Here is a 144,179-nt window from a genome sequence, read left to right on the forward strand (position 1 = left end):
TTGTAGCTGTAGTGTCATCTTTCCTATGCTTACATTCAGGGGTGGAAAGAGGCAGACATGTTATTGGTGGAATTGTGCAGCTGCACATTGGCCAAGAAGTAAAGGGACCCATTTCCACCTTCAAAGCATATGAAATTGTGCATTATGTTGAGTTATTGGTCTGATCATTAGCATAAAGACAGAATATAACATTTCTCCACAACAAAACCATTAATATGAGGCATACAAGTAGGACAAGCTTAACATTTCTATTACCTGTATGCCTATATTAATAGGTTATATATGTCTCGAGGGGTGACAGATTCCCAATGAGGCATAAACACACATATATTAATTCTTATCTATCTAATAGGATGACGACAGCTGTCCAGACCTGCATCCTACCACAAGAAACACTCCGGAGTAATCACGGGAGAATGCTAAAATCCTCAGTGACGTAGTGAGGGGTTGCGCACACTCTTCTTCTCTGAGGCTATTTACTCATCTAAGAGTGCTACTCAAACTGATGGGGTGCAGCTGTGGGACCCTATTTTCAGAGATGATGTCCTCCACCCAAGTCTCAAAAAGCTGGAAGGGTCTTCAGGAGAGGTGGGTAGTCGAGCTAGGCTATCAGACGGTCACCTTTGTAGCTGTAGTGTCATCTTTCTTATGGTTACATTCAGGGGTGGACAGAGGCAGACATGTTATTGGTGGAATTGTGCAACTGCACATTGGCCAAGAAGTAAGGGGACCCATTTCCACCTTCAAAGCATATGAAATTGTGCTTTTTGATGAGTTATTGGTCTGATCATTAGCATAAAGACAGAATATAACATTTCTGCTCAACAAAACCATTAATATGAGGCATTCAGGTACGACAAGCTTAACATTTCTATTACCTGTATGCCCATATTAATAGGTTATATATGTCTAGAGGGGTGACAGATTCCCAATGGGGCATAAACACACATATATTAATTCTTATCTATCTAATAGGATGACGACAGCTGTCCAGACCTGCATCCCACCACAAGAAACACTCCGGAGTAATCACGGGAGAATGCTAAAATCCTCAGTGACATAGTGAGGGGTTGCGCACCCTCTTCTTCTCTGAGGCTATTTACTCATCTAAGAGTGCTACTCAAACTGATGGGGTGCAGCTGTGGGACCCTATTTTCAGAGATGATGTCCTCCACCCAAGTCTCAAAAAGCTGGAAGGGTCTTCAGGAGAGGTGGGTAGTCGAGTTAGGCTATCAGACTTTCACCTTTGTAGATGTAGTGTCATCTTTCCTATGGTTACATTCAGGGGTGGACAGAGGCAGACATGTTATTGGTGGAATTGTGCAACTGCACATTGGCCAAAAAGTAAGGGGACCCATTTCCACCTTCAAAGCATATGAAATTGTGCTTTTTGATGAGTTATTGGTCTGATCATTAGCATAAAGACAGAATATAACATTTCTGCCCAACAAAACCATTAATATGAGGCATTCAGGTACGACAAGCTTAACATTTCTATTACCTGTATGCCCATATTAATAGGTTATATATGTCTCGAGGGGTGACAGATTCCCAATGGGGCATAAACACACATATATTAATTCTTATCTATCTAATAGGATGACGACAGCTGTCCAGACCTGCATCCCACCACAAGAAACACTCCGGAGAAATCACGGGAGAATGCTAAAATCCTCAGTGACATAGTGAGGGGTTGCGCACCCTCTTCTTCTCTGAGGCTATTTACTCATCTAAGAGTGCTACTCAAGCTGATGGGGTGCAGCCGTGGGACCCTATTTTCAGAGATGATGTCCTCCACCCAAGTCTCAAAAAGCTGGAAGGGTCTTCAGGAGAGGTGGGTAGTCGAGCTAGGCTATCAGACGGTCACCTTTGTAGCTGTAGTGTCATCTTTCCTATGGTTACATTCAGGGGTGGACAGAGGCAGACATGTTATTGGTGGAATTGTGCAACTGCACATTGGCCAAGAAGTAAGGGGACCCATTTCCACCTTCAAAGCATATGAAATTGTGCTTTTTGATGAGTTATTGGTCTGATCACTAGCATAAAGACAGAATATAACATTTCTGCCCAACAAAACCATTAATATGAGGCATTCAGGTAGGACAAGCTTAACATTTCTATTACCTGTATGCCCATATTAATAGGTTATATATGTCTCGAGGGGTGACAGATTCCCAATGGGGCATAAACACACATATATTAATTCTTATCTATCTAATAGGATGACGACAGCTGTCCAGACCTGCATCCCACCACAAGAAACACTCCGGAGTAATCACGGGAGAATGCTAAAATCCTCAGTGACATAGTGAGGGGTTGCGCACCCTCTTCTTTTCTGAGGCTATTTACTCATCTAAGAGTGCTACTCAAACTGATAGGGTGCAGCTGTGGGACCCTATTTTCAGAGATGATGTCCTCTACCCAAGTCTCAAAAAGCTGGAAGGGTCTTCAGGAGAGGTGGGTAGTTGAGCTAGGCTATCAGACGGTCACCTTTGTAGCTGTAGTGTCATCTTTCCTATGGTTACATTCAGGGGTGGACAGAGGCAGACATGTTATTGGTGGAATTGTGCAACTGCACAATGGCCAAGAAGTAAGGGGACCCATTTCCACCTTCAAAGCATATGAAATTGTGCTTTTTGATGAGTTATTGGTCTGATCATTAGCATAAAGACAGAATATAACATTTCTGCCCAACAAAACCATTAATATGAGGCATTCAGGTAGGACAAGCTTAACATTTCTATTACCTGTATGCCCATAATAATAGATTATATATGTCTCGAGGGGTGACAGATTCCCAATGGGGCATAAACACACATATATTAATTCTTATCTATCTAATAGGATGACGACAGCTGTCCAGAACTGCATCCCACCACAAGAAACACTCCGGAGTAATTACGGGAGAATGCTAAAATCCTCAGTGACATAGTGAGGGGTTGCGCTCCCTCTTCTTCTCTGAGGCTATTTACTCATCTAAGAGTGCTACTCAAACTGATGGGGTGCAGCTGTGGGACCCTATTTTCAGAGATGATGTCCTCCACCCAAGTCTCAAAAAGCTGGAAGGGTCTTCAGGAGAGGTGGGTAGTCGAGCTAGGCTATCAGACGGTCACCTTTGTAGCTGTAGTGTCATCTTTCCTATGGTTACATTCAGGGGTGGACAGAGGCAGACATGTTATTGGTGGAATTGTGCAACTGCACATTGGCCAAGAAGTAAGGGGACCCATTTCCACCTTCAAAGCATATGAAATTGTGCTTTTTGATGAGTTATTGGTCTGATCACTAGCATAAAGACAGAATATAACATTTCTGCCCAACAAAACCATTAATATGAGGCATTCAGGTAGGACAAGCTTAACATTTCTATTACCTGTATGCCCATATTAATAGGTTATATATGTCTCGAGGGGTGACAGATTCCCAATGGGGCATAAACACACATATATTAATTCTTATCTATCTAATAGGATGACGACAGCTGTCCAGACCTGCATCCCACCACAAGAAACACTCCGGAGTAATCACGGGAGAATGCTAAAATCCTCAGTGACATAGTGAGGGGTTGCGCACCCTCTTCTTCTCTGAGGCTATTTACTCATCTAAGAGTGCTACTCAAACTGATGGGGTGCAGCTGTGGGACCCTATTTTCAGAGATGATGTCCTCCACCCAAGTCTCAAAAAGCTGGAAGGGTTTTCAGGAGAGGTGGGTAGTCGAGCTAGGCTATCAGACGGTCACCTTTGTAGCTGTAGTGTCATCTTTCCTATGCTTACATTCAGGGGTGGATAGAGGCAGACATGTTATTGGTGGAATTGTGCAGCTGCACATTGGCCAAGAAGTAAAGGGACCCATTTCCACCTTCAAAGCATATGAAATTGTGCATTATGTTGAGTTATTGGTCTGATCATTAGCATAAAGACAGAATATAACATTTCTCCACAACAAAACCATTAATATGAGGCATACAAGTAGGACAAGCTTAACATTTCTATTACCTGTATGCCTATATTAATAGGTTATATATGTCTCGAGGGGTGACAGATTCCCAATGAGGCATAAACACACATATATTAATTCTTATCTATCTAATAGGATGACGACAGCTGTCCAGACCTGCATCCCACCACAAGAAACACTCCGGAGTAATCACGGGAGAATGCTAAAATCCTCAGTGACGTAGTGAGGGGTTGCGCACACTCTTCTTCTCTGAGGCTATTTACTCATCTAAGAGTGCTACTCAAACTGATGGGGTGCAGCTGTGGGACCCTATTTTCAGAGATGATGTCCTCCACCCAAGTCTCAAAAAGCTGGAAGGGTCTTCAGGAGAGGTGGGTAGTCGAGCTAGGCTATCAGACGGTCACCTTTGTAGCTGTAGTGTCATCTTTCTTATGGTTACATTCAGGGGTGGACAGAGGCAGACATGTTATTGGTGGAATTGTGCAACTGCACATTGGCCAAGAAGTAAGGGGACCCATTTCCACCTTCAAAGCATATGAAATTGTGCTTTTTGATGAGTTATTGGTCTGATCATTAGCATAAAGACAGAATATAACATTTCTGCTCAACAAAACCATTAATATGAGGCATTCAGGTACGACAAGCTTAACATTTCTATTACCTGTATGCCCATATTAATAGGTTATATATGTCTAGAGGGGTGACAGATTCCCAATGGGGCATAAACACACATATATTAATTCTTATCTATCTAATAGGATGACGACAGCTGTCCAGACCTGCATCCCACCACAAGAAACACTCCGGAGTAATCACGGGAGAATGCTAAAATCCTCAGTGACATAGTGAGGGGTTGCGCACCCTCTTCTTCTCTGAGGCTATTTACTCATCTAAGAGTGCTACTCAAACTGATGGGGTGCAGCTGTGGGACCCTATTTTCAGAGATGATGTCCTCCACCCAAGTCTCAAAAAGCTGGAAGGGTCTTCAGGAGAGGTGGGTAGTCGAGTTAGGCTATCAGACTTTCACCTTTGTAGATGTAGTGTCATCTTTCCTATGGTTACATTCAGGGGTGGACAGAGGCAGACATGTTATTGGTGGAATTGTGCAACTGCACATTGGCCAAAAAGTAAGGGGACCCATTTCCACCTTCAAAGCATATGAAATTGTGCTTTTTGATGAGTTATTGGTCTGATCATTAGCATAAAGACAGAATATAACATTTCTGCCCAACAAAACCATTAATATGAGGCATTCAGGTACGACAAGCTTAACATTTCTATTACCTGTATGCCCATATTAATAGGTTATATATGTCTCGAGGGGTGACAGATTCCCAATGGGGCATAAACACACATATATTAATTCTTATCTATCTAATAGGATGACGACAGCTGTCCAGACCTGCATCCCACCACAAGAAACACTCCGGAGTAATCACGGGAGAATGCTAAAATCCTCAGTGACATAGTGAGGGGTTGCGCACCCTCTTCTTCTCTGAGGCTATTTACTCATCTAAGAGTGCTACTCAAACTGATGGGGTGCAGCTGTGGGACCCTATTTTCAGAGATGATGTCCTCCACCCAAGTCTCAAAAAGCTGGAAGGGTCTTCAGGAGAGGTGGGTAGTCGAGCTAGGCTATCTGACGGTCACCTTTGTAGCTGTAGTGTCATCTTTCCTATGGTTACATTCAGGGGTGGACAGAGGCAGACATGTTATTGGTGGAATTGTGCAGCTGCACATTGGCCAAGAAGTAAAGGGACCCATTTCCACCTTCAAAGCATATGAAATTGTGCTTTATGTTGAGTTATTGGTCTGATCATTAGCATAAAGACAGAATATAACATTTCTCCACAACAAAACCATTAATATGAGGCATACAAGTAGGACAAGCTTAACATTTCTATTACCTGAATGCCTATATTAATAGGTTATATATGACTCGAGGGGTGACAGATTCCCAATGAGGCATAAACACACATATATTAATTCTTATCTATCTAATAGGATGACGACAGCTGTCCAGACCTGCATCCCACCACAAGAAACACTCCGGAGAAATCACGGGAGAATGCTAAAATCCTCAGTGACATAGTGAGGGGTTGCGCACCCTCTTCTTCTCTGAGGCTATTTACTCATCTAAGAGTGCTACTCAAGCTGATGGGGTGCAGCCGTGGGACCCTATTTTCAGAGATGATGTCCTCCACCCAAGTCTCAAAAAGCTGGAAGGGTCTTCAGGAGAGGTGGGTAGTCGAGCTAGGCTATCAGACGGTCACCTTTGTAGCTGTAGTGTCATCTTTCCTATGGTTACATTCAGGGGTGGACAGAGGCAGACATGTTATTGGTGGAATTGTGCAACTGCACATTGGCCAAGAAGTAAGGGGACCCATTTCCACCTTCAAAGCATATGAAATTGTGCTTTTTGATGAGTTATTGGTCTGATCACTAGCATAAAGACAGAATATAACATTTCTGCCCAACAAAACCATTAATATGAGGCATTCAGGTAGGACAAGCTTAACATTTCTATTACCTGTATGCCCATATTAATAGGTTATATATGTCTCGAGGGGTGACAGATTCCCAATGGGGCATAAACACACATATATTAATTCTTATCTATCTAATAGGATGACGACAGCTGTCCAGACCTGCATCCCACCACAAGAAACACTCCGGAGTAATCACGGGAGAATGCTAAAATCCTCAGTGACATAGTGAGGGGTTGCGCACCCTCTTCTTTTCTGAGGCTATTTACTCATCTAAGAGTGCTACTCAAACTGATAGGGTGCAGCTGTGGGACCCTATTTTCAGAGATGATGTCCTCTACCCAAGTCTCAAAAAGCTGGAAGGGTCTTCAGGAGAGGTGGGTAGTTGAGCTAGGCTATCAGACGGTCACCTTTGTAGCTGTAGTGTCATCTTTCCTATGGTTACATTCAGGGGTGGACAGAGGCAGACATGTTATTGGTGGAATTGTGCAACTGCACAATGGCCAAGAAGTAAGGGGACCCATTTCCACCTTCAAAGCATATGAAATTGTGCTTTTTGATGAGTTATTGGTCTGATCATTAGCATAAAGACAGAATATAACATTTCTGCCCAACAAAACCATTAATATGAGGCATTCAGGTAGGACAAGCTTAACATTTCTATTACCTGTATGCCCATAATAATAGATTATATATGTCTCGAGGGGTGACAGATTCCCAATGGGGCATAAACACACATATATTAATTCTTATCTATCTAATAGGATGACGACAGCTGTCCAGAACTGCATCCCACCACAAGAAACACTCCGGAGTAATTACGGGAGAATGCTAAAATCCTCAGTGACATAGTGAGGGGTTGCGCTCCCTCTTCTTCTCTGAGGCTATTTACTCATCTAAGAGTGCTACTCAAACTGATGGGGTGCAGCTGTGGGACCCTATTTTCAGAGATGATGTCCTCCACCCAAGTCTCAAAAAGCTGGAAGGGTCTTCAGGAGAGGTGGGTAGTCGAGCTAGGCTATCAGACGGTCACCTTTGTAGCTGTAGTGTCATCTTTCCTATGGTTACATTCAGGGGTGGACAGAGGCAGACATGTTATTGGTGGAATTGTGCAACTGCACATTGGCCAAGAAGTAAGGGGACCCATTTCCACCTTCAAAGCATATGAAATTGTGCTTTTTGATGAGTTATTGGTCTGATCACTAGCATAAAGACAGAATATAACATTTCTGCCCAACAAAACCATTAATATGAGGCATTCAGGTAGGACAAGCTTAACATTTCTATTACCTGTATGCCCATATTAATAGGTTATATATGTCTCGAGGGGTGACAGATTCCCAATGGGGCATAAACACACATATATTAATTCTTATCTATCTAATAGGATGACGACAGCTGTCCAGACCTGCATCCCACCACAAGAAACACTCCGGAGTAATCACGGGAGAATGCTAAAATCCTCAGTGACATAGTGAGGGGTTGCGCACCCTCTTCTTCTCTGAGGCTATTTACTCATCTAAGAGTGCTACTCAAACTGATGGGGTGCAGCTGTGGGACCCTATTTTCAGAGATGATGTCCTCCACCCAAGTCTCAAAAAGCTGGAAGGGTTTTCAGGAGAGGTGGGTAGTCGAGCTAGGCTATCAGACGGTCACCTTTGTAGCTGTAGTGTCATCTTTCCTATGGTTACATTCAGGGGTGGACAGAGGCAGACATGTTATTGGTGGAATTGTGCAACTGCACATTGGCCAAGAAGTAAGGGGACCCATTTCCACCTTCAAAGCATATGAAATTGTGCTTTTTGATGAGTTATTGGTCAGATCACTAGCATAAAGACAGAATATAACATTTCTGCCCAACAAAACCATTAATATGAGGCATTCAGGTAGGACAAGCTTAACATTTCTATTACCTGTATGCCCATATTAATAGGTTATATATGTCTCGAGGGGTGACAGATTCCCAATGGGGCATAAACACACATATATTAATTCTTATCTATCTAATAGGATGATGACAGCTGTCCAGACCTGCATCCCACCACAAGAAACACTCCGGAGTAATCACGGGAGAATGCTAAAATCCTCAGTGACATAGTGAGGGGTTGCACACCCTCTTCTTCTCTGAGGCTATTTACTCATCTAAGAGTGCTACTCAAACTGATGGGGTGCAGCTGTGGGACCCTATTTTCAGAGATGATGTCCTCTACCCAAGTCTCAAAAAGCTGGAAGGGTCTTCAGGAGAGGTGGGTAGTCGAGCTCGGCTATCAGACGGTCACCTTTGTAGCTGTAGTGTCATCTTTCCTATGCTTACATTCAGGGGTGGATAGAGGCAGACATGTTATTGGTGGAATTGTGCAGCTGCACATTGGCCAAGAAGTAAAGGGACCCATTTCCACCTTCAAAGCATATGAAATTGTGCATTATGTTGAGTTATTGGTCTGATCATTAGCATAAAGACAGAATATAACATTTCTCCACAACAAAACCATTAATATGAGGCATACAAGTAGGACAAGCTTAACATTTCTATTACCTGTATGCCTATATTAATAGGTTATATATGTCTCGAGGGGTGACAGATTCCCAATGAGGCATAAACACACATATATTAATTCTTATCTATCTAATAGGATGACGACAGCTGTCCAGACCTGCATCCCACCACAAGAAACACTCCGGAGTAATCACGGGAGAATGCTAAAATCCTCAGTGACGTAGTGAGGGGTTGCGCACACTCTTCTTCTCTGAGGCTATTTACTCATCTAAGAGTGCTACTCAAACTGATGGGGTGCAGCTGTGGGACCCTATTTTCAGAGATGATGTCCTCCACCCAAGTCTCAAAAAGCTGGACGGGTCTTCAGGAGAGGTGGGTAGTCGAGCTAGGCTATCAGACGGTCACCTTTGTAGCTGTAGTGTCATCTTTCTTATGGTTACATTCAGGGGTGGACAGAGGCAGACATGTTATTGGTGGAATTGTGCAACTGCACATTGGCCAAGAAGTAAGGGGACCCATTTCCACCTTCAAAGCATATGAAATTGTGCTTTTTGATGAGTTATTGGTCTGATCATTAGCATAAAGACAGAATATAACATTTCTGCTCAACAAAACCATTAATATGAGGCATTCAGGTACGACAAGCTTAACATTTCTATTACCTGTATGCCCATATTAATAGGTTATATATGTCTAGAGGGGTGACAGATTCCCAATGGGGCATAAACACACATATATTAATTCTTATCTATCTAATAGGATGACGACAGCTGTCCAGACCTGCATCCCACCACAAGAAACACTCCGGAGTAATCACGGGAGAATGCTAAAATCCTCAGTGACATAGTGAGGGGTTGCGCACCCTCTTCTTCTCTGAGGCTATTTACTCATCTAAGAGTGCTACTCAAACTGATGGGGTGCAGCTGTGGGACCCTATTTTCAGAGATGATGTCCTCCACCCAAGTCTCAAAAAGCTGGAAGGGTCTTCAGGAGAGGTGGGTAGTCGAGTTAGGCTATCAGACTTTCACCTTTGTAGATGTAGTGTCATCTTTCCTATGGTTACATTCAGGGGTGGACAGAGGCAGACATATTATTGGTGGAATTGTGCAACTGCACATTGGCCAAGAAGTAAGGGGACCCATTTCCACCTTCAAAGCATATGAAATTGTGCTTTTTGATGAGTTATTGGTCTGATCATTAGCATAAAGACAGAATATAACATTTCTCCACAACAAAACCATTAATATGAGGCATACAAGTAGGACAAGCTTAACATTTCTATTACCTGTATGCCTATATTAATAGGTTATATATGTCTCGAGGGGTGACAGATTCCCAATGAGGCATAAACACACATATATTAATTCTTATCTATCTAATAGGATGACGACAGCTGTCCAGACCTGCATCCCACCACAAGAAACACTCCGGAGAAATCACGGGAGAATGCTAAAATCCTCAGTGACGTAGTGAGGGGTTGCGCACACTCTTCTTCTCTGAGACTATTTACTCATCTAATAGTGCTACTCAAACTGATGGGGTGCAGCTGTGGGACCCTATTTTCAGAGATGATGTCCTCCACCCAAGTCTCAAAAAGCTGGAAGGGTCTTCAGGAGAGGTGGGTAGTCGAGCTAGGCTATCAGACGGTCACCTTTGTAGCTGTAGTGTCATCTTTCTTATGGTTACATTCAGGGGTGGACAGAGGCAGACATGTTATTGGTGGAATTGTGCAACTGCACATTGGCCAAGAAGTAAGGGGACCCATTTCCACCTTCAAAGCATATGAAATTGTGCTTTTTGATGAGTTATTGGTCTGATCATTAGCATAAAGACAGAATATAACATTTCTGCCCAACAAAACCATTAATATGAGGCATTCAGGTAGGACAAGCTTAACATTTCTATTACCTGTATGCCCATATCAATAGGTTAAATATGTCTCGAGGGGTGACAGATTCCTAATGAGGCATAAACACACATATATTAATTCTTATCTATCTAATAGGATGACGACAGCTGTCCAGACCTGCATCCCACCACAAGAAACACTCCGGAGTAATCACGGGAGAATGCTAAAATCCTCAGTGACATAGTGAGGGGTTGCGCACCCTCTTCTTCTCTGAGGCTATTTACTCATCTAAGAGTGCTACTCAAACTGATAGGATGCAGCTGTGGGACCCTATTTTCAGAGATGATGTCCTCCACCCAAGTCTCAAAAAGCTGGAAGGGTCTTCAGGAGAGATGGGTAGTCGAGCTAGGCTATCAGACGGTCACCTTTGTAGCTGTAGTGTCATCTTTCCTATGGTTACATTCAGGGGTGGACAGAGGCAGACATGTTATTGGTGGAATTGTGCAGCTGCACATTGGCCAAGAAGTAAAGGGACCCATTTCCACCTTCAAAGCATATGAAATTGTGCTTTATGTTGAGTTATTGGTCTGATCATTAGCATAAAGACAGAATATAACATTTCTCCACAACAAAACCATTAATATGAGGCATACAAGTAGGATAAGCTTAACATTTCTATTACCTTTATGCCTATATTAGTAGGTTATATATGTCTCGAGGGGTGACAGATTCCCAATGAGGCATAAACACACATATATTAATTCTTATCTATCTAATAGGATGACGACAGCTGTCCAGTCCTGCATCCCAACACAAGAAACACTCCGGAGTAATCACGGGAGAATGCTAAAATCCTCAGTGACATAGTGAGGGGTTGCGCACCCTCTTCTTCTCTGAGGCTATTTACTCATCTAAGAGTGCTACTCAAACTGATGGGGTGCAGCTGTGGGACCCTATTTTCAGAGATGATGTCCTCCACCCAAGTCTCAAAAAGCTGGAAGGGTCTTCAGGAGAGGTGGGTAGTCGAGCTAGGCTATCAGACGGTCACCTTTGTAGCTGTAGTGTCATCTTTCCTATGGTTACATTCAGGGGTGGACAGAGGCAGACATGTTATTGGTGGAATTGTGCAACTGCACATTGGCCAAAAAGTAAGGGGACCCATTTCCACCTTCAAAGCATATGAAATTGTGCTTTTTGATGAGTTATTGGTCTGATCATTAGCATAAAGACAGAATATAACATTTCTGCCCAACAAAACCATTAATATGAGGCATTCAGGTAGGACAAGCTTAACATTTCTATTACCTGTATGCCCATATTAATAGGTTATATATGTCTCGAGGGGTGACAGATTCCCAATGGGGCATAAACACACATATATTAATTCTTATCTATCTAATAGGATGACGACAGCTGTCCAGACCTGCATCCCACCACAAGAAACACTCCGGAGTAATCACGGGAGAATGCTAAAATCCTCAGTGACATAGTGAGGGGTTGCGCACCCTCTTCTTCTCTGAGGCTATTTACTCATCTAAGAGTGCTACTCAAACTGATGGGGTGCAGCTGTGGGACCCTATTTTCAGAGATGATGTCCTCCACCCAAGTCTCAAAAAGCTGGAAGGGTCTTCAGGAGAGGTGGGTAGTCGAGCTAGGCTATCAGATGGTCACCTTTGTAGCTGTAGTGTCATCTTTCCTATGGTTACATTCAGGGGTGGACAGAGGCAGACATGTTATTGGTGGAATTGTGCAGCTGCACATTGGCCAAGAAGTAAAGGGACCCATTTCCACCTTCAAAGCATATGAAATTGTGCTTTATGTTGAGTTATTGGTCTGATCATTAGCATAAAGACAGAATATAACATTTCTCCACAACAAAACCATTAATATGAGGCATACAAGTGGGACAAGCTTAACATTTCTATTACCTGAATGCCTATATTAATAGGTTATATATGTCTCGAGGGGTGACAGATTCCCAATGAGGCATAAACACACATATATTAATTCTTATCTATCTAATAGGATGACGACAGCTGTCCAGACCTGCATCCCACCACAAGAAACACTCCGGAGTAATCACGGGAGAATGCTAAAATCCTCAGTGACATAGTGAGGGGTTGCGCACCCTCTTCTTCTCTGAGGCTATTTACTCATCTAAGAGTGCTACTCAAGCTGATGGGGTGCAGCCGTGGGACCCTATTTTCAGAGATGATGTCCTCCACCCAAGTCTCAAAAAGCTGGAAGGGTCTTCAGGAGAGGTGGGTAGTCGAGCTAGGCTATCAGACGGTCACCTTTGTAGCTGTAGTGTCATCTTTCCTATGGTTACATTGAGGGGTGGACAGAGGCAGACATGTTATTGGTGGAATTGTGCAGCTGCACATTGGCCAAGAAGTAAAAGGACCCATTTCCACCTTCAAAGCATATGAAATTGTGCTTTATGTTGAGTTATTGGTCTGATCATTAGCATAAAGACAGAATATAACATTTCTCCACACAAAACCATTAATATGAGGCATACAAGTAGGACAAGCTTAACATTTCTATTACCTTTATGCCTATATTAGTAGGTTATATATGTCTCGAGGGGTGACAGATTCCCAATGAGGCATAAACACACATATATTAATTCTTATCTATCTAATAGGATGACGACAGGTGTCCAGACCTGCATCCCAACACAAGAAACACTCCGGAGTAATCACGGGAGAATGCTAAAATCCTCAGTGACATAGTGAGGGGTTGCGCACCCTCTTCTTCTCTGAGGCTATTTACTCATCTAAGAGTGCTACTCAAACTGATGGGGTGCAGCTGTGGGACCCTATTTTCAGAGATGATGTCCTCCACCCAAGTCTCAAGAAGCTGGAAGGGTCTTCAGGAGAGGTGGGTAGTCGAGCTAGGCTATCAGACGGTCACCTTTGTAGCTGTAGTGTCATCTTTCCTATGGTTACATTCAGGGGTGGACAGAGGCAGACATGTTATTGGTGGAATTGTGCAACTGCACATTGGCCAAGAAGTAAGGGGACCCATTTCCACCTTCAAAGCACATGAAATTGTGCTTTTTGATGAGTTATTGGTCTGATCATTAGCATAAAGACAGAATATAACATTTCTGCCCAACAAAACCATTAATATGAGGCATTCAGGTAGGACAAGCTTAACATTTCTATTACCTGTATGCCCATATTAATAGGCTATATATGTCTCGAGGGGTGACAGATTCCCAAAGGGGCATAAACACACATATATTAATTCTTATCTATCTAATAGGATGACGACAGCTGTCCAGACCTGCATCCCACCACAAGAAACACTCCGGAGTAATCACGGGAGAATGCTAAAATCCTCAGTGACATAGTGAGGGGTTGCGCACCCTCATCTTCTCTGAGGCTATTTACTCAACTAAGAGTGCTACTCAAACTGATAGGGTGCAGCTGTGGGACCCTATTTTCAGAGATGATGTCCTCCACCCAAGTCTCAAAAAGCTGGAAGGGTCTTCAGGAGAGGTAGGTAGTCGAGCTAGGCTATCAGACGGTCACCTTTGTAGTTGTAGTGTCATCTTTCCTATGGTTACATTCAGGGGTGGACAGAGGCAGACATGTTATTGGTGGAATTGTGCAGCTGCACATTGGCCATGAAGTAAAGGGACCCATTTCCACCTTCAAAGCATATGAAATTGTGCTTTATGTTGAGTTATTGGTCTGATCATTAGCATAAAGACAGAATATAACATTTCTCCACAACAAAACCATTAATATGAGGCATACAAGTAGGACAAGCTTAACATTTCTATTACCTGTATGCCTATATTAATAGGTTATATATGTCTCGAGGGGTGACAGATTCCCAATGAGGCATAAACACACATATATTAATTCTTATCTATCTAATAGGATGACGACAGCTGTCCAGACCTGCATCCCACCACAAGAAACACTCCGGAGTAATCACGGGAGAATGCTAAAATCCTCAGTGACATAGTGAGGGGTTGCGCACCCTCTTCTTCTCTGAGGCTATTTACTCATCTAAGAGTGCTACTCAAACTGATGGGGTGCAGCTGTGGGACCCTATTTTCAGAGATGATGTCCTCCACCCAAGTCTCAAAAAGCTGGAAGGGTCTTCAGGAGAGGTGGGTAGTCGAGCTAGGCTATCAGACGGTCACCTTTGTAGCTGCAGTGTCATCTTTCCTATGGTTACATTCAGGGGTGGACAGAGGCAGACATGTTATTGGTGGAATTGTGCAACTGCACATTGGCCAAGAAGTAAGGGGACCCATTTCCACCTTCAAAGCATATGAAATTGTGCTTTTTGATGAGTTATTGGTCTGATCACTAGCATAAAGACAGAATATAACATTTCTGCCCAACAAAACCATTAATATGAGGCATTCAGGTAGGACAAGCTTAACATTTCTATTACCTGTATGCCCATATTAATAGGTTATATATGTCTCGAGGGGTGACAGATTCCCAATGGGGCATAAAAACACATATATTAATTCTTATCTATCTAATAGGATGACGACAGCTGTCCAGACCTGCATCCCACCACAAGAAACACTCCGGAGTAATCACGGGAGAATGCTAAAATCCTCAGTGACATAGTGAGGGGTTGCGCACCCTCTTCTTCTCTGAGGCTATTTACTCATCTAAGAGTGCTACTCAAACTGATAGCGTGCAGCTGTGGGGCCCTATTTTCAGAGATGATGTCCTCCACCCAAGTCTCAAAAAGCTGGAAGGGTCTTCAGCAGAGGTGGGTAGTCGAGCTAGGCTATCAGACAGTCTCCTTTGTAGCTGTAGTGTCATCTTTCCTATGGTTACATTCAGGGGTGGACAGAGGCAGACATGTTATTGGTGGAATTGTGCAGCTGCACATTGGCCAAGAAGTAAAGGGACCCATTTCCACCTTCAAAGCATATGAAATTGTGCTTTATGTTGAGTTATTGGTCTGATCATTAGCATAAAGACAGAATATAACATTTCTCCACAACAAAACCATTAATATGAGGCATACAAGTAGGACAAGCTTAACATTTCTATTACCTGTATGCCTATATTAATAGGTTATATATGTCTCGAGGGGTGACAGATTCCCAATGAGGCATAAACACACATATATTAATTCTTATCTATCTAATAGGATGACGACAGCTGTCCAGACCTGCATCCCACCACAAGAAACACTCCGGAGTAATCACGGGAGAATGCTAAAATCCTCAGTGACATAGTGAGGGGTTGCGCACCCTCTTCTTCTCTGAGGCTATTTACTCATCTAAGAGTGCTACTCAAACTGATAGGGTGCAGCTGTGGGACCCTATTTTCAGAGATGATGTCCTCCACCCAAGTCTCAAAAAGCTGGAAGGGTCTTCAGGAGAGGTGGGTAGTCGAGCTAGGCTATCAGACGGTCACCTTTGTAGCTGTAGTGTCATCTTTCCTATGGTTACATTCAGGGGTGGACAGAGGCAGACATGTTATTGGTGGAATTGTGCAGCTGCACATTGGCCAAGAAGTAAAGGGACCAATTTCCACCTTCAAAGCATATGAAATTGTGCTTTATGTTGAGTTATTGGTCTGATCATTAGCATAAAGACAGAATATAACATTTCTCCACAACAAAACCATTAATATGAGGCATACAAGTAGGACAAGCTTAACATTTCTTTTACCTGAATGCCTATATTAATAGGTTATATATGTCTCGAGGGGTGACAGATTCCCAATGAGGCATAAACACACATATATTAATTCTTATCTATCTAATAGGATGACGACAGCTGTCCAGACCTGCATCCCACCACAAGAAACACTCCGGAGTAATCACGGGAGAATGATAAAATCCTCAGTGACATAGTGAAGGGTTGCGCACCCTCTTCTTCTCTGAGGCTATTTACTCATCTAAGAGTGCTACTCAAACTGATGGGGTGCAGTTGTGGGACCCTATTTTCAGAAATGATGTCCTCCACCCAAGTCTCAAAAAGCTGGAAGGGTCTTCAGGAGAGGTGGGTAGTCGAGCTAGGCTATCAGACGGTCACCTTTGTAGCTGTAGTGTCATCTTTCCTATGGTTACATTGAGGGGTGGACAGAGGCAGACATGTTATTGGTGGAATTGTGCAGCTGCACATTGGCCAAGAAGTAAAAGGACCCATTTCCACCTTCAAAGCATATGAAATTGTGCTTTATGTTGAGTTATTGGTCTGATCATTAGCATAAAGACAGAATATAACATTTCTCCACACAAAACCATTAATATGAGGCATACAAGTAGGACAAGCTTAACATTTCTATTACCTTTATGCCTATATTAGTAGGTTATATATGTCTCGAGGGGTGACAGATTCCCAATGAGGCATAAACACACATATATTAATTCTTATCTATCTAATAGGATGACGACAGGTGTCCAGACCTGCATCCCAACACAAGAAACACTCCGGAGTAATCACGGGAGAATGCTAAAATCCTCAGTGACATAGTGAGGGGTTGCGCACCCTCTTCTTCTCTGAGGCTATTTACTCATCTAAGAGTGCTACTCAAACTGATGGGGTGCAGCTGTGGGACCCTATTTTCAGAGATGATGTCCTCCACCCAAGTCTCAAGAAGCTGGAAGGGTCTTCAGGAGAGGTGGGTAGTCGAGCTAGGCTATCAGACGGTCACCTTTGTAGCTGTAGTGTCATCTTTCCTATGGTTACATTCAGGGGTGGACAGAGGCAGACATGTTATTGGTGGAATTGTGCAACTGCACATTGGCCAAGAAGTAAGGGGACCCATTTCCACCTTCAAAGCACATGAAATTGTGCTTTTTGATGAGTTATTGGTCTGATCATTAGCATAAAGACAGAATATAACATTTCTGCCCAACAAAACCATTAATATGAGGCATTCAGGTAGGACAAGCTTAACATTTCTATTACCTGTATGCCCATATTAATAGGCTATATATGTCTCGAGGGGTGACAGATTCCCAAAGGGGCATAAACACACATATATTAATTCTTATCTATCTAATAGGATGACGACAGCTGTCCAGACCTGCATCCCACCACAAGAAACACTCCGGAGTAATCACGGGAGAATGCTAAAATCCTCAGTGACATAGTGAGGGGTTGCGCACCCTCATCTTCTCTGAGGCTATTTACTCAACTAAGAGTGCTACTCAAACTGATAGGGTGCAGCTGTGGGACCCTATTTTCAGAGATGATGTCCTCCACCCAAGTCTCAAAAAGCTGGAAGGGTCTTCAGGAGAGGTAGGTAGTCGAGCTAGGCTATCAGACGGTCACCTTTGTAGTTGTAGTGTCATCTTTCCTATGGTTACATTCAGGGGTGGACAGAGGCAGACATGTTATTGGTGGAATTGTGCAGCTGCACATTGGCCATGAAGTAAAGGGACCCATTTCCACCTTCAAAGCATATGAAATTGTGCTTTATGTTGAGTTATTGGTCTGATCATTAGCATAAAGACAGAATATAACATTTATCCACAACAAAACCATTAATATGAGGCATACAAGTAGGACAAGCTTAACATTTCTATTACCTGTATGCCTATATTAATAGGTTATATATGTCTCGAGGGGTGACAGATTCCCAATGAGGCATAAACACACATATATTAATTCTTATCTATCTAATAGGATGACGACAGCTGTCCAGACCTGCATCCCACCACAAGAAACACTCCGGAGTAATCACGGGAGAATGCTAAAATCCTCAGTGACATAGTGAGGGGTTGCGCACCCTCTTCTTCTCTGAGGCTATTTACTCATCTAAGAGTGCTACTCAAACTGATGGGGTGCAGCTGTGGGACCCTATTTTCAGAGATGATGTCCTCCACCCAAGTCTCAAAAAGCTGGAAGGGTCTTCAGGAGAGGTGGGTAGTCGAGCTAGGCTATCAGACGGTCACCTTTGTAGCTGCAGTGTCATCTTTCCTATGGTTACATTCAGGGGTGGACAGAGGCAGACATGTTATTGGTGGAATTGTGCAACTGCACATTGGCCAAGAAGTAAGGGGACCCATTTCCACCTTCAAAGCATATGAAATTGTGCTTTTTGATGAGTTATTGGTCTGATCACTAGCATAAAGACAGAATATAACATTTCTGCCCAACAAAACCATTAATATGAGGCATTCAGGTAGGACAAGCTTAACATTTCTATTACCTGTATGCCCATATTAATAGGTTATATATGTCTCGAGGGGTGACAGATTCCCAATGGGGCATAAACACACATATATTAATTCTTATCTATCTAATAGGATGACGACAGCTGTCCAGACCTGCATCCCACCACAAGAAACACTCCGGAGTAATCACGGGAGAATGCTAAAATCCTCAGTGACATAGTGAGGGGTTGCGCACCCTCTTCTTCTCTGAGGCTATTTACTCATCTAAGAGTGCTACTCAAACTGATAGCGTGCAGCTGTGGGGCCCTATTTTCAGAGATGATGTCCTCCACCCAAGTCTCAAAAAGCTGGAAGGGTCTTCAGCAGAGGTGGGTAGTCGAGCTAGGCTATCAGACAGTCTCCTTTGTAGCTGTAGTGTCATCTTTCCTATGGTTACATTCAGGGGTGGACAGAGGCAGACATGTTATTGGTGGAATTGTGCAGCTGCACATTGGCCAAGAAGTAAAGGGACCCATTTCCACCTTCAAAGCATATGAAATTGTGCTTTATGTTGAGTTATTGGTCTGATCATTAGCATAAAGACAGAATATAACATTTCTCCACAACAAAACCATTAATATGAGGCATACAAGTAGGACAAGCTTAACATTTCTATTACCTGTATGCCTATATTAATAGGTTATATATGTCTCGAGGGGTGACAGATTCCCAATGAGGCATAAACACACATATATTAATTCTTATCTATCTAATAGGATGACGACAGCTGTCCAGACCTGCATCCCACCACAAGAAACACTCCGGAGTAATCACGGGAGAATGCTAAAATCCTCAGTGACATAGTGAGGGGTTGCGCACCCTCTTCTTCTCTGAGGCTATTTACTCATCTAAGAGTGCTACTCAAACTGATGGGGTGCAGCTGTGGGACCCTATTTTCAGAGATGATGTCCTCCACCCAAGTCTCAAAAAGCTGGAAGGGTCTTCAGGAGAGGTGGGTAGTCGAGCTAGGCTATCAGACGGTCACCTTTGTAGCTGTAGTGTCATCTTTCCTATGGTTACATTCAGGGGTGGACAGAGGCAGACATGTTATTGGTGGAATTGTGCAACTGCACATTGGCCAAGAAGTAAGGGGACCCATTTCCACCTTCAAAGCATATGAAATTGTGCTTTTTGATGAGTTATTGGTCTGATCACTAGCATAAAGACAGAATATAACATTTCTGCCCAACAAAACCATTAATATGAGGCATTCAGGTAGGACAAGCTTAACATTTCTATTACCTGTATGCCCATATTAATAGGTTATATATGTCTCGAGGGGTGACAGATTCCCAATGGGGCATAAACACACATATATTAATTCTTATCTATCTAATAGGATGACGACAGCTGTCCAGACCTTCATCCCACCACAAGAAACACTCCGGAGTAATCACGGGAGAATGCTAAAATCCTCAGTGACGTAGTGAGGGGTTGCGCACACTCTTCTTCTCTGAGGCTATTTACTCATCTAATAGTGCTACTCAAACTGATGGGGTGCAGCTGTGAGACCCTATTTTCAGAGATGATGTCCTCCACCCAAGTCTCAAAAAGCTGGAAGGGTCTTCAGGAGCGGTGGGTAGTCGAGCTAGGCTATCAGACGGTCACCATTGTAGCTGTAGTGTCATCTTTCTTATGGTTACATTCAGGGGTGGACAGAGGCAGACATGTTATTGGTGGAATTGTGCAACTGCACATTGGCCAAGAAGTAAGGGGACCCATTTCCACCTTCAAAGCATATGAAATTGTGCTTTTTGATGAGTTATTGATCTGATCATTAGCATAAAGACAGAATATAACATTTTTGCCCAACAAAACCATTAATATGAGGCATTCAGGTAGGACAAGCTTAACATTTCTATTAACCGTATGCCCATATTATTAGGTTATATATGTCTCGAGGGGTGACAGATTCCCAATGGGGCATAAACACACATATATTAATTCTTATCTATCTAATAGGATGACGACAGCTGTCCAGACCTGCATCCCACCACAAGAAACACTCCGGAGTAATCACGGGAGAATGCTAAAATCCTCAGTGACATAGTGAGGGGTTGCGCACCCTCTTCTTCTCTGAGGCTATTTACTCATCTAAGAGTGCTACTCAAACTGATAGGGTGCAGCTGTGGGACCCTATTTTCAGAGATGATGTCCTCCACCCAAGTCTCAAAAAGCTGGAAGGATCTTCAGGAGAGGTGGGTAGTCGAGGTAGGCTATCAGACGGTCACCTTTGTAGCTGTAGTGTCATCTTTCCTATGGTTACATTCAGGGGTGGACAGAGGCAGACATGTTATTGGTGGAATTGTGCAACTGCACATTGGCCAAGAAGTAAGGGGACCCATTTCCACCTTCAAAGCATATGAAATTGTGCTTTTTGATGAGTTATTGGTCTGATCATTAGCATAAAGACAGAATATAACATTTCTGCCCAACAAAACCATTAATATGAGGCATTCAGGTAGGACAAGCTTAACATTTCTATTACCTGTATGCCCATATTAATAGGTTATATATGTCTCGAGGGGTGACAGATTCCCAATGAGGCATAAACACACATATATTAATTCTTATCTATCTAATAGGATGACGACAGCTGTCCAGACCTGCATCCCACCACAAGAAACACTCCGGAGTAATCACGGGAGAATGCTAAAATCCTCAGTGACATAGTGAGGGGTTGCGCACCCTCTTCTTCTCTGAGGCTATTTACTCATCTAAGAGTGCTACTCAAACTGATAGGGTGCAGCTGTGGGACCCTATTTTCAGAGATGATGTCCTCCACCCAAGTCTCAAAAAGCTGGAAGGGTCTTCAGGAGAGGTGGGTAGTCGAGCTAGGCTATCAGACGGTCACCTTTGTAGCTGTAGTGTCATCTTTCCTATGGTTACATTGAGGGGTGGACAGAGGCAGACATGTTATTGGTGGAATTGTGCAGCTGCACATTGGCCAAGAAGTAAAAGGACCCATTTCCACCTTCAAAGCATATGAAATTGTGCTTTATGTTGAGTTATTGGTCTGATCATTAGCATAAAGACAGAATATAACATTTCTCCACACAAAACCATTAATATGAGGCATACAAGTAGGACAAGCTTAACATTTCTATTACCTTTATGCCTATATTAGTAGGTTATATATGTCTCGAGGGGTGACAGATTCCCAATGAGGCATAAACACACATATATTAATTCTTATCTATCTAATAGGATGACGACAGGTGTCCAGACCTGCATCCCAACACAAGAAACACTCCGGAGTAATCACGGGAGAATGCTAAAATCCTCAGTGACATAGTGAGGGGTTGCGCACCCTCTTCTTCTCTGAGGCTATTTACTCATCTAAGAGTGCTACTCAAACTGATGGGGTGCAGCTGTGGGACCCTATTTTCAGAGATGATGTCCTCCACCCAAGTCTCAAGAAGCTGGAAGGGTCTTCAGGAGAGGTGGGTAGTCGAGCTAGGCTATCAGACGGTCACCTTTGTAGCTGTAGTGTCATCTTTCCTATGGTTACATTCAGGGGTGGACAGAGGCAGACATGTTATTGGTGGAATTGTGCAACTGCACATTGGCCAAGAAGTAAGGGGACCCATTTCCACCTTCAAAGCACATGAAATTGTGCTTTTTGATGAGTTATTGGTCTGATCATTAGCATAAAGACAGAATATAACATTTCTGCCCAACAAAACCATTAATATGAGGCATTCAGGTAGGACAAGCTTAACATTTCTATTACCTGTATGCCCATATTAATAGGCTATATATGTCTCGAGGGGTGACAGATTCCCAAAGGGGCATAAACACACATATATTAATTCTTATCTATCTAATAGGATGACGACAGCTGTCCAGACCTGCATCCCACCACAAGAAACACTCCGGAGTAATCACGGGAGAATGCTAAAATCCTCAGTGACATAGTGAGGGGTTGCGCACCCTCATCTTCTCTGAGGCTATTTACTCAACTAAGAGTGCTACTCAAACTGATAGGGTGCAGCTGTGGGACCCTATTTTCAGAGATGATGTCCTCCACCCAAGTCTCAAAAAGCTGGAAGGGTCTTCAGGAGAGGTAGGTAGTCGAGCTAGGCTATCAGACGGTCACCTTTGTAGTTGTAGTGTCATCTTTCCTATGGTTACATTCAGGGGTGGACAGAGGCAGACATGTTATTGGTGGAATTGTGCAGCTGCACATTGGCCATGAAGTAAAGGGACCCATTTCCACCTTCAAAGCATATTAAATTGTGCTTTATGTTGAGTTATTGGTCTGATCATTAGCATAAAGACAGAATATAACATTTATCCACAACAAAACCATTAATATGAGGCATACAAGTAGGACAAGCTTAACATTTCTATTACCTGTATGCCTATATTAATAGGTTATATATGTCTCGAGGGGTGACAGATTCCCAATGAGGCATAAACACACATATATTAATTCTTATCTATCTAATAGGATGACGACAGCTGTCCAGACCTGCATCCCACCACAAGAAACACTCCGGAGTAATCACGGGAGAATGCTAAAATCCTCAGTGACATAGTGAGGGGTTGCGCACCCTCTTCTTCTCTGAGGCTATTTACTCATCTAAGAGTGCTACTCAAACTGATGGGGTGCAGCTGTGGGACCCTATTTTCAGAGATGATGTCCTCCACCCAAGTCTCAAAAAGCTGGAAGGGTCTTCAGGAGAGGTGGGTAGTCGAGCTAGGCTATCAGACGGTCACCTTTGTAGCTGCAGTGTCATCTTTCCTATGGTTACATTCAGGGGTGGACAGAGGCAGACATGTTATTGGTGGAATTGTGCAACTGCACATTGGCCAAGAAGTAAGGGGACCCATTTCCACCTTCAAAGCATATGAAATTGTGCTTTTTGATGAGTTATTGGTCTGATCACTAGCATAAAGACAGAATATAACATTTCTGCCCAACAAAACCATTAATATGAGGCATTCAGGTAGGACAAGCTTAACATTTCTATTACCTGTATGCCCATATTAATAGGTTATATATGTCTCGAGGGGTGACAGATTCCCAATGGGGCATAAACACACATATATTAATTCTTATCTATCTAATAGGATGACGACAGCTGTCCAGACCTGCATCCCACCACAAGAAACACTCCGGAGTAATCACGGGAGAATGCTAAAATCCTCAGTGACATAGTGAGGGGTTGCGCACCCTCTTCTTCTCTGAGGCTATTTACTCATCTAAGAGTGCTACTCAAACTGATAGCGTGCAGCTGTGGGGCCCTATTTTCAGAGATGATGTCCTCCACCCAAGTCTCAAAAAGCTGGAAGGGTCTTCAGCAGAGGTGGGTAGTCGAGCTAGGCTATCAGACAGTCTCCTTTGTAGCTGTAGTGTCATCTTTCCTATGGTTACATTCAGGGGTGGACAGAGGCAGACATGTTATTGGTGGAATTGTGCAGCTGCACATTGGCCAAGAAGTAAAGGGACCCATTTCCACCTTCAAAGCATATGAAATTGTGCTTTATGTTGAGTTATTGGTCTGATCATTAGCATAAAGACAGAATATAACATTTCTCCACAACAAAACCATTAATATGAGGCATACAAGTAGGACAAGCTTAACATTTCTATTACCTGTATGCCTATAATAATAGGTTATATATGTCTCGAGGGGTGACAGATTCCCAATGAGGCATAAACACACATATATTAATTCTTATCTATCTAATAGGATGACGACAGCTGTCCAGACCTGCATCCCACCACAAGAAACACTCCGGAGTAATCACGGGAGAATGCTAAAATCCTCAGTGACATAGTGAGGGGTTGCGCACCCTCTTCTTCTCTGAGGCTATTTACTCATCTAAGAGTGCTACTCAAACTGATGGGGTGCAGCTGTGGGACCCTATTTTCAGAGATGATGTCCTCCACCCAAGTCTCAAAAAGCTGGAAGGGTCTTCAGGAGAGGTGGGTAGTCGAGCTAGGCTATCAGACGGTCACCTTTGTAGCTGTAGTGTCATCTTTCCTATGGTTACATTCAGGGGTGGACAGAGGCAGACATGTTATTGGTGGAATTGTGCAACTGCACATTGGCCAAGAAGTAAGGGGACCCATTTCCACCTTCAAAGCATATGAAATTGTGCTTTTTGATGAGTTATTGATCTGATCATTAGCATAAAGACAGAATATAACATTTTTGCCCAACAAAACCATTAATATGAGGCATTCAGGTAGGACAAGCTTAACATTTCTATTAACCGTATGCCCATATTATTAGGTTATATATGTCTCGAGGGGTGACAGATTCCCAATGGGGCATAAACACACATATATTAATTCTTATCTATCTAATAGGATGACGACAGCTGTCCAGACCTGCATCCCACCACAAGAAACACTCCGGAGTAATCACGGGAGAATGCTAAAATCCTCAGTGACATAGTGAGGGGTTGCGCACCCTCTTCTTCTCTGAGGCTATTTACTCATCTAAGAGTGCTACTCAAACTGATAGGGTGCAGCTGTGGGACCCTATTTTCAGAGATGATGTCCTCCACCCAAGTCTCAAAAAGCTGGAAGGATCTTCAGGAGAGGTGGGTAGTCGAGGTAGGCTATCAGACGGTCACCTTTGTAGCTGTAGTGTCATCTTTCCTATGGTTACATTCAGGGGTGGACAGAGGCAGACATGTTATTGGTGGAATTGTGCAACTGCACATTGGCCAAGAAGTAAGGGGACCCATTTCCACCTTCAAAGCATATGAAATTGTGCTTTTTGATGAGTTATTGGTCTGATCATTAGCATAAAGACAGAATATAACATTTCTGCCCAACAAAACCATTAATATGAGGCATTCAGGTAGGACAAGCTTAACATTTCTATTACCTGTATGCCCATATTAATAGGTTATATATGTCTCGAGGGGTGACAGATTCCCAATGAGGCATAAACACACATATATTAATTCTTATCTATCTAATAGGATGACGACAGCTGTCCAGACCTGCATCCCACCACAAGAAACACTCCGGAGTAATCACGGGAGAATGCTAAAATCCTCAGTGACATAGTGAGGGGTTGCGCACCCTCTTCTTCTCTGAGGCTATTTACTCATCTAAGAGTGCTACTCAAACTGATAGCGTGCAGCTGTGGGGCCCTATTTTCAGAGATGATGTCCTCCACCCAAGTCTCAAAAAGCTGGAAGGGTCTTCAGCAGAGGTGGGTAGTCGAGCTAGGCTATCAGACAGTCTCCTTTGTAGCTGTAGTGTCATCTTTCCTATGGTTACATTCAGGGGTGGACAGAGGCAGACATGTTATTGGTGGAATTGTGCAGCTGCACATTGGCCAAGAAGTAAAGGGACCCATTTCCACCTTCAAAGCATATGAAATTGTGCTTTATGTTGAGTTATTGGTCTGATCATTAGCATAAAGACAGAATATAACATTTCTCCACAACAAAACCATTAATATGAGGCATACAAGTAGGACAAGCTTAACATTTCTATTACCTGTATGCCTATAATAATAGGTTATATATGTCTCGAGGGGTGACAGATTCCCAATGAGGCATAAACACACATATATTAATTCTTATCTATCTAATAGGATGACGACAGCTGTCCAGACCTGCATCCCACCACAAGAAACACTCCGGAGTAATCACGGGAGAATGCTAAAATCCTCAGTGACATAGTGAGGGGTTGCGCACCCTCTTCTTCTCTGAGGCTATTTACTCATCTAAGAGTGCTACTCAAACTGATGGGGTGCAGCTGTGGGACCCTATTTTCAGAGATGATGTCCTCCACCCAAGTCTCAAAAAGCTGGAAGGGTCTTCAGGAGAGGTGGGTAGTCGAGCTAGGCTATCAGACGGTCACCTTTGTAGCTGTAGTGTCATCTTTCCTATGGTTACATTCAGGGGTGGACAGAGGCAGACATGTTATTGGTGGAATTGTGCAACTGCACATTGGCCAAGAAGTAAGGGGACCCATTTCCACCTTCAAAGCATATGAAATTGTGCTTTTTGATGAGTTATTGATCTGATCATTAGCATAAAGACAGAATATAACATTTTTGCCCAACAAAACCATTAATATGAGGCATTCAGGTAGGACAAGCTTAACATTTCTATTAACCGTATGCCCATATTATTAGGTTATATATGTCTCGAGGGGTGACAGATTCCCAATGGGGCATAAACACACATATATTAATTCTTATCTATCTAATAGGATGACGACAGCTGTCCAGACCTGCATCCCACCACAAGAAACACTCCGGAGTAATCACGGGAGAATGCTAAAATCCTCAGTGACATAGTGAGGGGTTGCGCACCCTCTTCTTCTCTGAGGCTATTTACTCATCTAAGAGTGCTACTCAAACTGATAGGGTGCAGCTGTGGGACCCTATTTTCAGAGATGATGTCCTCCACCCAAGTCTCAAAAAGCTGGAAGGATCTTCAGGAGAGGTGGGTAGTCGAGGTAGGCTATCAGACGGTCACCTTTGTAGCTGTAGTGTCATCTTTCCTATGGTTACATTCAGGGGTGGACAGAGGCAGACATGTTATTGGTGGAATTGTGCAACTGCACATTGGCCAAGAAGTAAGGGGACCCATTTCCACCTTCAAAGCATATGAAATTGTGCTTTTTGATGAGTTATTGGTCTGATCATTAGCATAAAGACAGAATATAACATTTCTGCCCAACAAAACCATTAATATGAGGCATTCAGGTAGGACAAGCTTAACATTTCTATTACCTGTATGCCCATATTAATAGGTTATATATGTCTCGAGGGGTGACAGATTCCCAATGAGGCATAAACACACATATATTAATTCTTATCTATCTAATAGGATGACGACAGCTGTCCAGACCTGCATCCCACCACAAGAAACACTCCGGAGTAATCACGGGAGAATGCTAAAATCCTCAGTGACATAGTGAGGGGTTGCGCACCCTCTTCTTCTCTGAGGCTATTTACTCATCTAAGAGTGCTACTCAAACTGATAGGGTGCAGCTGTGGGACCCTATTTTCAGAGATGATGTCCTCCACCCAAGTCTCAAAAAGCTGGAAGGGTCTTCAGGAGAGGTGGGTAGTCGAGCTAGGCTATCAGACAGTCACCTTTGTAGCTGTAGTGTCATCTTTCCTATGGTTACATTCAGGGGTGGACAGAGGCAGACATGTTATTGGTGGAATTGTGCAGCTGCACATTGGCCAAGAAGTTAAGGGACCCATTTCCACCTTCAAAGCATATGAAATTGTGCTTTATGTTGAGTTATTGGTCTGATCATTAGCATAAAGACAGAATATAACATTGCTCCACAACAAAACCATTAATATGAGGCATACAAGTAGGACAAGCTTAACATTTCTATTACCTGTATGCCTATATTAATAGGTTATATATGACTCGAGGGGTGACAGATTCCCAATGAGGCATAAGCACACATATATTAATTCTTATCTATCTAATAGGATGACGACAGCTGTCCAGACCTGCATCCCACCACAAGAAACACTCCGGAGTAATCACGGGAGAATGCTAAAATCCTCAGTGACATAGTGAGGGGTTGCGCACCCTCTTCTTCTCTGAGGCTATTTACTCATCTAAGAGTGCTACTCAAACTGATGGGGTGCAGCTGTGGGACCCTATTTTCAGAGATGATGTCCTCCACCCAAGTCTCAAAAAGCTGGAAGGGTCTTCAGGAGAGGTGGGTAGTCGAGCTAGGCTATCAGACGGTCACCTTTGTAGCTGTAGTGTCATCTTTCCTATGGTTACATTCAGGGGTGGACAGAGGCAGACATGTTATTGGTGGAATTGTGCAACTGCACATTGGCCAAAAAGTAAGGGGACCCATTTCCACCTTCAAAGCATATGAAATTGTGCTTTTTGATGAGTTATTGGTCTGATCATTAGCATAAAGACAGAATATAACATTTCTGCCCAACAAAACCATTAATATGAGGCATTCAGGTAGGACAAGCTTAACATTTCTATTACCTGTATGCCCATATTAATAGGTTATATATGTCTCGAGGGGTGACAGATTCCCAATGGGGCATAAACACACATATATCAATTCTTATCTATCTAATAGGATGACGACAGCTGTCCAGACCTGCATCCCACCACAAGAAACACTCTGGAGTAATCACGGGAGAATGCTAAAATCCTCAGTGACATAGTGAGGAATTGCGCACCCTCGTCTTCTCTGAGGCTATTTACTCATCTAAGAGTGCTACTCAAACTGATGGGGTGCAGCTGTGGGACCCTATTTTCAGAGATGATGTCCTCCACCCAAGTCTCAAAAAGCTGGAAGGGTCTTCAGGAGAGGTGGGTAGTCTAGCTAGGCTATCAGACGGTCACCTTTGTAGCTGTAGTGTCATCTTTCCTATGGTTACATTCAGGGGTGGACAGAGGCAGACATGTTATTGGTGGAATTGTGCAACTGCACATTGGCCAAGAAGTAAGGGGACCCATTTCCACCTTCAAAGCATATGAAATTGTGCTTTTTGATGAGTTATTGGTCTGATCATTAGCATAAAGACAGAATATAACATTTCTCCACAACAAAACCATTAATATGAGGCATACAAGTAGGACAAGCTTAACATTTCTATTACCTGTATGCCTATATTAATAGGTTATATATGACTCGAGGGGTGACAGATTCCCAATGAGGCATAAACACACATATATTAATTCTTATCTATCTAATAGGATGACGACAGCTGTCCAGACCTGCATCCCACCACAAGAAACACTCCGGAGTAATCACGGGAGAATGCTAAAATCCTCAGTGACATAGTGAGGGGTTGCGCACCCTCTTCTTCTCTGAGGCTATTTACTCATCTAAGAGTGCTACTCAAACTGATGGGGTGCAGCTGTGGGACCCTATTTTCAGAGATGATGTCCTCCACCCAAGTCTCAAAAAGCTGGAAGGGTCTTCAGTAGAGGTGGGTAGTCGAGCTAGGCTATCAGACGGTCACCTTTGTAGCTGTAGTGTCATCTTTCCTATGGTTACATTCAGGGGTGGACAGAGGCAGACATGTTATTGGTGGAATTATGCAACTGCACAATGGCCAAGAAGTAAGGGGACCCATTTCCACCTTCAAAGCATATGAAATTGTGCTTTTTGATGAGTTATTGGTCTGATCATTAGCATAAAGACAGAATATAACATTTCTGCCCAACAAAACCATTAATATGAGGCATTCAGGTAGGACAAGCTTAACATTTCTATTACCTGTATGCCCATATTAATAGGTTATATATGTCTCGAGGGGTGACAGATTCCCAATGGGGCATAAACACACATATATTAATTCTTATCTATCTAATAGGATGACGACAGCTGTCCAGACCTGCATCCCACCACAAGAAACACTCCGGAGTAATCACGGGAGAATGCTAAAATCCTCAGTGACATAGTGAGGGGTTGCGCACCCTCTTCTTCTCTGAGGCTATTTACTCATCTAAGAGTGCTACTCAAACTGATAGGGTGCAGCTGTGGGACCCTATTTTCAGAGATGATGTCCTCCACCCAAGTCTCAAAAAGCTGGAAGGGTCTTCAGGAGAGGTGGGTAGTCGAGCTAGGCTATCAGACGGTCACCTTTGTAGCTGTAGTGTCATCTTTCCTATGGTTACATTCAGGGGTGGACAGAGGCAGACATGTTACTGGTGGAATTGTGCAACTGCACATTGGCCAAAAAGTAAGGGGACCCATTTCCACCTTCAAAGCATATGAAATTGTGCTTTTTGATGAGTTATTGGTCTGATCATTAGCATAAAGACAGAATATAACATTTCTGCCCAACAAAACCATTAATATGAGGCATTCAGGTAGGACAAGCTTAACATTTCTATTACCTGTATGCCCATATTAATAGGTTATATATGTCTCGAGGGGTGACAGATTCCCAATGGGGCATAAACACACATATATTAATTCTTATCTATCTAATAGGATGACGACAGCTGTCCAGACCTGCATCCCACCACAAGAAACACTCCGGAGTAATCACGGGAGAATGCTAAAATCCTCAGTGACATAGTGAGGGGTTGCGCACCCTCTTCTTCTCTGAGGCTATTTACTCATCTAAGAGTGCTACTCAAACTGATGGGGTGCAGCTGTGGGACCCTATTTTCAGAGATGATGTCCTCCACCCAAGTCTCAAAAAGCTGGAAGGGTCTTCAGGAGAGGTGGGTAGTCGAGCTAGGCTATCAGACGGTCACCTTTGTAGCTGTAGTGTCATCTTTCCTATGGTTACATTCAGGGGTGGACAGAGGCAGACATGTTATTGGTGGAATTGTGCAACTGCACATTGGCCAAGAAGTAAGGGGACCCATTTCCACCTTCAAAGCATATGAAATTGTGCTTTTTGATGAGTTATTGGTCTGATCATTAGCATAAAGACAGAATATAACATTTCTGCCCAACAAAACCATTAATATGAGGCATTCAGGTAGGACAAGCTTAACATTTCTATTACCTGTATGCCCATATTAATAGGTTATATATGTCTCGAGGGGTGACAGATTCCCAATGAGGCATAAACACACATATATTAATTCTTATCTATCTAATAGGATGACGACAGCTGTCCAGACCTGCATCCCACCACAAGAAACACTCCGGAGTAATCACGGGAGAATGCTAAAATCCTCAGTGACATAGTGAGGGGTTGCGCACCCTCTTCTTCTCTGAGGCTATTTACTCATCTAAGAGTGCTACTCAAACTGATAGGGTGCAGCTGTGGGACCCTATTTTCAGAGATGATGTCCTCCACCCAAGTCTCAAAAAGCTGGAAGAGTCTTCAGGAGAGGTGCGTAGTCGAGCTAGGCTATCAGACGGTCACCTTTGTAGCTGTAGTGTCATCTTTCCTATGGTTACATTCAGGGGTGGACAGAGGCAGACATGTTATTGGTGGAATTGTGCAACTGCACATTGGCCAAGAAGTAAGGGGACCCATTTCCACCTTCAAAGCATATGAAATTGTGCTTTTTGATGAGTTATTGGTCTGATCATTAGCATAAAGACAGAATATAACATTTCTCCACAACAAAACCATTAATATGAGGCATACAAGTAGGACAAGCTTAACATTTCTATTACCTGTATGCCTATATTAATAGGTTATATATGACTCGAGGGGTGACAGATTCCCAATGAGGCATAAGCACACATATATTAATTCTTATCTATCTAATAGGATGACGACAGCTGTCCAGACCTGCATCCCACCACAAGAAACACTCCGGAGTAATCACGGGAGAATGCTAAAATCCTCAGTGACATAGTGAGGGGTTGCGCACCCTCTTCTTCTCTGAGGCTATTTACTCATCTAAGAGTGCTACTCAAACTGATGGGGTGCAGCTGTGGGACCCTATTTTCAGAGATGATGTCCTCCACCCAAGTCTCAAAAAGCTGGAAGGGTCTTCAGTAGAGGTGGGTAGTCGAGCTAGGCTATCAGACGGTCACCTTTGTAGCTGTAGTGTCATCTTTCCTATGGTTACATTCAGGGGTGGACAGAGGCAGACATGTTATTGGTGGAATTATGCAACTGCACAATGGCCAAGAAGTAAGGGGACCCATTTCCACCTTCAAAGCATATGAAATTGTGCTTTTTGATGAGTTATTGGTCTGATCATTAGCATAAAGACAGAATATAACATTTCTGCCCAACAAAACCATTAATATGAGGCATTCAGGTAGGACAAGCTTAACATTTCTATTACCTGTATGCCCATATTAATAGGTTATATATGTCTCGAGGGGTGACAGATTCCCAATGGGGCATAAACACACATATATTAATTCTTATCTATCTAATAGGATGACGACAGCTGTCCAGAACTGCATCCCACCACAAGAAACACTCCGGAGTAATTACGGGAGAATGCTAAAATCCTCAGTGACATAGTGAGGGGTTGCGCACCCTCTTCTTCTCTGAGGCTATTTACTCATCTAAGAGTGCTACTCAAACTGATAGGGTGCAGCTGTGGGACCCTATTTTCAGAGATGATGTCCTCCACCCAAGTCTCAAAAAGCTGGAAGGGTCTTCAGGAGAGGTGGGTAGTCGAGCTAGGCTATCAGACGGTCACCTTTGTAGCTGTAGTGTCATCTTTCCTATGGTTACATTCAGGGGTGGACAGAGGCAGACATGTTATTGGTGGAATTGTGCAACTGCACAATGGCCAAGAAGTAAGGGGACCCATTTCCACCTTCAAAGCATATGAAATCGTGCTTTTTGATGAGTTATTGGTCTGATCATTAGCATAAAGACAGAATATAACATTTCTGCCCAACAAAACCATTAATATGAGGCATTCAGGTAGGACAAGCTTAACATTTCTATTACCTGTATGCCTATATTAATAGGTTATATATGTCTCGAGGGGTGACAGATTCCCAATGAGGCATAAACACACATATATTAATTCTTATCTATCTAATAGGATGACGACAGCTGTCCAGACCTGCATCCCACCACAAGAAACACTCCGGAGTAATCACGGGAGAATGCTAAAATCCTCAGTGACATAGTGAGGGGTTGCGCACCCTCTTCTTCTCTGAGGCTATTTACTCATCTAAGAGTGCTACTCAAACTGATAGGGTGCAGCTGTGGGACCCTATTTTCAGAGATGATGTCCTCCACCCAAGTCTCAAAAAGCTGGAAGGGTCTTCAGGAGAGGTGGGTAGTCGAGCTAGGCTATCAGACGGTCACCTTTGTAGCTGTAGTGTCATCTTTCCTATGGTTACATTCAGGGGTGGACAGAGGCAGACATGTTATTGGTGGAATTGTGCAACTGCACATTGGCCAAAAAGTAAGGGGACCCATTTCCACCTTCAAAGCATATGAAATTGTGCTTTTTGATGAGTTATTGGTCTGATCATTAGCATAAAGACAGAATATAACATTTCTGCCCAACAAAACCATTAATATGAGGCATTCAGGTAGGACAAGCTTAACATTTCTATTACCTGTATGCCCATATTAATAGGTTATATATGTCTCGAGGGGTGACAGATTCCCAATGGGGCATAAACACACATATATTAATTCTTATCTATCTAATAGGATGACGACAGCTGTCCAGACCTGCATCCCACCACAAGAAACACTCCGGAGTAATCACGGGAGAATGCTAAAATCCTCAGTGACATAGTGAGGGGTTGCGCACCCTCTTCTTCTCTGAGGCTATTTACTCATCTAAGAGTGCTACTCAAACTGATGGGGTGCAGCTGTGGGACCCTATTTTCAGAGATGATGTCCTCCACCCAAGTCTCAAAAAGCTGGAAGGGTCTTCAGGAGAGGTGGGTAGTCGAGCTAGGCTATCAGACGGTCACCTTTGTAGCTGTAGTGTCATCTTTCCTATGGTTACATTCAGGGGTGGACAGAGGCAGACATGTTATTGGTGGAATTGTGCAACTGCACATTGGCCAAGAAGTAAGGGGACCCATTTCCACCTTCAAAGCATATGAAATTGTGCTTTTTGATGAGTTATTGGTCTGATCATTAGCATTAAGACAGAATATAACATTTCTGCCCAACAAAACCATTAATATGAGGCATTCAGGTAGGACAAGCTTAACATTTCTATTACCTGTATGCCCATATTAATAGGTTATATATGTCTCGAGGGGTGACAGATTCCCAATGAGGCATAAACACACATATATTAATTCTTATCTATCTAATAGGATGACGACAGCTGTCCAGACCTGCATCCCACCACAAGAAACACTCCGGAGTAATCACGGGAGAATGCTAAAATCCTCAGTGACATAGTGAGGGGTTGCGCACCCTCTTCTTCTCTGAGGCTATTTACTCATCTAAGAGTGCTACTCAAACTGATAGGGTGCAGCTGTGGGACCCTATTTTCAGAGATGATGTCCTCCACCCAAGTCTCAAAAAGCTGGAAGAGTCTTCAGGAGAGGTGCGTAGTCGAGCTAGGCTATCAGACGGTCACCTTTGTAGCTGTAGTGTCATCTTTCCTATGGTTACATTCAGGGGTGGACAGAGGCAGACATGTTATTGGTGGAATTGTGCAGCTGCACATTGGCCAAGAAGTAAAGGGACCCATTTCCACCTTCAAAGCATATGAAATTGTGCTTTATGATGAGTTATTGGTCTGATCATTAGCATAAAGACAGAATATAACATTTCTCCACAACAAAACCATTAATATGAGGCATACAAGTAGGACAAGCTTAACATTTCTATTACCTGTATGCCTATATTAATAGGTTATATATGACTCGAGGTGTGACAGATTCCCAATGAGGCATCAGCACACATATATTAATTCTTATCTATCTAATAGGATGACGACAGCTGTCCAGACCTGCATCCCACCACAAGAAACACTCCGGAGTAATCACGGGAGAATGCTAAAATCCTCAGTGACATAGTGAGGGGTTGCGCACCCTCTTCTTCTCTGAGGCTATTTACTCATCTAAGAGTGCTACTCAAACTGATGGGGTGCAGCTGTGGGACCCTATTTTCAGAGATGATGTCCTCCACCCAAGTCTCAAAAAGCTGGAAGGGTCTTCAGGAGAGGTGGGTAGTCGAGCTAGGCTATCAGACGGTCACCTTTGTAGCTGTAGTGTCATCTTTCCTATGGTTACATTCAGGGGTGGACAGAGGCAGACATGTTATTGGTGGAATTGTGCAACTGCACATTGGCCAAAAAGTAAGGGGACCCATTTCCACCTTCAAAGCATATGAAATTGTGCTTTTTGATGAGTTATTGGTCTGATCATTAGCATAAAGACAGAATATAACATTTCTGCCCAACAAAACCATTAATATGAGGCATTCAGGTAGGACAAGCTTAACATTTCTATTACCTGTATGCCCATATTAATAGGTTATATATGTCTCGAGGGGTGACAGATTCCCAATGGGGCATAAACACACATATATTAATTCTTATCTATCTAATAGGATGACAACAGCTGTCCAGACCTGCATCCCACCACAAGAAACACTCCGGAGTAATCACGGGAGAATGCTAAAATCCTCAGTGACATAGTGAGGGGTTGCGCACCCTCTTCTTCTCTGAGGCTATTTACTCATCTAAGAGTGCTACTCAAACTGATGGGGTGCAGCTGTGGGACCCTATTTTCAGAGATGATGTCCTCCACCCAAGTCTCAAAAAGCTGGAAGGGTCTTCAGGAGAGGTGGGTAGTCGAGCTAGGCTATCAGACGGTCACCTTTGTAGCTGTAGTGTCATCTTTCCTATGGTTACATTCAGGGGTGGACAGAGGCAGACATGTTATTGGTGGAATTGTGCAACTGCACATTGGCCAAGAAGTAAGGGGACCCATTTCCACCTTCAAAGCATATGAAATTGTGCTTTTTGATGAGTTATTGGTCTGATCATTAGCATAAAGACAGAATATAACATTTCTGCCCAACAAAACCATTAATATGAGGCATTCAGGTAGGACAAGCTTAACATTTCTATTACCTGTATGCCCATATTAATAGGTTATATATGTCTCGAGGGGTGACAGATTCCCAATGGGGCATAAACACACATATATTAATTCTTATCTATCTAATAGGATGACGACAGCTGTCCAGACCTGCATCCCACCACAAGAAACACTCCGGAGTAATCACGGGAGAATGCTAAAATCCTCAGTGACATAGTGAGGGGTTGCGCACCCTCTTCTTCTCTGAGGCTATTTACTCATCTCAGAGTGCTACTCAAACTGATAGGGTGCAGCTGTGGGACCCTATTTTCAGAGATGATGTCCTCCACCCAAGTCTCAAAAAGCTGGAAGGGTCTTCAGGAGAGGTGGGTAGTCGAGCTAGGCTATCAGACGGTCACCTTTGTAGCTGTAGTGTCATCTTTCCTATGGTTACATTCAGGGGTGGACAGAGGCAGACATGTTATTGGTGGAATTGTGCAGCTGCACATTGGCCAAGAAGTAAAGGGACCAATTTCCACCTTCAAAGCATATGAAATTGTGCTTTATGTTGAGTTATTGGTCTGATCATTAGCATAAAGACAGAATATAACATTTCTCCACAACAAAACCATTAATATGAGGCATACAAGTAGGACAAGCTTAACATTTCTATTACCTGTATTCCTATATTAATAGGTTATATATGTCTCGAGGGGTGACAGATTCCCAATGAGGCATAAGCACACATATATTAATTCTTATCTATCTAATAGGATGACGACAGCTGTCCAGACCTGCATCCCACCACAAGAAACACTCCGGAGCAATCACGGGAGAATGCTAAAATCCTCAGTGACATAGTGAGGGGTTGCGCACCCTCTTCTTCTCTGAGGCTATTTACTCATCTAAGAGTGCTACTCAAACTGATGGGGTGCAGCTGTGGGACCCTATTTTCAGAGATGATGTCCTCCACCCAAGTCTCAAAAAGCTGGAAGGGTCTTCAGTAGAGGTGGGTAGTCGAGCTAGGCTATCAGACGGTCACCTTTGTAGCTGTAGTGTCATCTTTCCTATGGTTACATTCAGGGGTGGACAGAGGCAGACATGTTATTGGTGGAATTGTGCAACTGCACAATGGCCAAGAAGTAAGGGGACCCATTTCCACCTTCAAAGCATATGAAATTGTGCTTTTTGATGAGTTATTGGTCTGATCATTAGCATAAAGACAGAATATAACATTTCTGCCCAACAAAACCATTAATATGAGGCATTCAGGTAGGACAAGCTTAACATTTCTATTACCTGTATGCTCATATTAATAGGTTATATATGTCTCGAGGGGTGACAGATTCCCAATGGGGCATAAACACACATATATTAATTCTTATCTATCTAATAGGATGACGACAGCTGTCCAGAACTGCATCCCACCACAAGAAACACTCCGGAGTAATTACGGGAGAATGCTAAAATCCTCAGTGACATAGTGAGGGGTTGCGCACCCTCTTCTTCTCTGAGGCTATTTACTCATCTAAGAGTGCTACTCAAACTGATAGGGTGCAGCTGTGGGACCCTATTTTCAGAGATGATGTCCTCCACCCAAGTCTCAAAAAGCTGGAAGGGTCTTCAGGAGAGGTGGGTAGTCGAGCTAGGCTATCAGACGGTCACCTTTGTAGCTGTAGTGTCATCTTTCCTATGGTTACATTCAGGGGTGGACAGAGGCAGACATGTTATTGGTGGAATTGTGCAACTGCACAATGGCCAAGAAGTAAGGGGACCCATTTCCACCTTCAAAGCATATGAAATTGTGCTTTTTGATGAGTTATTGGTCTGATCATTAGCAGAAAGACAGAATATAACATTTCTGCCCAACAAAACCATTAATATGAGGCATTCAGGTAGGACAAGCTTAACATTTCTATTACCTGTATGCCTATATTAATAGGTTATATATGTCTCGAGGGGTGACAGATTCCCAATGAGGCATAAACACACATATATTAATTCTTATCTATCTAATAGGATGACGACAGCTGTCCAGACCTGCATCCCACCACAAGAAACACTCCGGAGTAATCACGGGAGAATGCTAAAATCCTCAGTGACATAGTGAGGGGTTGCGCACCCTCTTCTTCTCTGAGGCTATTTACTCATCTAAGAGTGCTACTCAAACTGATAGGGTGCAGCTGTGGGACCCTATTTTCAGAGATGATGTCCTCCACCCAAGTCTCAAAAAGCTGGAAGGGTCTTCAGGAGAGGTGGGTAGTCGAGCTAGGCTATCAGACGGTCACCTTTGTAGCTGTAGTGTCATCTTTCCTATGGTTACATTCAGGGGTGGACAGAGGCAGACATGTTATTGGTGGAATTGTGCAGCTGCACATTGGCCAAGAAGTAAAGGGACCAATTTCCACCTTCAAAGCATATGAAATTGTGCTTTATGTTGAGTTATTGGTCTGATCATTAGCATAAAGACAGAATATAACATTTCTCCACAACAAAACCATTAATATGAGGCATACAAGTAGGACAAGCTTAACATTTCTATTACCTGTATTCCTATATTAATAGGTTATATATGTCTCGAGGGGTGACAGATTCCCAATGAGGCATAAGCACACATATATTAATTCTTATCTATCTAATAGGATGACGACAGCTGTCCAGACCTGCATCCCACCACAAGAAACACTCCGGAGTAATCACGGGAGAATGCTAAAATCCTCAGTGACATAGTGAGGGGTTGCGCACCCTCTTCTTCTCTGAGGCTATTTACTCATCTAAGAGTGCTACTCAAACTGATGGGGTGCAGCTGTGGGACCCTATTTTCAGAGATGATGTCCTCCACCCAAGTCTCAAAAAGCTGGAAGGGTCTTCAGTAGAGGTGGGTAGTCGAGCTAGGCTATCAGACGGTCACCTTTGTAGCTGTAGTGTCATCTTTCCTATGGTTACATTCAGGGGTGGACAGAGGCAGACATGTTATTGGTGGAATTGTGCAACTGCACAATGGCCAAGAAGTAAGGGGACCCATTTCCACCTTCAAAGCATATGAAATTGTGCTTTTTGATGAGTTATTGGTCTGATCATTAGCATAAAGACAGAATATAACATTTCTGCCCAACAAAACCATTAATATGAGGCATTCAGGTAGGACAAGCTTAACATTTCTATTACCTGTATGCTCATATTAATAGGTTATATATGTCTCGAGGGGTGACAGATTCCCAATGGGGCATAAACACACATATATTAATTCTTATCTATCTAATAGGATGACGACAGCTGTCCAGAACTGCATCCCACCACAAGAAACACTCCGGAGTAATTACGGGAGAATGCTAAAATCCTCAGTGACATAGTGAGGGGTTGCGCACCCTCTTCTTCTCTGAGGCTATTTACTCATCTAAGAGTGCTACTCAAACTGATAGGGTGCAGCTGTGGGACCCTATTTTCAGAGATGATGTCCTCCACCCAAGTCTCAAAAAGCTGGAAGGGTCTTCAGGAGAGGTGGGTAGTCGAGCTAGGCTATCAGACGGTCACCTTTGTAGCTGTAGTGTCATCTTTCCTATGGTTACATTCAGGGGTGGACAGAGGCAGACATGTTATTGGTGGAATTGTGCAACTGCACAATGGCCAAGAAGTAAGGGGACCCATTTCCACCTTCAAAGCATATGAAATCGTGCTTTTTGATGAGTTATTGGTCTGATCATTAGCATAAAGACAGAATATAACATTTCTGCCCAACAAAACCATTAATATGAGGCATTCAGGTAGGACAAGCTTAACATTTCTATTACCTGTATGCCTGTATTAATCGGTTATATATGTCTCGATGGGTGACAGATTCCCAATGAGGCATAAACACACATATATTAATTCTTATCTATCTAATTGGATGACGACAGCTGTCCAGACCTGCATCCCACCACAAGAAACACTCCGGAGTAATCACGGGAGAATGCTAAAATCCTCAGTGACATAGTGAGGGGTTGCGCACCCTCTTCTTCTCTGAGGCTATTTACTCATCTAAGAGTGCTACTCAAACTGATAGGGTGCAGCTGTGGGACCCTATTTTCAGAGATGATGTCCTCCACCCAAGTCTCAAAAAGCTGGAAGGGTCTTCAGGAGAGGTGGGTAGTCGCGCTAGGCTATCAGACGGTCACCTTTGTAGCTGTAGTGTCATCTTTCCTATGGTTACATTCAGGGGTGGACAGAGGCAGACATGTTATTGGTGGAATTGTGCAGCTGCACATTGGCCAAGAAGTAAAGGGACCCATTTCCACCTTCAAAGCATATGAAATTGTGCTTTATGTTGAGTTATTGGTCTGATCATTAGCATAAAGACAGAATATAACATTTCTCCACAACAAAACCATTAATATGAGGCATACAAGTAGGACAAGCTTAACATTTCTATTACCTGTATGCCTATATTAATAGGTTATATATGACTCGAGGGGTGACAGATTCCCAATGAGGCATAAGCACACATATATTAATTCTTATCTATCTAATAGGATGACGACAGCTGTCCAGACCTGCATCCCACCACAAGAAACACTCCGGAGTAATCACGGGAGAATGCTAAAATTCTCAGTGACATAGTGAGGGGTTGCGCACCCTCTTCTTCTCTGAGGCTATTTACTCATCTAAGAGTGCTACTCAAACTGATGGGGTGCAGCTGTGGGACCCTATTTTCAGAGATGATGTCCTCCACCCAAGTCTCAAAAAGCTGGAAGGGTCTTCAGGAGAGGTGGGTAGTCGAGCTAGGCTATCAGACGGTCACCTTTGTAGCTGTAGTGTCATCTTTCCTATGGTTACATTCAGGGGTGGACAGAGGCAGACATGTTATTGGTGGAATTGTGCAACTGCACATTGGCCAAAAAGTAAGGGGACCCATTTCCACCTTCAAAGCATATGAAATTGTGCTTTTTGATGAGTTATTGGTCTGATCATTAGCATAAAGACAGAATATAACATTTCTGCCCAACAAAACCATTAATATGAGGCATTCAGGTAGGACAAGCTTAACATTTCTATTACCTGTATGCCCATATTAATAGGTTATATATGTCTCGAGGGGTGACAGATTCCCAATGGGGCATAAACACACATATATTAATTCTTATCTATCTAAAAGGATGACGACAGCTGTCCAGACCTGCATCCCACCACAAGAAACACTCCGGAGTAATCACGGGAGAATGCTAAAATCCTCAGTGACATAGTGAGGGGTTGCGCACCCTCTTCTTCTCTGAGGCTATTTACTCATCTAAGAGTGCTACTCAAACTGATGGGGTGCAGCTGTGGGACCCTATTTTCAGAGATGATGTCCTCCACCCAAGTCTCAAAAAGCTGGAAGGGTCTTCAGGAGAGGTGGGTAGTCGAGCTAGGCTATCAGACGGTCACCTTTGTAGCTGTAGTGTCATCTTTCCTATGGTTACCAGGGATTCAAGCTTCAGGAGGCTAATTTGCATATTCCAGGTGCCTTCTGGGAGAAGCGAAGTCTCCCTAAGCTAGAAGATCGTTGGGTACAGCCGGGACCAGCTGCTTCGAAAGCATCACCAAACCAGGGATTCAAGCTTCAGGAGGCTAATTTGCATATTCCAGGTGCCTTCTGGGAGAAGCGAAGTCTCCCTAAGCTAGAAGATCGTTGGGTACAGCCGGGACCAGCTGCTTCGAAAGCATCACCAAACCAGGGATTCAAGCTTCAGGAGGCTAATTTGCATATTCCAGGTGCCTTCTGGGAGAAGCGAAGTCTCCCTAAGCTAGAAGATCGTTGGGTACAGCCGGGACCAGCTGCTTCGAAAGCATCACCAAACCAGGGATTCAAGCTTCAGGAGGCTAATTTGCATATTCCAGGTGCCTTCTGGGAGAAGCGAAGTCTCCCTAAGCTAGAAGATCGTTGGGTACAGCCGGGACCAGCTGCTTCGAAAGCATCACCAAACCAAATTTTTGCCTGTAGGACATTATTGCAAGAGAGCTTGGCTGAGTAGATTACACAAGAAGGAAAACACACAGCAAGTCAGCAGGATCTAGGAGCAACATGGCAGATGTGACAACCTACATGGTGAGCTGCAGCATGTGCTACATGTTCACAGATCGACCAGAAGAAGAATCCAATTTCACCTGTCAGAAGTGTAGACTAGTGGCCCTTTTAGAAGAAAAGGTGCGGGGTCTGGAAGAAAGAATAGCAACTTTGAAACTCATCAAAGAGAATGAAGACTTTCTAGACAGAACAGAAGCATCTCTACTGGTCACAGAAGGTGCAAAAAGTGTCAGAGAACCTCCAAAAGCAGATGAGTGGAAGCATGTGACCAAAAGAAGCAAGAAGACCATGGAGAAATCACCAACCACACAACTGAAGAACCGATATCAAATCTTTGTAGAGGATGAAGATGGCACACCTAAGAATGAAGCAATACCAGCAAGCAAAAAAGAAAAGGGCACACAGCAACAAGTGACAGCAAAAAGTACAGCCAAGAAGCAACGAAGAGTGGTGGTGGTGGGAGACTCACTACTGAGAGGCACCGAAGCAGCCATCTGCAGACCGGACATAACTGCAAGAGAAGTAAGCTGCCTTCCAGGTGCGATGATCAAGGATGTGACCGATAGGATACCAAAGCTCTTCAGCTCCAAGGACGTCCACCCATTTCTTCTGATACATGTTGGCACCAATGACACGGCAAGGAAGGACCTACCGACAATCTGCAAGGACTTTGAAGAGTTGGGGAAGAAAGTAAAGGAACTGGATGCACAGGTAGTTTTTTCTTCTATCCTTCCAGTAGACGGGCATGGCACCAGGAGATGGAACAGGATCCTTGATGCAAACAACTGGCTAAGACGATGGTGCAGACAACAAGGATTTGGATTCCTGGACCACGGTGTGAATTACTGGTATGATGGACTCCTCGCCAGAGACGGACTACACCTCAACAAACCTGGGAAACACACATTCGCCAGAAGACTCGCTACACTCATCAGGAGGGCGTTAAACTAGAAGAAGAGGGGACGGGAAGAAAAACATTAGACCCGAACAAAGACGACCCAGGAAAACATACTCAGAAGGGAGGTAAGAACATTTCTAAAACAATCCACAGTGAGGAGATTGGAACAAAACAAAATCCTCTAAACTGCATGCTCGCAAACGCCAGAAGCCTGACAAACAAGATGGAAGAACTAGAAGCAGAAATATCTACAGGTAACTTTGACATAGTGGGAATAACCGAGACATGGTTAGATGAAAGCTATGACTGGGCAGTTAACTTACAGGGTTACAGTCTGTTTAGAAAGGATCGTAAAAATCGGAGAGGAGGAGGGGTTTGTCTCTATGTAAAGTCTTGTCTAAAGTCCACTTTAAGGGAGGATATTAGCGAAGGGAATGAGGATGTCGAGTCCATATGGGTTGAAATTCATGGAGGGAAAAATGGTAACAAAATTCTCATTGGGGTCTGTTACAAACCCCCAAATATAACAGAAAGCATGGAAAGTCTACTTCTAAAGCAGATAGATGAAGCTGCAACCCATAATGAGGTCCTGGTTATGGGGGACTTTAACTACCCGGATATTAACTGGGAAACAGAAACCTGTGAAACCCATAAAGGCAACAGGTTTCTGCTAATAACCAAGAAAAATTATCTTTCACAATTGGTGCAGAATCCAACCAGAGGAGCAGCACTTTTAGACCTAATACTATCTAATAGACCTGACAGAATAACAAATCTGCAGGTGGTTGGGCATTTAGGAAATAGCGACCACAATATTGTGCAGTTTCACCTGTCTTTCACTAGGGGGACTTGTCAGGGAGTCACAAAAACATTGAACTTTAGGAAGGCAAAGTTTGAACAGCTTAGAGATGCCCTTAATCTGGTAGACTGGGACAATATCCTCAGAAATGAGAATACAGATAATAAATGGGAAATGTTTAAGAACATCCTAAATAGGCAGTGTAAGCGGTTTATACCTTGTGGGAATAAAAGGACTAGAAATAGGAAAAACCCAATGTGGCTAAACAAAGAAGTAAGACAGGCAATTAACAGTAAAAAGAAAGCATTTGCACTATTAAAGCAGGATGGCACCATTGAAGCTCTAAAAAACTATAGGGAGAAAAATACTTTATCTAAAAAACTAATTAAAGCTGCCAAAAAGGAAACAGAGAAGCACATTGCTAAGGAGAGTAAAACTAATCCCAAACTGTTCTTCAACTATATCAATAGTAAAAGAATAAAAACTGAAAATGTAGGCCCCTTAAAAAATAGTGAGGAAAGAATGGTTGTAGATGACGAGGAAAAAGCTAACATATTAAACACCTTCTTCTCCACGGTATTCACGGTGGAAAATGAAATGCTAGGTGAAATCCCAAGAAACAATGAAAACCCTATATTAAGGGTCACCAATCTAACCCAAGAAGAGGTGCGAAACCGGCTAAATAAGATTAAAATAGATAAATCTCCGGGTCCGGATGGCATACACCCACGAGTACTAAGAGAACTAAGTAATGTAATAGATAAACCATTATTTCTTATTTTTATGGACTCTATAGAGACAGGGTCTGTTCCGCAGGATTGGCGCATAGCAAATGTGGTGCCAATATTCAAAAAGGGCTCTAAAAGTGAACCTGGAAATTATAGGCCAGTAAGTCTAACCTCTATTGTTGGTAAAATATTTGAAGGGTTTCTGAGGGATGTTATTCTGGATTATCTCAATGAGAATAACTGTTTAACTCCATATCAGCATGGGTTTATGAGAAATCGCTCCTGTCAAACCAATCTAATCAGTTTTTATGAAGAGGTAAGCTATAGACTGGACCACGGCGAGTCATTGGACGTGGTATATCTCGATTTTTCCAAAGCGTTTGATACCGTGCCGCACAAGAGGTTGGTACACAAAATGAGAATGCTTGGTCTGGGGGAAAATGTGTGTAAATGGGTTAGTAACTGGCTTAGTGATAGAAAGCAGAGGGTGGTTATAAATGGTATAGTCTCTAACTGGGTCGCTGTGACCAGTGGGGTACCGCAGGGGTCAGTATTGGGACCTGTTCTCTTCAACATATTCATTAATGATCTGGTAGAAGGTTTACACAGTAAAATATCGATATTTGCAGATGATACAAAACTATGTAAAGCAGTTAATACAAGAGAAGATAGTATTCTGCTACAGATGGATCTGGATAAGTTGGAAACTTGGGCTGAAAGGTGGCAGATGAGGTTTAACAATGATAAATGTAAGGTTATACACATGGGAAGAGGGAATCAATATCACCATTACACACTGAACGGGAAACCACTGGGTAAATCTGACAGGGAGAAGGACTTGGGGATCCTAGTTAATGATAAACTTACCTGGAGCAGCCAGTGCCAGGCAGCAGCTGCCAAGGCAAACAGGATCATGGGGTGCATTAAAAGAGGTCTGGATACACATGATGAGAGCATTATACTGCCTCTGTACAAATCCCTAGTTAGACCGCACATGGAGTACTGTGTCCAGTTTTGGGCACCGGTGCTCAGGAAGGATATAATGGAACTAGAGAGAGTACAAAGGAGGGCAACAAAATTAATAAAGGGGATGGGAGAACTACAATACCCAGATAGATTAGCGAAATTAGGATTATTTAGTCTAGAAAAAAGACGACTGAGGGGCGATCTAATAACCATGTATAAGTATATAAGGGGACAATACAAATATCTCGCTGAGGATCTGTTTATACCAAGGAAGGTGACGGGCACAAGGGGGCATTCTTTGCGTCTGGAGGAGAGAAGGTTTTTCCACCAACATAGAAGAGGATTCTTTACTGTTAGGGCAGTGAGAATCTGGAATTGCTTGCCTGAGGAGGTGGTGATGGCGAACTCAGTTGAGGGGTTCAAGAGAGGCCTGGATGTCTTCCTGGAGCAGAACAATATTGTATCATACAATTATTAGGTTCTGTAGAAGGACGTAGATCTGGGTATTTATTATGATGGAATATAGGCTGAACTGGATGGACAAATGTCTTTTTTCGGCCTTACTAACTATGTTACTATGTTACTATGTTACTATGTTACATTCAGGGGTGGACAGAGGCAGACATGTTATTGGTGGAATTGTGCAACTGCACATTGGCCAAGAAGTAAGGGGACCCATTTCCACCTTCAAAGCATATGAAATTGTGCTTTTTGATGAGTTATTGGTCTGATCATTAGCATAAAGACAGAATATAACATTTCTGCCCAACAAAACCATTAATATGAGGCATTCAGGTAGGACAAGCTTAACATTTCTATTACCTGTATGCCCATATTAATAGGTTATATATGTCTCGAGGGGTGACAGATTCCCAATGGGGCATAAACACACATATATTAATTCTTATCTATCTAATAGGATGACGACAGCTGTCCAGACCTGCATCCCACCACAAGAAACACTCCGGAGTAATCACGGGAGAATGCTAAAATCCTCAGTGACATAGTGAGGGGTTGCGCACCCTCTTCTTCTCTGAGGCTATTTACTCATCTCAGAGTGCTACTCAAACTGATAGGGTGCAGCTGTGGGACCCTATTTTCAGAGATGATGTCCTCCACCCAAGTCTCAAAAAGCTGGAAGGGTCTTCAGGAGAGGTGGGTAGTCGAGCTAGGCTATCAGACGGTCACCTTTGTAGCTGTAGTGTCATCTTTCCTATGGTTACATTCAGGGGTGGACAGAGGCAGACATGTTATTGGTGGAATTGTGCAGCTGCACATTGGCCAAGAAGTAAAGGGACCAATTTCCACCTTCAAAGCATATGAAATTGTGCTTTATGTTGAGTTATTGGTCTGATCATTAGCATAAAGACAGAATATAACATTTCTCCACAACAAAACCATTAATATGAGGCATACAAGTAGGACAAGCTTAACATTTCAATTACCTGTATTCCTATATTAATAGGTTATATATGTCTCGAGGGGTGACAGATTCCCAATGAGGCATAAGCACACATATATTAATTCTTATCTATCTAATAGGATGACGACAGCTGTCCAGACCTGCATCCCACCACAAGAAACACTCCGGAGTAATCACGGGAGAATGCTAAAATCCTCAGTGACATAGTGAGGGGTTGCGCACCCTCTTCTTCTCTGAGGCTATTTACTCATCTAAGAGTGCTACTCAAACTGATGGGGTGCAGCTGTGGGACCCTATTTTCAGAGATGATGTCCTCCACCCAAGTCTCAAAAAGCTGGAAGGGTCTTCAGTAGAGGTGGGTAGTCGAGCTAGGCTATCAGACGGTCACCTTTGTAGCTGTAGTGTCATCTTTCCTATGGTTACATTCAGGGGTGGACAGAGGCAGACATGTTATTGGTGGAATTGTGCAACTGCACATTGGCCAAAAAGTAAGGGGACCCATTTCCACCTTCAAAGCATATGAAATTGTGCTTTTTGATGAGTTATTGGTCTGATCATTAGCATAAAGACAGAATATAACATTTCTGCCCAACAAAACCATTAATATGAGGCATTCAGGTAGGACAAGCTTAACATTTCTATTACCTGTATGCCCATATTAATAGGTTATATATGTCTCGAGGGGTGACAGATTCCCAATGGGGCATAAACACACATATATTAATTCTTATCTATCTAATAGGATGACGACAGCTGTCCAGACCTGCATCCCACCACAAGAAACACTCCGGAGTAATCACGGGAGAATGCTAAAATCCTCAGTGACATAGTGAGGGGTTGCGCACCCTCTTCTTCTCTGAGGCTATTTACTCATCTAAGAGTGCTACTCAAACTGATGGGGTGCAGCTGTGGGACCCTATTTTCAGAGATGATGTCCTCCACCCAAGTCTCAAAAAGCTGGAAGGGTCTTCAGGAGAGGTGGGTAGTCGAGCTAGGCTATCAGACGGTCACCTTTGTAGCTGTACTGTCATCTTTCCTATGGTTACATTCAGGGGTGGACAGAGGCAGACATGTTATTGGTGGAATTGTGCAACTGCACATTGGCCAAGAAGTAAGGGGACCCATTTCCACCTTCAAAGCATATGAAATTGTGCTTTTTGATGAGTTATTGGTCTGATCATTAGCATAAAGACAGAATATAACATTTCTGCCCAACAAAACCATTAATATGAGGCATTCAGGTAGGACAAGCTTAACATTTCTATTACCTGTATGCCCATATTAATAGGTTATATATGTCTCGAGGGGTGACAGTTTCCCAATGAGGCATAAACACACATATATTAATTCTTATCTATCTAATAGGATGACGACAGCTGTCCAGACCTGCATCCCACCACAAGAAACACTCCGGAGTAATCACGGGAGAATGCTAAAATCCTCAGTGACATAGTGAGGGGTTGCGCACCCTCTTCTTCTCTGAGGCTATTTACTCATCTAAGAGTGCTACTCAAACTGATAGGGTGCAGCTCTGGGACCCTATTTTCAGAGATGATGTCCTCCACCCAAGTCTCAAAAAGCTGGAAGGGTCTTCAGGAGAGGTGGGTAGTCGAGCTAGGCTATCAGACGGTCACCTTTGTAGCTGTAGTGTCATCTTTCCTATGGTTACATTCAGGGGTGGACAGAGGCAGACATGTTATTGGTGGAATTGTGCAGCTGCACATTGGCCAAGAAGTAAAGGGACCCATTTCCACCTTCAAAGCATATGAAATTGTGCTTTGTGTTGAGTTATTGGTCTGATCATTAGCATAAAGACAGAATATATCATTTCTCCACAACAAAACCATTAATATGAGGCATACAAGTAGGACAAGCTTAACATTTCTATTACCTGTATGCCTATATTAATAGGTTATATATGACTCGAGGGGTGACAGATTCCGAATGAGGCATCAGCACACATATATTATTTCTTATCTATCTAATAGGATGACGACAGCTGTCCAGACCTGCATCCCACCACAAGAAACACTCCGGAGTAATCACGGGAGAATGCTAAAATCCTCAGTGACATAGTGAGGGGTTCTCTGAGGCAATTTACTCATCTAAGAGTGCTACTCAAACTGATGGGGTGCAGCTGTGGGACCCTATTTTCAGAGATGATGTCCTCCATCCAAGTCTCAAAAAGCTGGAAGGGTCTTCAGGAGAGGTGGGTAGTCGAGCTAGGCTATCAGACGGTCACCTTTGTAGCTGTAGTGTCATCTTTCCTATGGTTACATTCAGGGGTGGACAGAGGCAGACATGTTATTGGTGGAATTGTGCAACTGCACATTGGCCAAAAAGTAAGGGGACCCATTTCCACCTTCAAAGCATATGAAATTGTGCTTTTTGATGAGTTATTGGTCTGATCATTAGCATAAAGACAGAATATAACATTTCTGCCCAACAAAACCATTAATATGAGGCATTCAGGTAGGACAAGCTTAACATTTCTATTACCTGTATGCCCATATTAATAGGTTATATATGTCTCGAGGGGTGACAGATTCCCAATGGGGCATAAACACACATATATTAATTCTTATCTATCTAATAGGATGACGACAGCTGTCCAGACCTGCATCCCACCACAAGAAACACTCCGGAGTAATCACGGGAGAATGCTAAAATCCTCAGTGACATAGTGAGGGGTTGCGCACCCTCTTCTTCTCTGAGGCTATTTACTCATCTAAGAGTGCTACTCAAACTGATGGGGTGCAGCTGTGGGACCCTATTTTCAGAGATGATGTCCTCCACCCAAGTCTCAAAAAGCTGGAAGGGTCTTCAGGAGAGGTGGGTAGTCGAGCTAGGCTATCAGACGGTCACCTTTGTAGCTGTAGTGTCATCTTTCCTATGGTTACATTCAGGGGTGGACAGAGGCAGACATGTTATTGGTGGAATTGTGCAACTGCACATTGGCCAAGAAGTAAGGGGACCCATTTCCACCTTCAAAGCATATGAAATTGTGCTTTTTGATGAGTTATTGGTCTGATCATTAGCATAAAGACAGAATATAACATTTCTGCCCAACAAAACCATTAATATGAGGCATTCAGGTAGGACAAGCTTAACATTTCTATTACCTGTATGCCCATATTAATAGGTTATATATGTCTCGAGGGGTGACAGATTCCCAATGGGGCATAAACACACATATATTAATTCTTATCTATCTAATAGGATGACGACAGCTGTCCAGAACTGCATCCCACCACAAGAAACACTCCGGAGTAATTACGGGAGAATGCTAAAATCCTCAGTGACATAGTGAGGGGTTGCGCACCCTCTTCTTCTCTGAGGCTATTTACTCATCTAAGAGTGCTACTCAAACTGATAGAGTGCAGCTGTGGGACCCTATTTTCAGAGATGATGTCCTCCACCCAAGTCTCAAAAAGCTGGAAGGGTCTTCAGGAGAGGTGGGTAGTCGAGCTAGGCTATCAGACGGTCACCTTTGTAGCTGTAGTGTCATCTTTCCTATGGTTACATTCAGGGGTGGACAGAGGCAGACATGTTATTGGTGGAATTGTGCAACTGCACATTGGCCAAGAAGTAACGGGACCCATTTCCACCTTCAAAGCATATGAAATCGTGCTTTTTGATGAGTTATTGGTCTGATCATTAGCATAAAGACAGAATATAACATTTCTGCCCAACAAAACCATTAATATGAGGCATTCAGGTAGGACAAGCTTAACATTTCTATTACCTGTATGCCTATATTAATAGGTTATATATGTCTCGAGGGGTGACAGATTCCCAATGAGGCATAAACACACATATATTAATTCTTATCTATCTAATAGGATGACGACAGCTGTCCAGACCTGCATCCCACCACAAGAAACACTCCGGAGTAATCACGGGAGAATGCTAAAATCCTCAGTGACATAGTGAGGGGTTGCGCACCCTCTTCTTCTCTGAGGCTATTTACTCATCTAAGAGTGCTACTCAAACTGATAGGGTGCAGCTGTGGGACCCTATTTTCAGAGATGATGTCCTCCACCCAAGTCTCAAAAAGCTGGAAGGGTCTTCAGGAGAGGTGGGTAGTCGAGCTAGGCTATCAGACGGTCACCTTTGTAGCTGTAGTGTCATCTTTCCTATGGTTACATTCAGGGGTGGACAGAGGCAGACATGTTATTGGTGGAATTGTGCAGCTGCACATTGGCCAAGAAGTAAAGGGACCCATTTCCACCTTCAAAGCATATGAAATTGTGCTTTATGTTGAGTTATTGGTCTGATCATTAGCATAAAGACAGAATATAACATTTCTCCACAACAAAACCATTAATATGAGGCATACAAGTAGGACAAGCTTAACATTTCTATTACCTGTATGCCTATATTAATAGGTTATATATGACTCGAGGGGTGACAGATTCCCAATGAGGCATAAGCACACATATATTAATTCTTATCTATCTAATAGGATGACGACAGCTGTCCAGACCTGCATCCCACCACAAGAAACACTCCGGAGTAATCACGGGAGAATGCTAAAATCCTCAGTGACATAGTGAGGGGTTGCGCACCCTCTTCTTCTCTGAGGCTATTTACTCATCTAAGAGTGCTACTCAAACTGATGGGGTGCAGCTGTGGGACCCTATTTTCAGAGATGATGTCCTCCACCCAAGTCTCAAAAAGCTGGAAGGGTCTTCAGGAGATTTGGGTAGTCGAGCTAGGCTATCAGACGGTCACCTTTGTAGCTGTAGTGTCATCTTTCCTATGGTTACATTCAGGGGTGGACAGAGGCAGACATGTTATTGGTGGAATTGTGCAACTGCACATTGGCCAAAAAGTAAGGGGACCCATTTCCACCTTCAAAGCATATGAAATTGTGCTTTTTGATGAGTTATTGGTCTGATCATTAGCATAAAGACAGAATATAACATTTCTGCCCAACAAAACCATTAATATGAGGCATTCAGGTAGGACAAGCTTAACATTTCTATTACCTGTATGCCCATATTAATAGGTTATACATGTCTCGAGGGGTGACAGATTCCCAATGGGGCATAAACACACATATATTAATTCTTATCTATCTAATAGGATGACGACAGCTGTCCAGACCTGCATCCCACCACAAGAAACACTCCGGAGTAATCACGGGAGAATGCTAAAATCCTCAGTGACATAGTGAGGGGTTGCGCACCCTCTTCTTCTCTGAGGCTATTTACTCATCTAAGAGTGCTACTCAAACTGATGGGGTGCAGCTGTGGGACCCTATTTTCAGAGATGATGTCCTCCACCCAAGTCTCAAAAAGCTGGAAGGGTCTTCAGGAGAGGTGGGTAGTCGAGCTAGGCTATCAGACGGTCACCTTTGTAGCTGTAGTGTCATCTTTCCTATGGTTACATTCAGGGGTGGACAGAGGCAGACATGTTATTGGTGGAATTGTGCAACTGCACATTGGCCAAGAAGTAAGGGGACCCATTTCCACCTTCAAAGCATATGAAATTGTGCTTTTTGATGAGTTATTGGACTGATCATTAGCATAAAGACAGAATATAACATTTCTGCCCAACAAAACCATTAATATGAGGCATTCAGGTAGGACAAGCTTAACATTTCTATTACCTGTATGCCCATATTAATAGGTTATATATGTCTCGAGGGGTGACAGATTCCCAATGAGGCATAAACACACATATATTAATTCTTATCTATCTAATAGGATGACGACAGCTGTCCAGACCTGCATCCCACCACAAGAAACACTCCGGAGTAATCACGGGAGAATGCTAAAATCCTCAGTGACATAGTGAGGGGTTGCGCACCCTCTTCTTCTCTGAGGCTATTTACTCATCTAAGAGTGCTACTCAAACTGATAGGGTGCAGCTGTGGGACCCTATTTTCAGAGATGATGTCCTCCACCCAAGTCTCAAAAAGCTGGAAGGGTCTTCAGGAGAGGTGGGTAGTCGAGCTAGGCTATCAGACGGTCACCTTTGTAGCTGTAGTGTCATCTTTCCTATGGTTACATTCAGGGGTGGACAGAGGCAGACATGTTATTGGTGGAATTGTGCAACTGCACAATGGCCAAGAAGTAAGGGGACCCATTTCCACCTTCAAAGCATATGAAATTGTGCTTTTTGATGAGTTATTGGTCTGATCATTAGCATAAAGACAGAATATAACATTTCTGCCCAACAAAACCATTAATATGAGGCATTCAGGTAGGACAAGCTTAACATTTCTATTACCTGTATGCCCATATTAATAGGTTATATATGTCTCGAGGGGTGACAGATTCCCAATGGGGCATAAACACACATATATTAATTCTTATCTATCTAATAGGATGACGACAGCTGTCCAGAACTGCATCCCACCACAAGAAACACTCCGGAGTAATCACGGGAGAATGCTAAAATCCTCAGTGACATAGTGAGGGGTTGCGCACCCTCTTCTTCTCTGAGGCTATTTACTCATCTAAGAGTGCTACTCAAACTGATAGGGTGCAGCTGTGGGACCCTATTTTCAGAGATGATGTCCTCCACCCAAGTCTCAAAAAGCTGGAAGGGTCTTCAGGAGAGGTGGGTAGTCGAGCTAGGCTATCAGACGGTCACCTTTGTAGCTGTAGTGTCATCTTTCCTATGGTTACATTCAGGGGTGGACAGAGGCAGACATGTTATTGGTGGAATTGTGCAGCTGCACATTGGCCAAGAAGTAAAGGGACCCATTTCCACCTTCAAAGCATATGAAATTGTGCTTTATGTTGAGTTATTGGTCTGATCATTAGCATAAAGACAGAATATAACATTTCTCCACAACAAAACCATTAATATGAGACATACAAGTAGGACAAGCTTAACATTTCTATTACCTGTATGCCTATATTAATAGGTTATATATGACTCGAGGGGTGACAGATTCCCAATGAGGCATCAGCACACATATATTAATTCTTATCTATCTAATAGGATGACGACAGCTGTCCAGACCTGCATCCCACCACAAGAAACACTCCGGAGTAATCACGGGAGAATGCTAAAATCCTCAGTGACATAGTGAGGGGTTGCGCACCCTCTTCTTCTCTGAGGCTATTTACTCATCTAAGAGTGCTACTCAAACTGATGGGGTGCAGCTGTGGGACCCTATTTTCAGAGATGATGTCCTCCACCCAAGTCTCAAAAAGCTGGAAGGATCTTCAGGAGAGGTGGGTAGTCGAGCTAGGCTATCAGACGGTCACCTTTGTAGCTGTAGTGTCATCTTTCCTATGGTTACATTCAGGGGTGGACAGAGGCAGACATATTATTGGTGGAATTGTGCAACTGCACATTGGCCAAGAAGTAAGGGGACCCATTTCCACCTTCAAAGCATATGAAATTGTGCTTTTGATGAGTTATTGGTCTGATCATTAGCATAAAGACAAAATATAACATTTCTGCCCAACAAAACCATTAATATGAGGCATTCAGGTAGGACAAGCTTAACATTTCTATTACCTGTATGCCCATATTAATAGGTTATATATGTCTCAAGGGGTGACAGATTCCCAATGGGGCATAAACACACATATATTAATTCTTATCTATCTAATAGGATGACGACAGCTGTCCAGACCTGCATCCCACCACAAGAAACACTCCGGAGTAATCACGGGAGAATGCTAAAATCCTCAGTGACATAGTGAGGGGTTGCGCACCCTCTTCTTCTCTGAGGCTATTTACTCATCTAAGAGTGCTACTCAAACTGATAGGGTGCAGCTGTGGGACCCTATTTTCAGAGATGATGTCCTCCACCCAAGTCTCAAAAAGCTGGAAGGGTCTTCAGGAGAGGTGGGTAGTCGAGCTAGGCTATCAGACGGTCACCTTTGTAGCTGTAGTGTCATCTTTCCTATGGTTACATTCAGGGGTGGACAGAGGCAGACATGTTATTGGTGGAATTGTGCAGCTGCACATTGGCCAAGAAGTAAGGGGACCCATTTCCACCTTCAAAGCATATGAAATTGTGCTTTTTGATGAGTTATTGGTCTGATCATTAGCATAAAGACAGAATATAACATTTCTGCCCAACAAAACCATTAATATGAGGCATTCAGGTAGGACAAGCTTAACATTTCTATTACCTGTATGCCCATATTAATAGGTTATATATGTCTCGAGGGGTGACAGATTCCCAATGGGGCATAAACACACATATATTAATTCTTATCTATCTAATAGGATGACGACAGCTGTCCAGAACTGCATCCCACCACAAGAAACACTCCGGAGTAATTACGGGAGAATGCTAAAATCCTCAGTGACATAGTGAGGGGTTGCGCACCCTCTTCTTCTCTGAGGCTATTTACTCATCTAAGAGTGCTACTCAAACTGATAGGGTGCAGCTGTGGGACCCTATTTTCAGAGATGATGTCCTCCACCCAAGTCTCAAAAAGCTGGAAGGGTCTTCAGGAGAGGTGGGTAGTCGAGCTAGGCTATCAGACGGTCACCTTTGTAGCTGTAGTGTCATCTTTCCTATGGTTACATTCAGGGGTGGACAGAGGCAGACATGTTATTGGTGGAATTGTGCAACTGCACAATGGCCAAGAAGTAAGGGGACCCATTTCCACCTTCAAAGCATATGAAATTGTGCTTTTTGATGAGTTATTGGTCTGATCATTAGCATAAAGACAGAATATAACATTTCTGCCGAACAAAACCATTAATATGAGGCATTCAGGTAGGACAAGCTTAACATTTCTATTACCTGTATGCCTATATTAATAGGTTATATATGTCTCGAGGGGTGACAGATTCCCAATGAGGCATAAACACACATATATTAATTCTTATCTATCTAATAGGATGACGACAGCTGTCCAGACCTGCATCCCACCACAAGAAACACTCCGGAGTAATCACGGGAGAATGCTAAAATCCTCAGTGACATAGTGAGGGGTTGCGCACCCTCTTCTTCTCTGAGGCTATTTACTCATCTAAGAGTGCTACTCAAACTGATGGGGTGCAGCTGTGGGACCCTATTTTCAGAGATGATGTCCTCCACCCAAGTCTCAAAAAGCTGGAAGGGTCTTCAGGAGAGGTGGGTAGTCGACCTAGGCTATCAGATGGTCACCTTTATAGCTGTAGTGTCATCTTTCCTATGGTTACATTCAGGGGTGGACAGAGGCAGACATGTTATTGGTGGAATTGTGCAACTGCACAATGGCCAAGAAGTAAGGGGACCCATTTCCACCTTCAAAGCATATGAAATTGTGCTTTTTGATGAGTTATTGGTCTGATCATTAGCATAAAGACAGAATATAACATTTCTGCCCAACAAAACCATTAATATGAGGCATTCAGGTAGGACAAGCTTAACATTTCTATTACCTGTATGCCCATATTAATAGGTTATATATGTCTCGAGGGGTGACAGATTCCCAATGGGGCATAAACACACATATATTAATTCTTATCTATCTAATAGGATGACGACAGCTGTCCAGACCTGCATCCCACCACAAGAAACACTCCGGAGTAATCACGGGAGAATGCTAAAATCCTCAGTGACATAGTGAGGGGTTGCGCACCCTCTTCTTCTCTGAGGCTATTTACTCATCTAAGAGTGCTACTCAAACTGATAGGGTGCAGCTGTGGGACCCTATTTTCAGAGATGATGTCCTCCACCCAAGTCTCAAAAAGCTGGAAGGGTCTTCAGGAGAGGTGGGTAGTCGAGCTAGGCTATCAGACGGTCACCTTTGTAGCTGTAGTGTCATCTTTCCTATGGTTACATTCAGGGGTGGACAGAGGCAGACATGTTATTGGTGGAATTGTGCAACTGCACAATGGCCAAGAAGTAAAAGGACCCATTTCCACCTTCAAAGCATATGAAATTGTGCTTTATGTTGAGTTATTGGTCTGATCATTAGCATAACGACAGAATATAACATTTCTCCACAACAAAACCATTAATATGAGGCATACAAGTAGGACAAGCTTAACATTTCTATTACCTGTATGCCTATATTAATAGGTTATATATGTCTCGAGGGGTGACAGATTCCCAATGAGGCATAAACACACATATATTAATTCTTATCTATCTAATAGGATGACGACAGCTGTCCAGACCTGCATCCCACCACAAGAAACACTCCGGAGTAATCACGGGAGAATGCTAAAATCCTCAGTGACATAGTGAGGGGTTGCGCACCCTCTTCTTCTCTGAGGATATTTACTCATCTAAGAGTGCTACTCAAACTGATGGGGTGCAGCTGTGGGACCCTATTTTCAGAGATGATGTCCTCCACCCAAGTCTCAAAAAGCTGGAAGGGTCTTCAGGAGAGGTGGGTAGTCGAGCTAGGCTATCAGACGGTCACCTTTGTAGCTGTAGTGTCATCTTTCCTATGGTTACATTCAGGGGTGGACAGAGGCAGACATGTTACTGGTGGAATTGTGCAACTGCACAATGGCCAAGAAGTAAGGGGACCCATTTCCACCTTCAAAGCATATGAAATTGTGCTTTTTGATGAGTTATTGGTCTGATCATTAGCATAAAGACAGAATATAACATTTCTGCCCAACAAACCCATTAATATGAGGCATTCAGGTAGGACAAGCTTAACATTTCTATTACCTGTATGCCCATATTAATAGGTTATATATGTCTCGAGGGGTGACAGATTCCCAATGGGGCATAAACACACATATTTTAATTCTTATCTATCTAATAGGATGACGACAGCTGTCCAGAACTGCATCCCACCACAAGAAACACTCCGGAGTAATCACGGGAGAATGCTAAAATCCTCAGTGACATAGTGAGGAGTTGCGCACCCTCTTCTTCTCTGAAGTTATTTACTCATCTAAGAGTGCTACTCAAACTGATAGGGTGCAGCTGTGGGACCCTATTTTCAGAGATGATGTCCTCCAGCCAAGTCTCAAAAAGCTGGAAGGGTCTTCAGGAGAGGTGGGTAGTCGAGCTAGGCTATCAGACGGTCACCTTTGTAGCTGTAGTGTCATCTTTCCTATGGTTACATTCAGGGGTGGACAGAGGCAGACATGTTATTGGTGGAATTGTGCAACTGCACAATGGCCAAGAAGTAAGGGGACCCATTTCCACCTTCAAAGCATATGAAATTGTGCTTTTTGATGAGTTATTGGTCTGATCATTGGCATAAAGACAGAATATAACATTTCTGCCCAACAAAACCATTAATATGAGGCATTCAGGTAGGACAAGCTTAACATTTCTATTACCTGTATGCCCATATTAATAAGTTATATATGTCTCGAGGGGTGACAGATTCCCAATGGGGCATAAACACACATATATTAATTCTTATCTATTTAATAGGATGACGACAGCTGTCCAAAACTGCATCCCACCACAAGAAACACTCCGGAGTAATTACGGGAGAATGCTAAAATCCTCAGTGACATAGTGAGGGGTTGCGCACCCTCTTCTTCTCTGAGGCTATTTACTCATCTAAGATTGCTACTCAAACTGATGGGGTGCAGCTGTGGGACCCTATTTTCAGAGATGATGTCCTCCACCCAAGTCTCAAAAAGCTGGAAGGGTCTTCAGGAGAGGTGGGTAGTCGAGCTAGGCTATCAGACGGTCACCTTTGTAGCTGTAGTGTCATCTTTCCTATGGTTACATTCAGGGGTGGACAGAGGCAGACATGTTATTGGTGGAATTGTGCAACTGCACAATGGCCAAGAAGTAAGGGGACCCATTTCCACCTTCAAAGCATATGAAATTGTGCTTTTTGATGAGTTATTGGTCTGATCATTAGCATAAAGACAGAATATAACATTTCTGCCCAACAAAACCATTAATATGAGGCATTCAGGTAGGACAAGCTTAACATTTCTATTACCTGTATGCCCATATTAATAGGTTATATATGTCTCGAGGGGTGACAGATTCCCAATGAGGCATAAACACACATATATTATTTCTTATCTATCTAATAGGATGACGACAGCTGTCCAGACCTGCATCCCACCACAAGAAACACTCCGGAGTAATCACGGGAGAATGCTAAAATCCTCAGTGACATAGTGAGGGGTTGCGCACCCTCTTCTTCTCTGAGGCTATTTACTCATCTAAGATTGCTACTCAAACTGATGGGGTGCAGCTGTGGGACCCTATTTTCAGAGATGATGTCCTCCACCCAAGTCTCAAAAAGCTGGAAGGGTCTTCAGGAGAGGTGGGTAGTCGAGCTAGGCTATCAGACGGTCACCTTTGTAGCTGTAGTGTCATCTTTCCTATGGTTACATTCAGGGGTGAACAGAGGCAGACATGTTATTGGTGGAATTGTGCAACTGCACAATGGCCAAGAAGTAAGGGGACCCATTTCCACCTTCAAAGCATATGAAATTGTGCTTTTTGATGAGTTATTGGTCTGATCATTAGCATAAAGACAGAATATAACATTTCTGCCCAACAAAACCATTAATATGAGGCATTCAGGTAGGACAAGCTTAACATTTCTATTACCTGTATGCCCATATTAATAGGTTATATATGTCTCGAGGGGTGACAGATTCCCAATGGGGCATAAACACACATATATTAATTCTTATCTATCTAATAGGATGACGACAGCTGTCCAGAACTGCATCCCACCACAAGAAACACTCCGGAGTAATTACGGGAGAATGCTAAAATCCTCAGTGACATAGTGAGGGGTTGCGCACCCTCTTCTTCTCTGAGGCTATTTACTCATCTAAGAGTGCTACTCAAACTGATAGGGTGCAGCTGTGGGACCCTATTTTCAGAGATGATGTCCTCCACCCAAGTCTCAAAAAGCTGGAAGGGTCTTCAGGAGAGGTGGGTAGTCGAGCTAGGCTATCAGACGGTCACCTTTGTAGCTGTAGTGTCATCTTTCCTATGGTTACATTCAGGGGTGGACAGAGGCAGACATGTTATTGGTGGAATTGTGCAACTGCACAATGGCCAAGAAGTAGGGGGACCCATTTCCACCTTCAAAGCATATGAAATTGTGCTTTTTGATGAGTTATTTGTCTGATCATTAGCATAAAGACAGAATATAACATTTCTGCCCAACAAAACCATTAATATGAGGCATTCAGGTAGGACAAGCTTAACATTTCTATTACCTGTATGCCTATATTAATAGGTTATATATGTCTCGAGGGGTGACAGATTCCCAATGGGGCATAAACACACATATATTAATTCTTATCTATCTAATAGGATGATGACAGCTGTCCAGAACTGCATCCCACCACAAGAAACACTCCGGAGTAATTACGGGAGAATGCTAAAATCCTCAGTGACATAGTGAGGGGTTGCGCACCCTCTTCTTCTCTGAGGCTATTTACTCATCTAAGAGTGCTACTCAAACTGATAGGGTGCAGCTGTGGGACCCTATTTTCAGAGATGATATCCTCCACCCAAGTCTCAAAAAGCTGGAAGGGTCTTCAGGAGAGGTGGGTAGTCGAGCTAGGCTATCAGACGGTCACCTTTGTAGCTGTAGTGTCATCTTTCCTATGGTTACATTCAGGGGTGGACAGAGGCAGACATGTTATTGGTGGAATTGTGCAACTGCACAATGGCCAAGAAGTAAGGGGACCCATTTCCACCTTCAAAGCATATGAAATTGTGCTTTATGTTGAGTTATTGGTCTGATCATTAGCATAACGACAGAATATAACATTTCTCCACAACAAAACCATTGATATGAGGCATACAAGTAGGACAAGCTTAACATTTCTATTACCTGTATGCCTATATTAATAGGTTATATATGTCTCGAGGGGTGACAGATTCCCAATGAGGCATAAACACACATATATTAATTCTTATCTATCTAATAGGATGACGACAGCTGTCCAGACCTGCATCCCACCACAAGAAACACTCCGGAGTAATCACGGGAGAATGCTAAAATCCTCAGTGACATAGTGAGGAGTTGCGCACCCTCTTCTTCTCTGAGGATATTTACTCATCTAAGAGTGCTACTCAAACTGATGGGGTGCAGCTGTGGGACCCTATTTTCAGAGATGATGTCCTCCACCCAAGTCTCAAAAAGCTGGAAGGGTCTTCAGGAGAGGTGGGTAGTCGAGCTAGGCTATCAGACGGTCACCTTTGTAGCTGTAGTGTCATCTTTCCTATGGTTACATTCAGGGGTGGACAGAGGCAGACATGTTACTGGTGGAATTGTGCAACTGCACAATGGCCAAGAAGTAAGGGGACCCATTTCCACCTTCAAAGCATATGAAATTGTGCTTTTTGATGAGTTTTTGGTCTGATCATTAGCATAAAGACAGAATATAACATTTCTGCCCAACAAACCCATTAATATGAGGCATTCAGGTAGGACAAGCTTAACATTTCTATTACCTGTATGCCCATATTAATAGGTTATATATGTCTCGAGGGGTGACAGATTCCCAATGGGGCATAAACACACATATTTTAATTCTTATCTATCTAATAGGATGACGACAGCTGTCCAGAACTGCATCCCACCACAAGAAACACTCCGGAGTAATCACGGGAGAATGCTAAAATCCTCAGTGACATAGTGAGGAGTTGCGCACCCTATTCTTCTCTGAGGCTATTTACTCATCTAAGAGTGCTACTCAAACTGATAGGGTGCAGCTGTGGGACCCTATTTTCAGAGATGATGTCCTCCACCCAAGTCTCAAAAAGCTGGAAGGGTCTTCAGGAGAGGTGGGTAGTCGAGCTAGGCTATCAGACGGTCACCTTTGTAGCTGTAGTGTCATCTTTCCTATGGTTACATTCAGGGGTGGACAGAGGCAGACATGTTATTGGTGGAATTGTGCAACTGCACAATGGCCAAGAAGTAAGGGGACCCATTTCCACCTTCAAAGCATATGAAATTGTGCTTTTTGATGAGTTATTGGTCTGATCATTAGCATAAAGACAGAATATAACATTTCTGCCCAACAAAACCATTAATATGAGGCATTCAGGTAGGACAAGCTTAACATTTCTATTACCTGTATGCCCATATTAATAGGTTATATATGTCTCGAGGGGTGACAGATTCCCAATGGGGCATAAACACACATATATTAATTCTTATCTATCTAATAGGATGACGACAGCTGTCCAGAACTGCATCCCACCACAAGAAACACTCCGGAGTAATCACGGGAGAATGCTAAAATCCTCAGTGACATAGTGAGGGGTTGCGCACCCTCTTCTTCTCTGAGGCTATTTACTCATCTAAGAGTGCTACTCAAACTGATAGGGTGCAGCTGTGGGACCCTATTTTCAGAGATGATGTCCTCCACCCAAGTCTCAAAAAGCTGGAAGGGTCTTCAGGAGAGGTGGGTAGTCGAGCTAGGCTATCAGACGGTCACTTTTGTAGCTGTAGTGTCATCTTTCCTATGGTTACATTCAGGGGTGGACAGAGGCAGACATGTTATTGGTGGAATTGTGCAGCTGCACATTGGCCAAGAAGTAAAGGGACCCATTTCCACCTTCAAAGCATATGAAATTGTGCTTTATGTTGAGTTATTGGTCTGATCATTAGCATAAAGACAGAATATAACATTTCTCCACAACAAAACCATTAATATGAGGCATACAAGTAGGACAAGCTTAACATTTCTATTACCTGTATGCCTATATTAATAGGTTATATATGACTCGAGGGGTGACAGATTCCCAATGAGGCATAAGCACACATATATTAATTCTTATCTATCTAATAGGATGACGACAGCTGTCCAGACCTGCATCCCACCACAAGAAACACTCCGGAGTAATCACGGGAGAATGCTAAAATCCTCAGTGACATAGTGAGGGGTTGCGCACCCTCTTCTTCTCTGAGGCTATTTACTCATCTAAGAGTGCTACTCAAACTGATGGGGTGCAGCTGTGGGACCCTATTTTCAGAGATGATGTCCTCCACCCAAGTCTCAAAAAGCTGGAAGGGTCTTCAGGAGAGGTGGGTAGTCGAGCTAGGCTATCAGACGGTCACCTTTGTAGCTGTAGTGTCATCTTTCCTATGGTTACATTCAGGGGTGGACAGAGGCAGACATGTTATTGGTGGAATTGTGCAACTGCACAATGGCCAAGAAGTAAGGGGACCCATTTCCACCTTCAAAGCATATGAAATTGTGCTTTTTGATGAGTTATTGGTCTGATCATTAGCATAAAGACAGAATATAAAATTTCTGCCCAACAAAACCATTAATATGAGGCATTCAGGTAGGACAAGCTGAACATTTCTATTACCTGTATGCCTATATTAATAGGTTATATATGTCTCGAGGGATGACAGATACCCAATGGGGCATAAACACACATATATTAATTCTTATCTATCTAATAGGATGACGACAGCTGTCCAGACCTGCATCCCACCACAAGAAACACTCCGGAGTAATCACGGGAGAATGCTAAAATCCTCAGTGACATAGTGAGGGGTTGCGCACCCTCTTCTTCTCTGAGGCTATTTACTCATCTAAGAGTGCTACTCAAACTGATAGGGTGCAGCTGTGGGACCCTATTTTCAGAGATGATGTCCTCCACCCAAGTCTCAAAAAGCTGGAAGGGTCTTCAGGAGAGGTGGGTAGTCGAGCTAGGCTATCAGACGGTCACCTTTGTAGCTGTAGTGTCATCTTTCCTATGGTTACATTCAGGGGTGGACAGAGGCAGACATGTTATTGGTGGAATTGTGCAGCTGCACATTGGCCAAGAAGTAAAGGGACCCATTTCCACCTTCAATGCATATGAAATTGTGCTTTATGTTGAGTTATTGGTCTGATCATTGGCATAAAGACAGAATATAACATTTCTCCACAACAAAACCATTAATATGAGGCATACAAGTAGGACAAGCTTAACATTTCTATTACCTGTATGCCTATATTAATAGGTTATATATGTCTCGAGGGGTGACAGATTCCCAATGAGGCATAAACACACATATATTAATTCTTATCTATCTAATAGGATGACGACAGCTGTCCAGACCTGCATCCCACCACAAGAAACACTCCGGAGTAATCACAGGGAGAATGCTAAAATCCTCAGTGACATAGTGAGGGGTTGCGCACCCTCTTCTTCTCTGAGGCTATTTACTCATCTAAGAGTGCTACTCAAACTGATGGGGTGCAGCTGTGGGACCCTATTTTCAGAGATGATGTCCTCCACCCAAGTCTCAAAAAGCTGGAAGGGTCTTCAGGAGAGGTGGGTAGTCGAGCTAGGCTATCAGAAAGTCACCTTTGTAGCTGTAGTGTCATCTGTCCTATGGTTACATTCAGGGGTGGACAGAGGCAGACATGTTATTGGTGGAATTGTGCAACTGCACAATGGCCAAGAAGTAAGGGGACCCATTTCCACCTTCAAAGCATATGAAATTGTGCTTTTTGATGAGTTATTGGTCTGATCATTAGCATAAAGACAGAATATAACATTTCTGCCCAACAAAACCATTAATATGAGGCATTCAGGTAGGATAAGCTCAACATTTCTATTACCTGTATGCCCATATTAATAGATTATATATGTCTCGAGGGGTGACAGATTCCCAATGGGGCATAAACACACATATATTAATTCTTATCTATCTAATAGGATGACGACAGCTGTCCAAAACTGCATCCCACCACAAGAAACACTCCGGAGTAATTACGCGAGAATGCTAAAATCCTCAGTGACATAGTGAGGGGTTGTGCACCCTCTTCTTCTCTGAGGCTATTTACTCATCTAAGAGTGCTACTCAAACTGATAGGGTGTAGCTGTGGGACCCTATTTTCAGAGATGATGTCCTCCACCCAAGTCTCAAAAAGCTGGAAGGGTCTTCAGGAGAGGTGGGTAGTCGAGCTAGGCTATCAGACGGTCACCTTTGTAGCTGTAGTGTCATCTTTCCTATGGTTACATTCAGGGGTGGACAGAGGCAGACATGTTATTGGTGGAATTGTGCAACTGCACAATGGCCAAGAAGTAAGGGGACCCATTTCCACCTTCAAAGCATATGAAATTGTGATTTTTGATGAGTTATTGGTCTGATCATTAGCATAAAGACAGAATATAACATTTCTGCCCAACAAAACCATTAATATGAGGCATTCAGGTAGGACAAGCTTAACATTTCTATTACCTGTATGCCTATATTAATAGGTTATATATGTCTCGAGGGGTGACAGATTCCCAATGGGGCATAAACACACATATGTTAATTCTTATCTATCTAATAGAATGACGACAGCTGTCCAGAACTGCATCCCACCACAAGAAACACTCCGGAGTAATCACGGGAGAATGCTAAAATCCTCAGTGACATAGTGAGGGGTTGCACACCCTCTTCTTCTCTGAGGCTATTTACTCATCTAAGATTGCTACTCAAACTGATAGGGTGCAGCTGTGGGACCCTATTTTCAGAGATGATGTCCTCCACCCAAGTCTCAAAAAGCTGGAAGGGTCTTCAGGAGAGGTGGGTAATCGAGCTAGGCTATCAGACGGTCACCTTTGCAGCTGTAGTGTCATCTTTCCTATGGTTATATTCAGGGGTGGACAGAGGCAGACATGTTACTGGTGGAATTGTGCAGCTGCACATTGGCCAAGAAGTAAAGGAACCCATTTCCACCTTCAAAGCATATGAAATTGTGCTTTATGTTGAGTTATTGGTCTGATCATTAGCATAAAGACAGATATAACATTTCTCCACAACAAAACCATTAATATGAGGCATACAAGTAGGACAAGCTTAACATTTCTATTACCTGTATGCCTATATTAATAGGTTATATATGTCTCGAGGGGTGACAGATTCCCAATGAGGCATAAACACACATATATTAATTCTTATCTATCTAATAGGATGACGACAGCTGTCCAGACCTGCATCCCACCACAAGAAACACTCCGGAGTAATCACGGGAGAATGCTAAAATCCTCAGTGACATAGTGAGGGGTTGCGCACCCTCTTCTTCTCTGAGGCTATTTACTCATCTAAGAGTGCTACTCAAACTGATAGGGTGCAGCTGTGGGACCCTATTTTCAGAGATGATGTCCTCCACCCAAGTCTCAAAAAGCTGGAAGGGTCTTCAGGAGAGGTGGGTAGTCGAGCTAGGCTATCAGACGGTCACCTTTATAGCTGTAGTGTCATCTTTCCTATGGTTACATTCAGGGGTGGACAGAGGCAGACATGTTATTGGTGGAATTGTGCAGCTGCACATTGGCCAAGAAGTAAAGGGACCCATTTCCACCTTCAATGCATATGAAATTGTGCTTTATGTTGAGTTATTGGTCTGATCATTGGCATAAAGACAGAATATAACATTTCTCCACAACAAAACCATTAATATGAGGCATACAAGTAGGACAAGCTTAACATTTCTATTACCTGTATGCCTATATTAATAGGTTATATATGTCTCGAGGGGTGACAGATTCCCAATGAGGCATAAACACACATATATTAATTCTTATCTATCTAATAGGATGACGACAGCTGTCCAGACCTGCATCCCACCACAAGAAACACTCCGGAGTAATCACGGGAGAATGCTAAAATCCTCAGTGACATAGTGAGGGGTTGCGCACCCTCTTCTTCTCTGAGGCTATTTACTCATCTAAGAGTGCTACTCAAACTGATGGGGTGCAGCTGTGGGACCCTATTTTCAGAGATGATGTCCTCCACCCAAGTCTCAAAAAGCTGGAAGGGTCTTAAGGAGAGGTGGGTAGTTGAGCTAGGCTATCAGACGGTCACCTTTGTAGCTGTAGTGTCATCTTTCCTATGGTTACATTCAGGGGTGGACAGAGGCAGACATGTTATTGGTGGAATTGTGCAACTGCACATTGGCCAAGAAGTAAGGGGACCCATTTCCACCTTCAAAGCATATGAAATTGTGCTTTTTGATGAGTTATTGGTCTGATCATTAGCATAAAGACAGAATATAACATTTCTGCCCAACAAAACCATTAATATGAGGCATTCAGGTAGGACAAGCTTAACATTTCTATTACCTGTATGCCTATATTAATAGGTTATATATGTCTCGAGGGGTGACAGATTCCCAATGGGGCATAAACACACATATATTAATTCTTATCTATCTAATAGGATGACGACAGCTGTCCAGACCTGCATCCCACCACAAGAAACACTCCGGAGTAATCACGGGAGAATGCTAAAATCCTCAGTGACATAGTGAGGGGTTGCACAGCTTCTTCTTCTCTGAGGCTATTTACTCATCTAAGAGTGCTACTCAAACTGATGGGGTGCAGCTGTGGGACCCTATTTTCAGAGATGATGTCCTCCACCCAAGTCTCAAAAAGCTGGAAGGGTCTTCAGGAGAGGTGGGTAGTCGAGCTAGGCTATCAGACGGTCACCATTGTAGCTGTAGTGTCATCTTTCCTATGGTTACATTCAGGGGTGGACAGAGGCAGACATGTTATTGGTGGAATTGTGCAGCTGCACATTGGCCAAGAAGTAAAGGGACCCATTTCCACCTTCAATGCATATGAAATTGTGCTTTATGTTGAGTTATTGGTCTGATCATTGGCATAAAGACAGAATATAACATTTCTCCACAACAAAACCATTAATATGAGGCATACAAGTAGGACAAGCTTAACATTTCTATTACCTGTATGCCTATATTAATAGGTTATATATGTCTCGAGGGGTGACAGATTCCCAATGAGGCATAAACACACATATATTAATTCTTATCTATCTAATAGGATGACGACAGCTGTCCAGACCTGCATCCCACCACAAGAAACACTCCGGAGTAATCACAGGGAGAATGCTAAAATCCTCAGTGACATAGTGAGGGGTTGCACACCCTCTTCTTCTCTGAGGCTATTTACTCATCTAAGAGTGCTACTCAAACTGATGGGGTGCAGCTGTGGGACCCTATTTTCAGAGATGATGTCCTCCACCCAAGTCTCAAAAAGCTGGAAGGGTCTTCAGGAGAGGTGGGTAGTCGAGCTAGGCTATCAGACGGTCACCTTTGTAGCTGTAGTGTCATCTGTCCTATGGTTACATTCAGGGGTGGACAGAGGCAGACATGTTATTGGTGGAATTGTGCAACTGCACAATGGCCAAGAAGTAAGGGGACCCATTTCCACCTTCAAAGCATATGAAATTGTGCTTTTTGATGAGTTATTGGTCTGATCATTAGCATAAAGACAGAATATAACATGTCTGCCCAACAAAACCATTAATATGAGGCATTCAGGTAGGACAAGCTTAACATTTCTATTACCTGTATGCCCATATTAATAGATTATATATGTCTCGAGGGGTGACAGATTCCCAATGGGGCATAAACACACATATATTAATTCTTATCTATCTAATAGGATGACGACAGCTGTCCAAAACTGCATCCCACCACAAGAAACACTCCGGAGTAATTACGCGAGAATGCTAAAATCCTCAGTGACATAGTGAGGGGTTGCGCACCCTCTTCTTCTCTGAGGCTATTTACTCATCTAAGAGTGCTACTCAAACTGATAGGGTGCAGCTGTGGGACCCTATTTTCAGAGATGATGTCCTCCACCCAAGTCTCAAAAAGCTGGAAGGGTCTTCAGGAGAGGTGGGTAGTCGAGCTAGGCTATCAGACGGTCACCTTTGTAGCTGTAGTGTCATCTTTCCTATGGTTACATTCAGGGGTGGACAGAGGCAGACATGTTATTGGTGGAATTGTGCAACTGCACAATGGCCAAGAAGTAAGGGGACCCATTTCCACCTTCAAAGCATATGAAATTGTGCTTTATGTTGAGTTATTGGTCTGATCATTAGCATAAAGACAGATATAACATTTCTCCACAACAAAACCATTAATATGAGGCATACAAGTAGGAGAAGCTTAACATTTCTATTACCTGTATGCCCATATTAATAGGTTATATATGTCTCGAGGGGTGACAGATTCCCAATGGGGCATAAACACACATATATTAATTCTTATCTATCTAATAGGATGACGACAGCTGTCCAGACCTGCATCCCACCACAAGAAACACTCCGGAGTAATCAGGGGAGAATGCTAAAATCCTCAGTGACATAGTGAGGGGTTGCACAGCTTCTTCTTCTCTGAGGCTATTTACTCATCTAAGAGTGCTACTCAAACTGATGGGGTGCAGCTGTGGGACCCTATTTTCAGAGATGATGTCCTCCACCCAAGTCTCAAAAAGCTGGAAGGGTCTTCAGGAGAGGTGGATAGTCGAGCTAGGCTATCAGACGGTCACCTTTGTAGCTGTAGTGTCATCTTTCCTATGGTTACATTCAGGGGTGGACAGAGGGAGACAGGTTATTGGTGGAATTGTGCAACTGCACAATGGCCAAGAAGTAAGGGGACCCATTTCCACCTTCAAAGCATATGAAATTGTGCTTTTTGATGAGTTATTGGTCTGATCATTAGCATAAAGACAGAATATAACATTTCTGCCCAACAAAACCATTAATATGAGGCATTCAGGTAGGACAAGCTTAACATTTCTATTACCTGTATGCCCATATTAATAAGTTATATATGTCTCGAGGGGTGACAGATTCCCAATGGGGCATAAACACACATATATTAATTCTTATCTATCTAATAGGATGACGACAGCTGTCCAAAACTGCATCCCACCACAAGAAACACTCCGGAGTAATCACGGGAGAATGCTAAAATCCTCAGTGACATAGTGAGGGGTTGCGCACCCTATTCTTCTCTGAGGCTATTTACTCATCTAAGAGTGCTACTCAAACTGATAGGGTGCAGCTGTGGGACCCTATTTTCAGAGATTATGTCCTCCACCCAAGTCTCAAAAAGCTGGAAGGGTCTTCAGGAGAGGTGGGTAGTCGAGCTAGGCTATCAGACGGTCACCTTTGTAGCTGTAGTGTCATCTTTCCTATGGTTACATTCAGGGGTGGACAGAGGCAGACATGTTATTGGTGGAATTGTGCAGCTGCACATTGGCCAAGAAGTAAAGGGACCCATTTCCACCTTCAAAGCATATGAAATTGTGCTTTATGTTGAGTTATTGGTCTGATCATTAGCATAAAGACAGAATATAACATTTCTCCACAACAAAACCATTAATATGAGGCATACAAGTAGGACAAGCTTAACATTTCTATTACCTGTATGCCTATATTAATAGGTTATATATGTCTCGAGGGGTGACAGATTCCCAATGAGGCATAAACACACATATATTAATTCTTATCTAACTAATAGGATGACGACAGCTGTCCAGACCTGCATCCCACCACAAGAAACACTCCGGAGTAATCACGGGAGAATGCTAAAATCCTCAGTGACATAGTGAGGGGTTGCGCACCCTCTTCTTCTCTGAGGATATTTACTCATCTAAGAGTGCTACTCAAACTGATGGGGTGCAGCTGTGGGACCCTATTTTCAGAGATGATGTCCTCCACCCAAGTCTCAAAAAGCTGGAAGGGTCTTAAGGAGAGGTGGGTAGTTGAGCTAGGCTATCAGACGGTCACCTTTGTAGCTGTAGTGTCATCTTTCCTATGGTTACATTCAGGGGTGGACAGAGGCAGACATGTTATTGGTGGAATTGTGCAACTGCACATTGGCCAAGAAGTAAGGGGACCCATTTCCACCTTCAAAGCATATGAAATTGTGATTTTTGATGAGTTATTGGTCTGATCATTAGCATAAAGACAGAATATAACATTTCTGCCCAACAAAACCATTAATATGAGGCATTCAGGTAGGACAAGCTTAACATTTCTATTACCTGTATGCCTATATTAATAGGTTATATATGTCTCGAGGGGTGACAGATTCCCAATGAGGCATAAACACACATATATTAATTCTTATCTATCTAATAGGATGACGACAGCTGTCCAGACCTGCATCCCACCACAAGAAACACTCCGGAGTAATCACGGGAGAATGCTAAAATCCTCAGTGACATAGTGAGGGGTTGCGCACCCTCTTCTTCTCTGAGGCTATTTACTCATCTAAGAGTGCTACTCAAACTGATAGGGTGCAGCTGTGGGACCCTATTTTCAGAGATGATGTCCTCCACCCAAGTCTCAAAAAGCTGGAAGGGTCTTCAGGAGAGGTGGGTAGTCGAGCTAGGCTATCAGACGGTCACCTTTGTAGCTGTAGTGTCATCTTTCCTATGGTTACATTCAGGGGTGGACAGAGGCAGACATGTTATTGGTGGAATTGTGCAACTGCACAATGGCCAAGAAGTAAGGGGACCCATTTCCACCTTCAAAGCATATGAAATTGTGCTTTATGTTGAGTTATTGGTCTGATCATTAGCATAACGACAGAATATAACATTTCTCCACAACAAAACCATTAATATGAGGCATACAAGTAGGACAAGCTTAACATTTCTATTACCTGTATGCCCATATTAATAGGTTATATATGTCTCGAGGGGTGACAGATTCCCAATGGGGCATAAACACACATATATTAATTCTTATCTATCTAATAGGATGACGACAGCTGTCCAGACCTGCATCCCACCACAAGAAACACTCCGGAGTAATCACGGGAGAATGCTAAAATCCTCAGTGACATAGTGAGGGGTTGCACAGCTTCTTCTTCTCTGAGGCTATTTACTCATCTAAGAGTGCTACTCAAACTGATGGGGTGCAGCTGTGGGACCCTATTTTCAGAGATGATGTCCTCCACCCAAGTCTCAAAAAGCTGGAAGGGTCTTCAGGAGAGGTGGGTAGTCGAGCTAGGCTATCAGACGGTCACCTTTGTAGCTGTAGTGTCATCTTTCCTATGGTTACATTCAGGGGTGGACAGAGGCAGACATGTTATTGGTGGAATTGTGCAGCTGCACATTGGCCAATAAGTAAAGGGACCCATTTCCACCTTAAAAGCATATGAAATTGTGCTTTATGTTGAGTTATTGGTCTGATCATTAGCATAAAGACAGATATAACATTTCTCCACAACAAAACCATTAATATGAGGCATACAAGTAGGACAAGCTTAACATTTCTATTACCTGTATGCCTATATTAATAGGTTATATATGACTCGAGGGGTGACAGATTCCCAATGAGGCATAAACACACATATATTAATTCTTATCTATCTAATAGGATGACGACAGCTGTCCAGACCTGCATCCCACCACAAGAAACACTCCGGAGTAATCACAGGAGAATGCTAAAATCCTCAGTGACATAGTGAGGGGTTGCGCACCCTCTTCTTCTCTGAGGCTATTTACTCATCTAAGAGTGCTACTCAAACTGATGGGGTGCAGCTGTGGGACCCTATTTTCAGAGATGATGTCCTCCACCCAAGTCTCAAAAAGCTGGAAGGGTCTTAAGGAGAGGTGGGTAGTTGAGCTAGGCTATCAGACGGTCACCTTTGTAGCTGTAGTGTCATCTTTCCTATGGTTACATTCAGGGGTGGACAGAGGCAGACATGTTATCTTACTATGTTACTATGTTATTGGTGGAATTGTGCAACTGCACATTGGCCAAGAAGTAAGGGGACCCATTTCCACCTTCAAAGCATATGAAATTGTGCTTTTTGATGAGTTATTGGTCTGATCATTAGCATAAAGACAGAATATAACATTTCTGCCCAACAAAACCATTAATATGAGGCATTCAGGTAGGACAAGCTTAACATTTCTATTACCTGTATGCCCATATTAATAGGTTATATATGTCTCGAGGGGTGACAGATTCCCAATGGGGCATAAACACACATATATTAATTCTTATCTATCTAATAGGATGACGACAGCTGTCCAGACCTGCATCCCACCACAAGAAACACTCCGGAGTAATCACGGGAGAATGCTAAAATCCTCAGTGACATAGTGAGGGGTTGCACAGCTTCTTCTTCTCTGAGGCTATTTACTCATCTAAGAGTGCTACTCAAACTGATGGGGTGCAGCTGTGGGACCCTATTTTCAGAAATGATGTCCTCCAGCCAAGTCTCAAAAAGCTGGAAGGGTCTTCAGGAGAGGTGGGTAGTCGAGCTAGGCTATCAGACGGTCACCTTTGTAGCTGTAGTGTCATCTTTCCTATGGTTACATTCAGGGGTGGACAGAGGCAGACATGTTATTGGTGGAATTGTGCAGCTGCACATTGGCCAATAAGTAAAGGGACCCATTTCCACCTTAAAAGCATATGAAATTGTGCTTTATGTTGAGTTATTGGTCTGATCATTAGCATAAAGACAGATATAACATTTCTCCACAACAAAACCATTAATATGAGGCATACAAGTAGGACAAGCTTAACATTTCTATTACCTGTATGCCTATATTAATAGGTTATATATGACTCGAGGGGTGACAGATTCCCAATGAGGCATAAACACACATATATTAATTCTTATCTATCTAATAGGATGACGACAGCTGTCCAGACCTGCATCCCACCACAAGAAACACTCCGGAGTAATCACGGGAGAATGCTAAAATCCTCAGTGACATAGTGAGGGGTTGCGCACCCTCTTCTTCTCTGAGGCTATTTACTCATCTAAGAGTGCTACTCAAACTGATGGGGTGCAGCTGTGGGACCCTATTTTCAGAGATGATGTCCTCCACCCAAGTCTCAAAAAGCTGGAAGGGTCTTAAGGAGAGGTGGGTAGTTGAGCTAGGCTATCAGACGGTCACCTTTGTAGCTGTAGTGTCATCTTTCCTATGGTTACATTCAGGGGTGGACAGAGGCAGACATGTTATGTTACTATGTTACTATGTTACTATGTTATTGGTGGAATTGTGCAACTGCACATTGGCCAAGAAGTAAGGGGACCCATTTCCACCTTCAAAGCATATGAAATTGTGCTTTTTGATGAGTTATTGGTCTGATCATTAGCATAAAGACAGAATATAACATTTCTGCCCAACAAAACCATTAATATGAGGTATTCAGGTAGGACAAGCTTAACATTTCTATTACCTGTATGGCCATATTAATAGGTTATATATGTTTCGAGGGGTGACAGATTCCCAATGGGGCATAAACACACATATATTAATTCTTATCTATCTAATAGGATGACGACAGCTGTCCAGACCTGCATCCCACCACAAGAAACATTCCGGAGTAATCACGGGAGAATGCTAAAATCCTCAGTGACATAGTGAGGGGTTGCGCACCCTCTTCTTCTCTGAGGCTATTTACTCATCTATGAGTGCTACTCAAACTGATAGGGTGCAGCTGTGGGACCCTATTTTCAGAGAAGATGTCCTCCACCCAAGTCTCAAAAAGCTGGAAGGGTCTTCAGGAGAGGTGGGTAGTCGAGCTAGGCTATCAGACGGTCACCTTTGTAGCTGTAGTGTCATCTTTCCTATGGTTACATTCAGGGGTGGACAGAGGCAGACATGTTATTGGTGGAATTGTGCAACTGCACAATGGCCAAGAAGTAAGGGGACCCATTTCCACCTTCAAAGCATATGAAATTGTGCTTTATGTTGAGTTATTGGTCTGATCATTAGCATAACGACAGAATATAACATTTCTCCACAACAAAACCATTAATATGAGGCATACAAGTAGGACAAGCTTAACATTTCTATTACCTGTATGCCTATATTAATAGGTTATATATGTCTCGAGGGGTGACAGATTCCCAATGAGGCATAAACACACATATATTAATTCTTATCTATCTAATAGGATGACGACAGCTGTCCAGACCTGCATCCCACCACAAGAAACACTCCGGAGTAATCACGGGAGAATGCTAAAATCCTCAGTGACATAGTGAGGGGTTGCGCACCCTCTTCTTCTCTGAGGCTATTTACTCATCTAAGAGTGCTACTCAAACTGATAGGGTGCAGCTGTGGGACCCTATTTTCAGAGATGATGTCCTCCACCCAAGTCTCAAAAAGCTGGAAGGGTCTTCAGGAGAGGTGGGTAGTCGAGCTAGGCTATCAGACGGTCACCTTTGTAGCTGTAGTGTCATCTTTCCTATGGTTACATTCAGGGGTGGACAGAGGCAGACATGTTATTGGTGGAATTGTGCAGCTGCACATTGGCCAAGAAGTAAAGGGACCCATTTCCACCTTCAATGCATATGAAATTGTGCTTTATGTTGAGTTATTGGTCTGATCATTGGCATAAAGACAGAATATAACATTTCTCCACAACAAAACCATTAATATGAGGCATACAAGTAGGACAAGCTTAACATTTCTATTACCTGTATGCCTATATTAATAGGTTATATATGTCTCGAGGGGTGACAGATTCCCAATGAGGCATAAACACACATATATTAATTCTTATCTATCTAATAGGATGACGACAGCTGTCCAGACCTGCATCCCACCACAAGAAACACTCCGGAGTAATCACGGGGAGAATGCTAAAATCCTCAGTGACATAGTGAGGGGTTGCGCACCCTCTTCTTCTCTGAGGCTTTTTACTCATCTAAGAGTGCTACTCAAACTGATGGGGTGCAGCTGTGGGACCCTATTTTCAGAGATGATGTCCTCCACCCAAGTCTCAAAACGCTGGAAGGGTCTTCAGGAGAGGTGGGTAGTCGAGCTAGGCTATCAGACGGTCACCTTTGTAGCTGTAGTGTCATCTTTCCTATGGTTACATTCAGGGGTGGACAGAGGCAGACATGTTATTGGTGGAATTGTGCAACTGCACAATGGCCAAGAAGTAAGGGGACCCATTTCCACCTTCAAAGCATATGAAATTGTGCTTTATGTTGAGTTATTGGTCTGATCATTAGCATAACGACAGAATATAACATTTCTGCCCAACAAAACCTTTAATATGAGGCATTCAGGTAGGACAAGCTTAACATTTCTATTACCTGTATGCCTATATTAATAGGTTATATATGTCTCGAGGGGTGACAGATTCCCAATGAGGCATAAACACACATATATTAATTCTTATCTATCTAATAGGATGACGACAGCTGTCCAGACCTGCATCCCACCACAAGAAATACTCCGGAGTAATCACGGGAGAATGCTAAAATCCTCAGTGACATAGTGAGGGGTTGCGCACCCTCTTCTTCTCTGAGAATATTTACTCATCTAAGAGTGCTACTCAAACTGATGGGGTGCAGCTGTGGGACCCTATTTTCAGAGATGATGTCCTCCACCCAAGTCTCAAAAAGCTGGAAGGGTCTTCAGGAGAGGTGGGTAGTCGAGCTAGGCTATCAGACGGTCACCTTTGTAGCTGTAGTGTCATCTTTCCTATGGTTACATTCAGGGGTGGACAGAGGCAGACATGTTACTGGTGGAATTGTGCAACTGCACAATGGCCAAGAAGTAAGGGGACCCATTTCCACCTTCAAAGCATATGAAATTGTGCTTTTTGATGAGTTATTGGTCTGATCATTAGCATAAAGACAGAATATAACATTTCTGCCCAACAAAACCATTAATATGAGGCATTCAGGTAGGACAAGCTTAACATTTCTATTACCTGTATGCCCATATTAATAGGTTATATATGTCTCGAGGGGTGACAGATTCCCAATGGGGCATAAACACACATATTTTAATTCTTATCTATCTAATAGGATGACGACAGCTGTCCAGAACTGCATCCCACCACAAGAAACACTCCGGAGTAATCACGGGAGAATGCTAAAATCCTCAGTGACATAGTGAGGGGTTGCGCACCCTCTTCTTCTCTGAGGCTATTTACTCATCTAAGAGTGCTACTCAAACTGATAGGGTGCAGCTGTGGGACCCTATTTTCAGAGATGATGTCCTCCACCCAAGTCTCAAAAAGCTGGAAGGGTCTTCAGGAGAGGTGGGTAGTCGAGCTAGGCTATCAGACGGTCACCTTTGTAGCTGTAGTGTCATCTTTCCTATGGTTACATTCAGGGGTGGACAGAGGCAGACATGTTATGTTACTATGTTACTATGTTACTATGTTATTGGTGGAATTGTGCAACTGCACATTGGCCAAGAAGTAAGGGGACCCATTTCCACCTTCAAAGCATATGAAATTGTGCTTTTTGATGAGTTATTGGTCTGATCATTAGCATAAAGACAGAATATAACATTTCTGCCCAACAAAACCATTAATATGAGGCATTCAGGTAGGACAAGCTTAACATTTCTATTACCTGTATGCCCATATTAATAGGTTATATATGTCTCGAGGGGTGACAGATTCCCAATGGGGCATAAACACACATATATTAATTCTTATCTATCTAATAGGATGACGACAGCTGTCCAGACCTGCATCCCACCACAAGAAACACTCCGGAGTAATCACGGGAGAATGCTAAAATCCTCAGTGACATAGTGAGGGGTTGCACAGCTTCTTCTTCTCTGAGGCTATTTACTCATCTAAGAGTGCTACTCAAACTGATGGGGTGCAGCTGTGGGACCCTATTTTCAGAGATGATGTCCTCCAGCCAAGTCTCAAAAAGCTGGAAGGGTCTTCAGGAGAGGTGGGTAGTCGAGCTAGGCTATCAGACGGTCACCTTTGTAGCTGTAGTGTCATCTTTCCTATGGTTACATTCAGGGGTGGACAGAGGCAGACATGTTATTGGTGGAATTGTGCAGCTGCACATTGGCCAATAAGTAAAGGGACCCATTTCCACCTTAAAAGCATATGAAATTGTGCTTTATGTTGAGTTATTGGTCTGATCATTAGCATAAAGACAGATATAACATTTCTCCACAACAAAACCATTAATATGAGGCATACAAGTAGGACAAGCTTAACATTTCTATTACCTGTATGCCTATATTAATAGGTTATATATGACTCGAGGGGTGACAGATTCCCAATGAGGCATAAACACACATATATTAATTCTTATCTATCTAATAGGATGACGACAGCTGTCCAGACCTGCATCCCACCACAAGAAACACTCCGGAGTAATCACGGGAGAATGCTAAAATCCTCAGTGACATAGTGAGGGGTTGCGCACCCTCTTCTTCTCTGAGGCTATTTACTCATCTAAGAGTGCTACTCAAACTGATGGGGTGCAGCTGTGGGACCCTAGTTTCAGAGATGATGTCCTCCACCCAAGTCTCAAAAAGCTGGAAGGGTCTTAAGGAGAGGTGGGTAGTTGAGCTAGGCTATCAGACGGTCACCTTTGTAGCTGTAGTGTCATCTTTCCTATGGTTACATTCAGGGGTGGACAGAGGCAGACATGTTATGTTACTATGTTACTATGTTACTATGTTATTGGTGGAATTGTGCAACTGCACATTGGCCAAGAAGTAAGGGGACCCATTTCCACCTTCAAAGTATATGAAATTGTGCTTTTTGATGAGTTATTGGTCTGATCATTAGCATAAAGACAGAATATAACATTTCTGCCCAACAAAACCATTAATATGAGGTATTCAGGTAGGACAAGCTTAACATTTCTATTACCTGTATGGCCATATTAATAGGTTATATATGTTTCGAGGGGTGACAGATTCCCAATGGGGCATAAACACACATATATTAATTCTTATCTATCTAATAGGATGACGACAGCTGTCCAGACCTGCATCCCACCACAAGAAACATTCCGGAGTAATCACGGGAGAATGCTAAAATCCTCAGTGACATAGTGAGGGGTTGCGCACCCTCTTCTTCTCTGAGGCTATTTACTCATCTATGAGTGCTACTCAAACTGATAGGGTGCAGCTGTGGGACCCTATTTTCAGAGAAGATGTCCTCCACCCAAGTCTCAAAAAGCTGGAAGGGTCTTCAGGAGAGGTGGGTAGTCGAGCTAGGCTATCAGACGGTCACCTTTGTAGCTGTAGTGTCATCTTTCCTATGGTTACATTCAGGGGTGGACAGAGGCAGACATGTTACTGGTGGAATTGTGCAACTGCACAATGGCCAAGAAGTAAGGGGACCCATTTCCACCTTCAAAGCATATGAAATTGTGCTTTTTGATGAGTTATTGGTCTGATCATTAGCATAAAGACAGAATATAACATTTTTGCCCAACAAAACCATTAATATGAGGCATTCAGGTAGGACAAGCTTAACATTTCTATTACCTGTATGCCCATATTAATAGGTTATATATGTCTCGAGGGGTGACAGATTCCCAATGGGGCATAAACACACATATTTTAATTCTTATCTATCTAATAGGATGACGACAGCTGTCCAGAACTGCATCCCACCACAAGAAACACTCCGGAGTAATCACGGGAGAATGCTAAAATCCTCAGTGACATAGTGAGGGGTTGCGCACCCTCTTCTTCTCTGAGGCTATTTACTCATCTAAGAGTGCTACTCAAACTGATAGGGTGCAGCTGTGGGACCCTATTTTCAGAGATGATGTCCTCCACCCAAGTCTCAAAAAGCTGGAAGGGTCTTCAGGAGAGGTGGGTAGTCGAGCTAGGCTATCAGACGGTCACCTTTGTAGCTGTAGTGTCATCTTTCCTATGGTTACATTCAGGGGTGGACAGAGGCAGACATGTTATGTTACTATGTTACTATGTTACTATGTTATTGGTGGAATTGTGCAACTGCACATTGGCCAAGAAGTAAGGGGACCCATTTCCACCTTCAAAGCATATGAAATTGTGCTTTTTGATGAGTTATTGGTCTGATCATTAGCATAAAGACAGAATATAACATTTCTGCCCAACAAAACCATTAATATGAGGCATTCAGGTAGGACAAGCTTAACATTTCTATTACCTGTATGCCCATATTAATAGGTTATATATGTCTCGAGGGGTGACAGATTCCCAATGGGGCATAAACACACATATATTAATTCTTATCTATCTAATAGGATGACGACAGCTGTCCAGACCTGCATCCCACCACAAGAAACACTCCGGAGTAATCACGGGAGAATGCTAAAATCCTCAGTGACATAGTGAGGGGTTGCACAGCTTCTTCTTCTCTGAGGCTATTTACTCATCTAAGAGTGCTACTCAAACTGATGGGGTGCAGCTGTGGGACCCTATTTTCAGAGATGATGTCCTCCAGCCAAGTCTCAAAAAGCTGGAAGGGTCTTCAGGAGAGGTGGGTAGTCGAGCTAGGCTATCAGACGGTCACCTTTGTAGCTGTAGTGTCATCTTTCCTATGGTTACATTCAGGGGTGGACAGAGGCAGACATGTTATTGGTGGAATTGTGCAGCTGCACATTGGCCAATAAGTAAAGGGACCCATTTCCACCTTAAAAGCATATGAAATTGTGCTTTATGTTGAGTTATTGGTCTGATCATTAGCATAAAGACAGATATAACATTTCTCCACAACAAAACCATTAATATGAGGCATACAAGTAGGACAAGCTTAACATTTCTATTACCTGTATGCCTATATTAATAGGTTATATATGACTCGAGGGGTGACAGATTCCCAATGAGGCATAAACACACATATATTAATTCTTATCTATCTAATAGGATGACGACAGCTGTCCAGACCTGCATCCCACCACAAGAAACACTCCGGAGTAATCACGGGAGAATGCTAAAATCCTCAGTGACATAGTGAGGGGTTGCGCACCCTCTTCTTCTCTGAGGCTATTTACTCATCTAAGAGTGCTACTCAAACTGATGGGGTGCAGCTGTGGGACCCTAGTTTCAGAGATGATGTCCTCCACCCAAGTCTCAAAAAGCTGGAAGGGTCTTAAGGAGAGGTGGGTAGTTGAGCTAGGCTATCAGACGGTCACCTTTGTAGCTGTAGTGTCATCTTTCCTATGGTTACATTCAGGGGTGGACAGAGGCAGACATGTTATGTTACTATGTTACTATGTTACTATGTTATTGGTGGAATTGTGCAACTGCACATTGGCCAAGAAGTAAGGGGACCCATTTCCACCTTCAAAGCATATGAAATTGTGCTTTTTGATGAGTTATTGGTCTGATCATTAGCATAAAGACAGAATATAACATTTCTGCCCAACAAAACCATTAATATGAGGTATTCAGGTAGGACAAGCTTAACATTTCTATTACCTGTATGGCCATATTAATAGGTTATATATGTTTCGAGGGGTGACAGATTCCCAATGGGGCATAAACACACATATATTAATTCTTATCTATCTAATAGGATGACGACAGCTGTCCAGACCTGCATCCCACCACAAGAAACATTCCGGAGTAATCACGGGAGAATGCTAAAATCCTCAGTGACATAGTGAGGGGTTGCGCACCCTCTTCTTCTCTGAGGCTATTTACTCATCTATGAGTGCTACTCAAACTGATAGGGTGCAGCTGTGGGACCCTATTTTCAGAGAAGATGTCCTCCACCCAAGTCTCAAAAAGCTGGAAGGGTCTTCAGGAGAGGTGGGTAGTCGAGCTAGGCTATCAGACGGTCACCTTTGTAGCTGTAGTGTCATCTTTCCTATGGTTACATTCAGGGGTGGACAGAGGCAGACATGTTATTGGTGGAATTGTGCAACTGCACAATGGCCAAGAAGTAAGGGGACCCATTTCCACCTTCAAAGCATATGAAATTGTGCTTTATGTTGAGTTATTGGTCTGATCATTAGCATAACGACAGAATATAACATTTCTCCACAACAAAACCATTAATATGAGGCATACAAGTAGGACAAGCTTAACATTTCTATTACCTGTATGCCTATATTAATAGGTTATATATGTCTCGAGGGGTGACAGATTCCCAATGAGGCATAAACACACATATATTAATTCTTATCTATCTAATAGGATGACGACAGCTGTCCAGACCTGCATCCCACCACAAGAAACACTCCGGAGTAATCACGGGAGAATGCTAAAATCCTCAGTGACATAGTGAGGGGTTGCGCACCCTCTTCTTCTCTGAGGCTATTTACTCATCTAAGAGTGCTACTCAAACTGATAGGGTGCAGCTGTGGGACCCTATTTTCAGAGATGATGTCCTCCACCCAAGTCTCAAAAAGCTGGAAGGGTCTTCAGGAGAGGTGGGTAGTCGAGCTAGGCTATCAGACGGTCACCTTTGTAGCTGTAGTGTCATCTTTCCTATGGTTACATTCAGGGGTGGACAGAGGCAGACATGTTATTGGTGGAATTGTGCAGCTGCACATTGGCCAAGAAGTAAAGGGACCCATTTCCACCTTCAATGCATATGAAATTGTGCTTTATGTTGAGTTATTGGTCTGATCATTGGCATAAAGACAGAATATAACATTTCTCCACAACAAAACCATTAATATGAGGCATACAAGTAGGACAAGCTTAACATTTCTATTACCTGTATGCCTATATTAATAGGTTATATATGTCTCGAGGGGTGACAGATTCCCAATGAGGCATAAACACACATATATTAATTCTTATCTATCTAATAGGATGACGACAGCTGTCCAGACCTGCATCCCACCACAAAAAACACTCCGGAGTAATCACGGGGAGAATGCTACCCTCTTCTTCTCTGAGGCTTTTTACTCATCTAAGAGTGCTACTCAAACTGATGGGGTGCAGCTGTGGGACCCTATTTTCAGAGATGATGTCCTCCACCCAAGTCTCAAAACGCTGGAAGGGTCTTCAGGAGAGGTGGGTAGTCGAGCTAGGCTATCAGACGGTCACCTTTGTAGCTGTAGTGTCATCTTTCCTATGGTTACATTCAGGGGTGGACAGAGGCAGACATGTTATTGGTGGAATTGTGCAACTGCACAATGGCCAAGAAGTAAGGGGACCCATTTCCACCTTCAAAGCATATGAAATTGTGCTTTATGTTGAGTTATTGGTCTGATCATTAGCATAACGACAGAATATAACATTTCTGCCCAACAAAACCTTTAATATGAGGCATTCAGGTAGGACAAGCTTAACATTTCTATTACCTGTATGCCTATATTAATAGGTTATATATGTCTCGAGGGGTGACAGATTCCCAATGAGGCATAAACACACATATATTAATTCTTATCTATCTAATAGGATGACGACAGCTGTCCAGACCTGCATCCCACCACAAGAAATACTCCGGAGTAATCACGGGAGAATGCTAAAATCCTCAGTGACATAGTGAGGGGTTGCGCACCCTCTTCTTCTCTGAGAATATTTACTCATCTAAGAGTGCTACTCAAACTGATGGGGTGCAGCTGTGGGACCCTATTTTCAGAGATGATGTCCTCCACCCAAGTCTCAAAAAGCTGGAAGGGTCTTCAGGAGAGGTGGGTAGTTGAGCTAGGCTATCAGACGGTCACCTTTGTAGCTGTAGTGTCATCTTTCCTATGGTTACATTCAGGGGTGGACAGAGGCAGACATGTTACTGGTGGAATTGTGCAACTGCACAATGGCCAAGAAGTAAGGGGACCCATTTCCACCTTCAAAGCATATGAAATTGTGCTTTTTGATGAGTTATTGGTCTGATCATTAGCATAAAGACAGAATATAACATTTCTGCCCAACAAAACCATTAATATGAGGCATTCAGGTAGGACAAGCTTAACATTTCTATTACCTGTATGCCCATATTAATAGGTTATATATGTCTCGAGGGGTGACAGATTCCCAATGGGGCATAAACACACATATTTTAATTCTTATCTATCTAATAGGATGACGACAGCTGTCCAGAACTGCATCCCACCACAAGAAACACTCCGGAGTAATCACGGGAGAATGCTAAAATCCTCAGTGACATAGTGAGGGGTTGCGCACCCTCTTCTTCTCTGAGGCTATTTACTCATCTAAGAGTGCTACTCAAACTGATAGGGTGCAGCTGTGGGACCCTATTTTCAGAGATGATGTCCTCCACCCAAGTCTCAAAAAGCTGGAAGGGTCTTCAGGAGAGGTGGGTAGTCGAGCTAGGCTATCAGACGGTCACCTTTGTAGCTGTAGTGTCATCTTTCCTATGGTTACATTCAGGGGTGGACAGAGGCAGACATGTTATTGGTGGAATTGTGCAGCTGCACATTGGCAAAGTATAAAGGGACCCATTTCCACCTTCAAAGCATATGAAATTGTGCTTTATGTTGAGTTATTGGTCTGATCATTAGCATAAAGACAGAATATAACATTTCTCCACAACAAAACCATTAATATGAGGCATACAAGTAGGACAAGCTTAACATTTCTATTACCTGTATGCCTATATTAATAGGTTATATATGTCTCGAGGGGTGACAGATTCCCAATGAGGCATAAACACACATATATTAATTCTTATCTATCTAATAGGATGACGACAGCTGTCCAGACCTGCATCCCACCACAAGAAAAACTCCGGAGTAATCACGGGAGAATGCTAAAATCCTCAGTGACATAGTGAGGGGTTGCGCACCCTCTTCTTCTCTGAGGCTATTTACTCATCTAAGAGTGCTACTCAAACTGATAGGGTGCAGCTGTGGGACCCTATTTTCAGAGATGATGTCCTCCACCCAAGTCTCAAAAAGCTGGAAGGGTCTTCAGGAGAGGTGGGTAGTCGAGCTAGGCTATCAGACGGTCACCTTTGTAGCTGTAGTGTCATCTTTCCTATGGTTACATTCAGGGGTGGACAGAGGCAGACATGTTATTGGTGGAATTGTGCAACTGCACATTGGCCAAGAAGTAAGGGGACCCATTTCCACCTTCAAAGCATATGAAATTGTGCTTTATGTTGAGTTATTGGTCTGATCATTAGCATAAAGACAGAATATAACATTTCTCCACAACAAAACCATTAATCTGAGGCATACAAGTAGGACAAGCTTAACATTTCTATTACCTGTATGCCTATATTAATAGGTTATATATGTCTCGAGGGGTGACAGATTCCCAATGAGGCATAAACACACATATATTAATTCTTATCTATCTAATAGGATGACGACAGCTGTCCAGACCTGCATCCCACCACAAGAAACACTCCGGAGTAATCACGGGAGAATGCTAAAATCCTCAGTGACATAGTGAGGGGTTGCGCACCCTCTTCTTCTCTGAGGCTATTTACTCATCTAAGAGTGCTACTCAAACTGATAGGGTGCAGCTGTGGGACCATATTTTCAGAGATGATGTCCTCCACCCAAGTCTCAAAAAGCTGGAAGGGTCTTCAGGAGAGGTGGGTATTCGAGCTAGGCTATCAGACGGTCACCTTTGTAGCTGTAGTGTCATCTTTCCTATGGTTACATTCAGGGGCGGACAGAGGCAGACATGTTATTGGTGGAATTGTGCAGCTGCACATTGGCCAAGAAGTAAAGGGACACATTTCCACCTTCAAAGCATATGAAATTGTGCTTTATGTTGAGTTATTGGTCTGATCATTAGCATAAAGACAGAATATAACATTTCTCCACAACAAAACTATTAATATGAGGCATACAAGTAGGACAAGCTTAACATTTCTATTACCTGTATGCCTATATTAATAGGTTATATATGTCTCGAGGGGTGACAGATTCCCAATGAGGCATAAACACACATATATTAATTCTTATCTATCTAATAGGATGATGACAGCTGTCCAGACCTGTATCCCACCACAAGAAACACTCCGGAGTAATCACGGGAGAATGCTAAAATGCTCAGTGACATAGTGAGGGGTTGCACACCCTCTTCTTCACTGAGGCTATTTACTCATCTAAGAGTGCTACTCAAACTGATGGGGTGCAGCTGTGGGACCCTATTTTCAGAGATGATGTCCTCCACCCAAGTCTCAAAAAGCTGGAAGGGTCTTCAGGAGAGGTGGGTAGTCGAACTAGGCTATCAGACGGTCACCTTTGTAGCTGTAGTGTCATCTTTCCTATGGTTACATTCAGGGGTGGACAGAGGCAGACATGTTATTGGTGGAATTGTGCAACTGCACATTGGCCAAAAAGTAAGGGGACCCATTTCCACCTTCAAAGCATATGAAATTGTGCTTTTTGATGAGTTATTGGTCTGATCATTAGCATAAAGACAGAATATAACATTTCTGCCCAACAAAACCATTAATATGAGGCATTCAGGTAGGACAAGCTTAACATTTCTATTACCTGTATGCCCATATTAATAGGTTATACATGTCTCGAGGGGTGACAGATTCCCAATGGGGCATAAGCACAGATATATTAATTCTTATCTATCTAATAGGATGACGACAGCTGTCCAGACCTGCATCCCACCACAAGAAACACTCCAGAGTAATCACGGGAGAATTCTAAAATCCTCAGTGACATAGTGAGGGGTTGCGCACCCTCTTCTTCTCTGAGGCTATTTACTCATTTAAGAGTGCTACTCAAACTGATAAAGTGCAGCTGTGGGACCCTATTTTCAGAGATGATGTCCTCCACCCAAATCTCAAAAAGCTGGAAGGGTCTTCAGGAGAGGTGGGTAGTCGAGCTAGGCTATCAGACGGTCACCTTTGTAGCTGTAGTGTCATCTTTCCTATGGTTACATTCAGGGGTGGACAGAGGCAGACATGTTATTGGTGGAATTGTGCAACTGCACATTGTCCAAAAAGTAAGGGGACCCATTTCCACCTTCAAAGCATATGAAATTGTGCTTTTTGATGAGTTATTGGTCTGATCATTAGCATAAAGACAGAATATAACATTTCTGCCCAATAAAACCATTAATATGAGGCATTCAGGTAGGACAAGCTTAACATTTCTATTACCTGTACGCCCATATTAATAGGTTATATATGTCTCGAGGGGTGACAGATTCCCAATGGGGCATAAACACACATATATTAATTCTTATCTATCTAATAGGATGACGACAGCTGTCCAGACCTGCATCCCACCACAAGAAACCCTCCGGAGTAATCACGGGAGAATGCTAAAATGCTCAGTGACATAGTGAGGGGTTGCGCACCCTCTTCTTCTCTGAGGCTATTTACTCATCTAAGAGTGCTATTCAAACTGATGGGGTGCAGCTGTGGGACCCTATTTTCAGAGATGATGTCCTCCACCCAAGTCTCAAAAAGCTGGAAGGGTCTTCAGGAGAGGTGGGTAGTTGAGCTAGGCTATCAGACGGTCACCTTTGTAGCTGTAGTGTCATCTTTCCTATGGTTACATTCAAGGGTGGACAGAGGCAAACATTTTATTGGTGGAATTGTGCAACTGCACATTGGCCAAGAAGTAAGGGGACCCATTTCCACCTTCAAAGCATATGAAATTGTGCTTTTTGATGAGTTATTGGTCTGATCATTAGCATAAAGACAGAATATAACATTTCTGCCCAACAAAACCATTAATATGAGGCATTCAGGTAGGACAAGCTTAACATTTCTATTACCTGTATGCCCATATTAATAGGTTATATATGTCTCGAGGGGTGACAGATTCCCAATGGGGCATAAACACACATAAATTAATTCTTATCTATCTAATAGGATGACGACAGCTGTCCAGACCTGCATCCCACCACAAGAAACAATCTGGAGTAATCACGGGAGAATGCTAAAATCCTCAGTGACATAGTGAGGGGTTGCGCACCCTCTTCTTCTCTGAGGCTATTTACTCATCTAAAAGTGCTACTCAAACTGATGGGGTGCAGCTGTGGGACCCTATTTTCAGAGATGATGTCCTCCACCCAAGTCTCAAAAAGCTGGAAGGGTCTTCAGGAGAGGTTGGTAGTTGAGCTAGACTATCAGACGGTCACCTTTGTAGCTGTAGTGTCATCTTTCCTATGGTTACATTCAGGGGTGGACAGAGGCAGACATGTTATTGGTGGAATTGTGCAACTGCACATTGGCCAAGAAGTAAAGGGACCCATTTCCACCTTCAAAGCTTATGAAATTGTGCTTTTTGATGAGTTATTGGTCTGATCATTAGCATAAAGACAGAATATAACATTTCTGCCCAACAAAACCATTAATATGAGGCATTCAGGTAGGACAAGCTTAACATTTCTATTACCTGTATGCCTATATTAATAGGTTATATATGTCTCGAGGGGTGACAGATTCCCAATGGGGCATAAACACACATATGTTAATTCTTATCTATCTAATAGGATGACGACAGCTGTCCAGAACTGCATCCCACCACCAGAAACACTCCGGAGTAATCATGGGAGAATGCTAAAATCCTCAGTGACATAGTGAGGGGTTGCGCACCCTCTTCTTCTCTGAGGCTATTTACTCATCTAAGATTGCTACTCAAACTGATAGGGTGCAGCTGTGGGACCCTATTTTCAGAGATGATGTCCTCCACCCAAGTCTCAAAAAGCTGGAAGGGTCTTCAGGAGAGGTGGGTAGTCGAGCTAGGCTATCAGACGGTCACCTTTGCAGCTGTAGTGTCATCTTTCCTATGGTTATATTCAGGGGTGGACAGAGGCAGACATGTTATTGGTGGAATTGTGCAGCTGCACATTGGCCAAGAAGTAAAGGGACCCATTTCCACCTTCAAAGCATATGAAATTGTGCTTTATGTTGAGTTATTGGTCTGATCATTAGCATAAAGACAGATATAACATTTCTTCACAACAAAACCATTAATATGAGGCATACAAGTAGGACAAGCTTAACATTTCTATTACCTGTATGCCTATATTAATAGGTTATATATGTCTCGAGGGGTGACAGATTCCCAATGAGGCATAAACGCACATATATTAATTCTTATCTATCTAATAGGATGACGACAGCTGTCCAGACCTGCATCCCACCACAAGAAACACTCCGGAGTAATCACGGGAAAATGCTAAAATCCTCAGTGACATAGTGAGGGGTTGCGCACCCTCTTCTTCTCTGAGGCTATTTACTCATCTAAGAGTGCTACTCAAACTGATGGGGTGCAGCTGTGGGACCCTATTTTCAGAGATGATGTCCTCCACCCAAGTCTCAAAAAGCTGGAAGGGTCTTAAGGAGAGGTGGGTAGTTGAGCTAGGCTATCAGACGGTCACCTTTGTAGCTGTAGTGTCATCTTTCCTATGGTTACATTCAGGGGTGGACAGAGGCAGACATGTTATTGGTGGAATTGTGCAACTGCACATTGGCCAAGAAGTAAGGGGACCCATTTCCACCTTCAAAGCATATGAAATTGTGCTTTTTGATGAGTTATTGGTCTGATCATTAGCATAAAGACAGAATATAACATTTCTGCCCAACAAAACCATTAATATGAGGCATTCAGGTAGGACAAGCTTAACATTTCTATTTCCTGTATGCCCATATTAATAGGTTATATATGTCTCGAGGGGTGACAGATTCCCAATGGGGCATAAACACACATATATTAATTCTTATCTATCTAATAGGATGACGACAGCTGTCCAGACCTGCATCCCACCACAAGAAACACTCCGGAGTAATCACGGGAGAATGCTAAAATCCTCAGTGACATAGTGAGGGGTTGCGCACCCTCTTCTTCTCTGAGGCTATTTACTCATCTAAGAGTGCTACTCAAACTGATAGGGTGCAGCTGTGGGACCCTATTTTCAGAGATGATGTCCTCCACCCAAGTCTCAAAAAGCTGGAAGGGTCTTCAGGAGAGGTGGGTAGTCGAGCTAGGCTATCAGACGGTCACCTTTATAGCTGTAGTGTCATCTTTCCTATGGTTACATTCAGGGGTGGACAGAGGCAGACATGTTATTGGTGGAATTGTGCAGCTGCACATTGGCCAAGAAGTAAAGGGACCCATTTCCACCTTCAATGCATATGAAATTGTGCTTTATGTTGAGTTATTGGTCTGATCATTGGCATAAAGACAGAATATAACATTTCTCCACAACAAAACCATTAATATGAGGCATACAAGTAGGACAAGCTTAACATTTCTATTACCTGTATGCCTATATTAATAGGTTATATATGTCTCGAGGGGTGACAGATTCCCAATGAGGCATAAACACACATATATTAATTCTTATCTATCTAATAGGATGACGACAGCTGTCCAGACCTGCATCCCACCACAAGAAACACTCCGGAGTAATCACGGGAGAATGCTAAAATCCTCAGTGACATAGTGAGGGGTTGCGCACCCTCTTCTTCTCTGAGGCTATTTACTCATCTAAGAGTGCTACTCAAACTGATGGGGTGCAGCTGTGGGACCCTATTTTCAGAGATGATGTCCTCCACCCAAGTCTCAAAAAGCTGGAAGGGTCTTAAGGAGAGGTGGGTAGTTGAGCTAGGCTATCAGACGGTCACCTTTGTAGCTGTAGTGTCATCTTTCCTATGGTTACATTCAGGGGTGGACAGAGGCAGACATGTTATTGGTGGAATTGTGCAACTGCACATTGGCCAAGAAGTAAGGGGACCCATTTCCACCTTCAAAGCATATGAAATTGTGCTTTTTGATGAGTTATTGGTCTGATCATTAGCATAAAGACAGAATATAACATTTCTGCCCAACAAAACCATTAATATGAGGCATTCAGGTAGGACAAGCTTAACATTTCTATTACCTGTATGCCTATATTAATAGGTTATATATGTCTCGAGGGGTGACAGATTCCCAATGGGGCATAAACACACATATATTAATTCTTATCTATCTAATAGGATGACGACAGCTGTCCAGACCTGCATCCCACCACAAGAAACACTCCGGAGTAATCACGGGAGAATGCTAAAATCCTCAGTGACATAGTGAGGGGTTGCACAGCTTCTTCTTCTCTGAGGCTATTTACTCATCTAAGAGTGCTACTCAAACTGATGGGGTGCAGCTGTGGGACCCTATTTTCAGAGATGATGTCCTCCACCCAAGTCTCAAAAAGCTGGAAGGGTCTTCAGGAGAGGTGGGTAGTCGAGCTAGGCTATCAGACGGTCACCATTGTAGCTGTAGTGTCATCTTTCCTATGGTTACATTCAGGGGTGGACAGAGGCAGACATGTTATTGGTGGAATTGTGCAGCTGCACATTGGCCAAGAAGTAAAGGGACCCATTTCCACCTTCAATGCATATGAAATTGTGCTTTATGTTGAGTTATTGGTCTGATCATTGGCATAAAGACAGAATATAACATTTCTCCACAACAAAACCATTAATATGAGGCATACAAGTAGGACAAGCTTAACATTTCTATTACCTGTATGCCTATATTAATAGGTTATATATGTCTCGAGGGGTGACAGATTCCCAATGAGGCATAAACACACATATATTAATTCTTATCTATCTAATAGGATGACGACAGCTGTCCAGACCTGCATCCCACCACAAGAAACACTCCGGAGTAATCACAGGGAGAATGCTAAAATCCTCAGTGACATAGTGAGGGGTTGCACACCCTCTTCTTCTCTGAGGCTATTTACTCATCTAAGAGTGCTACTCAAACTGATGGGGTGCAGCTGTGGGACCCTATTTTCAGAGATGATGTCCTCCACCCAAGTCTCAAAAAGCTGGAAGGGTCTTCAGGAGAGGTGGGTAGTCGAGCTAGGCTATCAGACGGTCACCTTTGTAGCTGTAGTGTCATCTGTCCTATGGTTACATTCAGGGGTGGACAGAGGCAGACATGTTATTGGTGGAATTGTGCAACTGCACAATGGCCAAGAAGTAAGGGGACCCATTTCCACCTTCAAAGCATATGAAATTGTGCTTTTTGATGAGTTATTGGTCTGATCATTAGCATAAAGACAGAATATAACATGTCTGCCCAACAAAACCATTAATATGAGGCATTCAGGTAGGACAAGCTTAACATTTCTATTACCTGTATGCCCATATTAATAGATTATATATGTCTCGAGGGGTGACAGATTCCCAATGGGGCATAAACACACATATATTAATTCTTATCTATCTAATAGGATGACGACAGCTGTCCAAAACTGCATCCCACCACAAGAAACACTCCGGAGTAATTACGCGAGAATGCTAAAATCCTCAGTGACATAGTGAGGGGTTGCGCACCCTCTTCTTCTCTGAGGCTATTTACTCATCTAAGAGTGCTACTCAAACTGATAGGGTGCAGCTGTGGGACCCTATTTTCAGAGATGATGTCCTCCACCCAAGTCTCAAAAAGCTGGAAGGGTCTTCAGGAGAGGTGGGTAGTCGAGCTAGGCTATCAGACGGTCACCTTTGTAGCTGTAGTGTCATCTTTCCTATGGTTACATTCAGGGGTGGACAGAGGCAGACATGTTATTGGTGGAATTGTGCAACTGCACAATGGCCAAGAAGTAAGGGGACCCATTTCCACCTTCAAAGCATATGAAATTGTGCTTTATGTTGAGTTATTGGTCTGATCATTAGCATAAAGACAGATATAACATTTCTCCACAACAAAACCATTAATATGAGGCATACAAGTAGGAGAAGCTTAACATTTCTATTACCTGTATGCCCATATTAATAGGTTATATATGTCTCGAGGGGTGACAGATTCCCAATGGGGCATAAACACACATATATTAATTCTTATCTATCTAATAGGATGACGACAGCTGTCCAGACCTGCATCCCACCACAAGAAACACTCCGGAGTAATCAGGGGAGAATGCTAAAATCCTCAGTGACATAGTGAGGGGTTGCACAGCTTCTTCTTCTCTGAGGCTATTTACTCATCTAAGAGTGCTACTCAAACTGATGGGGTGCAGCTGTGGGACCCTATTTTCAGAGATGATGTCCTCCACCCAAGTCTCAAAAAGCTGGAAGGGTCTTCAGGAGAGGTGGATAGTCGAGCTAGGCTATCAGACGGTCACCTTTGTAGCTGTAGTGTCATCTTTCCTATGGTTACATTCAGGGGTGGACAGAGGGAGACAGGTTATTGGTGGAATTGTGCAACTGCACAATGGCCAAGAAGTAAGGGGACCCATTTCCACCTTCAAAGCATATGAAATTGTGCTTTTTGATGAGTTATTGGTCTGATCATTAGCATAAAGACAGAATATAACATTTCTGCCCAACAAAACCATTAATATGAGGCATTCAGGTAGGACAAGCTTAACATTTCTATTACCTGTATGCCCATATTAATAAGTTATATATGTCTCGAGGGGTGACAGATTCCCAATGGGGCATAAACACACATATATTAATTCTTATCTATCTAATAGGATGACGACAGCTGTCCAAAACTGCATCCCACCACAAGAAACACTCCGGAGTAATCACGGGAGAATGCTAAAATCCTCAGTGACATAGTGAGGGGTTGCGCACCCTATTCTTCTCTGAGGCTATTTACTCATCTAAGAGTGCTACTCAAACTGATAGGGTGCAGCTGTGGGACCCTATTTTCAGAGATTATGTCCTCCACCCAAGTCTCAAAAAGCTGGAAGGGTCTTCAGGAGAGGTGGGTAGTCGAGCTAGGCTATCAGACGGTCACCTTTGTAGCTGTAGTGTCATCTTTCCTATGGTTACATTCAGGGGTGGACAGAGGCAGACATGTTATTGGTGGAATTGTGCAGCTGCACATTGGCCAAGAAGTAAAGGGACCCATTTCCACCTTCAAAGCATATGAAATTGTGCTTTATGTTGAGTTATTGGTCTGATCATTAGCATAAAGACAGAATATAACATTTCTCCACAACAAAACCATTAATATGAGGCATACAAGTAGGACAAGCTTAACATTTCTATTACCTGTATGCCTATATTAATAGGTTATATATGTCTCGAGGGGTGACAGATTCCCAATGAGGCATAAACACACATATATTAATTCTTATCTAACTAATAGGATGACGACAGCTGTCCAGACCTGCATCCCACCACAAGAAACACTCCGGAGTAATCACGGGAGAATGCTAAAATCCTCAGTGACATAGTGAGGGGTTGCGCACCCTCTTCTTCTCTGAGGATATTTACTCATCTAAGAGTGCTACTCAAACTGATGGGGTGCAGCTGTGGGACCCTATTTTCAGAGATGATGTCCTCCACCCAAGTCTCAAAAAGCTGGAAGGGTCTTAAGGAGAGGTGGGTAGTTGAGCTAGGCTATCAGACGGTCACCTTTGTAGCTGTAGTGTCATCTTTCCTATGGTTACATTCAGGGGTGGACAGAGGCAGACATGTTATTGGTGGAATTGTGCAACTGCACATTGGCCAAGAAGTAAGGGGACCCATTTCCACCTTCAAAGCATATGAAATTGTGATTTTTGATGAGTTATTGGTCTGATCATTAGCATAAAGACAGAATATAACATTTCTGCCCAACAAAACCATTAATATGAGGCATTCAGGTAGGACAAGCTTAACATTTCTATTACCTGTATGCCTATATTAATAGGTTATATATGTCTCGAGGGGTGACAGATTCCCAATGAGGCATAAACACACATATATTAATTCTTATCTATCTAATAGGATGACGACAGCTGTCCAGACCTGCATCCCACCACAAGAAACACTCCGGAGTAATCACGGGAGAATGCTAAAATCCTCAGTGACATAGTGAGGGGTTGCGCACCCTCTTCTTCTCTGAGGCTATTTACTCATCTAAGAGTGCTACTCAAACTGATAGGGTGCAGCTGTGGGACCCTATTTTCAGAGATGATGTCCTCCACCCAAGTCTCAAAAAGCTGGAAGGGTCTTCAGGAGAGGTGGGTAGTCGAGCTAGGCTATCAGACGGTCACCTTTGTAGCTGTAGTGTCATCTTTCCTATGGTTACATTCAGGGGTGGACAGAGGCAGACATGTTATTGGTGGAATTGTGCAACTGCACAATGGCCAAGAAGTAAGGGGACCCATTTCCACCTTCAAAGCATATGAAATTGTGCTTTATGTTGAGTTATTGGTCTGATCATTAGCATAACGACAGAATATAACATTTCTCCACAACAAAACCATTAATATGAGGCATACAAGTAGGACAAGCTTAACATTTCTATTACCTGTATGCCCATATTAATAGGTTATATATGTCTCGAGGGGTGACAGATTCCCAATGGGGCATAAACACACATATATTAATTCTTATCTATCTAATAGGATGACGACAGCTGTCCAGACCTGCATCCCACCACAAGAAACACTCCGGAGTAATCACGGGAGAATGCTAAAATCCTCAGTGACATAGTGAGGGGTTGCACAGCTTCTTCTTCTCTGAGGCTATTTACTCATCTAAGAGTGCTACTCAAACTGATGGGGTGCAGCTGTGGGACCCTATTTTCAGAGATGATGTCCTCCACCCAAGTCTCAAAAAGCTGGAAGGGTCTTCAGGAGAGGTGGGTAGTCGAGCTAGGCTATCAGACGGTCACCTTTGTAGCTGTAGTGTCATCTTTCCTATGGTTACATTCAGGGGTGGACAGAGGCAGACATGTTATTGGTGGAATTGTGCAGCTGCACATTGGCCAATAAGTAAAGGGACCCATTTCCACCTTAAAAGCATATGAAATTGTGCTTTATGTTGAGTTATTGGTCTGATCATTAGCATAAAGACAGATATAACATTTCTCCACAACAAAACCATTAATATGAGGCATACAAGTAGGACAAGCTTAACATTTCTATTACCTGTATGCCTATATTAATAGGTTATATATGACTCGAGGGGTGACAGATTCCCAATGAGGCATAAACACACATATATTAATTCTTATCTATCTAATAGGATGACGACAGCTGTCCAGACCTGCATCCCACCACAAGAAACACTCCGGAGTAATCACAGGAGAATGCTAAAATCCTCAGTGACATAGTGAGGGGTTGCGCACCCTCTTCTTCTCTGAGGCTATTTACTCATCTAAGAGTGCTACTCAAACTGATGGGGTGCAGCTGTGGGACCCTATTTTCAGAGATGATGTCCTCCACCCAAGTCTCAAAAAGCTGGAAGGGTCTTAAGGAGAGGTGGGTAGTTGAGCTAGGCTATCAGACGGTCACCTTTGTAGCTGTAGTGTCATCTTTCCTATGGTTACATTCAGGGGTGGACAGAGGCAGACATGTTATCTTACTATGTTACTATGTTATTGGTGGAATTGTGCAACTGCACATTGGCCAAGAAGTAAGGGGACCCATTTCCACCTTCAAAGCATATGAAATTGTGCTTTTTGATGAGTTATTGGTCTGATCATTAGCATAAAGACAGAATATAACATTTCTGCCCAACAAAACCATTAATATGAGGCATTCAGGTAGGACAAGCTTAACATTTCTATTACCTGTATGCCCATATTAATAGGTTATATATGTCTCGAGGGGTGACAGATTCCCAATGGGGCATAAACACACATATATTAATTCTTATCTATCTAATAGGATGACGACAGCTGTCCAGACCTGCATCCCACCACAAGAAACACTCCGGAGTAATCACGGGAGAATGCTAAAATCCTCAGTGACATAGTGAGGGGTTGCACAGCTTCTTCTTCTCTGAGGCTATTTACTCATCTAAGAGTGCTACTCAAACTGATGGGGTGCAGCTGTGGGACCCTATTTTCAGAAATGATGTCCTCCAGCCAAGTCTCAAAAAGCTGGAAGGGTCTTCAGGAGAGGTGGGTAGTCGAGCTAGGCTATCAGACGGTCACCTTTGTAGCTGTAGTGTCATCTTTCCTATGGTTACATTCAGGGGTGGACAGAGGCAGACATGTTATTGGTGGAATTGTGCAGCTGCACATTGGCCAATAAGTAAAGGGACCCATTTCCACCTTAAAAGCATATGAAATTGTGCTTTATGTTGAGTTATTGGTCTGATCATTAGCATAAAGACAGATATAACATTTCTCCACAACAAAACCATTAATATGAGGCATACAAGTAGGACAAGCTTAACATTTCTATTACCTGTATGCCTATATTAATAGGTTATATATGACTCGAGGGGTGACAGATTCCCAATGAGGCATAAACACACATATATTAATTCTTATCTATCTAATAGGATGACGACAGCTGTCCAGACCTGCATCCCACCACAAGAAACACTCCGGAGTAATCACGGGAGAATGCTAAAATCCTCAGTGACATAGTGAGGGGTTGCGCACCCTCTTCTTCTCTGAGGCTATTTACTCATCTAAGAGTGCTACTCAAACTGATGGGGTGCAGCTGTGGGACCCTATTTTCAGAGATGATGTCCTCCACCCAAGTCTCAAAAAGCTGGAAGGGTCTTAAGGAGAGGTGGGTAGTTGAGCTAGGCTATCAGACGGTCACCTTTGTAGCTGTAGTGTCATCTTTCCTATGGTTACATTCAGGGGTGGACAGAGGCAGACATGTTATGTTACTATGTTACTATGTTACTATGTTATTGGTGGAATTGTGCAACTGCACATTGGCCAAGAAGTAAGGGGACCCATTTCCACCTTCAAAGCATATGAAATTGTGCTTTTTGATGAGTTATTGGTCTGATCATTAGCATAAAGACAGAATATAACATTTCTGCCCAACAAAACCATTAATATGAGGTATTCAGGTAGGACAAGCTTAACATTTCTATTACCTGTATGGCCATATTAATAGGTTATATATGTTTCGAGGGGTGACAGATTCCCAATGGGGCATAAACACACATATATTAATTCTTATCTATCTAATAGGATGACGACAGCTGTCCAGACCTGCATCCCACCACAAGAAACATTCCGGAGTAATCACGGGAGAATGCTAAAATCCTCAGTGACATAGTGAGGGGTTGCGCACCCTCTTCTTCTCTGAGGCTATTTACTCATCTATGAGTGCTACTCAAACTGATAGGGTGCAGCTGTGGGACCCTATTTTCAGAGAAGATGTCCTCCACCCAAGTCTCAAAAAGCTGGAAGGGTCTTCAGGAGAGGTGGGTAGTCGAGCTAGGCTATCAGACGGTCACCTTTGTAGCTGTAGTGTCATCTTTCCTATGGTTACATTCAGGGGTGGACAGAGGCAGACATGTTATTGGTGGAATTGTGCAACTGCACAATGGCCAAGAAGTAAGGGGACCCATTTCCACCTTCAAAGCATATGAAATTGTGCTTTATGTTGAGTTATTGGTCTGATCATTAGCATAACGACAGAATATAACATTTCTCCACAACAAAACCATTAATATGAGGCATACAAGTAGGACAAGCTTAACATTTCTATTACCTGTATGCCTATATTAATAGGTTATATATGTCTCGAGGGGTGACAGATTCCCAATGAGGCATAAACACACATATATTAATTCTTATCTATCTAATAGGATGACGACAGCTGTCCAGACCTGCATCCCACCACAAGAAACACTCCGGAGTAATCACGGGAGAATGCTAAAATCCTCAGTGACATAGTGAGGGGTTGCGCACCCTCTTCTTCTCTGAGGCTATTTACTCATCTAAGAGTGCTACTCAAACTGATAGGGTGCAGCTGTGGGACCCTATTTTCAGAGATGATGTCCTCCACCCAAGTCTCAAAAAGCTGGAAGGGTCTTCAGGAGAGGTGGGTAGTCGAGCTAGGCTATCAGACGGTCACCTTTGTAGCTGTAGTGTCATCTTTCCTATGGTTACATTCAGGGGTGGACAGAGGCAGACATGTTATTGGTGGAATTGTGCAGCTGCACATTGGCCAAGAAGTAAAGGGACCCATTTCCACCTTCAATGCATATGAAATTGTGCTTTATGTTGAGTTATTGGTCTGATCATTGGCATAAAGACAGAATATAACATTTCTCCACAACAAAACCATTAATATGAGGCATACAAGTAGGACAAGCTTAACATTTCTATTACCTGTATGCCTATATTAATAGGTTATATATGTCTCGAGGGGTGACAGATTCCCAATGAGGCATAAACACACATATATTAATTCTTATCTATCTAATAGGATGACGACAGCTGTCCAGACCTGCATCCCACCACAAGAAACACTCCGGAGTAATCACGGGGAGAATGCTAAAATCCTCAGTGACATAGTGAGGGGTTGCGCACCCTCTTCTTCTCTGAGGCTTTTTACTCATCTAAGAGTGCTACTCAAACTGATGGGGTGCAGCTGTGGGACCCTATTTTCAGAGATGATGTCCTCCACCCAAGTCTCAAAACGCTGGAAGGGTCTTCAGGAGAGGTGGGTAGTCGAGCTAGGCTATCAGACGGTCACCTTTGTAGCTGTAGTGTCATCTTTCCTATGGTTACATTCAGGGGTGGACAGAGGCAGACATGTTATTGGTGGAATTGTGCAACTGCACAATGGCCAAGAAGTAAGGGGACCCATTTCCACCTTCAAAGCATATGAAATTGTGCTTTATGTTGAGTTATTGGTCTGATCATTAGCATAACGACAGAATATAACATTTCTGCCCAACAAAACCTTTAATATGAGGCATTCAGGTAGGACAAGCTTAACATTTCTATTACCTGTATGCCTATATTAATAGGTTATATATGTCTCGAGGGGTGACAGATTCCCAATGAGGCATAAACACACATATATTAATTCTTATCTATCTAATAGGATGACGACAGCTGTCCAGACCTGCATCCCACCACAAGAAATACTCCGGAGTAATCACGGGAGAATGCTAAAATCCTCAGTGACATAGTGAGGGGTTGCGCACCCTCTTCTTCTCTGAGAATATTTACTCATCTAAGAGTGCTACTCAAACTGATGGGGTGCAGCTGTGGGACCCTATTTTCAGAGATGATGTCCTCCACCCAAGTCTCAAAAAGCTGGAAGGGTCTTCAGGAGAGGTGGGTAGTCGAGCTAGGCTATCAGACGGTCACCTTTGTAGCTGTAGTGTCATCTTTCCTATGGTTACATTCAGGGGTGGACAGAGGCAGACATGTTACTGGTGGAATTGTGCAACTGCACAATGGCCAAGAAGTAAGGGGACCCATTTCCACCTTCAAAGCATATGAAATTGTGCTTTTTGATGAGTTATTGGTCTGATCATTAGCATAAAGACAGAATATAACATTTCTGCCCAACAAAACCATTAATATGAGGCATTCAGGTAGGACAAGCTTAACATTTCTATTACCTGTATGCCCATATTAATAGGTTATATATGTCTCGAGGGGTGACAGATTCCCAATGGGGCATAAACACACATATTTTAATTCTTATCTATCTAATAGGATGACGACAGCTGTCCAGAACTGCATCCCACCACAAGAAACACTCCGGAGTAATCACGGGAGAATGCTAAAATCCTCAGTGACATAGTGAGGGGTTGCGCACCCTCTTCTTCTCTGAGGCTATTTACTCATCTAAGAGTGCTACTCAAACTGATAGGGTGCAGCTGTGGGACCCTATTTTCAGAGATGATGTCCTCCACCCAAGTCTCAAAAAGCTGGAAGGGTCTTCAGGAGAGGTGGGTAGTCGAGCTAGGCTATCAGACGGTCACCTTTGTAGCTGTAGTGTCATCTTTCCTATGGTTACATTCAGGGGTGGACAGAGGCAGACATGTTATGTTACTATGTTACTATGTTACTATGTTATTGGTGGAATTGTGCAACTGCACATTGGCCAAGAAGTAAGGGGACCCATTTCCACCTTCAAAGCATATGAAATTGTGCTTTTTGATGAGTTATTGGTCTGATCATTAGCATAAAGACAGAATATAACATTTCTGCCCAACAAAACCATTAATATGAGGCATTCAGGTAGGACAAGCTTAACATTTCTATTACCTGTATGCCCATATTAATAGGTTATATATGTCTCGAGGGGTGACAGATTCCCAATGGGGCATAAACACACATATATTAATTCTTATCTATCTAATAGGATGACGACAGCTGTCCAGACCTGCATCCCACCACAAGAAACACTCCGGAGTAATCACGGGAGAATGCTAAAATCCTCAGTGACATAGTGAGGGGTTGCACAGCTTCTTCTTCTCTGAGGCTATTTACTCATCTAAGAGTGCTACTCAAACTGATGGGGTGCAGCTGTGGGACCCTATTTTCAGAGATGATGTCCTCCAGCCAAGTCTCAAAAAGCTGGAAGGGTCTTCAGGAGAGGTGGGTAGTCGAGCTAGGCTATCAGACGGTCACCTTTGTAGCTGTAGTGTCATCTTTCCTATGGTTACATTCAGGGGTGGACAGAGGCAGACATGTTATTGGTGGAATTGTGCAGCTGCACATTGGCCAATAAGTAAAGGGACCCATTTCCACCTTAAAAGCATATGAAATTGTGCTTTATGTTGAGTTATTGGTCTGATCATTAGCATAAAGACAGATATAACATTTCTCCACAACAAAACCATTAATATGAGGCATACAAGTAGGACAAGCTTAACATTTCTATTACCTGTATGCCTATATTAATAGGTTATATATGACTCGAGGGGTGACAGATTCCCAATGAGGCATAAACACACATATATTAATTCTTATCTATCTAATAGGATGACGACAGCTTTCCAGACCTGCATCCCACCACAAGAAACACTCCGGAGTAATCACGGGAGAATGCTAAAATCCTCAGTGACATAGTGAGGGGTTGCGCACCCTCTTCTTCTCTGAGGCTATTTACTCATCTAAGAGTGCTACTCAAACTGATGGGGTGCAGCTGTGGGACCCTAGTTTCAGAGATGATGTCCTCCACCCAAGTCTCAAAAAGCTGGAAGGGTCTTAAGGAGAGGTGGGTAGTTGAGCTAGGCTATCAGACGGTCACCTTTGTAGCTGTAGTGTCTTCTTTCCTATGGTTACATTCAGGGGTGGACAGAGGCAGACATGTTATGTTACTATGTTACTATGTTACTATGTTATTGGTGGAATTGTGCAACTGCACATTGGCCAAGAAGTAAGGGGACCCATTTCCACCTTCAAAGCATATGAAATTGTGCTTTTTGATGAGTTATTGGTCTGATCATTAGCATAAAGACAGAATATAACATTTCTGCCCAACAAAACCATTAATATGAGGTATTCAGGTAGGACAAGCTTAACATTTCTATTACCTGTATGGCCATATTAATAGGTTATATATGTTTCGAGGGGTGACAGATTCCCAATGGGGCATAAACACACATATATTAATTCTTATCTATCTAATAGGATGACGACAGCTGTCCAGACCTGCATCCCACCACAAGAAACATTCCGGAGTAATCACGGGAGAATGCTAAAATCCTCAGTGACATAGTGAGGGGTTGCGCACCCTCTTCTTCTCTGAGGCTATTTACTCATCTATGAGTGCTACTCAAACTGATAGGGTGCAGCTGTGGGACCCTATTTTCAGAGAAGATGTCCTCCACCCAAGTCTCAAAAAGCTGGAAGGGTCTTCAGGAGAGGTGGGTAGTCGAGCTAGGCTATCAGACGGTCACCTTTGTAGCTGTAGTGTCATCTTTCCTATGGTTACATTCAGGGGTGGACAGAGGCAGACATGTTACTGGTGGAATTGTGCAACTGCACAATGGCCAAGAAGTAAGGGGACCCATTTCCACCTTCAAAGCATATGAAATTGTGCTTTTTGATGAGTTATTGGTCTGATCATTAGCATAAAGACAGAATATAACATTTTTGCCCAACAAAACCATTAATATGAGGCATTCAGGTAGGACAAGCTTAACATTTCTATTACCTGTATGCCCATATTAATAGGTTATATATGTCTCGAGGGGTGACAGATTCCCAATGGGGCATAAACACACATATTTTAATTCTTATCTATCTAATAGGATGACGACAGCTGTCCAGAACTGCATCCCACCACAAGAAACACTCCGGAGTAATCACGGGAGAATGCTAAAATCCTCAGTGACATAGTGAGGGGTTGCGCACCCTCTTCTTCTCTGAGGCTATTTACTCATCTAAGAGTGCTACTCAAACTGATAGGGTGCAGCTGTGGGACCCTATTTTCAGAGATGATGTCCTCCACCCAAGTCTCAAAAAGCTGGAAGGGTCTTCAGGAGAGGTGGGTAGTCGAGCTAGGCTATCAGACGGTCACCTTTGTAGCTGTAGTGTCATCTTTCCTATGGTTACATTCAGGGGTGGACAGAGGCAGACATGTTATGTTACTATGTTACTATGTTACTATGTTATTGGTGGAATTGTGCAACTGCACATTGGCCAAGAAGTAAGGGGACCCATTTCCACCTTCAAAGCATATGAAATTGTGCTTTTTGATGAGTTATTGGTCTGATCATTAGCATAAAGACAGAATATAACATTTCTGCCCAACAAAACCATTAATATGAGGCATTCAGGTAGGACAAGCTTAACATTTCTATTACCTGTATGCCCATATTAATAGGTTATATATGTCTCGAGGGGTGACAGATTCCCAATGGGGCATAAACACACATATATTAATTCTTATCTATCTAATAGGATGACGACAGCTGTCCAGACCTGCATCCCACCACAAGAAACACTCCGGAGTAATCACGGGAGAATGCTAAAATCCTCAGTGACATAGTGAGGGGTTGCACAGCTTCTTCTTCTCTGAGGCTATTTACTCATCTAAGAGTGCTACTCAAACTGATGGGGTGCAGCTGTGGGACCCTATTTTCAGAGATGATGTCCTCCAGCCAAGTCTCAAAAAGCTGGAAGGGTCTTCAGGAGAGGTGGGTAGTCGAGCTAGGCTATCAGACGGTCACCTTTGTAGCTGTAGTGTCATCTTTCCTATGGTTACATTCAGGGGTGGACAGAGGCAGACATGTTATTGGTGGAATTGTGCAGCTGCACATTGGCCAATAAGTAAAGGGACCCATTTCCACCTTAAAAGCATATGAAATTGTGCTTTATGTTGAGTTATTGGTCTGATCATTAGCATAAAGACAGATATAACATTTCTCCACAACAAAACCATTAATATGAGGCATACAAGTAGGACAAGCTTAACATTTCTATTACCTGTATGCCTATATTAATAGGTTATATATGACTCGAGGGGTGACAGATTCCCAATGAGGCATAAACACACATATATTAATTCTTATCTATCTAATAGGATGACGACAGCTGTCCAGACCTGCATCCCACCACAAGAAACACTCCGGAGTAATCACGGGAGAATGCTAAAATCCTCAGTGACATAGTGAGGGGTTGCGCACCCTCTTCTTCTCTGAGGCTATTTACTCATCTAAGAGTGCTACTCAAACTGATGGGGTGCAGCTGTGGGACCCTAGTTTCAGAGATGATGTCCTCCACCCAAGTCTCAAAAAGCTGGAAGGGTCTTAAGGAGAGGTGGGTAGTTGAGCTAGGCTATCAGACGGTCACCTTTGTAGCTGTAGTGTCATCTTTCCTATGGTTACATTCAGGGGTGGACAGAGGCAGACATGTTATGTTACTATGTTACTATGTTACTATGTTATTGGTGGAATTGTGCAACTGCACATTGGCCAAGAAGTAAGGGGACCCATTTCCACCTTCAAAGCATATGAAATTGTGCTTTTTGATGAGTTATTGGTCTGATCATTAGCATAAAGACAGAATATAACATTTCTGCCCAACAAAACCATTAATATGAGGTATTCAGGTAGGACAAGCTTAACATTTCTATTACCTGTATGGCCATATTAATAGGTTATATATGTTTCGAGGGGTGACAGATTCCCAATGGGGCATAAACACACATATATTAATTCTTATCTATCTAATAGGATGACGACAGCTGTCCAGACCTGCATCCCACCACAAGAAACATTCCGGAGTAATCACGGGAGAATGCTAAAATCCTCAGTGACATAGTGAGGGGTTGCGCACCCTCTTCTTCTCTGAGGCTATTTACTCATCTATGAGTGCTACTCAAACTGATAGGGTGCAGCTGTGGGACCCTATTTTCAGAGAAGATGTCCTCCACCCAAGTCTCAAAAAGCTGGAAGGGTCTTCAGGAGAGGTGGGTAGTCGAGCTAGGCTATCAGACGGTCACCTTTGTAGCTGTAGTGTCATCTTTCCTATGGTTACATTCAGGGGTGGACAGAGGCAGACATGTTATTGGTGGAATTGTGCAACTGCACAATGGCCAAGAAGTAAGGGGACCCATTTCCACCTTCAAAGCATATGAAATTGTGCTTTATGTTGAGTTATTGGTCTGATCATTAGCATAACGACAGAATATAACATTTCTCCACAACAAAACCATTAATATGAGGCATACAAGTAGGACAAGCTTAACATTTCTATTACCTGTATGCCTATATTAATAGGTTATATATGTCTCGAGGGGTGACAGATTCCCAATGAGGCATAAACACACATATATTAATTCTTATCTATCTAATAGGATGACGACAGCTGTCCAGACCTGCATCCCACCACAAGAAACACTCCGGAGTAATCACGGGAGAATGCTAAAATCCTCAGTGACATAGTGAGGGGTTGCGCACCCTCTTCTTCTCTGAGGCTATTTACTCATCTAAGAGTGCTACTCAAACTGATAGGGTGCAGCTGTGGGACCCTATTTTCAGAGATGATGTCCTCCACCCAAGTCTCAAAAAGCTGGAAGGGTCTTCAGGAGAGGTGGGTAGTCGAGCTAGGCTATCAGACGGTCACCTTTGTAGCTGTAGTGTCATCTTTCCTATGGTTACATTCAGGGGTGGACAGAGGCAGACATGTTATTGGTGGAATTGTGCAGCTGCACATTGGCCAAGAAGTAAAGGGACCCATTTCCACCTTCAATGCATATGAAATTGTGCTTTATGTTGAGTTATTGGTCTGATCATTGGCATAAAGACAGAATATAACATTTCTCCACAACAAAACCATTAATATGAGGCATACAAGTAGGACAAGCTTAACATTTCTATTACCTGTATGCCTATATTAATAGGTTATATATGTCTCGAGGGGTGACAGATTCCCAATGAGGCATAAACACACATATATTAATTCTTATCTATCTAATAGGATGACGACAGCTGTCCAGACCTGCATCCCACCACAAAAAACACTCCGGAGTAATCACGGGGAGAATGCTACCCTCTTCTTCTCTGAGGCTTTTTACTCATCTAAGAGTGCTACTCAAACTGATGGGGTGCAGCTGTGGGACCCTATTTTCAGAGATGATGTCCTCCACCCAAGTCTCAAAACGCTGGAAGGGTCTTCAGGAGAGGTGGGTAGTCGAGCTAGGCTATCAGACGGTCACCTTTGTAGCTGTAGTGTCATCTTTCCTATGGTTACATTCAGGGGTGGACAGAGGCAGACATGTTATTGGTGGAATTGTGCAACTGCACAATGGCCAAGAAGTAAGGGGACCCATTTCCACCTTCAAAGCATATGAAATTGTGCTTTATGTTGAGTTATTGGTCTGATCATTAGCATAACGACAGAATATAACATTTCTGCCCAACAAAACCTTTAATATGAGGCATTCAGGTAGGACAAGCTTAACATTTCTATTACCTGTATGCCTATATTAATAGGTTATATATGTCTCGAGGGGTGACAGATTCCCAATGAGGCATAAACACACATATATTAATTCTTATCTATCTAATAGGATGACGACAGCTGTCCAGACCTGCATCCCACCACAAGAAATACTCCGGAGTAATCACGGGAGAATGCTAAAATCCTCAGTGACATAGTGAGGGGTTGCGCACCCTCTTCTTCTCTGAGAATATTTACTCATCTAAGAGTGCTACTCAAACTGATGGGGTGCAGCTGTGGGACCCTATTTTCAGAGATGATGTCCTCCACCCAAGTCTCAAAAAGCTGGAAGGGTCTTCAGGAGAGGTGGGTAGTTGAGCTAGGCTATCAGACGGTCACCTTTGTAGCTGTAGTGTCATCTTTCCTATGGTTACATTCAGGGGTGGACAGAGGCAGACATGTTACTGGTGGAATTGTGCAACTGCACAATGGCCAAGAAGTAAGGGGACCCATTTCCACCTTCAAAGCATATGAAATTGTGCTTTTTGATGAGTTATTGGTCTGATCATTAGCATAAAGACAGAATATAACATTTCTGCCCAACAAAACCATTAATATGAGGCATTCAGGTAGGACAAGCTTAACATTTCTATTACCTGTATGCCCATATTAATAGGTTATATATGTCTCGAGGGGTGACAGATTCCCAATGGGGCATAAACACACATATTTTAATTCTTATCTATCTAATAGGATGACGACAGCTGTCCAGAACTGCATCCCACCACAAGAAACACTCCGGAGTAATCACGGGAGAATGCTAAAATCCTCAGTGACATAGTGAGGGGTTGCGCACCCTCTTCTTCTCTGAGGCTATTTACTCATCTAAGAGTGCTACTCAAACTGATAGGGTGCAGCTGTGGGACCCTATTTTCAGAGATGATGTCCTCCACCCAAGTCTCAAAAAGCTGGAAGGGTCTTCAGGAGAGGTGGGTAGTCGAGCTAGGCTATCAGACGGTCACCTTTGTAGCTGTAGTGTCATCTTTCCTATGGTTACATTCAGGGGTGGACAGAGGCAGACATGTTATTGGTGGAATTGTGCAGCTGCACATTGGCAAAGTATAAAGGGACCCATTTCCACCTTCAAAGCATATGAAATTGTGCTTTATGTTGAGTTATTGGTCTGATCATTAGCATAAAGACAGAATATAACATTTCTCCACAACAAAACCATTAATATGAGGCATACAAGTAGGACAAGCTTAACATTTCTATTACCTGTATGCCTATATTAATAGGTTATATATGTCTCGAGGGGTGACAGATTCCCAATGAGGCATAAACACACATATATTAATTCTTATCTATCTAATAGGATGACGACAGCTGTCCAGACCTGCATCCCACCACAAGAAAAACTCCGGAGTAATCACGGGAGAATGCTAAAATCCTCAGTGACATAGTGAGGGGTTGCGCACCCTCTTCTTCTCTGAGGCTATTTACTCATCTAAGAGTGCTACTCAAACTGATAGGGTGCAGCTGTGGGACCCTATTTTCAGAGATGATGTCCTCCACCCAAGTCTCAAAAAGCTGGAAGGGTCTTCAGGAGAGGTGGGTAGTCGAGCTAGGCTATCAGACGGTCACCTTTGTAGCTGTAGTGTCATCTTTCCTATGGTTACATTCAGGGGTGGACAGAGGCAGACATGTTATTGGTGGAATTGTGCAACTGCACATTGGCCAAGAAGTAAGGGGACCCATTTCCACCTTCAAAGCATATGAAATTGTGCTTTATGTTGAGTTATTGGTCTGATCATTAGCATAAAGACAGAATATAACATTTCTCCACAACAAAACCATTAATCTGAGGCATACAAGTAGGACAAGCTTAACATTTCTATTACCTGTATGCCTATATTAATAGGTTATATATGTCTCGAGGGGTGACAGATTCCCAATGAGGCATAAACACACATATATTAATTCTTATCTATCTAATAGGATGACGACAGCTGTCCAGACCTGCATCCCACCACAAGAAACACTCCGGAGTAATCACGGGAGAATGCTAAAATCCTCAGTGACATAGTGAGGGGTTGCGCACCCTCTTCTTCTCTGAGGCTATTTACTCATCTAAGAGTGCTACTCAAACTGATAGGGTGCAGCTGTGGGACCATATTTTCAGAGATGATGTCCTCCACCCAAGTCTCAAAAAGCTGGAAGGGTCTTCAGGAGAGGTGGGTATTCGAGCTAGGCTATCAGACGGTCACCTTTGTAGCTGTAGTGTCATCTTTCCTATGGTTACATTCAGGGGCGGACAGAGGCAGACATGTTATTGGTGGAATTGTGCAGCTGCACATTGGCCAAGAAGTAAAGGGACACATTTCCACCTTCAAAGCATATGAAATTGTGCTTTATGTTGAGTTATTGGTCTGATCATTAGCATAAAGACAGAATATAACATTTCTCCACAACAAAACTATTAATATGAGGCATACAAGTAGGACAAGCTTAACATTTCTATTACCTGTATGCCTATATTAATAGGTTATATATGTCTCGAGGGGTGACAGATTCCCAATGAGGCATAAACACACATATATTAATTCTTATCTATCTAATAGGATGATGACAGCTGTCCAGACCTGTATCCCACCACAAGAAACACTCCGGAGTAATCACGGGAGAATGCTAAAATGCTCAGTGACATAGTGAGGGGTTGCACACCCTCTTCTTCACTGAGGCTATTTACTCATCTAAGAGTGCTACTCAAACTGATGGGGTGCAGCTGTGGGACCCTATTTTCAGAGATGATGTCCTCCACCCAAGTCTCAAAAAGCTGGAAGGGTCTTCAGGAGAGGTGGGTAGTCGAACTAGGCTATCAGACGGTCACCTTTGTAGCTGTAGTGTCATCTTTCCTATGGTTACATTCAGGGGTGGACAGAGGCAGACATGTTATTGGTGGAATTGTGCAACTGCACATTGGCCAAAAAGTAAGGGGACCCATTTCCACCTTCAAAGCATATGAAATTGTGCTTTTTGATGAGTTATTGGTCTGATCATTAGCATAAAGACAGAATATAACATTTCTGCCCAACAAAACCATTAATATGAGGCATTCAGGTAGGACAAGCTTAACATTTCTATTACCTGTATGCCCATATTAATAGGTTATACATGTCTCGAGGGGTGACAGATTCCCAATGGGGCATAAGCACAGATATATTAATTCTTATCTATCTAATAGGATGACGACAGCTGTCCAGACCTGCATCCCACCACAAGAAACACTCCAGAGTAATCACGGGAGAATTCTAAAATCCTCAGTGACATAGTGAGGGGTTGCGCACCCTCTTCTTCTCTGAGGCTATTTACTCATTTAAGAGTGCTACTCAAACTGATAAAGTGCAGCTGTGGGACCCTATTTTCAGAGATGATGTCCTCCACCCAAATCTCAAAAAGCTGGAAGGGTCTTCAGGAGAGGTGGGTAGTCGAGCTAGGCTATCAGACGGTCACCTTTGTAGCTGTAGTGTCATCTTTCCTATGGTTACATTCAGGGGTGGACAGAGGCAGACATGTTATTGGTGGAATTGTGCAACTGCACATTGTCCAAAAAGTAAGGGGACCCATTTCCACCTTCAAAGCATATGAAATTGTGCTTTTTGATGAGTTATTGGTCTGATCATTAGCATAAAGACAGAATATAACATTTCTGCCCAATAAAACCATTAATATGAGGCATTCAGGTAGGACAAGCTTAACATTTCTATTACCTGTACGCCCATATTAATAGGTTATATATGTCTCGAGGGGTGACAGATTCCCAATGGGGCATAAACACACATATATTAATTCTTATCTATCTAATAGGATGACGACAGCTGTCCAGACCTGCATCCCACCACAAGAAACCCTCCGGAGTAATCACGGGAGAATGCTAAAATGCTCAGTGACATAGTGAGGGGTTGCGCACCCTCTTCTTCTCTGAGGCTATTTACTCATCTAAGAGTGCTATTCAAACTGATGGGGTGCAGCTGTGGGACCCTATTTTCAGAGATGATGTCCTCCACCCAAGTCTCAAAAAGCTGGAAGGGTCTTCAGGAGAGGTGGGTAGTTGAGCTAGGCTATCAGACGGTCACCTTTGTAGCTGTAGTGTCATCTTTCCTATGGTTACATTCAAGGGTGGACAGAGGCAAACATTTTATTGGTGGAATTGTGCAACTGCACATTGGCCAAGAAGTAAGGGGACCCATTTCCACCTTCAAAGCATATGAAATTGTGCTTTTTGATGAGTTATTGGTCTGATCATTAGCATAAAGACAGAATATAACATTTCTGCCCAACAAAACCATTAATATGAGGCATTCAGGTAGGACAAGCTTAACATTTCTATTACCTGTATGCCCATATTAATAGGTTATATATGTCTCGAGGGGTGACAGATTCCCAATGGGGCATAAACACACATAAATTAATTCTTATCTATCTAATAGGATGACGACAGCTGTCCAGACCTGCATCCCACCACAAGAAACAATCTGGAGTAATCACGGGAGAATGCTAAAATCCTCAGTGACATAGTGAGGGGTTGCGCACCCTCTTCTTCTCTGAGGCTATTTACTCATCTAAAAGTGCTACTCAAACTGATGGGGTGCAGCTGTGGGACCCTATTTTCAGAGATGATGTCCTCCACCCAAGTCTCAAAAAGCTGGAAGGGTCTTCAGGAGAGGTTGGTAGTTGAGCTAGACTATCAGACGGTCACCTTTGTAGCTGTAGTGTCATCTTTCCTATGGTTACATTCAGGGGTGGACAGAGGCAGACATGTTATTGGTGGAATTGTGCAACTGCACATTGGCCAAGAAGTAAAGGGACCCATTTCCACCTTCAAAGCTTATGAAATTGTGCTTTTTGATGAGTTATTGGTCTGATCATTAGCATAAAGACAGAATATAACATTTCTGCCCAACAAAACCATTAATATGAGGCATTCAGGTAGGACAAGCTTAACATTTCTATTACCTGTATGCCTATATTAATAGGTTATATATGTCTCGAGGGGTGACAGATTCCCAATGGGGCATAAACACACATATGTTAATTCTTATCTATCTAATAGGATGACGACAGCTGTCCAGAACTGCATCCCACCACCAGAAACACTCCGGAGTAATCATGGGAGAATGCTAAAATCCTCAGTGACATAGTGAGGGGTTGCGCACCCTCTTCTTCTCTGAGGCTATTTACTCATCTAAGATTGCTACTCAAACTGATAGGGTGCAGCTGTGGGACCCTATTTTCAGAGATGATGTCCTCCACCCAAGTCTCAAAAAGCTGGAAGGGTCTTCAGGAGAGGTGGGTAGTCGAGCTAGGCTATCAGACGGTCACCTTTGCAGCTGTAGTGTCATCTTTCCTATGGTTATATTCAGGGGTGGACAGAGGCAGACATGTTATTGGTGGAATTGTGCAGCTGCACATTGGCCAAGAAGTAAAGGGACCCATTTCCACCTTCAAAGCATATGAAATTGTGCTTTATGTTGAGTTATTGGTCTGATCATTAGCATAAAGACAGATATAACATTTCTTCACAACAAAACCATTAATATGAGGCATACAAGTAGGACAAGCTTAACATTTCTATTACCTGTATGCCTATATTAATAGGTTATATATGTCTCGAGGGGTGACAGATTCCCAATGAGGCATAAACGCACATATATTAATTCTTATCTATCTAATAGGATGACGACAGCTGTCCAGACCTGCATCCCACCACAAGAAACACTCCGGAGTAATCACGGGAAAATGCTAAAATCCTCAGTGACATAGTGAGGGGTTGCGCACCCTCTTCTTCTCTGAGGCTATTTACTCATCTAAGAGTGCTACTCAAACTGATGGGGTGCAGCTGTGGGACCCTATTTTCAGAGATGATGTCCTCCACCCAAGTCTCAAAAAGCTGGAAGGGTCTTAAGGAGAGGTGGGTAGTTGAGCTAGGCTATCAGACGGTCACCTTTGTAGCTGTAGTGTCATCTTTCCTATGGTTACATTCAGGGGTGGACAGAGGCAGACATGTTATTGGTGGAATTGTGCAACTGCACATTGGCCAAGAAGTAAGGGGACCCATTTCCACCTTCAAAGCATATGAAATTGTGCTTTTTGATGAGTTATTGGTCTGATCATTAGCATAAAGACAGAATATAACATTTCTGCCCAACAAAACCATTAATATGAGGCATTCAGGTAGGACAAGCTTAACATTTCTATTTCCTGTATGCCCATATTAATAGGTTATATATGTCTCGAGGGGTGACAGATTCCCAATGGGGCATAAACACACATATATTAATTCTTATCTATCTAATAGGATGACGACAGCTGTCCAGACCTGCATCCCACCACAAGAAACACTCCGGAGTAATCACGGGAGAATGCTAAAATCCTCAGTGACATAGTGAGGGGTTGCACAGCTTCTTCTTCTCTGAGGCTATTTACTCATCTAAGAGTGCTACTCAAACTGATGGGGTGCAGCTGTGGGACCCTATTTTCAGAGATGATGTCCTCCACCCAAGTCTCAAAAAGCTGGAAAGGTCTTCAGGAGAGGTGGGTAGTCGAGCTAGGCTATCAGACGGTCACCTTTGTAGCTGTAGTGTCATCTTTCCTATGGTTACATTCAGGGGTGGACAGAGGCAGACATGTTATTGGTGGAATTGTGCAGCTGCACATTGGCCAAGAAGTAAAGGACCCATTTCCACCTTCAAAGCATATGAAATTGTGCTTTATGTTGAGTTATTGGTCTGATCATTAGCATAAAGACAGATATAACATTTCTCCACAACAAAACCATTAATATGAGGCATACAAGTAGGACAAGCTTAACATTTCTATTACCTGTATGCCTATATTAATAGGTTATATATGACTCGAGGGGTGACAGATTCCCAATGAGGCATAAACACACATATATTAATTCTTATCTATCTAATAGGATGACGACAGCTGTCCAGACCTGCATCCCACCACAAGAAACACTCCGGAGTAATCACGGGAGAATGCTAAAATCCTCAGTGACATAGTGAGGGGTTGCGCACCCTCTTCTTCTCTGATGCTATTTACTCATCTAAGAGTGCTACTCACACTGATGGGGTGCAGCTGTGGGACCCTATTTTCAGAGATGATGTCCTCCACCCAAGTCTCAAAAAGCTGGAAGGGTCTTAAGGAGAGGTGGGTAGTCGAGCTAGGCTATCAGACGGTCACCTTTGTAGCTGTAGTGTCATCTTTCCTATGGTTACATTCAGGGGTGGACAGAGGCAGACATGTTATTGGTGGAATTGTGCAGCTGCACATTGGCAAAGTATAAAGGGACCCATTTCCACCTTCAAAGCATATGAAATTGTGCTTTATGTTGAGTTATTGGTCTGATCATTAGCATAAAGACAGAATATAACATTTCTCCACAACAAAACCATTAATATGAGGCATACAAGTAGGACAAGCTTAACATTTCTATTACCTGTATGCCTATATTAATAGGTTATATATGTCTCGAGGGGTGACAGATTCCCAATGAGGCATAAACACACATATATTAATTCTTATCTATCTAATAGGATGACGACAGCTGTCCAGACCTGCATCCCACCACAAGAAAAACTCCGGAGTAATCACGGGAGAATGCTAAAATCCTCAGTGACATAGTGAGGGGTTGCGCACCCTCTTCTTCTCTGAGGCTATTTACTCATGTAAGAGTGCTACTCAAACTGATGGGTTGCAGCTGTGGGACCCTATTTTCAGAGATGATGTCCTCCACCCAAGTCTCAAAAAGCTGGAAGGGTCTTCAGGAGAGGTGGGTAGTCGAGCTAGGCTATCAGACGGTCACCTTTGTAGCTGTAGTGTCATCTTTCCTATGGTTACATTCAGGGGTGGACAGAGGCAGACATGTTATTGGTGGAATTGTGCAACTGCACAATGGCCAAGAAGTAAGGGGACCCATTTCCACCTTCAAAGCATATGAAATTGTGCTTTTTGATGAGTTAGTGGTCTGATCATTAGCATAAAGACAGAATATAACATTTCTGCCCAACAAAACCATTATTATGAGGCATTCAGGTAGGACAAGCTTAACATTTCTATTACCTGTATGCCCATATTAATAGGTTATATATGTCTCGAGGGGTGACAGATTCCCAATGGGGCATAAACACACATATATTAATTCTTATCTATCTAATAGGATGACGACAGCTGTCCAGACCTGCATCCCACCACAAGAAACCCTCCGGAGTAATCACGGGAGAATGCTAAATTTCTCAGTAACATAATGAGGGGTTGCGCACCCTCTTCTTCTCTGAGGCTATTTACTCATCTAAGAGTGCTACTCAAACTGATAGGGTGCAGCTGTGGGACCCTATTTTCAGAGATGATGTCCTCCACCCAAGTCTCAAAAAGCTGGAAGGGTCTTCAGGAGAGGTGGGTAGTCGAGCTAGGCTATCAGACGGTCACCTTTGTAGCTGTAGTGTCATCTTTCCTATGGTTACATTTAGGGGTGGACAGAGGCAGACATGTTATTGGTGGAATTGTGCAGCTGCACATTGGCCAAGAAGTAAAGGGACCCATTTCCACCTTCAAAGCATATGAAATTGTGCTTTTTGATGAGTTATTGGTCTGATCATTAGCATAAAGACAGAATATAACATTTCTGCCCAACAAAACCATTAATATGAGGCATTCAGGTAGGACAAGCTTAACATTTCTATTACCTGTATGCCCATATTAATAGGTTATATATGTCTCGAGGGGTGACAGATTCCCAATGGGGCATAAACACACATATATTAATTCTTATCTATCTAATAGGATGATGACAGCTGTCCAGACCTGCATCCCACCACAAGAAACACTCCGGAGTAATCACGGGAGAATGCTAAAATCCTCAGTGACATAGTGAGGGGTTGCGCACCCTCTTCTTCTCTGAGGCTATTTACTCATCTAAGAGTGCTACTCAAACTGATAGGGTGCAGCTGTGGGACCCTATTTTCAGAGATGATGTCCTCCACCCAAGTCTCAAAAAGCTGGAAGGGTCTTCAGGAGAGGTGGGTAGTCGAGCTAGGCTATCAGACGGTCACCTTTGTAGCTGTAGTGTCATCTTTCCTATGGTTACATTCAGGGGTGGACAGAGGCACACATGTTATTGGTGGAATTGTGCAACTGCACATTGGCCAAAAAGTAAGGGGACCCATTTCCACCTTCAAAGCATATGAAATTGTGCTTTTTGATGAGTTATTGGTCTGATCATTAGCATAAAGACAGAATATAACATTTCTGCCCAACAAAACCATTAATATGAGGCATTCAGGTAGGACAAGCTTAACATTTCTATTACCTGTATGCCCATATTAATAGGTTATACATGTCTCGAGGGGTGACAGATTCCCAATGGGGCATAAGCACAGATATATTAATTCTTATCTATCTAATAGGATGACGACAGCTGTCCAGACCTGCATCCCACCACAAGAAACACTCCAGAGTAATCACGGGAGAATTCTAAAATCCTCAGTGACATAGTGAGGGGTTGCGCACCCTCTTCTTCTCTGAGGCTATTTACTCATCTAAGAGTGCTACTCAAACTGATAAAGTGCAGCTGTGGGACCCTATTTTCAGAGATGATGTCCTCCACCCAAATCTCAAAAAGCTGGAAGGGTCTTCAGGAGAGGTGGGTTGTCGAGCTAGGCTATCAGACGGTCACCTTTGTAGCTGTAGTGTCATCTTTCCTATGGTTAAATTCAGGGGTGGACAGAGGCAGACATGTTATTGGTGGAATTGTGCAACTGCACATTGGCCAAAAAGTAAGGGGACCCATTTCCACCTTCAAAGCATATGAAATTGTGCTTTTTGATGAGTTATTGGTCTGATCATTAGCATAAAGACAGAATATAACATTTCTGCCCAATAAAACCATTAATATGAGGCATTCAGGTAGGACAAGCTTAACATTTCTATTACCTGTACGCCCATATTAATAGGTTATATATGTCTCGAGGGGTGACAGATTCCCAATGGGGCATAAACACACATATATTAATTCTTATCTATCTAATAGGATGACGACAGCTGTCCAGACCTGCATCCCACCACAAGAAACCCTCCGGAGTAATCACGGGAGAATGCTAAAATGCTCAGTGACATAGTGAGGGGTTGCGCACCCTCTTCTTCTCTGAGGCTATTTACTCATCTAAGAGTGCTACTCAAACTGATGGGGTGCAGCTGTGGGACCCTATTTTCAGAGATGATGTCCTCCACCCAAGTCTCAAAAAGCTGGAAGGGTCTTCAGGAGAGGTGGGTAGTTGAGCTAGGCTATCAGACGGTCACCTTTGTAGCTGTAGTGTCATCTTTCCTATGGTTACATTCAGGGGTGGACAGAGGCAGACATGTTATTGGTGGAATTGTGCAACTGCACATTGGCCAAGAAGTAAAGGGACCCATTTCCACCTTCAAAGCATATGAAATTGTGCTTTATGTTGAGTTATTGGTCTGATCATTAGCATAAAAAGACAGAATATAACATTTCTCCACAACAAAACCATTAATATGAGGCATACAAGTAGGACAAGCTTAACATTTCATTACCTGTATGCCTATATTAATAGGTTATATATGTCTCGAGGGGTGACAGATTCCCAATGAGGCATAAACACACATATATTAATTCTTATCTATCTAATAGGATGACGACAGCTGTCAATACCTGCATCCCACCACAAGAAACACTCCAGAGTAATCACGGGAGAATGCTAAAATCCTCAGTGACATAGTGAGGGGTTGCGCACCCTCTTCTTCTCTGAGGCTATTTACTCATCTAAGAGTGCTACTCAAACTGATGGGGTGCAGCTGTGGGACCCTATTTTCAGAGGTTATGTCCTCCACCCAAGTCTCAAAAAGCTGGAAGGGTCTTCAGGAGAGGTGGGTAGTCGAGCTAGGCTATCAGACGGTCACCTTTGTAGCTGTAGTGTCATCTTTCCTATGGTTACATTCAGGGGTGGACAGAGGCAGACATGTTATTGGTGGAATTGTGCAGCTGCACATTGGCCAAGAAGTAAAGAGACCCATTTCCACCTTCAAAGCATATGAAATTGTGCTTTATGTTGAGTTATTGGTCTGATCATTAGCATAAAGACAGAATATAACATTTCTGCCCAACAAAACCATTAATATGAGGCATTCAGGTAGGACAAGCTTAACATTTCTATTACCTGTATGCCCATATTAATAGGTTATATATGTCTCGAGGGGTGACAGATTCCCAATGGGGCATAAACACACATAAATTAATTCTTATCTATCTAATAGGATGACGACAGCTGTCCAGACCTGCATCCCACCACAAGAAACAATCTGGAGTAATCACGGGAGAATGCTAAAATCCTCAGTGACATAGTGAGGGGTTGCGCACCCTCTTCTTCTCTGAGGCTATTTGCTCATCTAAAAGTGCTACTCAAACTGATGGGGTGCAGCTGTGGGACCCTATTTTCAGAGATGATGTCCTCCACCCAAGTCTCAAAAAGCTGGAAGGGTCTTCAGGAGAGGTGGGTAGTTGAGCTAGACTATCAGACGGTCACCTTTGTAGCTGTAGTGTCATCTTTCCTATGGTTACATTCAGGGGTGGACAGAGGCAGACATGTTATTGGTGGAATTGTGCAACTGCACATTGGCCAAGAAGTAAAGGGACCCATTTCCACCTTCAAAGCTTATGAAATTGTGCTTTTTGATGAGTTATTGGTCTGATCATTAGCATAAAGACAGAATATAACATTTCTGCCCAACAAAACCATTAATATGAGGCATTCAGGTAGGACAAGCTTAACATTTCTATTACCTGTATGCCCATATTAATAGGTTATATATGTCTCGAGGGGTGACAGATTCCCAATGGGGCATAAGCACACATATATTAATTCTTATCTATCTAATAGGATGACGACAGCTGTCCAGACCTGCATCCCACCACAAGAAACACTCCGGAGTAATCACGGGAGAATGCTAAAATCCTCAGTGACATAGTGAGGGGTTGCGCACCCTCTTCTTCTCTGAGGCTATTTACTCATCTAAGAGTGCTACTCAAACTGATAGGGTGCAGCTGTGGGACCCTATTTTCAGAGATGATGTCCTCCACCCAAGTCTCAAAAAGCTGGAAGGGTCTTCAGGAGAGGTGGGTAGTCGAGCTAGGCTATCAGACGGTCACCTTTGTAGCTGTAGTGTCATCTTTCCTATGGTTACATTCAGGGGTGGACAGAGGCAGACATGTTATTGGTGGAATTGTGCAGCTGCACATTGGCCAAGAAGTAAAGGGACCCATTTCCACCTTCAAAGCATTTGAAATTGTGCTTTATGTTGAGTTATTGGTCTGATCATTAGCATAACGACAGAATATAATATTTCTCCGCAACAAAACTATTAATATGAGGCATACAAGTAGGACAAGCTTAACATTTCTATTACCTGTATGCCTATATTAATAGGTTATATATGTCTCGAGGGGTGACAGATTCCCAATGAGGCATAAACACACATATATTAATTCTTATCTATCTAATAGGATGACGACAGCTGTCCAGACCTGCATCCCACCACAAGAAACACTCCGGAGTAATCACGGGAGAATGCTAAAATCCTCAGTGACATAGTGAGGGGTTGCGCACCCTCTTCTTCTCTGAGGCTATTTACTCATCTAAGAGTGCTACTCAAACTGATGGGGTGCAGCTGTGGGACCCTATTTTCAGAGATGATGTCCTCCACCCAAGTCTCAAAAAGCTGGAAGGGTCTTCAGTAGAGGTGGGTAGTCGAGCTAGGCTATCAGACGGTCACCTTTGTAGCTGTAGTGTCATCTTTCCTATGGTTAGATTCAGGGGTGGACAGAGGCAGACATGTTATTGGGTGGAATTGTGCAGCTGCACATTGGCCAAGAAGTAAAGGGACCCATTTCCACCTTCAAAGCATATGAAATTGTGCTTTATGTTGAGTTATTGGTCTGATCATTAGCATAAAAAGACAGAATATAACATTTCTGCCCAACAAAACCATTAATATGAGGCATTCAGGTAGGACAAGCTTAACATTTCTATTACCTGTATGCCCATATTAATAGGTTATATATGTCTCGAGGGGCGACAGATTCCCAATGGGGCATAAACACACATATATTAATTCTTATCTATCTAATAGGATGACGACAGCTGTCCAGACCTGCATCCCACCACAAGAAACACTCCGGAGTAATCACGGGAGAATGCTAAAATCCTCAGTGACATAGTGAGGGGTGGCGCACCCTCTTCTTCTCTGAGGCTATTTACTCATCTAAGAGTGCTACTCAAACTGATAGGGTGCAGCTGTGGGACCCTATTTTCAGAGATGATGTCCTCCACCCAAGTCTCAAAAAGCTGGAAGGGTCTTCAGGAGAGGTGGGTAGTCGAGCTAGGCTATCAGACGGTCACCTTTGTAGCTGTAGTGTCATCTTTCCTATGGTTACATTCAGGGGTGGACAGAGGCAGACATGTTATTGGTGGAATTGTGCAGCTGCACATTGGCCAAGAAGTAAAGGGACCCATTTCCACCTTCAAAGCATTTGAAATTGTGCTTTATGTTGAGTTATTGGTCTGATCATTAGCATAACGACAGAATATAATATTTCTCCGCAACAAAACTATTAATATGAGGCATACAAGTAGGACAAGCTTAACATTTCTATTACCTGTATGCCTATATTAATAGGTTATATATGTCTCGAGGGGTGACAGATTCCCAATGAGGCATAAACACACATATATTAATTCTTATCTATCTAATAGGATGACGACAGCTGTCCAGACCTGCATCCCACCACAAGAAACACTCCGGAGTAATCACGGGAGAATGCTAAAATCCTCAGTGACATAGTGAGGGGTTGCGCACCCTCTTCTTCTCTGAGGCTATTTACTCATCTAAGAGTGCTACTCAAACTGATGGGGTGCAGCTGTGGGACCCTATTTTCAGAGATGATGTCCTCCACCCAAGTCTCAAAAAGCTGGAAGGGTCTTCAGTAGAGGTGGGTAGTCGAGCTAGGCTATCAGACGGTCACCTTTGTAGCTGTAGTGTCATCTTTCCTATGGTTAGATTCAGGGGTGGACAGAGGCAGACATGTTATTGGGTGGAATTGTGCAGCTGCACATTGGCCAAGAAGTAAAGGGACCCATTTCCACCTTCAAAGCATATGAAATTGTGCTTTATGTTGAGTTATTGGTCTGATCATTAGCATAAAAAGACAGAATATAACATTTCTGCCCAACAAAACCATTAATATGAGGCATTCAGGTAGGACAAGCTTAACATTTCTATTACCTGTATGCCCATATTAATAGGTTATATATGTCTCGAGGGGCGACAGATTCCCAATGGGGCATAAACACACATATATTAATTCTTATCTATCTAATAGGATGACGACAGCTGTCCAGACCTGCATCCCACCACAAGAAACACTCCGGAGTAATCACGGGAGAATGCTAAAATCCTCAGTGACATAGTGAGGGGTGGCGCACCCTCTTCTTCTCTGAGGCTATTTACTCATCTAAGAGTGCTACTCAAACTGATAGGGTGCAGCTGTGGGACCCTATTTTCAGAGATGATGTCCTCCACCCAAGTCTCAAAAAGCTGGAAGGGTCTTCAGGAGAGGTGGGTAGTCGAGCTAGGCTATCAGACGGTCACCTTTGTAGCTGTAGTGTCATCTTTCCTATGGTTACATTCAGGGGTGGACAGAGGCAGACATGTTATTGGTGGAATTGTGCAGCTGCACATTGGCCAAGAAGTAAAGGGACCCATTTCCACCTTCAAAGCATATGAAATTGTGCTTTATGTTGAGTTATTGGTCTGATCATTAGCATAAAGACAGAATATAACATTTCTCCACAACAAAACCATTAATATGAGGCATATAAGTAGGACAAGCTTAACATTTCTATTACCTGTATGCCTATATTAATAGGTTATATATGTCTCGAGGGGTGACAGATTCCCAATGAGGCATAAACACACATATATTAATTCTTATCTATCTAATAGGATGACGACAGCTGTCCAGACCTGCATCCCACCACAAGAAACACTCCGGAGTAATCACGGGAGAATGCTAAAATCCTCATTGACATAGTGAGGGGTTGCGCACCCTCTTCTTCTCTGAGGCTATTTACTCATCTAAAAGTGCTACTCAAACTGATGGGGTGCAGCTGTGGGACCCTATTTTCAGAGATGATGTCCTCCACCCAAGTCTCAAAAAGCTGGAAGGGTCTTCAGGAGAGGTGGGTAGTTGAGCTAGACTATCAGACGGTCACCTTTGTAGCTGTAGTGTCATCTTTCCTATGGTTACATTCAGGGGTGGACAGAGGCAGACATGTTATTGGTGGAATTGTGCAACTGCACATTGGCCAAGAAGTAAAGGGACCCATTTCCACCTTCAAAGCTTATGAAATTGTGCTTTTTGATGAGTTATTGGTCTGATCATTAGCATAAAGACAGAATATAACATTTCTGCCCAACAAAACCATTAATATGAGGCATTCAGGTAGGACAAGCTTAACATTTCTATTACCTGTATGCCCATATTAATAGGTTATATATGTCTCGAGGGGTGACAGATTCCCAATGGGGCATAAGCACACATATATTAATTCTTATCTATCTAATAGGATGACGACAGCTGTCCAGACCTGCATCCCACCACAAGAAACACTCCGGAGTAATCACGGGAGAATGCTAAAATCCTCAGTGACATAGTGAGGGGTTGCGCACCCTCTTCTTCTCTGAGGCTATTTACTCATCTAAGAGTGCTACTCAAACTGATAGGGTGCAGCTGTGGGACCCTATTTTCAGAGATGATGTCCTCCACCCAAGTCTCAAAAAGCTGGAAGGGTCTTCAGGAGAGGTGGGTAGTCGAGCTAGGCTATCAGACGGTCACCTTTGTAGCTGTAGTGTCATCTTTCCTATGGTTACATTCAGGGGTGGACAGAGGCAGACATGTTATTGGTGGAATTGTGCAGCTGCACATTGGCCAAGAAGTAAAGGGACCCATTTCCACCTTCAAAGCATTTGAAATTGTGCTTTATGTTGAGTTATTGGTCTGATCATTAGCATAAAGACAGAATATAATATTTCTCCGCAACAAAACTATTAATATGAGGCATACAAGTAGGACAAGCTTAACATTTCTATTACCTGTATGCCTATATTAATAGGTTATATATGTCTCGAGGGGTGACAGATTCCCAATGAGGCATAAACACACATATATTAATTCTTATCTATCTAATAGGATGACGACAGCTGTCCAGACCTGCATCCCACCACAAGAAACACTCCGGAGTAATCACGGGAGAATGCTAAAATCCTCAGTGACATAGTGAGGGGTTGCGCACCCTCTTCTTCTCTGAGGCTATTTACTCATCTAAGAGTGCTACTCAAACTGATGGGGTGCAGCTGTGGGACCCTATTTTCAGAGATGATGTCCTCCACCCAAGTCTCAAAAAGCTGGAAGGGTCTTCAGTAGAGGTGGGTAGTCGAGCTAGGCTATCAGACGGTCACCTTTGTAGCTGTAGTGTCATCTTTCCTATGGTTAGATTCAGGGGTGGACAGAGGCAGACATGTTATTGGGTGGAATTGTGCAGCTGCACATTGGCCAAGAAGTAAAGGGACCCATTTCCACCTTCAAAGCATATGAAATTGTGCTTTATGTTGAGTTATTGGTCTGATCATTAGCATAAAAAGACAGAATATAACATTTCTGCCCAACAAAACCATTAATATGAGGCATTCAGGTAGGACAAGCTTAACATTTCTATTACCTGTATGCCCATATTAATAGGTTATATATGTCTCGAGGGGCGACAGATTCCCAATGGGGCATAAACACACATATATTAATTCTTATCTATCTAATAGGATGACGACAGCTGTCCAGACCTGCATCCCACCACAAGAAACACTCCGGAGTAATCACGGGAGAATGCTAAAATCCTCAGTGACATAGTGAGGGGTGGCGCACCCTCTTCTTCTCTGAGGCTATTTACTCATCTAAGAGTGCTACTCAAACTGATAGGGTGCAGCTGTGGGACCCTATTTTCAGAGATGATGTCCTCCACCCAAGTCTCAAAAAGCTGGAAGGGTCTTCAGGAGAGGTGGGTAGTCGAGCTAGGCTATCAGACGGTCACCTTTGTAGCTGTAGTTTCATCTTTCCTATGGTTACATTCAGGGGTGGACAGAGGCAGACATGTTATTGGTGGAATTGTGCAGCTGCACATTGGCCAAGAAGTAAAGGGACCCATTTCCACCTTCAAAGCATATGAAATTGTGCTTTATGTTGAGTTATTGGTCTGATCATTAGCATAAAGACAGAATATAACATTTCTCCACAACAAAACCATTAATATGAGGCATATAAGTAGGACAAGCTTAACATTTCTATTACCTGTATGCCTATATTAATAGGTTATATATGTCTCGAGGGGTGACAGATTCCCAATGAGGCATAAACACACATATATTAATTCTTATCTATCTAATAGGATGACGACAGCTGTCCAGACCTGCATCCCACCACAAGAAACACTCCGGAGTAATCACGGGAGAATGCTAAAATCCTCATTGACATAGTGAGGGGTTGCGCACCCTCTTCTTCTCTGAGGCTATTTACTCATCTAAGAGTGCTACTCAAACTGATGGGGTGCAGCTGTGGGACCCTATTTTCAGAGATGATGTCCTCCACCCAAGTCTCAAAAAGCTGGAAGGGTCTTCAGGAGAGGTGGGTAGTCGAGCTAGGCTATCAGACGGTCACCTTTGTAGCTGTAGTGTCATCTTTCCTATGGTTACATTCAGGGGTGGACAGAGGCAGACATGCTATTGGTGGAATTGTGCAACTGCACATTGGCCAAGAAGTAAGGGGACCCATTTCCACCTTCAAAGCATATGAAATTGTGCTTTTTGATGAGTTATTGGTCTGATCATTAGCATAAAGACAGAATATAACATTTCTGCCCAACAAAACCATTAATATGAGGCATTCAGGTAGGACAAGCTTAACATTTCTATTACCTGTATGCCCATATTAATAGGTTATATATGTCTCGAGGGGTGACAGATTCCCAATGGGGCATAAACACACATATATTAATTCTTATCTATCTAATAGGATGACGACAGCTGTCCAGACCTGCATCCCACCACAAGAAACACTCCGGAGTAATCACGGGAGAATGCTAAAATCCTCAGTGACAAGTGAGGGGTGGCGCACCCTCTTCTTCTCTGAGGCTATTTACTCATCTAAGAGTGCTACTCAAACTGATAGGGTGCAGCTGTGGGACCCTATTTTCAGAGATGATGTCCTCCACCCAAGTCTCAAAAAGCTGGAAGGGTCTTCAGGAGAGGTGGGTAGTTGAGCTAGGCTATCAGACGGTCACCTTTGTAGCTGTAGTGTCATCTTTCCTATGGTTACATTCAGGGGTGGACAGAGGCAAACATTTTATTGGTGGAATTGTGCAACTGCACATTGGCCAAGAAGTAAGGGGACCCATTTCCACCTTCAAAGCATATGAAATTGTGCTTTTTGATGAGTTATTGGTCTGATCATTAGCATAAAGACAGAATATAACATTTCTGCCCAACAAAACCATTAATATGAGGCATTCAGGTAGGACAAGCTTAACATTTCTATTACCTGTATGCCCATATTAATAGGTTATATATGTCTCGAGGGGTGACAGATTCCCAATGGGGCATAAACACACATAAATTAATTCTTATCTATCTAATAGGATGACGACAGCTGTCCAGACCTGCATCCCACCACAAGAAACAATCTGGAGTAATCACGGGAGAATGCTAAAATCCTCAGTGACATAGTGAGGGGTTGCGCACCCTCTTCTTCTCTGAGGCTATTTACTCATCTAAAAGTGCGACTCAAACTGATGGGGTGCAGCTGTGGGACCCTATTTTCAGAGATGATGTCCTCCACCCAAGTCTCAAAAAGCTGGAAGGGTCTTCAGGAGAGGTGGGTAGTTGAGCTAGACTATCAGACGGTCACCTTTGTAGCTGTAGTGTCATCTTTCCTATGGTTACATTCAGGGGTGGACAGAGGCAGACATGTTATTGGTGGAATTGTGCAACTGCACATTGGCCAAGAAGTAAAGGGACCCATTTCCACCTTCAAAGCTTATGAAATTGTGCTTTTTGATGAGTTATTGGTCTGATCATTAGCATAAAGACAGAATATAACATTTCTGCCCAACAAAACCATTAATATGAGGCATTCAGGTAGGACAAGCTTAACATTTCTATTACCTGTATGCCCATATTAATAGGTTATATATGTCTCGAGGGGTGACAGATTCCCAATGGGGCATAAGCACACATATTAATTCTTATCTATCTAATAGGATGACGACAGCTGTCCAGACCTGCATCCCACCACAAGAAACACTCCGGAGTAATCACGGGAGAATGCTAAAATCCTCAGTGACATAGTGAGGTGTTATGGCTGGCAATCAGGCAACACAGCGTGCAGTAATCAGCGCACATACAGAGATCTGGCAATAACCAAAAACAATAGGACGAGCTCTGAGACGTGGAATCTCTGTAGACTGCAGTACCTGATCTATCCTCACACAACTATAAAGCAGCAGTGGATTGCGCCTAACAACTACCTATGCAACTCGGCACTGCCTGAGGAGCTGACTAGCCTGAAGATAGAAATACAAGCCTGACTTACCTCAGAGAAATACCCCAAAGGAATAGGCAGCCCCCCACATATAATGACTGTTAGCAAGATGAAAAGACAAACGTAGGAATGAAATAGATTCAGCAAAGTGAGGCCCGATATTCTAGACAGAGCGAGGATAGCAAAGAGAACTATGCAGTCTACAAAAAACCCTAAAACGAAAACCACGCAAAGGGGCAAAAAGACCCACCGTGCCGAACTAACAGCACGGCGGTGCACCCCTCTGCTTCTCAGAGCTTCCAGCAAAAGACAATAGCAAGCTGGACAGAAAAAAACAGAAAACAAACTAGAAGCACTTATCTAGCAGAGCAGCAGGCCCAAGGAAAGATGCAGTAGCTCAGATCCAACACTGGAACATTGACAAGGAGCAAGGAAGACAGACTCAGGTGGAGCTAAATAGCAAGGCAGCCAACGAGCTCACCAAAACACCTGAGGGAGGAAGCCCAGAGACTGCAATACCACTTGTGACCACAGAAGTGAACTCAGCCACAGAATTCACAACAGTACCCCCCCCTTGAGGAGGGGTCACCGAACCCTCACCAGAACCCCCAGGCCGACCAGGATGAGCCACATGAAAGGCACGAACAAGATCTGGGGCATGGACATCAGAGGCAAAAACCCAGGAATTATCTTCCTGAGCATAACCCTTCCATTTGACCAGATACTGGAGTTTCCGTCTAGAGACACGAGAATCCAAAATCTTCTCCACAATATACTCCAATTCCCCCTCCACCAAAACAGGGGCAGGACGCTCCACAGATGGAACCATAGGTGCCACGTATCTCCTCAACAACGACCTATGGAATACATTATGTATGGAAAAGGAGTCTGGGAGGGTCAGACGAAAAGACACCGGATTGAGAATCTCAGAAATCCTATACGGACCAATAAAACGAGGTTTAAATTTAGGAGAGGAAACCTTCATAGGAATATGACGAGAAGATAACCAAACCAAATCCCCAACACGAAGTCGGGGTCCCACACGGCGTCTGCGATTAGCGAAAAGCTGAGCCTTCTCCTGGGACAAGGTCAAATTGTCCACTACCTGAGTCCAGATCTGCTGCAACCTGTCCACCACAGAATCCACACCAGGACAGTCCGAAGACTCAACCTGTCCTGAAGAGAAACGAGGATGGAACCCAGAATTGCAGAAAAATGGAGAGACCAAGGTAGCCGAGCTGGCCCGATTATTAAGGGCGAACTCAGCCAACGGCAAAAATGACACCCAATCATCCTGGTCAGCGGAAACAAAACATCTCAGATATGTTTCCAAGGTCTGATTGGTTCGTTCGGTCTGGCCATTAGTCTGAGGATGGAAGGCCGAGGAGAAAGATAGGTCAATGCCCATCCTACCACAAAAGGCTCGCCAGAACCTCGAGACAAACTGGGAACCTCTGTCAGAAACAATATTCTCAGGAATGCCATGTAAACGAACCACATGCTGGAAGAACAAAGGCACCAAATCAGAGGAGGAAGGCAATTTAACCAAGGGCACCAGATGGACCATTTTAGAAAAGCGATCACAGACCACCCAAATGACCGACATTTTTTGAGAAACGGGAAGGTCAGAAATGAAATCCATCGAAATATGTGTCCAAGGCCTCTTCGGGACCGGCAAGGGCAAAAGCAACCCACTGGCACGTGAACAGCAGGGCTTAGCCCTAGCACAAATTCCACAGGACTGCACAAAAGCACGCACATCCCGTGACAGAGATGGCCACCAGAAGGATCTAGCAACCAACTCCCTGGTACCAAAGATTCCTGGATGACCGACCAGCACCGAACAATGAAGTTCAGAGATAACTTTACTAGTCCACCTATCAGGGACGAACAGTTTCTCGGCCGGACAACGATCAGGTTTATTAGCCTGAAATTTCTGCAACACTCTCCGCAAATCAGGGGAGATGGCAGACACAATGACTCCTTCCTTGAGGATACTCGCCGGCTCAGATAACCCCGGAGAGTCGGGCACAAAACTCCTAGACAGAGCATCCGCCTTCACATTTTTAGAGCCCGGAAGGTATGAAATCACAAAATCAAAACGAGCAAAAAATAACGACCAACGGGCCTGTCTAGGATTCAAGCGCTTGGCAGACTCGAGATAAGTCAAGTTCTTATGATCAGTCAATACCACCACGCGATGCTTAGCACCCTCAAGCCAATGACGCCACTCCTCGAATGCCCACTTCATGGCCAGCAACTCTCGGTTGCCCACATCATAATTACGCTCAGCAGCAGAAAATTTCCTGGAAAAGAAAGCACATGGTTTGAACACTGAGCAACCAGAACCTCTCTGTGACAAAACCGCCCCTGCACCAATCTCAGAAGCATCAACCTCGACCTGGAACGGAAGAGAAACATCAGGTTGACACAACACAGGGGCACAGCAAAAACGACGCTTCAACTCCTGAAAAGCTTCCACGGCAGCAGAAGACCAATTAACCAAATCAGCACCCTTCTTGGTCAAATCGGTCAATGGTCTGGCAATGCTAGAAAAATTACAGATGAAGCGACGATAAAAATTAGCAAAGCCCAGGAATTTCTGCAGACTTTTTAGAGATGTCGGCTGAGTCCAATCCTGGATGGCCTGAACCTTAACCGGATCCATCTCGATAGTAGAAGGGGAAAAGATGAACCCCAAAAATGAAACTTTCTGCACACCGAAGAGACACTTTGATCCCTTCACGAACAAGGAATTAGCACGCAGTACCTGGAAAACCATTCTGACTTGCTTCACATGAGACTCCCAATCATCTGAGAAGATCAAAATGTCATCCAAGTAAACAATCAAGAATTTATCCAGATACTCACGGAAAATGTCATGCATAAAAGACTGAAAAACAGATGGAGCATTGGCAAGTCCGAACGGCATCACCAGATACTCAAAATGACCCTCGGGCGTATTAAATGCCATTTTCCATTCATCTCCCTGCCTGATTCTCACCAGATTATACGCACCACGAAGATCAATCTTAGTAAACCAACTAGCCCCCTTAATCCGAGCAAACAAGTCAGAAATCAATGGCAAGGGATACTGAAACTTAACAGTGATCTTATTAAGAAGGCGGTAATCAATACACGGTCTTAGCGAACCATCCTTCTTGGCTACAAAAAAGAACCCTGCTCCCAATGGTGACGACGATGGGCGAATATGTCCCTTCTCCAGGGACTCCTTCACATAACTGCGCATAGCGGTGTGTTCAGGTACGGACAAATTAAATAAACGACCCTTAGGGAATTTACTACCAGGAATCAAATCGATAGCACAATCACAATTCCTATGCGGAGGTAGGGCATCAGACTTGGACTCTTCAAATACATCCTGAAAGTCCGACAAGAACTCTGGGATGTCAGAAGGAATGGATGACGAAATAGACAAAAATGGAACATCACCATGTACTCCCTGACAACCCCAGCTGGTTACCGACATAGAGTTCCAATCCAATACTGGATTATGGGTTTGTAGCCATGGCAACCCCAACACGACCACATCATGCAAATTATGCAGTACCAGAAAGCGAATAACTTCCTGATGTGCAGGAGCCATGCACATGGTCAGCTGGGCCCAGTACTGAGGCTTATTCTTGGCCAAAGGTGTAGCATCAATTCCTCTCAACGGAATAGGACACCGCAAAGGCTCCAAGAAAAATCCACAACGTTTAGCATAATCCAAATCCATCAGATTCAGGGCAGCGCCTGAATCCACAAACGCCATGACAGAATACGATGACAAAGAGCACATTAAGGTAATGGACAAAAGGAATTTGGACTGTACAGTACCAATAACGGCAGAGCTATCGAACCGCCTAGTGCGTTTAGGACAATTAGAAATAGCATGAGTAGAATCACCACAATAGAAACACAGTCTGTTCAGACGTCTGTGTTCTTGCCGTTCTACTTTAGTCATAGTCCTGTCGCACTGCATAGGCTCAGGTTTACTCTCAGGCAGTACCGCCAGATGGTGCACAGATTTACGCTCGCGCAAGCGACGACCGATCTGAATGGCCAAGGACATAGACTCATTCAAACCAGCAGGCATAGGAAATCCCACCATTACATCCTTAAGAGCTTCAGAGAGACCCTTTCTGAACAAAGCCGCTAGTGCAGATTCATTCCACAGAGTGAGTACTGACCATTTCCTAAATTTCTGACAATATACTTCTACATCATCCTGACCCTGGCATAAAGCCAGCAGATTTTTCTCAGCCTGATCGACTGAATTAGGCTCATCGTAAAGCAATCCGAGCGCCAGGAAAAATGCATCAACATTACTCAATGCAGAATCTCCTGGTGCAAGAGAAAACGCCCAGTCCTGTGGGTCGCCGCGCAAAAAAGAAATAATAATCAAAACCTGTTGAATAGGATTACCAGAAGAATGAGGTTTCAAGGCCAAAAATAGCTTACAATTATTTCTGAAGCTCAGGAACTTAGTTCTGTCACCAAAAAACAAATCAGGAATCGGAATTCTTGGTTCTAGCATCGATTTCTGATCAATAGTATCTTGAATCTTTTGTACATTTACAACGAGATTATTCATTGAGGAGCACAGAGCCTGAATATCCATGTCCACAGCTGTGTCCTGAAGCACTCTAATGTCTAGGGGAAAAAAAAGACTGAAGACAGAGCTAAGAAAAAAAAATGATGTCAGGATTTCTTTTTTCCCTCTATTGGGAATCATTGGTAGGGCTCCTTGTACTGTTATGGCTGGCAATCAGGCAACACAGCGTGCAGTAATCAGCGCACATACAGAGATCTGGCAATAACCAAAAACAATAGGACGAGCTCTGAGACGTGGAATCTCTGTAGACTGCAGTACCTGATCTATCCTCACACAACTATAAAGCAGCAGTGGATTGCGCCTAACAACTACCTATGCAACTCGGCACTGCCTGAGGAGCTGACTAGCCTGAAGATAGAAATACAAGCCTGACTTACCTCAGAGAAATACCCCAAAGGAATAGGCAGCCCCCCACATATAATGACTGTTAGCAAGATGAAAAGACAAACGTAGGAATGAAATAGATTCAGCAAAGTGAGGCCCGATATTCTAGACAGAGCGAGGATAGCAAAGAGAACTATGCAGTCTACAAAAAACCCTAAAACGAAAACCACGCAAAGGGGCAAAAAGACCCACCGTGCCGAACTAACAGCACGGCGGTGCACCCCTCTGCTTCTCAGAGCTTCCAGCAAAAGACAATAGCAAGCTGGACAGAAAAAAACAGAAAACAAACTAGAAGCACTTATCTAGCAGAGCAGCAGGCCCAAGGAAAGATGCAGTAGCTCAGATCCAACACTGGAACATTGACAAGGAGCAAGGAAGACAGACTCAGGTGGAGCTAAATAGCAAGGCAGCCAACGAGCTCACCAAAACACCTGAGGGAGGAAGCCCAGAGACTGCAATACCACATGTGACCACAGAAGTGAACTCAGCCACAGAATTCACAACAGTGAGGGGTTGCGCACCCTCTTCTTCTCTGAGGCTATTTACTCATCTAAGAGTGCTACTCAAACTGATAGGGTGCAGCTGTGGGACCCTATTTTCAGAGATGATGTCCTCCACCCAAGTCTCAAAAAGCTGGAAGGGTCTTCAGGAGAGGTGGGTAGTCGAGCTAGGCTATCAGACGGTCACCTTTGTAGCTGTAGTGTCATCTTTCCTATGGTTACATTCAGGGGTGGACAGAGGCAGACGTGTTATTGGTGGAATTGTGCAGCTACACATTGGCCAAGAAGTAAAGGGACCCATTTCCACCTTCAAAGCATTTGAAATTGTGCTTTATGTTGAGTTATTGGTCTGATCATTAGCATAAAGACAGAATATAACATTTCTCTGCAACAAAACTATTAATATGAGGCATACAAGTAGGACAAGCTTAACATTTCTATTACCTGTATGCCTATATTAATAGGTTATATATGTCTCGAGGGGTGACAGATTCCCAATGAGGCATAAACACACATATATTAATTCTTATCTATCTAATAGGATGACGACAGCTGTCCAGACCTGCATCCCACCACAAGAAACACTCCGGAGTAATCACGGGAGAATGCTAAAATCCTCAGTGACATAGTGAGGGGTTGCGCACCCTCTTCTTCTCTGAGGCTATTTACTCATCTAAGAGTGCTACTCAAACTGATAGGGTGCAGCTGTGGGACCCTATTTTTAGAGATGATGTCCTCCACCCAAGTCTCAAAAAGCTGGAACGGTCTTCAGGAGAGGTGGGTAGTCGAGCTAGGCTATCAGACGGTCACCTTTGTAGCTGTAGTGTCATCTTTCCTATGGTTACATTCAGGGGTGGACAGAGGCAGACATGTTATTGGTGGAATTGTGCAGCTGCACATTGGCCAAGAAGTAAAGGGACCCATTTCCACCTTCAAAGCATATGAAATTGTGCTTTATGTTGAGTTATTGGTCTGATCATTAGCATAAAAAGACAGAATATAACATTTCTCCACAACAAAACCATTAATATGAGGCATACAAGTAGGACAAGCTTAACATTTCATTACCTGTATGCCTATATTAATAGGTTATATATGTCTCGAGGGGTGACAGATTCCCAATGAGGCATAAACACACATATATTAATTCTTATCTATCTAATAGGATGACGACAGCTGTCAATACCTGCATCCCACCACAAGAAACACTCCAGAGTAATCACGGGAGAATGCTAAAATCCTCAGTGACATAGTGAGGGGTTGCGCACCCTCTTCTTCTCTGAGGCTATTTACTCATCTAAGAGTGCTACTCAAACTGATGGGGTGCAGCTGTGGGACCCTATTTTCAGAGGTTATGTCCTCCACCCAAGTCTCAAAAAGCTGGAAGGGTCTTCAGGAGAGGTGGGTAGTCGAGCTAGGCTATCAGACGGTCACCTTTGTAGCTGTAGTGTCATCTTTCCTATGGTTACATTCAGGGGTGGACAGAGGCAGACATGTTATTGGTGGAATTGTGCAGCTGCACATTGGCCAAGAAGTAAGGGGACCCATTTCCACCTTCAAAGCATATGAAATTGTGCTTTTTGATGAGTTATTGGTCTGATCATTAGCATAAAGACAGAATATAACATTTCTGCCCAACAAAACCATTAATATGAGGCATTCAGGTAGGACAAGCTTAACATTTCTATTACCTGTATGCCCATATTAATAGGTTATATATGTCTCGAGGGGTGACAGATTCCCAATGGGGCATAAACACACATATATTAATTCTTATCTATCTAATAGGATGACGACAGCTGTCCAGACCTGCATCCCACCACAAGAAACACTCCGGAGTAATCACGGGAGAATGCTAAAATCCTCAGTGACATAGTGAGGGGTGGCGCACCCTCTTCTTCTCTGAGGCTATTTACTCATCTAAGAGTGCTACTCAAACTGATAGGGTGCAGCTGTGGGACCCTATTTTCAGAGATGATGTCCTCCACCCAAGTCTCAAAAAGCTGGAAGGGTCTTCAGGAGAGGTGGGTAGTCGAGCTAGGCTATCAGACGGTCACCTTTGTAGCTGTAGTGTCATCTTTCCTATGGTTACATTCAGGGGTGGACAGAGGCAGACATGTTATTGGTGGAATTGTGCAGCTGCACATTGGCCAAGAAGTAAAGGGACCCATTTCCACCTTCAAAGCATATGAAATTGTGCTTTATGTTGAGTTATTGGTCTGATCATTAGCATAAAGACAGAATATAACATTTCTCCACAACAAAACCATTAATATGAGGCATATAAGTAGGACAAGCTTAACATTTCTATTACCTGTATGCCTATATTAATAGGTTATATATGTCTCGAGGGGTGACAGATTCCCAATGAGGCATAAACACACATATATTAATTCTTATCTATCTAATAGGATGACGACAGCTGTCCAGACCTGCATCCCACCACAAGAAACACTCCGGAGTAATCACGGGAGAATGCTAAAATCCTCATTGACATAGTGAGGGGTTGCGCACCCTCTTCTTCTCTGAGGCTATTTACTCATCTAAGAGTGCTACTCAAACTGATGGGGTGCAGCTGTGGGACCCTATTTTCAGAGATGATGTCCTCCACCCAAGTCTCAAAAAGCTGGAAGGGTCTTCAGGAGAGGTGGGTAGTCGAGCTAGGCTATCAGACGGTCACCTTTGTAGCTGTAGTGTCATCTTTCCTATGGTTACATTCAGGGGTGGACAGAGGCAGACATGTTATTGGTGGAATTGTGCAGCTGCACATTGGCCAAGAAGTAAAGGGACCCATTTCCACCTTCAAAGCATATGAAATTGTGCTTTATGTTGAGTTATTGGTCTGATCATTAGCATAAAAAGACAGAATATAACATTTCTCCACAACAAAACCATTAATATGAGGCATACAAGTAGGACAAGCTTAACATTTCATTACCTGTATGCCTATATTAATAGGTTATATATGTCTCGAGGGGTGACAGATTCCCAATGAGGCATAAACACACATATATTAATTCTTATCTATCTAATAGGATGACGACAGCTGTCAATACCTGCATCCCACCACAAGAAACACTCCAGAGTAATCACGGGAGAATGCTAAAATCCTCAGTGACATAGTGAGGGGTTGCGCACCCTCTTCTTCTCTGAGGCTATTTACTCATCTAAGAGTGCTACTCAAACTGATGGGGTGCAGCTGTGGGACCCTATTTTCAGAGGTTATGTCCTCCACCCAAGTCTCAAAAAGCTGGAAGGGTCTTCAGGAGAGGTGGGTAGTCGAGCTAGGCTATCAGACGGTCACCTTTGTAGCTGTAGTGTCATCTTTCCTATGGTTACATTCAGGGGTGGACAGAGGCAGACATGTTATTGGTGGAATTGTGCAGCTGCACATTGGCCAAGAAGTAAAGAGACCCATTTCCACCTTCAAAGCATATGAAATTGTGCTTTATGTTGAGTTATTGGTCTGATCATTAGCATAAAGACAGAATATAACATTTCTCCACAACAAAAAAATTAATATGAGGCATACAAGTAGGACAAGCTTAACATTTCTATTACCTGTATGCCTATATTAATAGGTTATATATGTCTCGAGGGGTGACAGATTCCCAATGAGGCATAAACACACATATATTAATTCTTATCTATCTAATAGGATGACAACAGCTGTCCAGACCTGCATCCCACCACAAGAAACACTCCGGAGTAATCACGGGAGGATGCTAAAATCCTCAGTGACATAGTGAGGGGTTGCGCACCCTCTTCTTCTCTGAGGCTATTTACTCATCTAAGAGTGCTACTCAAACTGATGGGGTGCAGCTGTGGGACCCTATTTTCAGAGATGATGTCCTCCACCCAAGTCTCAAAAAGCTGGAAGGGTCTTCAGGAGAGGTGGGTAGTCGAGCTAGGCTATCAGACGGTCACCTTTGTAGCTGTAGTGTCATCTTTCCTATGGTTACATTCAGGGGTGGACAGAGGCAGACATGTTATTGGTGGAATTGTGCAGCTGCACATTGGCCAAGAAGTAAGGGGACCCATTTCCACCTTCAAAGCATATGAAATTGTGCTTTTTGATGAGTTATTGGTCTGATCATTAGCATAAAGACAGAATATAACGTTTCTGCCCAACAAAACCATTAATATGAGGCATTCAGGTAGGACAAGCTTAACATTTCTATTACCTGTATGCCCATGTTAATAGGTTATATATGTCTCGAGGGGTGACAGATTCCCAATGGGGCATAAACACACATATATTAATTCTTATCTATCTAATAGGATGACGACAGCTGTCCAGACCTGCATCCCACCACAAGAAACACTCCGGAGTAATCACGGGAGAATGCTAAAATCCTCAGTGACATAGTGAGGGGTGGCGCACCCTCTTCTTCTCTGAGGCTATTTACTCATCTAAGAGTGCTACTCAAACTGATAGGGTGCAGCTGTGGGACCCTATTTTCAGAGATGATGTCCTCCACCCAAGTCTCAAAAAGCTGGAAGGGTCTTCAGGAGAGGTGGGTAGTCGAGCTAGGCTATCAGACGGTCACCTTTGTAGCTGTAGTGTCATCTTTCCTATGGTTACATTCAGGGGTGGACAGAGGCAGACATGTTATTGGTGGAATTGTGCAGCTGCACATTGGCCAAGAAGTAAAGGGACCCATTTCCACCTTCAAAGCATATGAAATTGTGCTTTATGTTGAGTTATTGGTCTGATCATTAGCATAAAGACAGAATATAACATTTCTCCACAACAAAACCATTAATATGAGGCATTCAGGTAGGACAAGCTTAACATTTCTATTACCTGTATGCCCATATTAATAGGTTATATATGTCTCGAGGGGTGACAGATTCCCAATGGGGCATAAACACACATAAATTAATTCTTATCTATCTAATAGGATGACGACAGCTGTCCAGACCTGCATCCCACCACAAGAAACAATCTGGAGTAATCACGGGAGAATGCTAAAATCCTCAGTGACATAGTGAGGGGTTGCGCACCCTCTTCTTCTCTGAGGCTATTTACTCATCTAAAAGTGCGACTCAAACTGATGGGGTGCAGCTGTGGGACCCTATTTTCAGAGATGATGTCCTCCACCCAAGTCTCAAAAAGCTGGAAGGGTCTTCAGGAGAGGTGGGTAGTTGAGCTAGACTATCAGACGGTCACCTTTGTAGCTGTAGTGTCATCTTTCCTATGGTTACATTCAGGGGTGGACAGAGGCAGACATGTTATTGGTGGAATTGTGCAACTGCACATTGGCCAAGAAGTAAAGGGACCCATTTCCACCTTCAAAGCTTATGAAATTGTGCTTTTTGATGAGTTATTGGTCTGATCATTAGCATAAAGACAGAATATAACATTTCTGCCCAACAAAACCATTAATATGAGGCATTCAGGTAGGACAAGCTTAACATTTCTATTACCTGTATGCCCATATTAATAGGTTATATATGTCTCGAGGGGTGACAGATTCCCAATGGGGCATAAGCACACATATATTAATTCTTATCTATCTAATAGGATGACGACAGCTGTCCAGACCTGCATCCCACCACAAGAAACACTCCGGAGTAATCACGGGAGAATGCTAAAATCCTCAGTGACATAGTGAGGGGTGGCGCACCCTCTTCTTCTCTGAGGCTATTTACTCATCTAAGAGTGCTACTTAAACTGATAGGGTGCAGCTGTGGGACCCTATTTTCAGAGATGATGTCCTCCACCCAAGTCTCAAAAAGCTGGAAGGGTCTTCAGGAGAGGTGGGTAGTCGAGCTAGGCTATCAGACGGTCACCTTTGTAGCTGTAGTGTCATCTTTCCTATGGTTACATTCAGGGGTGGACAGAGGCAGACATGTTATTGGTGGAATTGTGCAGCTACACATTGGCCAAGAAGTAAAGGGACCCATTTCCACCTTCAAAGCATTTGAAATTGTGCTTTATGTTGAGTTATTGGTCTGATCATTAGCATAAAGACAGAATATAACATTTCTCCGCAACAAAACTATTAATATGAGGCATACAAGTAGGACAAGCTTAACATTTCTATTACCTGTATGCCTATATTAATAGGTTATATATGTCTCGAGGGGTGACAGATTCCCAATGAGGCATAAACACACATATATTAATTCTTATCTACCTAATAGGATGACGACAGCTGTCCAGACCTGCATCCCACCACAAGAAACACTCCGGAGTAATCACGGGAGAATGCTAAAATCCTCAGTGACATAGTGAGGGGTTGCGCACCCTCTTCTTCTCTGAGGCTATTTACTCATCTAAGAGTGCTACTCAAACTGATAGGGTGCAGCTGTGGGACCCTATTTTCAGAGATGATGTCCTCCACCCAAGTCTCAAAAAGCTGGAAGGGTCTTCAGGAGAGGTGGGTAGTCGAGCTAGGCTATCAGACGGTCACCTTTGTAGCTGTAGTGTCATCTTTCCTATGGTTACATTCAGGGGTGGACAGAGGCAGACATGTTATTGGTGGAATTGTGCAGCTGCACATTGGCCAAGAAGTAAAGGGACCCATTTCCACCTTCAAAGCATATGAAATTGTGCTTTATGTTGAGTTATTGGTCTGATCATTAGCATAAAGACAGAATATAACATTTCTCCACAACAAAACCATTAATATGAGGCATACAAGTAGGACAAGCTTAACATTTCATTACCTGTATGCCTATATTAATAGGTTATATATGTCTCGAGGGGTGACAGATTCCCAATGAGGCATAAACACACATATATTAATTCTTATCTATCTAATAGGATGACGACAGCTGTCAATACCTGCATCCCACCACAAGAAACACTCCAGAGTAATCACGGGAGAATGCTAAAATCCTCAGTGACATAGTGAGGGGTTGCGCACCCTCTTCTTCTCTGAGGCTATTTACTCATCTAAGAGTGCTACTCAAACTGATGGGGTGCAGCTGTGGGACCCTATTTTCAGAGGTTATGTCCTCCACCCAAGTCTCAAAAAGCTGGAAGGGTCTTCAGGAGAGGTGGGTAGTCGAGCTAGGCTATCAGACGGTCACCTTTGTAGCTGTAGTGTCATCTTTACTATGGTTACATTCAGGGGTGGACAGAGGCAGACATGTTATTGGTGGAATTGTGCAGCTGCACATTGGCCAAGAAGTAAAGAGACCCATTTCCACCTTCAAAGCATATGAAATTGTGCTTTATGTTGAGTTATTGGTCTGATCATTAGCATAAAGACAGAATATAACATTTCTCCACAACAAAAAAATTAATATGAGGCATACAAGTAGGACAAGCTTAACATTTCTATTACCTGTATGCCTATATTAATAGGTTATATATGTCTCGAGGGGTGACAGATTCCCAATGAGGCATAAACACACATATATTAATTCTTATCTATCTAATAGGATGACAACAGCTGTCCAGACCTGCATCCCACCACAAGAAACACTCTGGAGTAATCACGGGAGGATGCTAAAATCCTCAGTGACATAGTGAGGGGTTGCGCACCCTCTTCTTCTCTGAGGCTATTTACTCATCTAAGAGTGCTACTCAAACTGATGGGGTGCAGCTGTGGGACCCTATTTTCAGAGATGATGTCCTCCACCCAAGTCTCAAAAAGCTGGAAGGGTCTTCAGGAGAGGTGGGTAGTCGAGCTAGGCTATCAGACGGTCACCTTTGTAGCTGTAGTGTCATCTTTCCTATGGTTACATTCAGGGGTGGACAGAGGCAGACATGTTATTGGTGGAATTGTGCAGCTGCACATTGGCCAAGAAGTAAGGGGACCCATTTCCACCTTCAAAGCATATGAAATTGTGCTTTTTGATGAGTTATTGGTCTGATCATTAGCATAAAGACAGAATATAACATTTCTGCCCAACAAAACCATTAATATGAGGCATTCAGGTAGGACAAGCTTAACATTTCCATTACCTGTATGCCCATATTAATAGGTTATATATGTCTCGAGGGGTGACAGATTCCCAATGGGGCATAAACACACATATATTAATTCTTATCTATCTAATAGGATGACGACAGCTGTCCAGACCTGCATCCCACCACAAGAAACACTCCGGAGTAATCACGGGAGAATGCTAAAATCCTCAGTGACATAGTGAGGGGTGGCGCACCCTCTTCTTCTCTGAGGCTATTTACTCATCTAAGAGTGCTACTCAAACTGATAGGGTGCAGCTGTGGGACCCTATTTTCAGAGATGATGTCCTCCACTCAAGTCTCAAAAAGCTGGAAGGGTCTTCAGGAGAGGTGGGTAGTCGAGCTAGGCTATCAGACGGTCACCTTTGTAGCTGTAGTGTCACCTTTCCTATGGTTACATTCAGGGGTGGACAGAGGCAGACATGTTATTGGTGGAATTGTGCAGCTGCACATTGGCCAAGAAGTAAAGGGACCCATTTCCACCTTCAAAGCATATGAAATTGTGCTTTATGTTGAGTTATTGGTCTGATCATTAGCATAAAGACAGAATATAACATTTCTCCACAACAAAACCATTAATATGAGGCATATAAGTAGGACAAGCTTAACATTTCTATTACCTGTATGCCTATATTAATAGGTTATATATGTCTCGAGGGGTGACAGATTCCCAATGAGGCATAAACACACATATATTAATTCTTATCTATCTAATAGGATGACGACAGCTGTCCAGACCTGCATCCCACCACAAGAAACACTCCGGAGTAATCACGGGAGAATGCTAAAATCCTCATTGACATAGTGAGGGGTTGCGCACCCTCTTCTTCTCTGAGGCTATTTACTCATCTAAGAGTGCTACTCAAACTGATGGGGTGCAGCTGTGGGACCCTATTTTCAGAGATGATGTCCTCCACCCAAGTCTCAAAAAGCTGGAAGGGTCTTCAGGAGAGGTGGGTAGTCGAGCTAGGCTATCAGACGGTCACCTTTGTAGCTGTAGTGTCATCTTTCCTATGGTTACATTCAGGGGTGGACAGAGGCAGACATGTTATTGGTGGAATTGTGCAGCTGCACATTGGCCAAGAAGTAAAGGGACCCATTTCCACCTTCAAAGCATATGAAATTGTGCTTTATGTTGAGTTATTGGTCTGATCATTAGCATAAAGACAGAATATAACATTTCTCCACAACAAAACCATTAATATGAGGCATACAAGTAGGACAAGCTTAACATTTCTATTACCTGTATGCCTATATTAATAGGTTATATATGTCTCGAGGGGTGACAGATTCCCAATGAGGCATAAACACACATATATTAATTCTTATCTATCTAATAGGATGACGACAGCTGTCAATACCTGCATCCCACCACAAGAAACATTCCAGAGTAATCACGGGAGAATGCTAAAATCCTCAGTGACATAGTGAGGGGTTGCACACCCTCTTCTTCTCTGAGGCTATTTACTCATCTAAGAGTGCTACTCAAACTGATGGGGTGCAGCTGTGGGCCCGTATTTTCAGAGATGATGTTTTGTTTTGTTTTTTTTCCTCAGATGGGAAGTTCCACAGTCAGGTAACGAAAACTATAAGGAACTCAACTCACAAAACAGCGTGCCACATACTCAGTGCAACCGCTATTCCCATCATCATTGGAAAACATAAGAAAATTTTTTTATTACCCACCAAAAAAACACCTCAAGATACTGTTTTCAGAGATGATGTCCTCCACCCAAGTCTCAAAAAGCTGGAAGGGTGTTCAGGAGAGGTGGGTAGTCGAGCTAGGCTATCAGACGGTCACCTTTGTAGCTGTAGTGTCATCTTTCTTATGGTTACTTTCAGGGGTGGACAGAGGCAGACAAAACCATTGATATGAGGCACACAGGTAGGACAAGCTAAACATTTCTATTACCTGAGGGTACATTCAGGGGTGGAAAGAGGCAGACATGTTATTGGTGGAATTGTGCAGCTGCACATTGGCCAAGAAGTAAGGGGACCCATTTCCACCTTCAAAGCATATGAAATTGTGCTTTATGATGAGTTATTGGTCTGATCATTAGCATAAAGACAGAATATAATATTTCTCCTCAACAAAACCATTAATATGAGGCATACAGGTATTAATAGGTTATATATGTCTCGGGGGGTGACAGATTCCCAATGAGGCATGAACACACATATATTAATTCTTATCTATCTAATTGGATGACGACAGCTGTCCAGATCTGCATCCCACCACAAAAAACACTCCGGAGTAATCACGGGAGAATGCTAAAATCCTCAGTGACATGTTATTATTAGGGGAACAGATAGGGCAATCTGTCACAAAGACAGGGATCGTCGAACGGTGTGCTGCCTACCTGGCGCTCGAGTCCGACACATCGCTGATCGGGTGGACAGATTACTGGGAGGGGCTGGTGAGGACCCAGCGGTCATGGTGCACATTGGCACAAATGACAAAGTTAGAGGTAGGTGGAAGGTCCTTAAAGATGATTTCAGGGAAGTAGGCCGCAAGCTGAAAGCAAGGACCTCCAACGTGGTATTTTCCGATATACTGCCTGCACCACGTGCCACGCCAGAGAGGCAACGGGAGATTAGGGAGGTTAATAAGTGGCTCAAGAATTGGTGTAGGAAGGAGGGATTTGGGTTCCTGCAGAACTGGGCCGACTTCTCAGTGGGCTACAAGCTCTGTGCTAGGGACGGGCTGCACCTCAATGGGGAAGGTGCAGCTGTGTTGGGGGAGAAAATGGCTAGAAGGTTGGAGGAGTGTTTAAACTAGGAATTGGGGGGAGGGTATTCAATTTATAGGAGGGGAAGATAGTGCAGACAGAGACCTGGGCACAAATAAGGAAGTTGGGGGCGGCGGTGGCATGGGGGGTGGGGTTAGAACAGTTAATAATTTAAGAATAAATAGAGGTACTAATGCCAGAAGCCTCGCCAACAAAATGGACGAATTAGAACTAATGTTGTTGGAGCATAATTATGACATGGTGGGGATATCCGAAACGTGGCTGGATGAGAGCCATGACTGGGCTGTTAACTTGCAGGGCTTTAGCCTGTTCAGAAATGACCGTACAGATAAGCGAGGGGGAGGGGTGTGTCTGTATGTAAAATCATCCTTAAAACCCATCCTGCGTGATAATATAGGTGAATTTAATGAAAATGTAGAATCCCTGTGGGTGGAGATAAGGGGAGGGGGAAAAAATAATAAATTACTGATAGGGGTTTGTTATAAATCTCCAAAAATAATGGAAGCAATGGAGAATATCCTCGTAAAGCAAATAGATGAAGCTGCGACTCAAGGAGAAGTCATTATTATGGGGGACTTCAACTACCCTGAAATAGATTGGGGAACAGAAACCTGCAGTTCCAGCAAAGGTAATCGGTTTTTGACAACTATGAGAGACAATTACCTTTCACAACTGGTTCAGGACCCAACAAGAAGGGGGGCACTGCTAGACCTAATATTAACCAACAGGTCAGACCGCATAGCAAATATAAGGGTTGGGGGTCACTTGGGAAATAGTGATCACAAAATAATAAGTTTTCATGTATCCTTTAATAAAATTTGTGGTAGAGGGCTTACAATGACACTAAATTTTAGGAGGGCAAATTTCCAACGGATGAGAGATGATCTTGGTGCAATTGACTGGGACGATATCCTGAGACACAAAAATACACAAAGAAAATGGGAGACATTTATTAGCATCCTGGATAGGACCTGTGCACAGTATATACCGTATGGGAATAAACATACTAGAATTAGGAGGAAACCAATATGGCTAAATAGAGCTGTAAGGAGCGCAATAAGTGATAAAAAGAAAGCATTTAGAGAATTAAAGGAAGTAGGTAGCGAGGAGGCATTAAATAAATACAAAAAATTAAATAAATTCTGTAAAAAGCAAATCAAGGCAGCAAAGATTGAGACAGAGAGACTCATTGCCAGAGAGAGTAAAAATAATCCTAAAATATTCTTTAACTACATAAATAGTAAGAAACTAAAAAATGATAGTGTTGGCCCCCTTAAAAATAGTCTGGGTGAAATGGTGGATGAGGATGAGGAAAAAGCCAATATGCTAAATGACTTTTTTTCATCAGTATTTACACAAGAAAATCCCATGGCAGATAAAATGACTAGTGATAAAAATTCCCAATTAAATGTCACCGGCTTAACCCAGCAGGAAGTGCGGCGGCGTCTAAAAATCACTAAAATTGACAAATCTCCGGGCCCGGATGGGATACACCCTCGAGTACTGCAGGAATTAAGTTCAGTTATTGATAGACCATTATTTTTAATCTTTAGAGACTCCATAATAACAGGGTCTGTACCACAGGACTGGCGTATAGCAAATGTGGTGCCAATATTCAAAAAGGGGACAAAAACTGAACTCGGAAATTATCGGCCAGTAAGCTTAACCTCTACTGTGGGTAAAATCCTGGAGGGAATTCTAAGGGATACTATACTGGAGTATCTGAAGAGGAATAACCTCATGACCCAGTATCAGCACGGGTTTACTAGGGATACTAATTTGATCAGTTTCTATGAAGAGGTAAGTTCCGGATTGGACCAAGGGAACCCAGTGGATGTAGTGTATATGGACTTTTCAAAAGCTTTTGATACGGTGCCACACAAAAGGTTGATACATAAAATGAAAATAATGGGGATAGGGGAAAATATGTGTAAGTGGGTTGAGAGCTGGCTCAGGGATAGGAAACAAAGGGTGGTTATTAATGGAGCACACTCGGACTGGGTCGTGGTTAGCAGTGGGGTACCACAGGGGTCAGTATTGGGCCCTCTTCTTTTTAACATATTTATTAATGACCTTGTAGGGAGCATTCAGAGTAGAATTTCAATATTTGCAGATGACACTAAACTCTGCAGGGTAATTAATACAGAGGAGGACAATTTTATATTACAGGATGATTTATGGAAACTAGAAGCTTGGGCTGATAAATGGCAAATGAGCTTTAATGGGGATAAATGTAAGGTCATGCACTTGGGTAGAAGTAATAAGATGTATAATTATGTGCTTAATTCTA

Source organism: Ranitomeya imitator, chromosome 1, assembly GCF_032444005.1.
Source record: "Ranitomeya imitator isolate aRanImi1 chromosome 1, aRanImi1.pri, whole genome shotgun sequence".
Classification (NCBI taxonomy): Eukaryota; Metazoa; Chordata; class Amphibia; order Anura; family Dendrobatidae; genus Ranitomeya; species Ranitomeya imitator.